The sequence below is a fragment of the Rhinoraja longicauda genome, chromosome 11 (assembly GCF_053455715.1).
Source record: "Rhinoraja longicauda isolate Sanriku21f chromosome 11, sRhiLon1.1, whole genome shotgun sequence".
NCBI classification, from domain to species: Eukaryota; Metazoa; Chordata; class Chondrichthyes; order Rajiformes; family Arhynchobatidae; genus Rhinoraja; species Rhinoraja longicauda.
Window position 1 is genome coordinate 56,007,913 of NC_135963.1, and position 144,179 is coordinate 56,152,091.

The following is a 144,179-nucleotide window of genomic DNA, read 5'->3' on the forward strand; positions in this document are numbered from 1 at the left end:
CAGTTCAGCGTCAGTACAATGGCGATATTTGAGACTGCAGATGCCGGGATTTTGTGCAAAATATGACGTGCTGGAGGAATTCGGAGGGGGAGGCAACATCTCTGAAGATAGGTCCCGACCCACAACATCACTTATCCTTGTCCTCCAGAGATGTATATGAAGGAACTGCAGATGCTGGTTTAAACCTATTATAGACACAAAACGCTGGAGTAACTCAGCGGGCCAGGCAGCATCTCTGGAAAAAAAAGGAATAGGTGACGTTTCAGGTCGAGACCCTTCTCCAGAGATGCTGCCTGACCCGCTGAGTTACTCCAGCACTTTGTGTTTTGCTCAAGATTCCAGCATCTGCAGTTCCTTACGTCCCCGTTTAATCTGAATTCTTTGAAATGCTTTTAAATCAGAATAAAGGTTATTAATCAACGATTCGAATATGCATCTTGGAGAGACAAGAAACTGCAGATGCTGGAATCTTGAACAAAACGCAAAAGTGCTGGATGAAGCATCCATTCCCTCCACAGATGCTGCCTGGCCCGCTGAGTTCTTCCAGCACTAGGCTCCTTGCTTTTGTTTATTTAAACGTAAATCTAACAGTTTGTGTAGTAGACATCTAATTCAATTGCATGGACCCGCCTCTCAAAACTGACTCCATTTCCTTGAAAGATATGTGGGCAGGTGCGCAATGTTTAGTTTGTAAGTGTCAGTCTGCACAGATGTTAACTGTTTGGTTACAGAAAGCAACACGCCATCAAATGTGCTCCCATCACTGAACATAAACAAAAGATGTACGAGACATGCATTTTGCCTCAAATAAAAACAGTCCATGGACAATCTATTTGCCACGCTGGGCTAAATCAATGAAAACTCAAGGCAATGAAAGCGACATTTACACCACGCTATCTCAAGATTTACCTCCCCACCCTCAGCACATCACGGTAATTACGGTTGATAGAACTACAACGCCTCTTCGCCACAACCGAATTGAACCACAGAGGCTTAAGACACGTTTTGTACAGCTACATGGATAGGATAAGTTCAGAGGGATATGGGCCAAGTTAGTTCAAATAAAGCGAGGAGATGTGCAAATTCTTTGCAATAAAATCCATTTTCTCTGCCACAGAAGGTAGTTGAGGCCAGTTCATTTGCTATATTTAAGAGGGAGTTAGATGTGGCCCTTGTGGCTAAAGGGATCAGGGGGTATGGAGAGAAGGCAGGTACGGGTTACTGAGTTGGATGATCAGCCATGATCATATTGAATGGCGGTGCAGGCTCGAAGGGCCGAATGGCCTACTCCTGCACCTATTTTCTATGTTTCTATGTTTCTATTTGCCCGGCGATGGTGTTTATTTTGTTTGCACTGGGCATTTTGCTAACTGCTATTGCGAGACCAAATGACACATAACACATGCGTTGAGCGGTAATTCGTTTTCATATACTATTAGTTCAGTTTAGTTTTGGAGATACAGGCCCTTCGGCCCAACGAGTCCATGCCGGCCATCAATCACCCGTTCGATAGACACCAAGTGCTGGAGCAACCCAGCGGGTCAGGCAGCATCTCTGGAGGGGAAAAAGGATGGGCGACGTTTCGGGTTCAGACTGAAGGGTCTCGACCTGAAACGCCACCCATCCTCCCTCTCCAGAGATGCGGCCCGACCCGCTGGGTCACTCCGACCAGCATCTGCAGTTCCCTTCTACACACCAATTCTATGATACCCCACTTTCCCCGTCAACTCGAGGTGCAATCAATCCACAAAGCCGCACATCTTTGTGGACGTGGGGAGGGAGGGAGGGGGGAACCCACACGGTCACGGTGAGAACGTGCAAACTCCACACAGACGGCACCCAAGGTTGGGATCGAACCCGGGTCTCCGGCAGCTCTAACGGGAGTCAAATTATAACCAAGATACAACATGCCACATTGCACCGTGCTAGATTCCCTTACATTCCGAGGTCGCTGTACGTGTTGAAAAATTCCATTTGGTTGCAAGCTTGTATCCATCCAACTACCCACATTTCATTGCGAGGTACAGAGGGCATGACTACCCGGGCGGAAGCCTTGAAGTAAGGAGTCTTGTACCGTAAAACAATAGGAGAATTCTCCTCAATTACTGTTGGGCATTGATCAATCGTTGCAGAAACGTCATAGACCACAATATTCTCCCGTCGTATTCTTGATTTGCAAGTTATACTCTGAATGCAACCCATGATTCCAAGGTTAAACCAACTGCAGATATGTAAGTGTAGTTGATAAGACAAAAAGAAAAAGCTTAGGAATAGAGGCTATGCAATATTCCCCGCTGGCGCTGGTCGGTTTTGCCGGATAATTTAGATCCTGGTCGTCTTCAGATCATATTTTTCGTCATCCACTCCAGCCTGGTTGCTCCCCCTTTATATTTTTGCTAATGTTTTTTTTCCTCCTCCTTAGAGTCATGTCACAAACGGCAAGAAGGAGGAAGGCGAGGCAGCATGTTGGCAGAAAGATAGGAGAGAGAGGATATGCCGGCTTCCCGTTGAAACGCGGTAGCAGTGGGAGCAGAGGAAGCGATTTGGTGCCACTGATTGTACCATAGTCTCATAAAACAACGTAGCCCCTCGTCTGCCTTCATAGAGAGAGGCTGGGGAACTCTCAAATACAATCCCTCCTCGACACAGAAATAAATCGACCGCCACTCATCAAATAAATAACTCCACACCTTTTTTTTTTTGTTGCTTTCACCCCCTTGCAATTAATTCTGCGCCGTAGATATTTCCCCAGCAATTCCCCCAGAAGATGTCTCGTTGTTTCTACGTTACCATCGCCTTGCTGTTGAAGATCAGAAGCGAGAGAGGGGAGGGGAGGGGGGTGGGGGGGGGGGGGGGGGAGAGAGAGAGGGAGAGGCAGACACAGACAGAGAGAGAGAGAGAAAAAAAATGTTTTTTTTTCGCTGCTGTTCCTCCTGGGACCCAATAGGCTGGTAATCCTGCTGAAGCAAGGATCAAGAGAATGCTTTCTCTCTGTCACAGGATTCCCAGGGATTATGCTATCGAGCGGCGCCCCCTCTCGCTCAGCCTCACTTGTGTGAGTCGCATCGACCCTTGTGTTGTACCGATACAATTAAGACGCATCTCTGGAGAAAAGGGACGAAAACCCTTCTTCAGACTGAGAGTCAGGGGAGGGGAGAGGGGAAACGAGAGATATAGGAGGTACATCGAACAAACGAATGAAACATATATATAGTATAAGAAAATAACTGCAGATGCTGGTACAAATGGAAGGTATTTATTCACAAAATGCTGGAGTAACTCAGCAGGTCAGGCAGCATCTCGGGAGAGAAGGAATGGGCGACGTTTCGGGTCGAGACCCTACTTCTTCTTCACCCATTCCTTCTCTCCTGAGATGCTGCCTGACTGCAGAAGAAGGGTCTCGACCCGAAACGTCACCCATTCCTTCTCTCCTGAGATGCTGCCTGACCTGCTGAGTTACTCCAGCATTTTGTGAAACATATATATATATATATATATATATTTGCAAAAATATATATGCAAAAAGCAACGATGATCAAAGGAAAGTGGAGCCCACAATGGCCCGTTGTTGGCTGTGGGCTGGGTGATAACGAGTGATGCAGGCAGTGAAATTCAGCAGGACGACAGTGAAACTAGTACAACGACGAGGGTGGGTGAGGAGCGGAGAGAGGGTGACAATTGTATAAATCTGTGGGGGGGGGGGGGGGGGAGGGAACGATGTACAATAGGTAAACAGTGAATGGGAAAGTTTGCATCTGATGCAAGATGTCCAGCCCAGACCATTATGCAAACCAACCACATTATATTACATTGACGTTGCCTCGGCAAGGCCAGCAGCATAATCAAGGACCAGTCTCACCCCGGTCACTCCCTCTCCTCCCGTCTCCCATCAGGCAAGAGGTACAGAAGTGTGAAAACGCACACCTCCAGATTCAGGACAGTTTCTTCCCAGCTGTTATCAGGCAACTGAACCATCCTATCACCAACTAGAGAGTGGGCCTGAGCTACAATCTACCTCACTGGAGACCCTTGGACTATCTTTAATCGAACATTACTGGACTTTATCTTGCATTAAATGTTATTCCCTTTATCCTGTATCTACACATGGCAGAGGCTCGATTGTAATCATGTCTTTCCACTGTCTGGTTAGCATGCAACAAAAGCTTTGCACTGTGCCTCGGTACACCTGACAATAAACTTCATTGACTAACTAACTAACCATCTATGTTCTATGTCTACGTTCTATGAATGAATTCTGTATGCAGCATTTTGCTGTATTACATTAGGAATGGCTACATCCTATAGCTCAGTCCTCCACTATGTTTCCAAAACATGCGGACACAACCTGACGTCACCCGTTCACCATCTCACAAAAAACCCACCTACCTGCTCCATTCTGCCTCTTCTGTGGAAGTATCTGTAGTTCACAAGTTCACAAGTTCTAGGGGTAGAATTAGGCCATTCGGCCCATTGAGTCCACTCTGCCGTTCAATCATGGCTGATCTCTGCCTCTTAATCCCTTTTTCCTGCCTTCTCCCCGTAACCCTTGACACCCGTTCTAATCAAGAATTTGCCTATCTCTGCCTTTAAAATATCCACCGACGGCCTCCACAGCCCTCTGTGGCAATGAGTTCCACAGATTAATTACCCTCTGACTAAAGAAGCTTGTCTTCACCTCCTTTCTAAAAGAGCTCCCTTTAATTCTGAGGCTATGACCTCTGGTCCTAGACTCTCCCACCAGTGGAAACATCCTTTCACATCCACTCTGTCTATGCCATTCATTATTCGAAGTGGTCCCCACTTTAGCCTCATTGTTCATGTCCAAACTGCAGCATGGAGTGGAAGCAAGGGTTCAATGGTTCAATGGTGCTTTATTGTCACGTGTCGAATGCCCAGTGAAATTCCTCTCTTACAAACAGTCCAGGAGATTATTGCCATACCTAAGCACTCCCCTGATGAGCAAAGCGTACAGAAGCCGGTACAGAATTTAGAAGGATGAGAGGAGATTTTATCGAAACGTATAAGATTATTAAGGGGTTGGACACGTTAGAGGCAGGAAACATGTTCCCAATGTTGGGGGAGTCCAGAACAAGGGGTCACAGTTTAAGAATAAGGGGTAGGCCATTTAGAACTGAGATGAGCAAAAGCTTTTTCAGTCAGAGAGTTGTGAATCTGTGGAATTCTCTGCCTCAGAAGGCAGTGGAGGCCAATTCTCTGAATGCATTCAAGAGAGAGCTGGATAGAGCTCTTAAGGATAGCGGAGTCAGGGGGTATGGGGAGAAGGCATGAACGGGGTACTGATTGAGAATGATCAGCCATGATCACATTGAATGGCGGTGCTGGCTCGAAGGGCCGAATGGCCTCCTCCTGCACCTATTGTCTATTGTCTATAGGAGAGGGACTGGGGTACTGCCACCAGTGCCTGCAAGGTCGGCTGCAGGAGGCTTTCCCCGTACACAGTGGCAGTCGGGCGTGGAGAGGAACGTCGGTTCACGGGCCGAGCCAGTCAAGGGTGAAGGAGGAAGCCCTGTAGCAGCCTGGGGCTTACCTGGATCGGGAGCTGCTCCAGTATATCCAGCGTGTGTACTTTGGACTTTTTGTAAATGGCGCCAAAATATGGCGATTCATGCATGTGTGAGCGATGCTAAAAGAATTTCACTGTGCTGTGCACACGTGGCAATAAAACACCATTGATCCATTGAGTTGGACATCTCAGAAATAGTCCACAGAGCCCGCATGCAAGAGGTGCCATGTTTTGGCGCCATTTTCAAAGTCCAGTCCACGCCCTTGGTGTTATGAGCGGTCCAGGCGAGCCCCAGGCTGCTGCAGGGCCTCCAGCCATCGCCTTCCTGACACCTGCGAACTGGCGTCCCTCTCCTCGCCCGTCCACCTATGTGCCTCGTGGGCGCCTCCTGTTGTTGACTTTGAGGGCTGATTCTGTATTCTGAGGGTGTAAGAAAATAACTGCAGATGCTAGTACAAATCGAAGGTATTTATTCACAAAATGCTGGAGTAACTCAGCGGGTCAGGCAGCATCTCAGGAGAGAAGGAATGGCCGACGTTTCGGGTCGAGACCCTTCTTCAGACTGATGTCAGGGGGGCGGGACAAAGGAAGGATATAGGTGGAGACAGGAAGATAGAGGGAGATCTGGGAAGGGGGAGGGGAAGAGAGGGACAGAGGAACTATCTAAAGTTGGAGAAGTCGATGTTCATACCACTGGGCTGCAAGCTGCCCAGGCGAAATATGAGGTGCTGTTCCTCCAATTTCCGGTGGGCCTCACTATGGCACTGGAGGAGGCCCATGACAGAAAGGTCAGACTGGGAGTAGGAGGGGGAGTTTAAGTGCTCAGCCACCGGGAGATCAGGTTGGTTAAGGCGGACTGAGCGAAGGTGTTGAGCGAAGCGATCGCCGAGGAGTGTCCAAGATGGAAGGATGGTTCAGTGAGATCAAGTATTTCTTCATTTGCCTCTGAAATGTCCTGATTCTGATTTTATGATCGCGTCCTCCTACAGTAAATCACTATCAGCGGGAAACAATTCAATTACATTATAAAGTCCTTTAAAAATAGAAAAAGCATCAACAAAATTACCGCTAAGCAGCTAGAGTTCAGAGAAGGACACAAAGTGCTGGAGTATCTCAGTAGGTCAGGCAACATCACTTGTGTAACACATCAATTCTGTCTCACACCTGCTTTTATCTCTGGCCTTTGTTCCATCTGCCCATCAGTGCCCGCCCCCCTATCTGTGACCACCTATTACCAGAAGGGTCTCAACCCAAAACGTCACCTATCCATGTTCTCCAGAGATGCTGCCTGATCTGCTGAGTTATTCCAGCATTTTGTGTCCTTTTCAGTATTAACCAGCATGTGCAGTTCCCTATTTTTGGCAGGTCAGAGAATGCATTCCTAGTTTACGTAATCGACACTTTGGACTCCAAATAAAATTCTGATGAATTCTTCCAAGGACAATACATAAGGTGCAATGACCAGAATGTACATGTATTTCAGATCTAGTATAAACTGGATTTTATATAGCCAAGCTTTAAATAAAGATACCAGTATCAATTTCTCAGTTGAATCTTAATTTGACATTTAAATATGCATGATTTCCTTTAAAATCATAGAGTGATACAGCGTGGAAACAGGCTCTTCGGCCCAACTTGCCCACACCGGCCAACAATGTCCCAGCTACACTAGTCTCACCAGCCTGCGTTTGGCCCATATCCCTCCAAACCTGTCCTATCCGTATACCTATCTAACTGTTTCTTAAACGTTGGGATAGTCACAGCATCAACTTCTTCCTCTGGCAGCTTGTTCTATACACCCACCACTTTTTACACTCTAGTTTTGTTATCAAGGCTATCATTCCATTAAACGTTGATTATCTTTTGTACCTGGCTTCCATATTTTAGTGATTTCTTTACACTGGCATTTATTTACATCGCAAGTTTAGATTTTAGATTTAGATTTAGAGATACAGATTTAGGTTTAGGTTTAGAGAGTTAGGTTTAGGTTTATTATTGTCACGTGTATTGATTACAGGTAAAAGCTTTGTTTTTCATGGTGTCTAATCAGATCAGATAATATTACACATAAATACAATCAAACTCAAATACAATAGGTAGAGCAATGGGGAAGATACAGAGTGCAGAATATAGTTCTCTGCATTGTAGCGCATCAGTTCCAGAGAAAATGTCCGTAACAGGGTAGTGATGAATCGGACAGGACCCTGGCTTATGGAAGGACCGTTCAGAAGCCGCATAACAGAGGGGAAGAAGCTGTTCCTGAATCTGGTAGTGCGCGTTTAAAGAGCTTCTTTATCTTCTGCCTGACAGGAGCAGGGAGAAGAAGGCTGACTGGGGTGGGACAAGTCTTTGATTATGTTGGCTGCTTTACAGAGGCAGCGTGAAGTGTAGATGGAGTCAGTGGTGGGGAGTCTGCTCTGTGTGATGGACTGGGCTACATCGACAACTCTGCAATTTCTTGCGGTCTTGGGCAGAGCTGTTCCCAAACCAAGCTGTGATGCAACCCAACAGAATGCTTTCTGTGGTGCATCTGTAGAGGTTTGTAAGAGTCCACTGCTGTTCCTAACTTTGCAACATTATATATGCAACATATATAAAAAGTGATATATGGATCTATATCTATTGGTGGTCAGGTGCTCTCCTGTAAAGATATTGATTAACTGCACTATTGACGGATCACAATCTATTTCTCCGACATAGTTTTTTTTCCTGTCTAACCATCTAATGATCAATAATCTCTGGCCGTTGGCAAACACAGATATGCTGCTCTCTACGGTACAGTCCAAGTATATAATGCACATAATAAATAGTTGTCCATGCAGAGAACAAATTCTTGTGGGACATAATAAACAATTTCCTTCCAATTCAAGTTTAGTTTAAGATACAGCCCATCGAGTCCACGTCAAGTAGCGATCACCTACACTAGCACTATCCTACACACTAGGGACAATTTACAATTTTTACCAAAGCCAATTAACCTACAAACCTGTACGTGTTTGGAAAGTGGGAGGAAACTGGAGCACCCGGCAAAACCTATGCAGTCACAGGGAGAACATACAAACTCCGTACAGACAGCACCCAATGGTCAGGATCGAATTCAGGTCTCTGGTGCTGTAAGCAGCAACTCTACCGCTGCGCCACCGTGCCACTCTTACATAAGTACATAATCATTATCCAACCTCGTTGTCTTTCTTCATCTGGATGAATTAGCAAGTGCCATCACAACATTTAAGAAACATTGGGACAGGTACATGGATAGGACAGGTTTAGGGGGATATGGGCCAAATGCAGCGGGTGGGACATGTGTGGATGGGACATGTTGGTTGGTGTGGAGACAGACAGAGGTGATCCGTTTACTTTAGCATCATGTTCAGCACAGACATTGTGGGCCGAAGGGCCTGTTCCTCTGCTGTATGGAAGGTACTATGTTTTAATCTCATGAGCTTCAAAGTTAACTAATGGTCATAGACAATAGACAATAGGTGCAGGAGTAGGCCATTCGGCCCTTCGAGTCAGCACCGCCATTCAATGTGATCATGGCTGATCATTCTCAATCAGTACCCCGTTCCTGCCTTCTCCCCATACCCCTGACTCCGCTATCCTTAAGAACTCTATCTGGTTCTCTCTTGAATGCATTCAGAGAATTGGCCTGAGGCAGAGAATTCCACAGATTCACAACTATCTGACTGGAAAAGTTTTTCCTCATCTCCGTTCTAAATGGACGTCATGTATGTGACATTTTAATAGATGTTTTCACTTTCAACTCAACTACATCAATGTGCATGAATGTTCAACAACCCGCAGCCCAGTGGCTCAGTGGTAAAGTTGCTGCCTTACAGCGCCAGAGACCTGGGTTCCAAACTGACACAGGGTGCTCTCTGTAAGAAGTTTGTACGTTCTCCCTGTGACTGCGCGGGTTTTCTCCGGGTGCTCCAGTTTCCCCCCACACTCCAAAGACGTACAGGTTTGTAGGTAAAAATTGTAAAATGTCCCCCAGTCTGTAGGACAATGCCAGTGCATGGGTGATCGCTGGTCAGCACGGACTCGGTGGGCCATAGGGCCAGTTTCCACGCTGTATCTCTAAAGTCTAAATACCAACAACTCACCTTTAAGCCCCTTCAATTAGCTTCCACCCCATATGTTGCAGTCTTTAAACCCCACATGGGAGTCTCAAGGAAGATGTCTGAAGGGTCTCGACCCAAAACGTCACCCATTCCTTCTCTCCAAAGATGCTGCCTGACCCGCTGAGGTACTCCAGCATTTTGTGTCTATCTTAGGAGTCTCAGCCACACCATAACTCACATCATGACCGAGGAGCAAGTCATCCTTGCTTATACGGTCATTCAAAACCATCATGTATATCTCTGCAGTTGTTGCTTCAAGTTCAATATGTGCTGCAAGTTGTTGGTATTTCATTCACAAAAGCTCCCAATCCCTTTGTATGGCAGCTTTCTGCATTGTTCTTCTATTTGCCTCCCAATCGGTACTTTCAGTTGGAGCTCCAGTTTATTCAATGCTAATATGTGGAAAAATTGTCATTCCAATGTTTCCAATGATAAGACATAACTAGGAACAGCACATCATATTTCGCTTGGGCAGCTTACAACCCAGCGGTATCAATATTGATTTTTCTAACTTCACGTAACCCTTGCTTTCCCTCTCTGACCCCATCCCTCCCTCATCCTAGTCATTGTACCAGTTTCACTGACCTGAACCAACCTGATCTCCCAGTGGCTCAGCACTTCAACTCCCCCTCCCATTCCCAGTCTGACCTTTCTGTCATGGGCCTCCTCCATTGTCATAGTGAGGCCCAGCGCAAATTGGAGGAACAGCACCTCATATTTCGCTTGGGCAGTTTACACCCCAGCGGTATGAACATCGACCTCTCTAACTTCAGATAGTTCCTCTGTCCCTCTCTTTCCCCTCCCCCTTCCCAGATCACCCACTGTCTTCCTGTCTCCTACTACATCCTATCTTTGTCCCGTCCCCTCCCCTGACATCAGTCTGAAGAAGGGTCTCGACCCGAAATGGCGCCCATTCCTTCTCTCCAGAGATGCTGCCTGACCCGCTGAGTTACTCCAGCATTTTGTGTCTACCTTCACTGGCATCCTGATGGGTTTCATTGTCTGCTTAACTTGTTTTCAACTAACAATGGGCTGTTTTCTTGATCATCGCTTCGTTTTTGCATATCTATCATTTCTTTGTTCTGTATCTCTCTATATCGCCATCGATAATCTCTTGTTTCCCTTTCCCCTGACTCTCTGAAGATGGGTTTCAACCCAAAATATCGCCTATTCCTTCTCTCCAGAGATGCTGCCTGTCCCGCTGAGTTACTCCAGCTTTATGTGTCTATCTACGGTGTAAACCAGCGTCTGCAGTTCCTTCCTACTCATTTTACACTTCATTCATTGCAAGCATGTGCCAGCCTATTGTTGTTGCAATTCTGCTCCTGCAGTTAATTCCAAGTCGCTATGGTTCATGCAATGGCAGTATACTCATCGACAGCTGCATTTCGACCATTGCCAGTATATGCACATCTGCTACTGAGATTCTTTCACTGCAGTTCAATGATATTTTATTGTCTCATGTACCTAGGTACAGTGACATACAATACACAAAGTACGGAAAGAGTCGCCAGTTATCTGGTGCCGACAAGGTTACAAAAGTACTCATTACTGATGGTCCCACTTTGTTCTCGGCGCACCCATTCGCTATCCCCTACCAGGCCCCCCGCCAGTTACATGCAGCTGCAATGCTGCAATCCATTCAGTTTCAATGGATGCAACCTCCAACGCAGCACCCCATTACCTATCAGTGTGTCGCATCAGTAATGCGACTTAATAGGTCGCTACTCCTTTGTCCAACCACCTGCCAAGCAATCCTCCCCACACTGCCACCTTTTAGTTTAGTTTAGAGATACAGCTTGGAAAGAGGCCCTTCGGCCCACCAAGTCCGCGCCGACCAGCGATCACCCCTGCTAGTTCTATTCTAGCACTTGGGACAATTTGCAAAAGCCAATCAACCTGCACGTCTTTGGAATGTGGGAGGAAACCGCAGCACCTGATGAAAACCCACACAGTCATATGGAGATAGTACAAACTCCGTACAGACAGCACCCTTAGTCAGAATTGAACCTGGGTCTCTGGTGCTGTAAGAAAGCAACCCTACCACTTCGCCACAGAGCTGCCACCTGTATCCACCTATCACTATCCAGACTTTGTCCCCACCCCCCCCCACCTCTCTTGCAGCTTTCTCCCCCCCCCAACACAATCAGTCTGAAGAAGGGTTTCCGACCCGAAATGCCGCTTGTCCATGTTCTCCAGGGATGCTGCCTAACACATTGAGTTACTCCAGCACTTTGTGTCTTTTTTTGTAAACCAGCACCTGCAGTTCCTTGAGCCTGCAGGTAGCTTTTCATGTACGGTTCTAGATGGACGCTGCCACTGATCACTCTCATCGTGGCCAGATTCCCACATGCCTGAAGGCAGGAGCTAAGTTTGTTGACCTTCCCTGCACCAATGACACATACAGACACACCATTGAGTCTCTCCAAAGATTATTTGCTAATTAATTCCATGGTCAGTAACCAATACTTCGAAGTGCACTTTTGAAGATCAAATCAGCCACTCAAGGACAATCAATAATGAGATCCTGGGGGAATCATTCCTGACATTGTTCCTATTCTACATTGAAACTAGCAGGAAGCATGTTCCCAATATTGGGGGAGTCCAGAACCAGGGGCCACAGTTTAAGAATAAGGGGTAGGCCATTTAGAACGGAGATGAGGAAAAACCTTTTCAGTCAGAGAATTGTGAATCTGTGGAATTCTCTGCCTCAGAAGGCAGTGGAGGCCAATTCCCTGAATGCATTCAAGAGAGAGCTTGATAGAGCTCTTAAGGATAGCGGAGTCAGGGGGTATGGGGAGGAGGCAGGAATGGGGTACTGATTGAGAATGATCAGCCATGATCACATTGAATGGTGGTGCTGGCTCGAAGGGCCGAATGGCCTCCTCCTGCACCTATTGTCTATTGACTTTATTCCTTGGAGTGCAGAAGACTGAGGGGTGATCAAGAACCATAGATACATACATAGATACATACGGTGGCACAGCGGTAGAGTTGCTGCCTTACAATGAATGCAGCGCTGGAGACCCGGGTTCAATCCTGATTATGGGTGCTGTCTGTACGGAGTTTGTACGTTCTCCCCGTGATCTGCGTGGATTTTCTCCGAGATCTTCGGTTTCCTCCCACACTCCAAAGACGTACAGGTTTGTAGGTTAATTCGCTTGGTAAATGTAAAAATTGTCCCTAGTGGGTGTAGGATAGTGTTAAAAATTGTCCCTCGTGGGTATAGGATACTTCCAATATAGTCCCTGGTGGACTCTTCGGAAGTGATGACCACAAGACAAGATACAAGATACATAGACAATAGGTGCAGGAGTAGGCCATTCGGCCCATCGAGCCAGCACCGTCATTCAATGTGATCATGGCTGATCATCCACAATCGGTACCCCATTCCTGCCTTCTCCCCATATCCCATGATTCCGCTATCCTTAAGAGCACTATCTATCTCTCTCTTGAATGCATCCAATGAATCGGCCTCCCCTGCCTTCTGAGGCAGAGAATTCCACAGATTCACAACTCTCTGTGTGAAAAACTTTTCCTCATCTCAGTTCTAAATAGCCTACCCATTATTCGTAAACTGTGGCCCCCAGTTCTGGACTCCCCCAACAACAGGAACATGTTTCCTGCATCTAGCATGTCCAATCCCCTAAGAAAGTCCTTCCGCAAATTAGGAGACAACACTGCACACAATACTCCAGGTGTGGTCTCACCAGGGCAATGTACAACTGCAGGACCTCTTTACTCCAATACTCAACTCCTCTCGTTATGAAGGCCAACATGCCATCAGCTTTCTTCACTGCCTGCTGTACCTGCATGCTTACTTTCAGTGACTGATGTACAAGCACACCCAAGTCTCGTTTTACTTCCCCTTTTCCTAATTTGACACCATTCAAATAATCTGCCTTCCTGTTCTTGCCACCAAAGTGGATGACCTCACATTTATCCACATTCAACTGCATCTGCCATGCATCTGCCCGCTCACCCAATCTGTCCAAGTCACCCTGCATCCTCAAAGCATCCTCTTCACAGTTCACACTGCCACCCAGCTTTGTGTCATCTGCAAATTTGCTAATGTTACTTTTAATTCCTTCACCTAAATCATTAATGTATATTGTAAATAGCTGCAGTCCCAGCACGGAGCCTTGCGGCACCCCACTAGTCACTGCCTGCCATTCTGAAAGGGACCCGTTAATCCCTACTCTTTCTTTCCTGTCTGCCAACCAATTTTCTATCCAGAGCGTCTATGTCAGTACCCACAGTGCATTTAACATCAGTGCGTGTTGCTCTTTTGCTGTCGTGCATTTAATGTCAGTACAGGCTGCTCTGTTGCTGCAATGCATTCAATGTCAGTGCATATTCCTGGGCTGCTGCAGTGCATTCAATGGCAGTATGTGTAGGAAAATAACTGCAGATGCTGGTTCAAATTGAAGGTAAACACAAAATGCTGGAGTAACTCAGTGGGTCAGGCAGCATCTGAGGGAAGGAATGGGTGACATTTTGGGTCAAGATCCTTCTTCAGACTGATGTCAGGGGAGGGGTTCAATGCCAGTACTATTGCTGCCAATTCCTCATCTACAATGGAAGAGGGGAACCCTCATTTCCTAAAGAACGAGGACATCTCTGATGCCCGAGTATGAAACACCTCATCCTGGACGCAGATGCGGCATAGACAGAGGAATTGGGAGTTATTTTGTACTGTTGCTGTTCTGTCGCTGCAGTGCATTGAATATTCATAAGCAATAGGAGCAGAATTAGGCCATTCGGCCCATTAAGTCTTCTCCGCCATTCATTCGTGGATGATCTATCTTTCCCTCTCAATCCCATTCTCCTGCCTTCTACCCATAACCCCTGACACCTGTACTAATCAAGAATCTATCTATCTCTGCCTTAAAAATATCCATTGACTTGGCCTCCACAGCCTTCTGTGGCAATGAATTCCACAGATTCACCACCCGCTGACCAGAGAAATTCCTCCTTATCTCCTTCCTAAAAGAGCATCCTTTAATTCTGAGGCAATGACCTCTGGTCCTAGACTCTCCCATTAGTGGAAACATCCTCTCTGCGTCCACTCTGTCCAGGCCTGTTCTATTACTGCATGGTTGCTGCAGTGCATTGAATGCCAGTGCTGCCCCTCTGTTGCTGCAGTGCATTCAATGTCAGTGTAGGCCACTTTGGTGCTGCAGTGTATTCAATGCCAGTACTGTTGCTGCCGATGTTACATTCAATGTTAGTGTAGACTGCTGTGTTGCTGCAGTGCATTCAATGCCAGTAGTTGCTGGCAATGTTGCATTCAATGAATACAGGCTGCTTTGTTGCTGCAGTGCATTGAACATCAGTGTCGGCTGCTCTGTTGCCCCAGTGCATTCAATGCCAATACTGACGCTGCAGTTCCTTCAATGGCAATACAGTTGCTTCAGTGCATTCAATGTCAGTGGATGCTGCTCTGTAGCACTGAATGCCAGTACTGTTGCTGCCAGTGCAGCATTCAATTCCAGTGGATGTTGCTCTGTAGCACTGAATGCCAGTACTGTTGCTGCCATTGTAGCATTCAATGCCAGTACTGTTGCTGCCAATGTTGTATTCAATGCCAGTACTATTGCTGCCAATTTTGCATTCAATGCCAGTACAGTTGCTGGCAATGTAGCATTCAATGTTAGTGCAGGCTGCTGTGTTGCATTCAATGTCAGTGCATGCTGCTCTGTTGCTCCAGTGCATTCATGGCAATACTGTTGCTTCAGTGCATTCAATGTCAGTTGATGCTGCTCTGTAGCTGCAGTGCATTCAATGCCAGTTCTGTTGCTGCCAATGTTGCATTCCATGTCAGTGCAGACTGCTGTGTTGCTGCAGTGCATTCAATGCCAGTACTGCTGATGCCAATGTTGCATTGAATGCTACTACTGTTGCTGGCAATGTTGCATTCAATGTCAGTGCAGACTGCTGTGTTGCTGCCAGTGTAGCTTTCAATGCCAGTACTGCTGCTGCCAGTTACATTCACTGTCAGTGCTGACTGCTGTGTTGCTGCAGCACATTCAATGCTCATACAGTTGCTGGCAATGTTGCATTGAATGTCAGTACAGACTGCTGTGTTGTTGCAGTGCATTCAATGCTCATACAGTTGCTGCCAATGTTGCATTGAGTGTCACTACTGTTGCTGCCAATGCTGCATTCACTGTCAGTGCAGACTGTTGTGTTGCTGCAGTGTATGCAATGAGTACTGCTACTGCTGCCAATGTTGCATTCACTGTCAGTGCAGACTTGTGTTGCTGCAGTGTATGCAATGAGTACTGCTACTGCTGCCAATGTTGCATTCACTGTCAGTGCAGACTGCTGTGTTGCTGCAGCAGCAGAGGGAGGGGACGAGGACGAGGGGGAAGGGAGGATGACGGTGAGGGCGAGACGAGGCGCGCCGCCGCCGTTGCCGTCCCGCGCGGCCGCGCCGTTGCCGTCCCGCGCCGCTGCAAGATGGCGGCGGGTGTGAGCCGTTGGGAGTGAGTGATCCCGCCGCTGCCATGCCGTCTCACTCGCCCAAGCACCGGAGCCGGGAGCGGGAGTCCCGCCGGCTGGAGTCGCTGCTGCTGCTGCAGAGCCGGGGGCCGGGGCTGGTGTTGCTGCAGCAGCGAGGGGGCGGCGAGGGGTCGGGGTCGGGGACGGTGTCGGGGACCGGGCCGCCGCCGCCGCAGCCGCCGCCATCGTCGCCCAGGCACCTCCGGGACGCTGCGTTGGGCCCGCGCCGGGACTCTGCCGCCGACGACAGCTGCATGAAGCTCAACCCGTCGCTGCTCGGCATCGCCCTCCGCTCGCTGCTCGCCGTCGACCTGTGGCTGTCCAAGAGCCTGGGCGTGTGCGCCACCGACGACTCGCCGTGGGGCAGCGCCAGGCCCATCATGAAGCTGATCGAGGTGTCGGGCCACGGCATCCCCTGGCTGGCCGGCACCGTCTACTGCCTCGCCAAGAGTGACAGCCCCGCCGGGCAGGAGGTGCTACTCAACCTGCTGCTCGGTGAGAGAACACCGTCACCGCCTAGCCCGCACCAACACCAGCACCAGCACCACTGCTGTAACTCAAGACAACCACATCCCCCCCTCCCCTCACCCCATTCCCCCCCCCCTCGCCCCACCCCCTCGCCCCACCCCCCCCCCCACCCCCCCCCCCTCGCCCCACCCCCCCCCTCACCCCCTCACCCCATCCCTCCTCCCCTCACCCCATTCCCCCCCCCCTCGCCCCACCCCCCCCCTCACCCCCTCACCCCATCCCTCCTCCCCTCACCCCCTCACCCCATCCCTCCTCCCCTCACCCCATCCCTCCTCCCCTCACCCCATCCCTCCTCCCCTCACCCCATCCCTCCTCCCCTCACCCCATCCCTCCTCCCCTCACCCCATCCCTCCTCCCCTCACCCCATCCCTCCTCCCCTCACCCCATCCCTCCTCCCCTCACCCCTCCTCCCCTCACCCCATCCCTCCTCCCCTCACCCCATCCCTCCTCCCCTCACCCCATCCCTCCTCCCCTCACCCCTCCTCCCCTCACCCCATCCCCTCCTCCCCTCACCCCATCCCCTCAGCCCATCCCCTCACCCCAACCCCCAACCCTCCCCTCACCCCAACCCCCCCTCACCCCATCCTCCATCCCCCCTCACCCCCATTCCCCCTCACCCCCATTCCCCTCACCCCCATTCCCCCCTCACCCCCATTCCTCCCTCACCCCATCCCCCCCTCACCCCACCCCCCCCTCACCCCACCCCCCCCTCACCCCACCCCCCCCTCACCCCACCCCCCCCTCACCCCACCCCCCCCCTCACCCCACCCCCCCCTCACCCCACCCCACCCTTCACCCCACCCCCCCCCTCACCCCATTCCCCCCCCTCACCCCATTCCCCCCCCTCACCCCATCCCCCCCTCGCCCCATTCCCCTCACCCCAATCCTCCCATCCCTCCTCATCCCCCCTCACCCCACCCCCCCCTCACCCCACCCCCCCCCCCTCACCCCACCCCCCCCCCCCTCACCCCACCCCCCCCCCCTCACCCCACCCCCCCCTCACCCCCCCTCCTCCCCTCACCCCACCCCCCCTCCTCCCCTCACCCCCCCTCCTCCCCTCACCCCACCCCCCCTCCTCCCCTCACCCCATCCCCCCCCCCGCTCGTTGAGAACACCGTCACTGCCCGCACCAGCACCACTCCTGTAACTCAAGACAACACCCCCCCCCTCACTCCCTCCCCTCTTCTCACCTCCCCCCTTCTTCTCACCCCTCCCCATTATCTCACCAGTGCACAAAACCGAGAGGAATAGTGTATGAAGGAACAGCAGATGTTGGTTTACACTGAAGATAGGCACAAAATGCTGGAGTAGCTCAGCGGGATAGACCATCTCTGGATAGAGGTCTATCCAAAAATGCTGCCCAGCCTGCCCGCTGAGTTACTCCAGCATTTTGTGTCTATCCATGGGTACAGAGAAGATTTACAAGGATGTTGCCAGGACTAGAGAGTTTGAACTATAGGGAGAGGTTGAGTAGGCCGGGACTCATTCTTGGAGTGCAGGAGGATGAGGGGTGATCTTATTGAGGTGTACAAAATCATGAGAGGAATAGATCGGGTAGATGCACAGTCTCTTGCCCAGAGGACTTAGGTTTAAGGTGGAAGGGAAAAGATGAAATAGGAATCTGAGGGGTACTATTTTCACACAAAGGGTGGTGGGTGTATGGAACAAACTGCCAGAGGAAGTAGTTGAGGCAGAGACTATCCCAACATTTAAGAAACAGTTAGACCGCGATACATGGATAGGACAGGTTTGGAGGGATATGGACCAAGCGCGGGTAGGTGGGACTAGTGTAGCTGGAACATGTTGCCCTATGAGGGCAAGTTTGACCGAAGGGGCTGTTTCCACGCTGTATCACTCTATGAATCTCTATAACTACACCTCCTGTTGTCACCCCCCCCCCCCCCCCCGGTCAGTCCCTTTCCTCCCTTCTCCCATCAGGTACAGGAGTGGGGAAAACACACCTACCTCCAGATTCAGGGCCAGTTTCTTTCCAGCTGTTATCTGGCAACTGAACCACCCTACCACCAACTACAGAGTGGTCCTGTACCATCTACTTCACTGCAGACCCTCAGACTATCTTTAATTGGACTTTTATCTTGCACCAAACATCATTCCTTTTATCCTGAACACTGGACAGCTTGATTGTAATCATATGTAGCCTTTTTGCTGACTGGATAGCATGCAACAAAAAGGCTTTTCCCTGTACCTCCACACATGTGACAATAAACTAAAACTAAACTAAGAGGCAAACACTGACCCTTCAACCTGAGGGGCAACTTTTCCCACACAGAGGGCAGTGGGTATATGGAACAAGCTGCCAGAGGTGGTAGTTGAGGCAGGTACAAGAGGGGAACCCTGTAGAGTCATAGTCCCTCATAGTGCTGGGGGAACTCAGGGGGGGTCATATAAAGTCATGCACTCAGAGTGCTGGAGAAACTCGGGGTTATGGAGTCATTCACTCACAAACTGCTGGAGTAACACGGGTCATATAGTTATACACGCACAAAGTGCTAGAGTAACACTGGGTTATAGAATCATTCACTCACATAGTGCTGGAGTAACGGTGGGTCATGTAGAATCATACACTCACAAAATGCTGGAGTAACTCAGCGGGTCAGGCAGCATCTGGGGTGGTAAGAGGGATGGTCGACATATGATGTTGAGTCTCTGCATCTGTCGTGTCAAATCCCTCCACTACTGTCATTGATTGGTGTACAGATCAATACAAAGAATTGGAGATGTTGGAATTTTGAGCAAAGTGCTGAAGTAACTCTGAGTTATAGCGTCGTTCACTCACAAAGTGCTGGAGTAACGACACAAGGAATTGCAAATGATGGTGAATGATAAAAACACAAAATGCTGGAGTAACTCGGCAGGTCAGGCAGCATCCTTGGAGAACATGGAGAGGTGACGTTTTGGGTTGGGACTCTTCTTCAGATATATCGATCTGAAGAAGAGTCCCGACCCGGAACATCACCTATCAATGTTCTCCAGAGATGATGTCTGACCTGCCGAATTACTCCAGCATTTTGTGTCTACCTTCGATTTTAACCAGCATCTGCATTATTTTCCTTCACGGTATCCCAGCTTATGGCAGGACAGCTCAGAAGCCTTATAACATAGGGGAAGAAGCTGATCCTGAGTCTGGTGGGACACATTTTCAAACTTCTATATCTTCAGCCCAGCAGGAGCAGGGAGAGAGAATGACCTGGGTGGGAAAGGTCTTTGATTCTATGTTGAAACTGCAGATGCTCGAATCTTGAATAAAACACAAAGTGCTGGAGGATTTAGATTTTTTAGAATTAGATTTAGAGATACAGCACGGAAACAGGCCCTTCGGCCCACCGAGTTGAGTTACTCTAGCACTTGTGTTTCACCCATGTATTGGATTTGGTTTAATATTGTCACCTGCACTGAGAAACAGTGAAAAACTTGTTACTAATCTCATCCATCAAGATTAGTCCACAGACTTTTATTAGTTTTAGAGATGCAACATGGAAACAGCCCACTGAATCCACACCGACCATCGATCACCCGTTCACACTAGTTCTATGTTATCCCACTTTCTCATCCACTCTTAAGTTTTTAATTTTAGAGATACAGTGCGGAAACAGCCCCTTCGGCCCACTGAGTCCGCGCCGACCAGCAATCACCCTGTACACTAGCACTATCCTGCACACTAAGCCCAATTTATAATTTTTACTGGTATCTCCGGTTTCCTCCCACACTCCAAAGGTTTGTAGGTTAATTGGCTTGGTAAAAATTGTAAATTGTCCCGGGGGTTTGTAGGAGAGTGTTATCGTGCAGGGATCGCTAGTCGTCGTGGACTCAGTGGGCCAAAGGGCCTCTTTCCACGTTGCATCTCTAAACTAAGCTAAACCAAATATTTTGGAGGAGCTGACAAGGAGAGCCAAAAGGACGTGTGAAGTAGCTTGTGTGGATTTTAGAAAAGCACTTGACAAAGTCTCAATTGGCAGAGTAATCACAATTATTAAAGAGCAAGTGGAAGTAAAGTGGATGTAATATTGGGATTGCGCTATAAGCAAATGGCAAGGGTCAATAAGTGCTTCAGTATCAGGTAGGATGTCGACAGAGGGATTCCACCAATAGCTGTACCTGTGTCCCATGTTTTCCTTTGTATTATATCAATAATTTAGAAATTTAGGAGCCATCTATGCAAATGATTCAAAAACTAGCTGTAAGCAGCAGCGCTGTAGACTGTTGGAAGATGTCAGTGGATTGATTAGGTTGGCAGAAACCTGGTAAATGGAATTCGGTCTGGAGTTGTTGAGCACTGCATTTATTAGCAAGGTCAAAATATATAGAACCTCAAATTTAGTTTGTTCTTAATGAAATGAATTTGATGGTAGACTTGATGAAAATGCTGATTACTGGTTCTCCACACCATTCAGAATTGGTTTGAGTGTTTGAAAATCCCAAATGATAGTGGAAGATGATGTGAATATGAAGGAGTACGGGATATTTGCCCTCATTGGCAGAGCACAGAATATAGGTGGCCAGACTCAAACTGATTACCACTGCGGTTAGACCATAATTAGAATGCTGCATTAACAGGAAAGATGTGATACCACTGGAGAAGTTATAGAAAGTTTACAAGCATCATATGAGAGCGGGTTTAGTTTATTTATGAAGAAAGGTTAGTTAAACCCAGATTGAGAGGAAATTTGTATGAAATTATCATGCAGATGAACAGGTAGGGTTTATTACCCAAATTACCTGTAATTCGGGACCATAGATTTACAATAAAGACTAGATTTAGCTTAAAACTGGTGTTCGAGTAATATTGTTAGTCATCTCAGGTATTTACATTTTAAATATATAGAACCTCAAATTTAGTTTGTTCTTAATGAAATGAATTTGATGTGCCACCATTCAGTAAGATCATGACAGATCATTACCACATTGCTGCTTTCCGAACTCTCATAACATCAAAAGAAAATCTATTGGTTGCAATCCGCCATATACTCAATGGCCATATACTACAATGCTCTCTATAATAGAAAATTCTAAAGATTCACTCTCCTCAGGGTGAAGAGATTTCTTCCCATCTCAATCTTCAATCATCAACCCCTTATTTTGAGACACATTCTTTGTTATAGTATACCCCACGTCTAATCTGCCAAGACCCACGAAAATTCTGTCCGATTCTATGAAACACTTCATTCTTCGATCTTCAGGAGATAGCTCCTGTCTGCTTACACTGTTCTATGGTATTTATTTTTAGCCAGGAATCAATCCTGGCACTATCCTTGGTGCTGCCTCTATTGTGTGTGTCCTTCCTTCGACAGGGAGATCAGACAAATTCACAATATTTCATGTACCATCTCATTAGGGCTCGATATAATTTCACTGAAATGTCTTTACTCTTGTGCTCAAATCATAAAGGCCAACATGCTGTCCTCTTTTCTAATTGCCTGAATATTGTGATTTGTGGGCATGGACACCAGATCCCCGTGAACTCCCCATATCTTTCAATCTCTCACCATTTGCAAACCAATCATTTTTTTATTATTTTCTATCAAAGTGGATAACTACATTTTTACACATCGTATTCCTTCTGCTTTGCCCTCTTCCATTCATTCAACCTGTCTTTATCTCCTTCTTTCAGCTCGCACTATCACCCGACTCATCGTAATACTTACAAGTGTAACACATCATCAATAAACTTGCATATTTACACACTGATATAGCTCGTCAACACCAGGAGTCAGTCAGATCACCGATCCTCACTGCCCCCCCCCAGGTCACCGTTTCCAAACACAGGCTATCTTTAATAAGCGAGTTTGGTATCTCGACTGCGCATGCCCAGCTCACTCACGCTAAACATTCTCACTGGCTGAAGAAACAAGATACTGAACTAATTCTCCAGACTTCTGAAGAAGGGTCTCGACCCGAAACGTCACCCATTCCTTCTCTCCCGAGATGCTGTCTGACCTGCTGAGTTACTCCAGCATTTTGTGTCTACCTTCTTTCAGCTCGCACTATCACCCGACTCATCGTAATACTTACAAGTGTAACACATCATCAATAAACTTGCATATTTACACACTGATATAGCTCGTCAACACCAGGAGTCAGTCAGATCACCGATCCTCACTGCCCCCCCCCAGGTCACCGTTTCCAAACACAGGCTATCTTTAATAAGCGAGTTTGGTATCTCGACTGCGCATGCCCAGCTCACTCACGCTAAACATTCTCACTGGCTGAAGAAACAAGATACTGAACTAATTCTCCAGACTTCTGAAGAAGGGTCTCGACCCGAAACGTCACCCATTCCTTCTCTCCCGAGATGCTGTCTGACCTGCTGAGTTACTCCAGCATTTTGTGTCTACCTTCGATTTAAATCAACATCTGCAGTTTCTTTTTCCTAGAGTTTGAAGGGAGGCGGGCAGAAACAGATTCCTGTTGCAAATTGACAGTTGTGGCTGTCACACACATTCTGTACCCACTTATTCAGGTGATAGGTGCTACATGCTACTCCCACAGCGCAAAATTGCACAAATGCACACAAAACAAAATAAATAGCAAAGTCAATCATATGTTAATTCAAATAGGGTTCTGTAAGCATGTCCATTACATACAAGTTACAATGCAAAAGAAAATTGTAAAGATCTCGCTCACTCACTGAAGCATAAAGCAATAAAACTAACAAATCCATCGTAGTTTTGTACAAATTAACCATAAATGCACCTAGTTAATTCAAGTCAAGTCAAGTCAACTTTATTTGTCACATATATACAAGATGTGCAGTGAAATGAAAGTGGCAATGCCTGCGGATTGTGCTAAAACTACAAAACAGAATAGAATTATTTTTTTAACACAAAAAATAAATTAATACAGTAAATTAAATGAGTCCCTGGTGATATGAGAGTTAACAGTTCTGATGGCCTGTGGGAAGAAACTCCGTCTCATCCTCTCCGTTTTCACAGCGTGACAGCGGAGGCGTTTGCCTGACCGTAGCAGCTGGAACAGTCCGTTGCTGGGGTGGTTGGGGTCCCCCATAATGTTGCTGGCTCTGGATCTGCACCTCCTGATGTATAGGTCCTGCAGGGGGGCGAGTGTAGTTCCCATAGTGCGTTCAGCCGAACGCACTACTCTCTGCAGGGCCTTCCTGTCCTGGGCAGAGCTGTTCCCAAACCAGATTGTGATGTTTCCGCACAAGATACGTTCTACAGCCCCAGAGTAAAAGCACTGAAGGATCCTCAGAGAGACTCTGAATTTCCTCAACTGTCTGAGGTGGTAAAGGCGCTGCCTTGCCTTACTCACCAGTGCGGCAATGTGTGTTGTCCATGTCAGATCCTCTGTGATGTGAACTCCCAGGTATTTAAAGCTGCTCACCCTGTCTACAGTAATCCCATTTATCTTCAGTGGCGTGTACGTCCTCGGATGTTTTAATTGTTTTAAAAGCAGTATTTTCTTACCTCGAAGAAGCAAAACTGGAAAATATGGATGAAACGTATACATGCAGCAGCTCAGCCGGCGAGAGTGTTTAGCATGAGTGACCTATGACCCGGGCATGTGCAGTCAAGATACCAAACTCACTTATTGGACTTTACTGCACTTTATCTTGCACAATGTTATTCCCTCAATCATGTATCTGTACATTGTGAATGGCTCGATTGTAATTATTTCTGCTGACTGGATAGCACGCAACCAAAACTTTTCACTGTGCATTGGTATACGTGACAAAAAAAAGGAATGGTCACCTTGTTGGGGGAAAAACTACAGACCCCTGAATAGTCAGCGGGAATTAGAAGAACAAATGTGCCAAGAGATTGCTGACAGTGCAGGTCAAACAAGGTTGTTGAAGTAGGGGATTTTAACTTTCCCAATATAGACGGGGGAAATCATAGTGTGAAGGGTTTAAATGGGGTACAATTCCTCAAAAGTGTTCAGGAGAGTTTACTTAAGCAGTATGTCGAGGCCCCCACACATGAGAGGGCAACTCTGGATCTAGTATTGGGAAATTGGGAAGGGCAGGTTAATGAAGTGTGTGTGGAGGAGCCTTTTGGGTCCAGTGACCACAGTTCGATTAGGTTTAAGATAGTTATGGACAGGGACGGAGAGGGTCCACGTGTTAAAATGCTCAACTGGGGTAAGGCCAACTTTGAGGGTATAAGAGAAAGTCTCGCTCAAGTTGACTGTAGCAGGTTATTTGAGGGGAAAGGAACAAGGGATGTTTTTAAAAGTGCTGACGATAGCTCAGGATTTGTGTGTCCCCATTAGAGTGAAGGCAAAGCAGGCAAACAAGGAAGCTTGGCTGACAAGGGAAATTGAGCCGTTGGTCAAAAACAAGAAGGATGCATGCATGGGACAAGTATAGGCTGCTGGGATCAAGTGCATCCCTGGAGGGAGGAGTTATGGGAACTAAGGAGTAAACTGAGAAAGGAGATCAGAAGGGCAAAAAGGGGCCAGGAGATAGCTCTGGCGGGTAGCATTAAAGACAATCCCAAAAGATTTTATAGATACATAAGGGGGAAACGGGTAACTAGTGAGAGAGTGGGACCGCTCAGGAATCAAAGTGGTCACCTCTGTGTGGAGCCACAGGAGATGGGCAAGGTGCTGAGTATTTCTCCTCTGAATTTACCGAGGAGAAAGACAGTTGGACGGAGGACCTTGGGGCAGTCAATGGAAGTGTCTTGAGAGCAGTCAGTGTTACTGTCAAAGAAGTACTGAAAGTATTGTCGTGTATGAAGGTAGATAAATCCCCAGGGCCTGATCAGATATATCCGAGGACATTGCGGGAAACTAGAGAGGAAATTGCGGGAGCTCTGGTTGAAATTTACGAGCCGTTCTTAAATACAGGAGAGGTGCCGGAAGACTGGAGGGTGACAAATATTGTGCCTCTTTTCAAGAAGGGCTGCAGGGAAAATGCTGGGAACAATAGGCCGGTGAGCTTAACATCTGTAGTTGGTAAGTTACTGGAGAGTATTCTGAGGGATGGGTTATACAGGCATTTGGATGGGCAAGGGCTGGTTAGGGATAGTCAGCATGGTTTTGTACGTGGGAGGTCGTGTCTCACAAATCTGATTGACCTTTTTGGGCATGTCTTCAAAAAAATCAATGAGGGCAGAGCTGTAGATGTTGTGTACATGGACTTCAGTAAGGCATTCGACAAGGTTCCGCATGGTAGGCTGCTCTGGAAGGTTACATCGCATGGGATCCAAGGAGAGATAGCTGAATGGATAGCAAATTGGCTCCATGAAAGTACGCAGGGGGGCGATGTTGGAAGGTTGCTTCTCGGACTGGAGGTGACTGTGACTAGTGGTGTGCCTCAGGGTTCGGTGCTGGGCCCGTTACTGTTTGTCATCTACATCAATGATTTGGATGAGAACATACAGGGCAAGATTAGCAAATTTGCTGATGATACAAAAGTGAGTGGTTTTGCAGATAGTGAAGATGGTTGTGAAAGATTGCAGCAGGATCTGGATCGATTGGCCAGGTGGGCGGAGGAATGGTTGATGGAATTTAATAAAAAGAAATGTGAGGTGTTGCATTTTGGGACGTCGAACAAGGGCAGGACCTACACAGTAAATGGTAGGCCTCTGGGTAGTGTTGTAGAGCAGAGGGATCTAGGAGTACAGGTGCGTGGTTCCTTGAAGGTCAAGTCACTGGTAGATAAGGTGGTCAAAAAGGCTTTTGGCACTTTGGCCTTTATCAGTCAGAGTATTGAGTATAGAAGTTGGGAGGTCATGTTGCAGTTGTATAAAACGTTGGTGAGACCGCATTTAGAATATTGTGTTCAGTTCTGGGTACCATGTTATAGGAAAGATATTGTCAAGCTCGAAAGGGTTCAGAAAAGATTTACACGGATGTTGCCAGGATTAGAGGGTGTGAGCTTATAGGGAGAGGTTGAGTAGGCTGGGTCTCTATTCCATGGAGCACAGGAGGATGAGGGGTGATCTTATAGAGGTGTACAAAATCACGAGAGGAATAAATCGGATAGATGCACAGAGTCTCTTGCCCAGAGTAGGGGAATCGAGGGCCAGAGGACATAGGTTCAAGGTGAAGGGGAAAAGATTTAATATGAATTAACTTTTTCATATAAAGGCTGGTGGGTGTATGGAACAAGCTGTCAGTGGAGGTAGTTGAGGCTGGGACTATCCCATTGTTTAAGAAACAGTTACAGATACATGGATAGGACAGGTTTGGAGGGATATGGACCAAGCGCGGGCAAGTGGGACTAGTGTAGCTGGAACATTGTTCGCCGGTGTGGGCAAGTTGGGCCGAAGGGCCTGTTTCCGCTGTATCACTCTATGACTAATAAACTAAACCAAACTATACTACTGCTACTACTACTAAACCCGAAAATGATTTGTTCATCTCCATTGTTTTCTGTTTCCGGATCTTAATTAATCCCCCAATTCTGTGTGTACTAAATTTGTATAATCGTCTCTTCTGTAGAACCTTTTTGAAGGTCTTCCATTGGGTCTTCTATTGTCTATTCTAGTTATGACCTGAAAACGCTTCTTTAGCTCTCCATGAAACTACTCCCATTCCAATAAATCCCCTCTGGGCTCTTTCTAAGGCCTTCACATCTTTCTTAAAATGGAGATAAATTGGAGATCATACCTGAATGCAGCCTAGCCAGCGATATGTATTTAGCATGTTCTTTGCTTTTTTACTGGGTGTCTCCTTTTATAAAGATGTGTGTGTTTTAACAGTCTTCATATCTTGTTTGGCCACTTTCAAAGATGTTTGGATTTCATCCCCAGAATCCTCTATTCATGCTTCCGTTTAAAATGTGACTTTTAAAAAAATTGATTCTGCAATATATAAAAATATATATATAATCTGATAAGGTAGTTTTAGTTGAATTTGGTGGGACCTTAATTTCAAGCTTTACCCAGCAATCCCCAGTCTGAATGTTTTATTTCAATACTGATGCCGTTTAGCATGAATTGCATATATTCACACAGACTTGAATTGGTGATGTTGAGACTGCTTGACACAATGATAACACACTTGAATTGATTTCAAGGGGGGTATAATTGAAACACGAGTATGATGACCTTGGTTAGATTGTACTAGATGCATTGTGACCCGTTCTGTTCTCCAAAAATAAAACTGATGATGGAATCGCTGAGGAAGGTGCTAAATGATTCACTAGATTGATCCGGGAACTGAGTTGGGGGGGGGGGGGGGGAGAGAGAGATTTAATAGGAACCTAAGGGGGGGCTTTTTTTAAAACAAAGGGTGGTAGGAAAAAGGAACGAGCTGCCGGAGGAGGTAGTTGAGGCAGGTGCATCACAACGTTTATAAAAACATTGGGGCAGGTACATGGATAGGATAGGTTTAGAGGGGTATGGGCCAAACGCAGGGAGGTGGGACTAGTGTGGATGGGGCATGTTGGTCACCGTGGGAAGGTTGGGCGGAAAGACGTCTATGACTATAAAAACTCGAATTTATGTACCGTTCAATGATCTATTCGACATTTTCCTTGAGCTTCGCGCTTCGCCCCTTTTGATGTCTCATTTTCACACCTTACCCTTCCATATATGTGTCGTCCTCTCCCCTGACTCTCAGTCTGAAGAAGGGTCTTGACCCGAAACATCACCATTCCTTCTATCCAGAGATGCTGCCTGTCCCGCCGAGTTACTGTAGCATTTTGTGTCTATCTTTGGTGTAAACCAGCATCTGCAGTTCCTTCCTACACACAATTTATCTGCAATTCATGTGTCCATACAGCTCTGCCTATACCAGAAGTGGGAAAACTTCAAAGCAGTTGAGGCACATTGAGTGAGTGGGCAAATATATGGCAGTTGCAGTTTCATGTGGATAAACATGCTCATTCACTTTTGCTGGAAAATCCAAAAGTCAGAGTATTAAATAGTGATTGATTCCTTCATACATCAACATTTCCCAATTTAGTGGTCTGTATCTAAATGTACAAGCACTGTATTGTGTAATTAAAAGTTGCTCATTTAATGCTGTTTCCTGTGGTCACTCCAAATGGATGTCTAATAATTCTAGAGCCAATGCATGTAGGTGATCACTGACCTTCAAGGATTGATGACACCGTAACCCATCTTTTCCTAACTAATTCCATACGGGTAAATTAACGCGTCGTGGGTCATTAGCTGGATGGTCCTCGTTAATTTGAGAATAGTGTTTTATCTTAAATCTTTTACTCAGTTGGGAAGGGAAACAAGCCAATTTTATTGACCAGGCTGTTGATCGTCACTGCAGAGGCTGGCTTCATAGGCCATGGGCATGCGTGGAAAGAACAGTACAAGAATACATTTTCTAACAGGAATCACCAAAGCTTAGGTCTGAAATTTGCACCTTGGAGTTAAAACTGTGCATGAGTTCTGACAAAGGATATTTGACTGGACACATCTTTTCAGTGTGTAGGAAGGAACTGCAGATGCTGGTTTACACCAAAGATAGACACAAAATGCTACAGTAACTCTGCGGGACAGGCAGCATCTCTGGATAGAAGGAATGGGTGATGCTTCGGGTCGAGGCCCTTCAGACTGAGAGTCAGGGGAGAGGGCGACACAGATATGGAAAGGTAAGGTGTGAAAATGAGACATCAAAGGGGGCGAAGGTCAATGAAAATGTCGAATAGATCATTGTTAACTCGGGGAAGGTGACAACGAAGCATACAAAGAAAATAATCAGGGAGACAGTGAGACTGGTCGGAGAACTAGGATGGGGGAGGGGTGGAGAGAGAGGGAAAGCAACGGTTACTTGAAGTTAGGGAAGTCGATATTCCACTGGGTTAGTAGAGTCCAGGTAGGTGAGGAACAGTTTGTTGATAGCATGGATTTGGCGTAAAATGAAGTAAAGTTGGGGTCCATTACAGGTCACGAACGACTGTACTTCAGTAAGTATTTAAATAAGCAACACTCTTTTCCTTTCGCTGCAGTGATTTTAGTTGCTTCTTCTTTATGCCTTTTGCAAAAAATAATTGACATATAGGTTCAGGCACCAAATTGTCAATTTGACCATGCTTTTGATTCCAATGAATCTCAATGAGCATTGCAAACAAGTGAAAAATATTTTTCTGCTCCTTCAGCAAAAAAAAGGGTTATCATAGTTTAATTTTATTCTCAATTAGATTTTGTGCATAATTGTGCACAGAAACAAAAAAATTATTTTAATTGGATAGGCAAATTAACCATCTGGCGGTTCAGAATCTTCCGGAGGCATCAATTTGAAAGATGTGTCTTTACTGATATTTGTTCATCCTTGGCCAAACACAAACAAGACAATGCTCTCAGCAAGGGAATTTATTTTGAGTTCTCTCAAAATTTTCTCCCCACTTAAGGATAACTGATACCTATATTGCATTAAAAAATGGGAGCTTCTGCCAAATAAAAGACTGAGCAAAGAGAAACAAATTCTATTTAGCACCTCATATTTCGCTTGGGTACCTTACACCCCAGCGGCATGAACATTGACTTCTCTAACTTCAAGTAACCCTTGCTTTCCCTCTCTCCCCATCCCCTCCACCTTCCCAGTTCTACTAGTCTTACTGTCTCCAATTACATTTTACCTCTGTACCGCCCATTCCCCTGACATCAGTCTGAAGAAGAGTCTTGATCCGAAATGTCACCCCTTCCTTCTCTCCAGAGATGCTGCCTGTCCCCCACTGAGTTACCCCAGCATTTTGTGTCTACGATTTAAACCAGCATCTGCAGTTCTTTCCTAAACAAATTCTATTTGCTTGGAAACGGGATGTTTTTTTAAAAAGCTGCAGGTGGAGAGTGAGATAATGCCAGCAGCAAGTCATCATTACTTTATTGACAAGCCACAGACATGCAGAGTCTTTGTGCCTTACCTTGGGTCACAGTTTGTCATAAACAGAATATTCTGTGAATGTTGTGAACTAAGATGAAATAATGTCGCATTTCGGGCTCTGTCTGTTAGACAGGCACATTCATTGAATTTGCAAATTAATCAGTTTTCTTATGTTGTTTCATCATTTATTAAATAAAATGGAATGCACTTTACAAGACCAAAACTTAACTGCAAGAGAGTAAGATATGATCAGATCAATTAAATATTAATAATGAGGGATGTTGGTATATAGGCAGATTATTGTGCATTTCTGATGCCAGGTATGATGGTGTTTTTAAAATTAATTCAAAAGATAAATCATTAATATCTAAGATAGGCACAAAATGCTGGAGTAACTCAGCGGGACAGGCAACATCTCTGGAGTAAAGGAATGGGTGACGTTTCGGGTCGAGACCTTTCTTCAGACTACTGAACCAGCATCTGCAGTTCCCTCCTACACTATAATTAATATTTGATCATTGTATGTTTAATTTGTGCTTTTTCCTGTCTCACCTCTCACTCTTTATCTCACCCATTCTTTTTTTAAGTATGCTTATATTTCTGTACATTAGTTGGTACAGACCCATTTCAACCCTGATAAACTTTAAAGGGAGTGCATAATTTGGCATAATAATTACAAGTTTTGTCCATCAGAATTAAGATTTCATACTAAGACTACCACAGTTCAATGCCTATCCATAAATCAAGCCACCGTGCCTTCTTTGCAGAAGACGTTCTATATAGGTTCTCAAATACTGTTGAATAGATTCTGAAATACATCATTTAAAAATGGCTTTTATTAAAAATGGATGGGGATTGAGAATTCTGCGCCATGCATATTCATAGAATGGGGATTTGTTCTGTGATTGAGGAGTAATTTAACGTGCAGGAGACTAACTCCATCCGTGGAGGGAAGTGGAGACGTCATTATAATAGTCATTGCAAATGGAATCAAATCCTAATCAAATGTGCTTGTAAAGTGCCCCAGCTCCGTGTCTGTGGATCGAGAGTTTCATGTCCGCTAAGCCTTTGGAAATGGTGCAGGAATAGAGCAGTGAATTATAGTGAATGCTGATACCTTTCACGTGGTGATATGTCTTCTGGGTTTTCGAGTGGTGTGGGAGAGATCTGTCTTGCAGTGATGATGAACCGGCTGACTTGCTTGATCTAAATGTTTGCCTTTATTAGCTGCTTATGTAGGCTTCCTTTGCTGCGATGGTTGAAATTTGCCCTGTCACTCCCTCTACTCCCCTCTCCCACCAGGCAAGAGGTACAGAGGTTTGAAAACACATACCTCCAGATTCAGGGACAGTTTCTTCCCAGCAGCTATCAGGCAACTGAACCATCCTCTCACCAACCAGAGAATGGTCCTAACCTCCCATCTACCTCATTGGAGATCTTTGAACTATCTTTAATTGGACTCATTCGGACTGCATCTTACACTAAATGTTGTACCCATTATCAGTGCACTGTGTAGGAAGGAACTGCAGATGCTGATTTAAACCGAAGATAGACACAAAATGCTGGAGTAAACTCAGCGGGACAGGCAGCATCTCTGGAGAGAAGGAATGGGTGACGTTTCGAGTCTGGAGAAGGGTCTCGACCCAAAACATCACCCGTTCCTTTTCTCCAGAGATGCTGCCTGTCCCGCTGAGTTACTCCAGCATTTAGTGTCTATCTGTGCACTGTGGACAGCCTGATGTAATCACGAATGGTTAATTTTTGAGTGGATATCACACAAACAAAAGCTTTTGATTGTACCTCGGTACACATGACAATAATAAACAAAACTTCATCTAAAGCTGCTCTCGTCAGCTTCAGCACTTGAAAGTCTTGCTCCACAATCATAATGTCTTTTCTCCCCTGTTGATGTATCTTACCATGATTAGACTAGCACCATTTGATTTATTGGCAGTGACAGCTGGGAAATTTAAATCAATAATTTACTTCATCTAATCTAGATTCATAATTATAAATTGATTATAAATCAATAAGAAGCTATCGCATTTATTCTACTTAAATGACTTTTGACTATTTAACAGTTGCAGTAGCTTCATTACGTTATTGTGACCTATTCGATACACAACTTTCACCCATCCATTATATTTTTCTTTGTCCTGTTGTTTTGTTCCTTTGCCCTCTACCTTATATTGATTTTTGCATGTTTTTTTACTCCCAAACCATACTCCTCTTTTTCTTTCTCGCTACAATTCCTAACTATTTCTGTCTCTGGCACGCTATTCATCATGCAGTTACTTATCTGCTGAATCATTGTCTGGCTAATATCTTTGATGCCCTTGTCCCTATGAAAACCATTACTCTCTCCTGAATCTTTCTCATCTTCACCATCCTCTCCCTTATACTCCTCATCAGCTCTCCTAAACGTTTGAGGAAGCAAACTGGTACATTATTGGCAAAATTCTGGTTTAACCACACACCACCTAATCTGACTAGCACATTAAGAATTATCATGGGCGGCACGGTGGCGCAGCGGTAGAGTTGCTGCCTTACAACGAATGCAGCGCCTGAGACTCGGGTTCGATCCTGACTACGGGTGCTGTCTGTACGGAGTTTGTACATTCTCCCCGTGACCACGTGGGTTTTCTCCGAGATCTTCGGTTTCCTCCCACACTCCAAAGACGTACAGGTACGTAGGTTAATTGGCTGGGAAAATGTAAAAATTATTCCTAGTGGGTGTAGGATAGTGTTAATGTTAATCGCTGGGCGGCGCAGACCCGGTGGGCCGGAGGGCCTGTTTCCACGCTGTATCTCTAAATCTAAAAAAAAATCATGTTCTTTCTCCATTGTTGAATTGATAATTATTGAAAGATTACTCAGAAATGCAAATATAACACCCAGTTACATTCTGCCACAAACTGTTCATCTTCTCCAACAGAGACGAGGAGATAGTTGATTTTTCTCATAATTTACAATAAAAACTATCTTATTGGGTGTTTTTTTCCCTTTTCCTCTTCCTCCACCCTCCTACTAACTCAGACCTCTCCTAATGTTCCCTATTGCCTAGATCTAAAATTGCATTACAGTAGCTGCAAATTCTATCCCATCTCATGCACTCTCTTCCTGGGCACAAACTGTCCACTTCCACATGTATTTCAATCAGTTCTTGAATGGCATCTCATTTCTTTAACCCTACCTAATCTTACTTGTCCCGATCTCTGCTGGCATTAGTCTTAACCAGCTCCAGATCTCATTAACCTGTTACGCCTGTGCTTACTGGCCTACACTGACTCACTTCTGCAATTCACAGTGTTAAAATTCCCATCCCTTTTTCCAAGTCTCTTCAGAGCCTCACCACTGATCACCCCCCTACCTCCCCCCCATTCTCCAGCTGCCTCTTCCAACTCTTCAAAATCCCCTGGATCTCTGCACTGCCTCAATTGTGACCCTTCACACCATCCTCATAGTCCCATTTCTAATGAGCATGTTTTCTACTCCCTTGCACCCAAGTTCTAGAATATCTTTCCTAAAGCTTCACCTCTCTACCTTTCCTCCTTTATGATGGTCCTCAAAACACTTCCTCGACCAAGCCTTTCGTCACTTGTCTTAATCTGCTTCTCTGGTTTTGTTTCAGATCTGATCACTGCCCCAGAGTGCTTTGTTTGACCTGCTTTATTTTGTACGTTGCTGTTGTCATATTCCTCTATGTGCGTGAGTGTGTGTCCATATAATAATAGCTTGTTTCCTTGTTTAGCGTTGATCTTAGACTTGGTCCTGGTCGGCATCGTCAAGTCATTGGTCCGCCGGCGTCGCCCCACACACAACAGGATGGACATGTTTGCTACGTTTTCTGTGGACAGATACTCCTTCCCATCGGGGCATGCAACCAGGGCAGCAATGGGTGGCCGATTCTTCCTCAATCACTTGGTCTTGGCTGTTCCGCTCCGCATTTTGGTTGTGCTGTGGGTGTGCATTGTGGGACTCTCGAGGGTGATGCTGGGAAGGCACAATGTGACAGATGTGCTTTGTGGATTTATCATGGGCTATCTACAGTTTAGCCTGGTGGAATATATGTGGTTGTCATCCAATAACCTGCAGACCTTCCTGAGATTATGCGGACTCAAATAATTAAACTGTAGTGCAAAATTGTTTTATTTTTAATATAGCCTACTTGCAAAGGTACTGTATACCCAATATGATGTGTAGCTGGGTGTGGTTACTTAAATTGCAGACTTGGTAACCTTTTATTTAGGAAAACCATACTTTTGTCAACCTTGGTTACTATAAAATTGGCTAAACAATTTCTGTTAAGATTATGATTTTAATTTTCACATTTCTTATACTGTTTGGCTATGAGACACAGGTTAAAGTTAATGTTTCTAATCTTCATCCAAAGGCTGATTTATCACCATGTTATTCATGATGTTGGTCAGACATACTTTCCAAGCTTTTGCTCTGTAAGACTCAGAATTAATATTCCTAATTAATAATATTACTTTCAGACCAGTGTTGTATTACACATACTAACGTTTCAGATTATGGATGTAAAGTCGTGATATATGCCGGGTTAATTTTCTCAGATTTATTTTTCCCCCTGAAGACAATATGAGTGATCTGTGTTGAATTAGTCTCAACCCCATTGCACGAATCTCTGTCTACCTATTTCATCTAAATTTTAGCCAAATCCCAGACGTTAAAGCATGGTACGTGGTTTTCTCTGATTTCTGTACTTTTATTTAGTGCTGACCAGAAACCTATGTCAAACATAATTGGCAGATTTGTTTCTCCCTCGGGTTCAGAAGTAACAAAGGTAAAAGTCAATAGCATGCAAACCCTTTACTACCTTTCTCAATTAAATCATTTTCCATTGGTACCTGCAATTCCTTTTCGGATGATGTATGTGAGAAATTTGTCTTTTCAATTAACATTTAACCAAATGGAAATAATTCTGTTGTGATGGAGTCCATCGGAGATCTGAACCAACTTTAAGGCTTTTCCTCAGGACATTGTTGCTGTCTTGATCATAATTTTACTGTGCGGATTTTTTTATCTGATGCCCTCCTATTTCTCTGTATGTATCTTCCGAATGGCAACCCAAAAAGGTAAAATATCTTTCCATCTGATGTTCATGCTATTGCTTGTATTACTTGCTTTTTTTCAGATATGTTACGTCCTTCTTGGTTACCTTTTAAACTATTCTTGTTTTGCTAGGTCTCCTTGCTTGTGAACTCTAATTCCTCTTAACTTCCACTGAGTTCTGCCCTGTTTATGTGCCATGCTAATGCATGGTTAAGCTATATCTTTACAGTTTCTCTGCCTATTCTTCCACTCTCATCTTTTGGCTTCATCTTTTTTTCTGAGAATTTGGTTGAAAGTTAGACTAGATGAACTACTGTTCCAGGTATCTATGTGTGTATCTCCCACTCTCCCTTTGTCCCATTCACACCCTGCCCCTCTCTTGACTGTTGTCCCACCAAGAGGAGATGCTTCAGCAAATATTTGAACAGATTACTAAGAAAATAGATTTCATTCACAACAGGACTCAGTAAAGTCTCTCACCTAAATGGACCACCATCTTTGAAAGTAGACACAACATCTGGAGTAACTCAGCGGGCCAGGCAGCATCTCTGGGGAGAAGGAATGGGTTGTGGCGGCCCCTGGTGGTGAGCCACACGTGGTGCGAACCCTCGGCTCGTGGGGTGGGGTTACGGAACTTGGAATGGGGAGGAGGGGCAGTTGGTAGTGGAGTTCCAGGAGGAGGTGAACTGGTTGGGGGTTTGGGGAGTTGTACGGTGCTTGAGGAATAAAGAAAACTTCGCTTGACACATGTCCCGCTTCATTGGCTTTGCCTGACACTCGTGTCCCGCTTCATTGGTGACCCCGACGATCCGAAATATGTATTTCGGATCGCAATAATGGAGGCCGCCAGCGCTCAGCCCGCCGTTGCCGCCAATCAGGCCCAAGAAAATGCGGTCGCATTTAAGCTGCCGGTCTTCTGGGTCTCGCAACCCCAGGTGTGGTTCCAGCAGGCGGAAGCTCAATTCCACATCTGCAGGATTACAGCTGACGACACCCGCTACTTCTATGTGGTCGCGAACACAATCACTTTTAGATGACATGAGGGGGCAACGCCTCGTCCACGCTTCCACTTTGGAAGTGATTTTGCAAAATGGCCGCGCTGCTCAGCAGCAGAGGCTCACCTGCAGTCCGTTTGTCTTCTGTGTTTTTTGTCTTAATTGTAGTGTTTAAATGTGATGTTGTGGCGGATCAGGCCACTCCTTGGGTCAGCCCCTCGTTACGTGACGGACAGGCGTAAGGGGTTAAAAGTGAGACCATGGGGAGGCGTGGCTCATCCCTAGGAGAACTACGCTGTGGGCAGGAGCTCACAGCCTAATAAAAGAATCTTACTCAAAACTGCCTGGCGTCTTGCCTTTTCTCTGGCCTCCGCCAGGCCACTACATTGGTGACCTCGACGGACATCACACGTAGTGATGTCGAACGATGATGCACAACCCGGTCCTGCCGACCTCGGTCCTGCCGACCTCGATGCCGTCTCCCTCAAACTCCCGACCCTGTGGACCGAAGAGCCTGAGGTCTGGTTTCAGCAGGCAGAGGCACAGTTTGCTGTGCGAGGGGTAACCGTCGACTTCACGAAGTACTTTTATGTCGTCGGCGCCCTGGACCAGGCGACAGCAAGGCGAATAAAGCCTTACCTTAATGACCCCCCCGCGGATGACAAATATAAGGGCCTTAAAGAACTCTTTATCAGGAGGTTCGGCCTCAGCGACGCCAAGAGGGCAACTCGCGTTATGAGCCAGGGGGGGCTCGGGGACCGACGGCCGTCGGCCCTTCTGGAGGACATGCTCGCCCTTATGGGCAACCACCCGCCCTGTTTCTTATTCAAGCAGGCCTACCTGCGGCAGCTCCCCGTCGACCTCCGTTCTCAGCTCGCTGAGGATCCCTTCACCGACACGCAGCGGCTGGGCGAGCGTGCTGATCAAATATGGATGTCCCGTCGGGAGGACCTGGAAGCCCTAGCCGTCTTTTCCGCGACGTCGGAAGGCCAACAGCAAGCTGGGGCCGCCGTCGACCCTGTTTCAGGGCGACCCCCGCGGCGAAATCCGGCCGCCATCGGGCACCCCGGTGCCGGCACGCCCTTCTCACACGGCCCGCCGACAGTTCATCCCACCAGCGCAGGGTCGAGTGGAGCAGCCTTCTGACGCCCTGCAACGTCTTCGGCAGACGGTGGGCAGGCTGGCACCTGTGCCCACGTCACGTCATGGGACCTTCCAGCCACACGTCCCTGCCGCTCTAGAGGACTGCCAGTTTGTGTTCCTGCGCAGGGACGCACACCGATCACTTCTCCAGCGGCCGTACGAGGGCCCCTTCCGGGTCCTGCAACACGGCTCGGCCACATTCGTTCTGGACATGGGGGGTCGCAGAGAGACTGTTTCGGTCGCACGGCTGAAGCCGGCACACGTGGACATTGATCGGCCGGTGCCGGTTGCGCAGCCCCGCCCGCGCGGTCGCCCCCCGTCCAAGCTACCCCCTCCAGTGTCTGCTACGACCCCTCCACCTGTCGGTCAGTCGCCGGTCCCTGCGCCGGTCATGGTGCGCACCCGGGCTGGTCGCCTCGTGCGCCCTCCTGTCCGTTTTGTACCTCCGGTTCTTGGGGGGGGGGTCCTGTGGCGGATCAGGCCACTCCTTGGGTCAGCCCCTCGTTACGTGACGGACAGGCGTAAGGGGTTAAAAGTGAGACCATGGGGAGGCGTGGCTCATCCCTAGGAGAACTACGCTGTGGGCAGGAGCTCACAGCCTAATAAAAGAATCTTACTCAAAACTGCCTGGCGTCTTGCCTTTTCTCTGGCCTCCGCCAGGCCACTACAATGTAGTGTTTTTTGTGGTTGTGTACTGTGTGTGAGGGGGAGGGAAACTGTAAAATTGTCTCTTCCGAACGGAGACCCGACCTTTTTTCTGGGTGGTGTCTCCGTTCCCGCTGCGGCCTACCATCGGCCAAACACCTGGAGCTGGCGGCCTCCTGCTGGGGCCACCTGGGCTCTGGTTCGCAGAGCCCGCGGACCGGACTTACCACCTGTGGAGCTGGCTGCCATCGGAGGCTGTGGTGGAGCTGCAAGTGCGGCTGCGACTCGCCTTCAGAGGCTCCGGAGGCTTCAGCCGTGGGCCGCGTGGACATCGGAAGCTCGCAGGCCCCTCGATAGGGGCCGACATCGGGAGCTCCGGCCCCGAATCGTGGGGCTTGGGTTGGTCCACTGCGGACCTTCCACCGTCTGGCGTGGCCTGAAATAGGCCGTGGGATTTTTCTCTGCCCGGCGGGGGCTTCAATGTCGGGAGCCCCGACGTGCAGCGACAGCCCGCTGCGGACTTTTCACTGTCCGGCGCGGCCTGGATCGTGGCAGGTTCAACAGCCTGACCGCGGGAGAAGACTGCAGGGGAAGAGAAAAGACATTCTGGCCTTCCATCACAATGAGAAGGTGACTGGAGGAGACTCACTGTGATAGATGTTTCTTCTTTTGTTTTGTGTTGATTTGTGATTGTGTGTGTAATTGCTTATTTTTATTGCTCTTATTGTTGGACTGTGGGTAATGGAATTTCGTCCAAAATACTTTTTTTTTTGGTTGACAATAAAGGCAATTGTGATTCTGATTCTGATCTCCTTGTGCCCTGCTGCGTCCGCCATACCAATCCGTAACCCGGTGTCTGCAGTGGACAACATTTACGTCCAAATGTTGGGGGATTTTCCTGAAATTTTGACTCCGCAATTCCACTTAGCCAGCCCGAAACATGGTGTGGTGCACCACATTCTTACTTCGGGACCGTCGCTCCACACCCACGCCCGCAGGCTGCCTCCCGGCAAGCTCCAGATCGCCAAGGCGGAGATTTGCAACAGGGAGGCTATGGGAATTGTCCGGTGCTCGGATAGCCCATGGGCTTCCCCGCTGCACAAGGTACCGAAGGCCTCTGGGGGCTGGAGGCCTTGTGGCGACTACCGCCCCCTGAACGACGCCACCATCGCGGATCACTACCCCATTCCCCACATCCAGGACTTCTCTGCCCATCTGGAAGCGGCTAAGTTCTTTTCGAAGGTTGACTTAGTCCGGGGTTACCACCAGGTTCCAGTGCGGCTGGAGGACCTGCCCAAAACGACTATAATCACCCCCTTCGGGTTGTTTGAGTTCCTGCATATGCCCTTCGGCCTTAAGAACACCGCGCAGGCCTTCCAGTGCCTGATGGACACCGTGGGTCGGGGACTCGATTTCCTTTTCATTTACATGGACGATATCCTCATGGCTAGTCACTCTCGGCTAGAACATCGCGCCAGTGCCTCAGCGAGCATGGTCTCGTCATCAACCCCGACAAATGTCAGTCCGGCCTCCGTGCCATCGACGTTCTGGGCCACCGCGTGATGCAACACGGTGCTGTTCCGCTCCCGGACAGCGTCAAGGCCATTCGCCAGTTTCCACGGCCGTCCACAGTGCGGGGCCTTTAGGAGTTTGTGGGGATGGTCACGTTTTATCACCGATTTGTGCCGGCGCTGGCAAAGATAATGCGGCCGCTCTTTCTGTTGCTAACTAGTAAGTGGCGGGGCGTGAAGTGGAACGACGACGTGGGCTGTTTTTGACGGGGCGAAGGAAGCGTTGGCTCGGGCGACGATACTGGTCCATCTGCGGGTCGATGCAACTACTGCCCTAACGGTGGACGCCTCGGACTCCGTGGTCGGCCGCGTGCGGGAGCAGTCGCTCGACAGTCACTGGCGGCCTCTCGCCTTTTTGAGTCGCCAGCTTAACCCGACGGAACGGAAGTGCAGCGCGTTCGACCGGGAGCTCCTCGCCTTGCACTTGGCAGTACGACACTTCCGCTATTTCCTGGAGGGCCGGGACTTTACTGCCTTCACTAACCATAAGCCCCTCACCTTTGCATTCGCTGTTTTCGGATCCCTGGTCCGCTCGGCAGCAGCGCCAGCTCACGGCATTCTCCAAATTCACGACCTCGCAGAGCCTCGCCGGCGCTTTGACCATATTCACGTGGATATCGTGGGGCCGCTGCCTCCATCCCGGGGTGCCTCGCGACTCCTGACGGTGGTGGACCATTTTACGCGGTGGCTGGAGGCCATTCTGCTCGTGGACACTTCTGCCCTGTCGTGTGCTCGCGCCCTCGTGGCCCACTGGATTGCCCGTTTCGGGGAGCCGCTGGACATTTCCTCGGACCGCGGTGCCCAGTTCACGTCTGACCTGTGGTCCACAATGTCTCGCCTGTTGGTGACACAGCTTCACCGCACGACAGCGTATCATCCCCAGTCTAATGGGTTGGTGGAGAGGTTCCACCGCCATCTCAAGGCCGCTTTGAAGGCACGCCTCACGGGCCCCGAATGGATGGATGAGTTGCCGTGGGTTTTGCTGGGTATTCGGTCTGCCCAAAAGGAGGATTTGGCTTTGACCTCAGCCGAATTAGACTATGGCGTCCCGCTCACTGTTCCCGGGGAATTTATTACTGCCGCTGGTGCATCCCGGGGTTGGTCCGTGTTGGTCCGTTTGTGGGTGAAGGTCGGCGCTCTGTCTCCTGTCCTCGTGTCTCGCCATGGGGTGGCTCCTGGCCATGTGCCGCCGGCTCTCATGGACTGTTCGTATGTTTTTCTGCGCCACGACACTCGCAGGTCGCCTTTGCAGCGCCCATATGAGGTCCCTTTCAGGTGCTGCAGCATGGGCCTACTACTTTTGTTTTGGACATGTGTGGTCGGCGGGAGACTGTGTCTGTGGCTCGTTTGAAGCCGGCCCATTTGGACCTTAGCGAGCCTGTGCGGGTGGCCCAGCCTCGTCGTCGTGGGCGTCCGCCGTCCCGGTTGCTCCCGATTTAGTTCGTGCCGGGCGTGTCCCCTGTGCGTTGGGACGTATACACGAGGTCCAGCCGCCTCGTTCGTCTTCCCATTCGGTTCCGTGCCTCTGGTTCTGGGGGGGTCCTGTGGCAGTCCCTGGTGGTGAGCCACGCGTGATGCAAACCCTCGGCTCGGGGGGTGGGGTCACGGAACTTGGGATGGGGAGGAGCGTTAGTTGGTAGTGGAGTTCCAGGAGGAGGTGAACTGGTTGGGTGTTTGGGGAGCTGTTTGGTGCTTGAGGAATAAAAAAACTTCGCTTGACACGCGTCCCGCTTCATTGGCTTTGCCTGACACTCGTGTCCCGCTTCAGGGTGACATTTTGGGTCGAGACCACCTTTGAAACCCAAGCAATTACTACTATGATTCGCTGAGATTTCCTTATCTGATTAATAGTTGTCATCAGTCTGAAGAAGGGTCTCGACCCAAAACGTCACCCATTCCTTCTCTCCCGAGATGCTGCCTGACCTGCTGAGTTACTCCAGCATTTTGGGAATAAATGCCTTCGATTTGTACCAGCATCTGCAGTTATTTTCTTACACAACTCAATCATTTAACTGCAGAACCTCTAATGCCACTGGTCAAAGATGAAATTTATGGGCCTTGTAGACAAAAAAAAACCAACGTGCTGGAGTAACTCGGCGGGACAGGCAGCATCTCTGGAGAACATGGATAGTTGACTTTTTAGGGTGGGTCTGATGAAGGATCCCAACCCGAAATGTCACCCGTCCATTTTCTCTGGAGATGCTGCTTAACCCACTGAGTTACTCCGGCATTTTGTGTCGTAGATGGGCCTAGTTTTGTTTTGCTAGTTACAGGGAATGCCACAATGTCTCAGAATCACTTTTTTTTAACGCTTTTTTCCCCACAAGGTAAGCTTACTGCCTAGGGAATAACCATGGTGCAGTTTTTCCAGCTATTTACAATATTGGAAAATGGACAATGGTAATTTTGTAAAATCAATTGCATTTCCTGTTTGTTCCTGTTTCTTCCGACAGTTTTTTGTCCCTACGTTCATGTGTCTGTTTGTTTTATTGTATATTGCTTTTATTCTTCATCCAATGAAAGAAACAAGCCTCTGTCTAGTGCCTTTATTCTTGGCAGCTACTGGCATATGTCATGAATGGGGAAATACTGAACTTGACCAATATCCCTATCAGGAGTAAGAAATCATTTTTAAAATGTCTGTTCCAAAACTGCCTCTGACCAGTGCTTTCAAAACATGCGGCACAAATGCTGTTGCAAATATTTATCTCCCTAAACATTATTTAGATATAACTAAAATGCAAAATCTATTTGTCCTTGTAGAAACCTTTTAATTAACTGTCATATAGGAGCATTTCCAACACTTAGGGCAGGACAATGGTGCAGCGGGTAGAACTGCTGCCTCACAGCTGCAGAGAATCAGGTTGATCCTGACCTCGGGTGCTGTCAGTGCGGAGTAAGTACATTCTCCTCGTCCAGGTGCTTCAGTTTCCTCCCACATTCTAAAGACGCTCAGGTTTGTAGGTTAATTGGCTTCTGTGAATTATGTCGGATGGTGTAACATGGAACTAGTGTGCGGGCGATCTGTCGGCATGGGCTCGGCGCGCCGAAAGGCCTGCTTCCACGCTGTATCCCTAAACTAAACTTAGTGATCATCTACGACAACCCAAAACCTCCATTCTCCACGTAGGCAGAAATTCAAGATCCAGCTCCGCCCTGTTAGCATACATATTAAAAAGTTAGTTTAGCTGTGACCATACAGATCTAGTATTTTGTACAGTTGCTGTCTGTTCATTCTCCACTGAAAAAAAACATTTTGTATTTTGAGCCTGTTTTATTATCTAGAAGTGACACCTACTTGTCACAAGGCAGGCACAGTTGGCATAGAAATCCCATAGCTCTTGTATGTCAGTTAGATGAGACAGCATGCAAGCTGATCTTTCCCCTTCAAATTACTAGCGCAGCTTGCTGTGATCATAGATGCCAGTTTATACTTTTGAGGGGTTTACAATTTCCCACATTATACTGTGGATGTGCCATGTAGCTTTGAGAGATATTGAGGAAGATTCTGAATTGACACAACAGTAGGTGTTATAAAGGAGTTAACTTATTTTTAATACTATGCCAATATAAATCTGTTCTGCTATAAAGCATTTTATATCCATATTTAACTAAAAATATGGACTATACCAGGTGAATACAGATAGATTCAGTGCAAGCTACCTGTTTTGCTGCATCCTACTAGTTTTGTACTCAGCTGAAACACATCCATGATTTAATCATATTTCAACCCAGCTTATGAATCTTTTACAATGTTTTTATTTACAGGCAAATAAATAAACAATATATGTTTGCACCTTTTTTAATTATGATCTTCAGTATGGCAGCTAAAATGTTCGAGTAACCATTTGAATTATTTGATTTATGAAATGGACAGTTGAGAAAAGGTAGTTCTGTTATGTATCTCGAATAAATCCTTGATTTTCCATAACATCAAACGACAATGTTATGAATGTAGTATTTGTGGAGTGTAATTATACTTGAATGTGTCTGTGCTGAAATATAATTATATAACTGTAAAGTATATTTGTGCTGTATAATGTAGGAATAAGGATGAAAGTGTGTTATGTTGGATCAATTAATTACCACAATAAATGTGTATACTGAGAAACGAGCGTTTAGTGAAAGGTTGTACCTGTGTTGTAATGCAAGCTTGCTGAAGTTTACCAAACAGGCTTCCTTTTTATTGCTAATGCAAATCTCAGGATTAGAATTCCACTAAAGAGCAAACCCTCCTAAGCAAGTTAACATCAGAATGGTTATTCAGCAATTCTCCTGCTGGCTGTTTGGCTCTAATGTTTTTATTTTGCTGCTTTTCCAGAAAGAAAGCTCAGCAGTTGGAAATGCAGCAGTTCTTTTTGGAATTCTTACTGAGCCCGACATGTTTACTTGGTGCCTGTAGTGAAAGATTTGCCCACATTACAATTTGGTCAAACTCCAAATATCTTTGATTAGTAACAAGCTCTTGAATACTGGCGCTGCGCAATGGCGCAGCGGTAGAGTTGCTGCCTTACAGCGCCAGAGAACCAGGTTTGATCCTGACTACAGGTTGCACATTCTCTCTGTGACTGCGTGGATTTTCTCCGGGTGCTCCCATTTCCAACCACACACCAAAGATGTACAGGTTTGTAGGTTAATTGGCTTCTGTAAGTTATCCCCAGTCTGTAGGATAAAAGTAGTGTGCTGGTTGGCATGGATTCAGTGGGCCGAAGGGCCTGTATCTCTCAACTAAACTAAATATTATGGATTCTTGGATTTGACAATCACTTTTCTCACAATGTTGGAAGTACTTCAAATGGGACTAACAAAATGTTAAGAAATATCAGTGTAGAATGCTGTGGTAACTGCATTGTGCAGAAATCAAACTTTTTAATAATAGAATTAAATATCTCGCCTCATTAGCTGAAGAAGGATCCTGATTTGAAATATCTTCTGTCCCTTTCCTCCCCAGATGCTGCCTGACTTGATAAGTGCCTCCGGTACTTTGCATTTTATGCAAGATTCCAGCATCTGCAGTTTCTTGTGTTTCGCTCTATGTAAATTTTTGTTCCATTTTTCAGTCAGCTTTTGATTCTACTCCTGATTTATTGATTAAAAATGCAATCCTGTTTTCTTTCCATTCTCTTACCCACGATAATTTTTTGAAAGTGGGAACCGTATTAAATGGGAATTTGATGGTTCAAAAAGCAGCTTCATGAAGTAGTTTCTCAACACATCATTGTTTTGGATCATTCCTAACTTGGGTGCTTGTACTCCAAGTGATATGCTTTGTGAAATTACAGGCAGGTTTTTATGAATGGCGAAATTGGAGGACAGTTAAGTGAATCTCTTTTATGTCGTGCTCCCTGATTTATAATATTAATCAAGATCGTATCTGAAGAGCAGTTTCTCTAAGAAATCCAAAATGTCAGGCACGTTAGTGCAGCGGTGCTTTACAGCACCAGAGACCCAGGTACGATCCTGACTACGGGTGCCATCTGTACGGATTTGTATGTCCTTCCCGTGATCTGGGAAGGTTTTCTTCGGGATCTCCAGTTTCCTCCCACACTCCAAAGACGTGAAGGTTTGTAGGTTAATTGGCTTGGTATAAAATGTAAAAATTGGCCCTAGTGTGTGTAGGGTAGTGTTAATGTGTGGGAATCGCTGGTGGGTGCGGACTCGGTGGGCTGAAGGACCTGTTTCGCACTGTATCTCTAAACTAAACTAAATGAAAAGTGTGATGCACTGTGGTGGGGAATTTAACTTTATTATGCAATAGCAAAAGTGCCGTCCATCTGCAAATCTTTTCTAGAACTGTTCTAAATTTGGGAAGTACTCTTTTGTTAATCGACTAACTAGTGATCTATCAAATAAGTGTCTGCAAAATAATACTTCTGATTGATGGCCATGTCTTGGTAATTCAGGATATATATCACTTTCTTCAGTGGTATATATTCAGAAGGATATTGAAACGCACAATAGAAATTGATAAAAATAAAGATCTTTTTATATTTGCTGGTGATTTTTCTTCCCGTTCTTGCTAGTTAAAAATTATTCCTAACTTTTGAGATGCCTCTATTTATTTTCCAAAATAATTGCATTCTACGTTGTGGAAACCTGTATGTTTTTGTTTAATTTTTGAATGTAGTTGCAAATGTGTAAATGTATTTAAATATGATTCCAAAATTATTTTCTTCAATAAAAAATAATCATGTCAACTACTTTTTACTTTGTTTTTATATTTTTCCTCTTCAATGTGTAAACTTAAATGCTTGAGCAAAATATGACGAGATTCAAAATCCTAGTTCACATTGTGTTCAAATGTATCACTGCTGTATTTGCAACTCAGGGGACCAAGAAGTCCAATTGCTTGGTACTGTTTTGTCTTCTATGTGCAAAACTTGGTTGTAGTCATGTGGAATTCAAGCCAATTGCCACATTAAGCTTTAAACCACCTAAAATACAAATGGGACTTATTTATTGAGTGAGAAGATCTGATTTATGTTGCTGCATTATGTAGGAATGTCACGCTCGCCTGAATGCCCAAAGCTATCTCAAATATTCCTGTTTCTGATTGTACTGATGAATTACAAAGTTGTTTTGCTTAAAATAAACTTATGATTAATCCATTGACTCAGTGACCCCATCCATTTTTACCTCACTTAATCAGAGATTCCCCATCTCTGCAGCTTAAAATCAACTTACTCCTACAGCCATACAGCATGGAAACAGGCCCTTTGTCCCAACTTGTTCATGCCAACCAAGATGCCCCACCTAAGCTAGTCCCATTTTCTTCCGTTTGCCCCATATCCCTCTAAACCTTTCCTCTCAATGAATCTGTCCAAGTGTCTATTAAATGTTGTTATCGTACATGCCTCAACTACCTCCTCTGGCAGTTCATTCCATTTGTCCACCACCCTCAGTGAAAAAGTTGCCTTCGGGTTCCTATTAAATCTTGCCCCCCTCACCGTAAACCTATGTCCTCTATGTTCTTGACTCCCCTGCCCTAGGTAAAAGACTTAGTGGATTGACCTTATCCATTCCCCTCAAGAGAGAACTTGTTTGCTCTCACTCCTCATTCTGACAAAGGATCTATCACTTGAATTGTTACCTCTGTTTCTCTTTCCACAGATGCTGCCCGACCTGCTGAGAGTTTCCAGCATTTTCTGTTATTTGCTGGTGCATCATGCCATAGTTTGCTTGTGGGATTGTGAAGGCAGATTGTAGAATTTGGGTTTTGAAGAGAAAACACAAATAAAGCAACAAACCGAAACATGGACTTAGATGTAAGGGAAAAAAATACTTTTTTTAATTGCGGAAGTAAAATTGCTGGTAATCTTTTACAGGCATTAATATATTTTTTAAAACTACTAGATGCATTGGATCTTAAAGTGATGATGAATTTCTCCAAGACAACAAGCAGTGATATAAATTTAAACAAGAATGGTGTCATTTAGCTTAGTTTATTGCCATGTGTACCGAGGTACAGTGAAAAGCTTTTGCTGTGTGCTATCCAGTCAGCGGAAAGACAACACATGATTACAATCGAGCCATCCACAGTGTATAGATACATGATAAGGAAATAAAGTTTAGTGCAAGGTAAAGCCAGTAAAGTCCGATCAAAGATAGTCCGAAGGTCACCAGAGGTAGATAGTAGTTCAGGACTGCTCTCTAGTTCTGCTAGGTTGGTTCAGTTGCCTGATAACAGCTGGGAAGAAACTATCTGAATCTGGAAGTGTGTGTTTTCACATTTCTATGCCTTTTGCCCGATGGGAGAGGGGAGAAGAGGGAGTGGCCAGGGTGGGACTCATCCTCGATTATGTCAAGTCAATTTTATTTGTATAGCACATTTAAACACAACCCACGTTGACCAAAGTGCTGTACATTATGCTGCTGGCCTTGCTGAGCCAGCGTGAAGTACAATTTCTAGCAGTGGCTTGGTAACAGCAGAATGCCAGAGTTTGCAGGGGGAAAAAAGGTATGGATAATATCCAAAGAAAGCACCATGGCAAAGCTGAGATGCCTCATTATCAGAGAATCATTGCAGGTTGAGTGATTTGCTCTCATTTTTGGATTTGACAATTTGTCCATAATTTGAATTTCATGAAGTTGCTGTCTTTGCACATTAATTGCCTATTCAATTTGGCACAGAAAGTTGTCTATTAATTATGTTATTAATGTGATAATTTTTCTTGTGTATTATTCAACCTCTCTTCCCAAGAAAGTGAAACATTTGGAGCTTCTGGTACTGAATTATTGAATGTATTTTAATATAAAAATAATCCTATTTTAACTCTTTAGCTCTCTGTCCCTGTCTCAATCCAAACGTTTTGTTTCAATACAGGAGTTCAACAGTTTAGTTTATTGTCACGTGTGCCAAGGCTCAATGAAAAGCTTTAGTGGTATACTAACTAACCAGTCAGCAGAAAGACTATATATGATTACAATTGAGCCATCCACAGTGTACAGATACAGGGAATATCGTTTAGTGCAAGATAAAGTCTGATTAAAGACAGTCTGAGGGTCACCAATGAGGTAGATGGGAGGTCAGGAGTGATCTCTTGTTGTTGATAGAATGGTTCAGTTGCCTGATAACAGCTGGGAAGAAACAGCCTGCTGTTGGAGGATTTAAGTTGTAAGAGTGCTACGGGCAAAAGTCTCTCAAATAGGGCTTTCGATGGTTGCATTTGATTATTAGTTCTTTGGGCTGCTTTTTGCTAAATTGAATCATGAAGAATGGAGCAAGGGAAGGTTTAACCATGCAAGGTGATTAGAGATACAACATGGATACAGGCCCTTCGGCCCATCTGGTCCACGCCAACCATCCATCATCTCTTCACGCTAGTTCTGTAATCGCACTTTCTCAACCACTCCCTACACACTAGGGACAATTTACAGAGTACCATTAGCAAATTTGCAGATGATACAAAGCTGGGTGGTAGTGTGAACTGTGAGGAAGACGCTATGAGGTTGCAGGGTGACTTGGACAGGTTGTGTGAGTGGGCAGATGCATGGTAGATGCAGTTTAATGTGGATAAGTGTGAGGTTATCCACTTTGGTGGTAAGAATAGGAAGGCAGAGTATCTGAATGGTGTCAAGTTAGGAAAAGGGGACGTACAACGAGATCTGGGTGTCCTAGTGCATCAGTCACTGAAAGGAAGCATGCAGGTACAGCAGGCAGTGAAGAAAGCCAATGGAATGTTGGCCTTCATAACAAGGGGAGTTGAGGATAGGAGCAAAGAGGTCCTTCTGCAGTTGTATAGGGCCATAGTGAGACCGCACCTGGAGTACTGTGTGCAGTTTTGGTCTCCAAATTTGAGGAAGGATATTCTTGCTATTGAGGGCGTGCAGCGTAGGTTTACTAGGTTAATTCCCGGAATGGCGGGACTGTCATATGTTGAAAGACTGGAGCGACTAGGCTTGTATACACTGGAATTTAGAAGGATGAGAGGGGATCTTATCGAAGCATATAAGATTATTAAGGGGTTGGACACGTTAGAGGCAGGAAACATGTTCCCAATGTTGGGGAGTCCAGAACAAGGGGCGACAGTTTAAGAATAAGGGGTAGGCCATTTAGAACTGAGATGAGGAAAAACTTTTTCAGTCAGAGAGTTGTGAATCTGTGGAATTCTCTGCCTCAGAAGGCAGTGGAGGCCAATTCTCTGAATGCATTCAAGAGAGAGCTAGATAGAGCTCTTAAGGATAGCGGAGTCAGGGGGTATGGGGAGAAGGCAGGAACGGGGTACTGATTGAGAATGATCAGCCATGATCACATTGAATGGCGGTGCTGGCTCTAAGGGCCGAATGGCCTCCTCCTGCACCTATTGTCTATTGTCTAATTGCAGTCTTCACCAGATTTTTCCAATTGTGTATCATGAAGTAGTCAATTGTTATCATGATTTAAAGTAATCCTCGCAATTTTTGAGATATTTCTTATCACTGAATAGTGTATTGCATTGGATTGATATGTTACTTTTCCCAATGTATCTCCTTTCCAGTCTGAAGACCCAAAATGTTACTTTCCCGTTCTCTCCACAGATGCTGCCTGACCTGCTGAGTTTCCTGCACTTTGTGTTTTGTTCAAGGTCCCAGCATCTGCATGTCTCCCGACTCCCTGCCCATTGCGTTCTGATGGAAAGATTGTAGTGTGTATTCCTCTCAGCTGCATTGGTTGCAATATTAAAAGGACCACATTTAATGTTAACAGCAACACAGGTTGGAAAAGCATACTCAATTCTGGGCTTTATCAACAAAGGCATAGGGTGTAAAAGGTGGGAGCTTTTGCTGAGCTCCCACCTCAAGGCCTCAAGTGGATTGTTGTGTTCAATAATAGGAAGTTCAGGAAGGCCATAGAGAGGGCTCAGAAAAGGTTTACAGAAGTGGTTCCCAAGGCCGGCACCAGCGGTAGCATAGCAGTAGATTTGCTGCCTTACAACGCTTACATTGCAGGAGACCCAGGTTCGATCCTGGCTACAGGTGCTTGTCTGTACTGAGTTTGTACGTCCTCCCCATCATCTGTGTGGGATTTCTCCAAGAACTTTGGTTTCCTCCCCCACTCCAAAGGAGTACAGATTTGTAGGTTAATTGGCTTGGTAAATGTAAAACTTGTCCCTAGTGTGGAATGGTGTGCGCTCTTGGTGGGCCGAAGGACCTGTTTCCACGCTGTATCTCTAAACTAAACTAAAGATGAGAGAATGCAATTACAATCTTAGTCACAGCACGGAAACAGGCCCTTCGGCCCGATGGCTGGAATCATTTTCTTTGAGGGCAGAGGGGAATATGCAGTAGAAGTATATAAAATAATGAGAGGGTTTGAACAGAGTGGAGAGATGGGAGTTAATTTCCTTTAGTGAATGTCGCTAGGGTTCATAGATATTAAATAAAAGAGAGAGTTAATGGTAATCCAGAAGAAAAGCTTATTGATGTAGTGTGGTTGGAATCTTGAAAGCTGTTTGTACAAAAGGACACAGAGTGCTGGAGTAACTCAGTGGGTCAGGAAGCATCTCTGAAGAACATGGGCAGGTGACATTTTGGCTTGAGACCCTTCAGCCTGTACTATCTGGAGTTCTGGTGGTCAGGTTCCATTGTAGCCTTCGAGAGGGAATGGGAAATTGATTTAGTGAGGAACATCGTACAAGGCATGGAGAAATGGCTGGCAAGCATAGGTTATGAGTTGCTCTAGTAGAGAACCAGTATGCGTGCGATGGGCCGATTTGCATCCTATGGTATAACCTTCCCGTAATTCTATGTCAGTGGCGCACCATTTAAAGAATGAAGCAGCACAGCTGCAGGGGGCAGATCCTTTGAGGATAATGTGTTCTGTGCACGGATCAGAGTTCTTTAATTGATCTGCCGCTCAGCGGGGAAATGCAGAAATGTAGTGGCAAGCCATTTCAGCAAACGGATTAGAAACTCGTTCATTCAAGTGTGATAATCAGTGCAGATGGACCTGCAAAGCAGGATGTGAGCCAGTATTATGTGCCATCTGGGCTTTCAATACACTATAGGTGCAGGAGGAGGCCATTCGGCCCTTCAAGCCAGCACCGCCATTCAATGTGATCATGGCTGATCATTCTCAATCAGTACCCCGTTCCTGCCTTCTCCCCATACCCCCTGACTCTGCTATCCTTAAGAGCTCTATCTAGCTCTCTCTTGAATGCATTCAGAGAATTGGCCTCCACTGCCTTCTGAGGCAGAGAATTCCACAGATTCACAACTCTCTGACTGAAAAAGGTTTTCCTCATCTAAGTTCTAAATGGTCTACCCCTTATTCTTAAACTGTGGCCCCTTGTTCTGAACTCCCCCAACATTGGGAACACGTTTCCTGCCTCTAACGTGTCCAACCCCTTAATAATCTTATACGCTTCGATAAGATCTCCTCTCATCCTTTTAAATTCCAGTGTATACAAGCCTAGTCGCTCCAGTCTTTCAACATATGACAGTCCCGCCATTCCGGGAATTAACCTAGTAAACCTACGCTGCACGCCCTCAATAGCAAGAATATCCTGGACCAAAACTGCACACAGTACTCCAGGTGCGGTCTCACTAGGGCCCTGTACAACTGCAGAAGGACCTCTTTGCTCCTATACTCAACACTAATCTCTTGTGTGGGTCCTTGTCAAAGGCTTCTTGAAAGTCCAGATACACCGCATCCACTGGCTCTCCCTTATCCATTCCGCTTGTTACATCCTCATAAAATTCCAGAAGATTAGTCAAGCATGATTTCCCCTTCATAAAACCACGCTGACTTTGACCGATCCTGTCACTGTTGTTGTTGATTGGAGTGTGGACATGGTTACTTGGTTTGCATTAGGGATGATAATCTTATGGGCTTCTAATGAAAAGCTCTGCTCTATCACTAAATGGACACTCCCCCCCCTACATCAAAAATCTTCTAACCCCCCTCTCTAACTCCAGGTCCCTCAGGTCGGCCGACTTGGGGCTACTCACTCTCCCGCGGTCTAGGCTTAAGCTCAGGGGTGACTGCGCTTTTGCGGTTGCAGCTCCTAGACTGTGGAACAGCATCCCTCTCCCCATCAGAACTGCCCCCTCCATCGACTCCTTTAAGTCCAGGCTCAAAACCTATTTCTACTCCCTAGCGTTTGAGGCTCATTGAGGAGGCGCTGTGAACTGTTTGCGTGCTACTGTATGTTTCATTTTTTTTCCCATTGGAACCCAATCAGATGTACAGCACTTTGGTCAACGTGGGTTGTTTTTAAATGTGCTATACAAATAAATTGAATTGAATTGAATCACTGATCCCTTACAACCCGTGTCGACATTGACCAATTATCCATCCCCCCCGCCCCCCCCCCCAGCCCCCCCATGAGGGTGTAGGTGCTGAGCAAACACCTCCCCTTTCCTTCCCCTGCTTTCTGGGCTCCAGAACGTAGAGATACAGTGTAGGCCCTTGAGCCCACTGAGTCTGCGCTGAACAGCGATCCCCGCACACTAACACGGTCCTACACACACCAGGGTCAATTTACAATTATACCAGGCCTTTTAGCCTACAAACTTGTTTGTCTTTTGAGTGTGGGAGGAAACGGAGCACCCGGAGAAAATCCACGCTGTCACGGGGAGAATGCACAAACTCCGTACAAACAGCACCCGTAGTCAGAATCAAACCCGGGTCTCTGCCGCCATAAGGCAGCAACTCAACCGCTGCACCACCGTGCTGCTCCAAGCCTTGGGTTTATTATTGTCATGTGTACCACAGTACAGCGTAAAGCTTTGCTTTGCCTGCTACTCCACCAAATGAGATTATGCTACAGGTCCCCCGCCGATTTCCCCTCACCCCTTGGTGCCACAGGCTTGCCGGATTATCCGTTTTGCCGGACCAACAGGGATTTGCAGCAGGCCGATGTCCTTCTCACCCGGCCATCTTTGTGTCCTGGGGGCTCCCCCTGCAGCCGACCTTGAAGCCGCTCAAGGCTTTCACTCCTGGCTCAAGGCCGTCCACTCCCGGCGCCCGACATCTCCAGCAGCTCTCTCCCGGTCTGGTGGTCTGACATGGCTTTGGGCGGGTTCCAACGTGCGCCGAGCCTCTGGGTCATGCGGGCAGGCACCGCGGCAACAGGTCCATCGGTCGGGCCGCTGTGAATACTGGTTTTGCACAAGGCTTTCCACCTGTCACGTTGAAACGCGAGCCAAGGTCCAGGAGTGAGATCAGTGATCACCGAATGGCTGGTGTCCCTTCATCTAACTTCCAACAAACCCAATTCAATCGGGCAAATGAGAAGCAGTGCATCAGAGAGTTGGAGCAGGTGTATTAACAGGGTTTGACGAACAAACGCAGATTAAATCAACTGTCAGCAATAATCCATATAACATATGTAGTTTGTCATTCCCCATCTTGTACGTGGTTTGGCTCCAACTCAATGCCTCATGTATTTAGATTCGGGTTCAATCCTGATTACCGGGGCTATCTGTACGGAGTTTGTCCATTCTTCCCCGTGCCCACGTAGGTTTTCTTCCACATACCAATGACGTACGGATCTGCAGGTTGATTGACTCCTGTAAATTGTTCCTAAAGTGTAGGACTAGTGTTCGGGGTGATTGCTGGTGGGCTGAAGGGCCTGTCTCCACACTGTATCTCTAAACTAAACTAAACTCAACTCAGCAGGTCAGGCAGCATCTCTGGAAAAGCCTGTGTTAGAACTGAGATGAGGAAAAACTTTTTCAGTCAGAGAGTTGTGAATCTGTGGAATTCTCTGCCTCAGAAGGCAGTGGAGGCCAATTCTCTGAATGCATTCAAGAGAGAGCTAGATAGAGCTCTTAAGGATAGCGGAGTCAGGGGGTATGGGGAGAAGGCAGGAACGGGGTACTGATTGAGAATGATCAGCCATGATCACATTGAATGGCGGTGCTGGCTCGAAGGGCCGAATGGCCTCCTCCTGCACCTATTGTCTATTGTTTATTGTTGTTCACTTCGTTCAATGCAAGATCAGAATCAGAGTGTCCCCACCCGTAAATATAAATCGGAATGAATATATTTGTGGCTGAAATATGGATGCTCAGTAACATTACTACTACGATGCAGCAACAACGGTTTAGTAATGTGACAAAGAGAACACTGGGCTACTGAGACTACTCAGCTATCAGCTGTTTAAACTGCAGGGTTGATTTTCGAAGAAGGACGGTTTAAAATGTGCCAAATGACATGTCTCCTAACAGCATTAATGAGATGGACTGATTGGATGTTGGCGATGATACGATGTGTAACAGGCATGAAAGTTCGCTCATATTACAGTAAATTGTCATGATCAGATTTGGTCCATTAATTTTAGCATTAGGCTGCAAAGGACAGAACTCTTAATGTTGAAATATTTATCAGCACAGTTTGACAGATTCACAGTTATGCCAGTGCAGTTCCGGAGTAGTTCAATCTTACTTTATAGCCACATTTACCTAGGTACAGTGAAATTCCTTTCATAAGGTCATAAGTGATGTGAGCAGAATTAGGCCATTCGGCCCATCACGTTATCTCTGCCCTTCAATCATGGCAGATCTATCTCTCCCTCCTAACCCCATTCTCCAACCTTCTCCCCAAAACTCCTGACACCTGTACTAATAGGCAACCCTGGCTGACAAGGGAAGTCAAGGACAGTATAAAAACACTGGAGCGGGAAGCCAGAGGATTGGGTAACTTTTAAAGAGCAACAGAAGATAACTAAAAAGGCAATACAGGGAGAAAAGATGAGGTACGAAGGGAAGCTAGCCAACAAATATAAAGGAGGATAGTAAAAACTTCTTTAGGTCCATCTGAAGAGGAAAAAAATAGTTAAGACAAATGTGGGTCCCTTGAAGACTGAAACAGGTGAATTTATTATGGGGAACAAGGAAATGGCAGATGAGTTGAACAGGTACTTTGGATTTGTCTTCACTAAGGAAGACACAAACAATCTCCCAGATGTTCTAGTGGTCAGAGGACCTAAGGTGATGGAGGAACTGAAGGAAATTCATATTAGGCAGGAAATGGTGTTGGTTAGACTGATGGGACTGAAGGCTGATAAATCCCCAGGGCCTGATGGTCTGCATCCCAGTGTACTCAAGGAGGTGGCTCTGGAAATCGTGGACGCATTGGTGTTCATTTTCCAACGTTCTATAGATTCAGGATCAGTTCCTATGGATTGGAGGGCAGCTAATGTTATCCCACTTTTTAAGAAAGGAGGGAGAGAGAAAACATGGAATTACAGACCAGTTAGCCTGACATCGGTGGTTGGGAAGATGCTAGAGTCAATTATAAAAGATGAAATAGCGGAACATTTTGATAGCAGTAACAGGATCGCTCCGAGTCAGCGTGGACATACGAAAGGGAAATCATGCTTGACTAATCTTTTGGAATTTTTTGAGGATGTAACTAGGAAAATGGACAGGGGAGAGCCAGTGGATGTAATGTACCTGAACTTTCAGAAAGCCTTTGATAAGGTCCCACATAGGAGATTAGTGGGCAAAATTAGAGTACATGGTATTGGGGGTAGGGATTAATGGGTCCCTTTCAGAATGGCAGGCAGTGACTAGTGGGGTACCGCATGGCTCAGTGCTGGGCCTGCAGCTATTTACAATATATGTTAATAACTTAGATGAAGGCATTAAAAGTAATATTAGCACATTTGCAGATGACACAAAGCTGGGCGGTAGTGTGAACTGTGAGGAGGATGCTATGAGGATGCAGGGTGACTTGGACAGGTTGGTGAGTGGGCGGATGGATGGCAGATGCAGTTTAATGTGGATAAATGTGAGGTTATCCACTTTATTGGCAAGAACAGGAAGGCAGATTATTATCTGAATGGTGTCAATTTAGGAAAAGGGGAAGTACAACGAGATCTGGGTGTCCTTGTTCATCAGTCACTGAAAGTAAGCATGCAGGTACAGCAGGCAGTGAAGAAAACTAAGTTGGCCTTCATAACGAGAGGATTTCAGTATCGGAGTAAAGAAGTTCTGCAGTTGTATCGGGCCCTGGTAAGACCACATCTGGGGTATTGTGTACAGTTTTGGTCTCCTAATTTGAGGAAGGACATCCTTGTAATTGAGGCAGTACAGCGTAGGTTCACGAGACTGATCCCTGGGATGGCGGGACTGTCATATGAGGAAAGATTGAAAAGACTAGGCTTGTATTCACTGGAGTTTAGAAGGATGAAAGGGGATCTTATAGAGACATATAAAATTATAAAAGGACTGGGCAAGCGAGATGCAGGAAAACTGTTCCCAATGTTGGGCGAGTCCAGAACCAGGGGCCACAGTCTAAGAATAAAGGGGAGGCCATTTAAAACTGAGGTGAGAAGGAACATTTCCACCCAGACAGTTATGAATTTGTGGAATTCTCTGCCACAGAGGGCAGTGGAGGTCAAATCACTGGATGAATTTAAGAGATAGAGCTCTGAGAGCTAGTGGAATCAAGGGATATGGGGAGAAGTTGGGCACAGGTTACTGATTGTGGATGATCAGTAATGATCACAATGAATGGCGGTGCTGGCTCGAAGGACCAACATCCTCAAAAGGAGTCGCCACACAGCGGCCCACTCCACTGATGCATCGATCCAGACACGTCGTCCCGGGAACATGTCGTTCCCTCGCCTCCTGCAGCCACCGCTCGGACTCCATGACCCAGGGTGCTTCCCCCAGCTGACCTTCGAACCCACAGAGCGCCACCTAGGGCGTGGGAGGTGAGAGTCCACTCATCGGCACCGATCTACTCCCATGTCCACTGCTGCCGCCGTCTTGAATCAATTGATACCAAAGATACTAGAGGAGCAAGATAGACCACTCGACACAAAAAACCGTAGTAGGTCACGGCGCCATTTTAGTAGGCAAAAACTTGCAGAAACATTTAAAAAGAAAAATAACAAAAATCTGTCAATTGATATTCTGCATTTTTATGGTATCATCACACATACTGTTCCCCCAAAACACTGATTACACTGTGAGAGGCATAGCGAACGGCGGGTTTTGCCTACTGAAATGGCGGACGTTAGGCTCCTTTGCGTACTACACTTCCGTATAGGCGATTTCAACGGAGTGGTCCATCTTGTTCCTCTAGTATCTTTGATTGGTACTGTACGATTCTTTGTTCTGACCTTTACTTGCATTTGGTTTAAGTCTGAATGATTCAAGTTTTTTGATATGTTTTACATCGAAACACACGGCCTGACCAAGTGCACACTGACCATCGATCACCCATTCACACTTGTTCTGTGTTATCCCACTTTCACGTGTGGCGGCACGGTGGCGCAGCGGTAGAGTTGCTGCCTTACAGCGAATGCAGCGTCGGAGACTCGGGTTCGATCCTGACTACGGACGCCGTCTGTACGGAGTTTGTACGTTCTCCCCGTGACCTGCGTGGGTTTTCTCCGAGATCTTCGGTTTCCTCCCACACTCCAGAGACGTACAGGTTTGTAGGTTAATTGGCTGGGCAAATGTAAAAATTGTCCCTAGTGTGTGTAGGATAGTGTTAAAGTGCGGGGATCGCTGGGCGGCGCAGACCTGGTGGGCCGAAGGGCCTGTTTCCATGCTGTATCTCTAAATCTAAAAGAAAAAATCTAAACGTACAAACTGCACACACAGACAGCACCCGAGTCTAGGATTGGATCCAGGTCTCTGGTGATGTGGGGCATCGATGCTCTCAGCTGTGCCGTTTACCGTCGAAAACAGAAAATATTCTTGCCAGCAAAAGCTCACGCCTCCTCTGATGAGAAATTCACGCAAGCCCAAGAGTATATCCTTATAAGTGTCCAAATTAGCCGGTAGGTTCACTCGGGAGGTGTGGGTGAGGACAGAGAGCCTGAGACTAGAGAAGAACTCTTCATCTATAAAACATCTCAGAGCAGCTTGTCAGCATAATCAGCCTGTTGCCATGGTGTTGTGGGTGGATGGGTAAGAGATTACAAGATTAAAGTTGACAACACTGGAGGCAATTTGTCAACAAAGATGCTTATAAAAAAATATTGATTCCTGCTAAACAAATCAAAAATACACAAATTTATCAAGGTTGTCAGATATGCTGTATTTCAAATTAAGGTTCTTGCTCATAAGGCAAAGGAGCTACAATTTTAGTGCAGAGACCATGGTGGCCATATTTCCATGCAGCACAGTTTAGTTTAGTTTAGTTTAGTTTAAGGGCCTGTCCCACTTAGGTGATTTTAAGGCGACTGCCGGTGACTAGGCTGTCGCTGAACGTTTGCCGGGGTGTCGCGGGCACGATCGTGAGGAGTCTTCAATGAATCGCAGCGGATCTCGGCGCGGCGCGGAAAAAATGTCCAGATAGAAATTTCTCGGCGACAGCTGGCTTGTCGCCAGGTATCGTAGCTTATTGCGGGCGCTGTCTGTCGCATGCTGTCCCCAGGTTTGCTAGGTTGTCGCAGATGCATTTAGGAGCACGTAATGTTAAATTAAGAAAAGGCATTTGAAGATACCAGAAGATAGTTTTGTTTAACCAATTTATTTACTGTCAGGACATTTGACAGGTAGATTGGAGGCGACAGTTTGACGGTCAGGTAAGCGTGGGAATTTTCGCGATGTTTCCGAAGACGGTGTAATCTCTTAGCCAGGTGCTAGCTTCACAAAAAAAGTAACTTGTATCGACCTGACTCGGCATTGTCGTGGTCATTGTCGTAGGGTAAAAGAACATTTCGGCGATCTGCCAACAGATGAAAAGACACAAAGGTGTGAAATAAGTTTGAGTGGCGCAGCGGTAGAGTTGCAGGATTAAAATACTGTATTGGTTGTAAACCTTCTGTTATCTTGCTTGCCTGAAGCACGTGGAATGGAATGATGTACCTGTAGCGACCATAGGGATAGGTCCTGAGAGTCGAACCCTCGGATTGGCCAGCTAGATCAGGTGGTGGTTTTGGCGTCCAAAACCAGTCAGTGGGAAAAGAACTTCGAAGCGAACAGTTTGATTTAATGGTTGTCTGTAAATTCGTTTGTTATACTTTATAATCGAATATTGCTGCCGCAATAAACTTCTTTAACAAAGAACAAGCCTCCAGACTCGCCATATTGGTGACCCCGACGTGATCTAGCCGATCATCTACCATGGAGGGACAAGACGCCCCTCCTGCGGCTCCAACGCCCGGCATACCGCAGCTAAACGCGGTCAGCATTCATCTTCTTCCGTTTTGGGCACATCAACCCCACCTTTGGTTTGCCCATGCGGAAGCCCAGTTCCACCTAAGAAACATCTCGGTGGATGAGACGAAGTATTATTACCTAGTCAGCGCTCTACCGCTTGTGACGTCCGCGCGGGTGATGCAGTTCATCACCTCCCCTCCTGCAGACGGCAAGTACGAGGCGCTGAAGGTACTCTTGTTACGAGCCTTCGGATTCAGTAGGCATGATCGAGCTGAGAGGCTTATGCACCTACCGGATCTCGGAGATCGGCTGCCGTCCGCCCTCATGGCTGAAATGTTGGCGCTGGCAGGTGAGCACAAGGATTGCCTCATGTTCGAGCAGGCATTTCGCGAGCAACTGCCAGAAGATGTTGGGCTTATGCTCACGGATTGTTCTTTTAAGGACCCCGTGGCATATGCGGAGAAAGCCGATGCGCTCATGGCGTCCAAATCGAAAAAACATAGTTCGATCAACAGGGTCTCGGCTCCTTCGGGCAGCCCGCAACGGCACCAAGATGGCGCCGCGACTCCCGCCATTTCTCCAAAACCCCGCCAAAAGGATCCGCACAAGCGCGGCTGGTGTTATTATCATCTGAGATGGGGTGGAGAAGCCCGCGACTGCCGCTCGCCTTGCACCTTCTCGGGAAATGCCTCGGCCGATCGTACATAGAGGCGGTTGCGATTGGCCAGAACCGACGCCTCTACGTCGTGGATCGATTCACAGACACAGAGTTCTTGGTTGACACGAGAGCCATAGTCAGCATCGTACCGCCGACCGACCTTGAAGCCCGATCGGGTAAGAAAGGGCCTACCCTCATCACGGTTAATGGTAGCCCCATCCGCACGTATGGTACACGGGCAATGTCTCTGTCCTTAGGCACCCGCACGTACGAATGGTCGTTTATCGTCGCGGAAGTCGGTCAGGCGATCCTGGGCGCAGATTTCCTCTGGGCCTTTTCACTAGTTCCCGATGTCTGAGGTAAAGGCCTTCGACCCTCCGCTAGCAGCAATGAGCCAGCTGCTCCACCGCCGGCCACCCCGCCCAGCCCGACTGTCCAGGGCATTGTCGCAGCCTCCAACCCATATGCTGCGGTCCTGGCTGAGTTTCCGGAGCTGCTTGTTCAGCGTTTCGACGCCCCTTCTGCAAGGCACGGCATTGTCCATCACATTCCCACCGAGGGGCCCCCCGTTTTCGCGCGGGCCCGGATGTTGCCACCGGATAAACTCAAGGGAGCACGTGAAGAATTTCAGAAGATGGAACAAATGGGCATTGTCCGTCGGTCCAACAGCCCGTGGGCCTCTCCGTTGCATATGGTCTCCAAAGCATCTGGAGGGTGGAGGCCATGTGGAGATTACTGGCGCCTTAACGCCATCACCACGGCGGACCGCTATCCCATACCGCACATCCAGGATTTCTCGTCCGGGCTGGAAGGTGCCGTAGTATTCTCCAAAATTGATTTGGTGCGGGGCTACCACCAGATTCCGGTGCATCCGGGAGACATACCAAAGACTGCCACGATCACTCCGTTCGGGTTGTTCGAATGGTTGCGTATGCCTTTCGGTTTGAAAAACGCGGCACAGGCATTCCAGCGGCTTATGGACCGTGTGGGTCGGGATTTGTCTTTTGTTTTCATTTATTTGGATGATATCCTGGTCGCCAGTCGCTCGGAGCAGGAACACCTGGTCTATTTGCGGACGGTGTTCAAGCGGCTTCAAGACCACGGGCTCATCATACACCCCTCCAAGTGTCAATTTGGCCTCCCCTCTATCGATTTCTTAGGACACCGGATCACCTCTGCCGGCGCCACTCCTTTGCCTGACAAAGTGGAGGCTGTTCGTGCCTTCCCGCGACCCACCACAGTAAAGGGGTTGCAGGAGTTCGTGGGCATGGTGAATTTCTATCACAGGTTCGTGCCGGCAGCGGCACGGGTCATGTGTCCGCTCTTCCAGTGTCTCGCAGGCAAACCTGTAGAGTTGGAGTGGTCCGCGGCTGCTGAGACGGCCTTTGAGGCAGCTAAAGTGGCTCTGGCAGACGCCACCATGCTTGTCCACCCAAGCGCCTCCGCCCCCTCGGCCCTGACGGTCGATGCGTCAGACGTGGCGGTGGGAGGGGTTTTGGAACAGCATGTAGATGGCAGTTGGCAGCCCTTGGCGTTTTTCAGCCGACAGCTTAACACGGCTGAGCTGAAGTATAGCGCCTTTGACCGAGAGCTTCTGGCTCTCTATTTAGCTGTCCGCCACTTTAGGTATTTTTTAGAAGGCCGCCCATTTGTGGCCTTTACGGACCACAAACCGTTGACTTTTGCTTTTTCGAAAGTGTCCGACCCATGGTCGGCCCGCCAGCAGCGGCACCTGACTGCCATCTCAGAGTTTACTACCGATGTCCAACACGTCGCGGGTAAGCTTAATGCCGTTGCTGACACCCTGTCCCGGCCAGCCATTTCCCCAATTTCAGCGGTAGACTGCGAGGTGGATTTCCAGGAGCTTGCGGAGGCACAGCTCCTGGCAGACACCGCCTCGGCATACCAGTCCACCACTTCGGGGTTGCAGTTGGCCCAGGTGGCTTGCGGGCCTGCGGGTACAAAAGTCTGGTGTGATGTTTCCCTTCCCCGCCCTAGGCCGGTGTTGCCGGCCGCCCTTCAGCGCCGGGTGTTTGATGCCATTCAAGGGCTGGCGCACCCGTCCATCCGCTCCACCTCTGCCTTAGTGGCCGCTAGGTTTGTGTGGCATGGCCTGCGAAAACAAGTAGCCGCTTGGGCCCGTTCCTGTGTTCCCTGCCAGACCGCTAAAGTTCACCAGCATGTCCAACCTCCGGTGCAGGAGTTTGCGCTCCCTGCGGTCCGTTTTTTCCATATTCACGTTGATTTAGTTGGACCCTTGCCTTCCTCCAGGGGCTACACTCACCTACTCACGGTGGTTGACTGATTTACCCGTTGGCCGGAGGCTTTCCCGTTGTCCGACACCTCCGCCGCCTCTTGTGCCCGGGTCCTGGCCCTCCATTGGGTGGCCCGCTTCGGTGTTCCGTCCATTATTACCACCGACCGGGGGCCCCAGTTCACCTCTACCCTTTGGGCTACACTTGCGGAGCTGTACGGTTCCCGGTTGCAGCAGACCACGGCGTACCACCCACAGGCTAATGGGCTCGTGGAGAGGTTTCACCGGCAGCTTAAGGCGGCCCTCAGTGCGCGGCTGGGCGGCCCTGACTGGGTAGACCAGCTCCCCTGGGTCCTTTTGGGCATCCGTACTGCTCCTAAGCAGGACCTCGGAACTTCGTCCGCGGAACTGGTATACGGCTCGCCACTCAGAGTGCCTGGGGATTTCCTTCCGGAGTCCTCTGGTCAGCACCCCTCGGTTCCATCGGTTTTAACATCCCTCCGGGCGCGAGTGGGTTCCCTGGCTCCGGTTCCTACTTCACGTCACGGGTGTTCCATGGTGCATGAACCGCCTGCCTTGAAGGACTGTGAATTTGTGTTTCTGCGTAGAGATGCCCATCGTTCCCCGTTGCAGAGGGTCTATGAAGCCCGTTCCGCGTGTTGCGTAAAGGGACGGTCACCTTCACCTTAGATGTTGGGAGCAGGAGTGAGCTCGTCTCCGTGTCCAGGCTCAAACCTGCACACTTGGATCAGGACCGCCCTGTCCTGGTCGGTCAGCCGCCTCGGCGGGGCCGTCCTCCTGCAATTCCACCTGACCCGGGACCCCCTGCTCCTGTGGTTCCAGCAGCCCCTCTCCTTACTCGTTCTGGTCGCGAGATCCGGCTCCCTGCTGGATTCCGTACCTCGGGTTCTGGGGGGGGTCATGTAGCGACCATAGGGATTGGTCCTGAGAGTCGAACCCTCGGATTGGCCAGGTGGTGGTTTTGGTGCCCAAAACCAGTCAGTGGGAAGAGGACTTCGAAGCGAACAGTTTGATTTAATGGTTGTCTGTAAATTCGTTTGTTATACTTTGTAATCGAATATTGCTGCCGCAATAAACTTCTTTAACAAAGAACAAGCCTCCAGACTCGCCATATACCATTATGTACTGTTACTTTTGATTTCTATGGTCTCCAAAAATGATACAGCATATCCATAAATATTGTTACAGCCAAACCAACTTAGCAGTTAATTTTGTGATGAGATTGAGTGTACACCATTGAGAGTCAGTCCTGAGCTTAAAGTCAAGATGTGAAGCCTTACCTGTTGTGTTTATGTTACCTCACTTTTGGGCGTTTTATACAGTTGTACAAGACGTTTAGGGCCACGTTTGGAGTATTGTGTTCATTGTTGGTCGCCCTATTTGGGCAGCACGGTGGCGCAGCGGTAGAGTTCTTGCTTTACAGCGCTTGCAGTGCAGCGCCAGAGACCCGGGTTCAATCCTGACCACGGACGCTCGTCTGTACGGAGTTTGTACATTCTCCCCGTGATCGCGTGGGTTTTCTCCGAGATCTCCGGTTTCCTCCCACACTCAAAAGACATACAGGTTTGTAGGTTAATTGGCTTGGTGTAAATGTAAAATTGTGTACAATTTGTCCCTAGTGTGTGTAGGATAGTATTAATAGTATTAATGTGCGGGGATCGCTGGTCGGCGCAGACTTGGTGGGCCGAAGGGCCTGCTTCCGCACTGTATCTGTAAACTAAACTGAACTATTGTAGGAAAAATCACCATGTACATTAGCCATCAACACATGAATTCCCAACAGGCAGACCACCCACTGTTTGTCACCAGAGTTGGATGTTACAAAGGGGGATAACAGGAACACAGTTCCCCTCTCCCCTTCCCATTGATGATCAAGCACATAAAGGTCATGAGGATGGGTGTGGTGTGTGGCCCTGATTAATATGGCCATTTCTATCCCAGGGAAATTAGGCCAGCATAGTGGCATAACGGCAGAGCTGCTGCCCCACAGTGCCAGAGACCTTGGTTCGATCCTGATTACGGGTGTTGTTCATGTGTAGAGTTTGCACGTTCTCCCTCTGACTGCGTGGGTTTTCTCCGGGTGCCCCGTTTTCCTCCCACACTCCAAAGATGTGCAGTTGTAGTTTAATTGGCTTCAGTAAAGGATTGTAAATGGTCCCGCGTCTCAGGAGCTGTAAGACAGCAACTCTATTGCTGCGCCACTCAAACTTATCGCACACCTTTGTGTCTTTTCATCTGTGGCCTTTGCCCACCCATCTACCACTCTAAAACCCCACTCACCTTGTGTCCACCTATCACTTGCCAGGCTTTGTCTTGCCCCAGCTCTCTTCCAACTTTCTCCCCTGTCCCCCTTCACTGTGACCAGTCCGAAGAAGGGTCCCGACCCGAAGCATTGCCTGACAATGTTCTCCAAAGTAGCTGACTGACCAGCAGAGTTACTCCAGCACTTTGTGTCTTAATTTTGCCTTAACTACCTCCTCTGTTCCATATACCCACCACCCTCTGTGTGAAAAGGTTGCCCCTCAAGTTTCTATTAAATCTTGCCCCTCTCACAGTGGTACCACAATGTAAATGTTATTATCTTTGCTGATTATCCTTTAGGTTTTTAAGGTTTGTAGGTTAAATTGTAAGTTGTCCCTAGTGTGTAGGATAGTGCGTAGGTGATCGTTGATCGGCATGGACTCGGTGTGCCTGTTTCCGTGCTGTAAAGACTAAAGACTAAAGCAGTTTCTTGGAATAAATTTCTTGGAGGTAAGTACAAATATTGTACATAGAAACATAGAAAACATAGGTGCAGGAGTAGGCCATTCGGCCGTTCGAGCCTGCACCGCCATTCAATATGATCATGGCTGATCATCCAATTCAGTATCCCGTACCTGCCTTCTCTCCATAACCCCTGATCCCTTTAGCCACAAGGGCCACATCTAACTCCCTCTTAAATATAGCCAATGAACTGGCCTCAACTACCTTCTGTGGCAGAGAATTCCACAGATTCACCACTCTCTGTGTGAAAAAAAACTTTCTCATCTCGGTCCTAAAAGACTTCCCCCTTATCCTTAAACTGTGACCCCTTGTTCTGGACTTCCCCAACATCGGGAACAATCTTCCTGCACGGTAGCGCAGCGGTAGAGTTGCTGCTTTACAGCGAATGCAGCGCCGGAGACTCAGGTTCGATCCTGACTACGGGTGCTGCACTGTAAGGAGTTTGTACGTTCTCCCCGTGACCTGCGTGGGTTTTCTCCGAGATCTTCGGTTTCCTCCCACACTCCAAAGACGTACAGGTATGTAGGTTAATTGGCTGGGTAAATGTAAAAATTGTCCCTAGTGGGTGTAGGATAGTGTTAATGTGCGGGGATCGCTGGGCGGCACGGACTTGGAGGGCCGAAAAGGCCTGTTTCCGGCTGTATATATATGATATGATATGATATGATAGCCTGTCCAACCCCTTAAGAATTTTGTAAGTTTCTATAAGATCCCCCCTCAATCTTCTAAATTCCAGCGAGTACAAGCCGAGTCTATCCAGTCTTTCTTCATATGAAAGTCCTGCCATCCCAGGAATCAATCTGGTGAACCTTCTCTGTACTCCCTGTATGGCAAGAATGTCTTTCCTCAGATTAGGAGACCAAAACTGTACGCAATACTGCAGGTGTGGTCTCACCAATGCCCTGTACAACTGCAGCAGAACCTCCCTGCTCCTATACTCAAATCCCCTCGCTATGAATGCCAACATACCATTCGCTTTCTTCACTGCCTGCTGCACATGCATGCCTACTTTCAATGACTGGTGTACCACGATACCCAGGTCTCGTTGCATCTCCCATTTTCCTAATCGGCCACCATTCAGATAATAGTCTGTTTTCCTGCTCTTGCCACCAAAGATGTACATCTTCCCAATGGTCGAAACATATGCATGTTGTGGCGATAATATTAGTGGACTTCACTACAAATTAAAATTGAGCTCGCACCTGGAGTACTGTGTGCAGTTTTGGTCTCCAAATTTGAGGAAGGATATTCTTGCTATGGAGGGCGTGCAGCGTAGGTTCACTAGGTTAATTCCCGGAATGGCGGGACTGTCGTATGTTGAAAGGCTGGAGCGATTGGGCTTGTATACACTGGAATTTAGAAGGATGAGGGGGGATCTTATTGAAACATATAAGATAATTAGGGGATTGGACACATTAGAGGCAGATAACATGTTCCCAATGTTAGGGGAGTCCAGAACAAGGGGCCACAGTTTGAGAATAAGGGGTAGGCCATTTAGAACGGAGATGAGGAAGAACTTTTTCAGTCAGAGGGTGGTGAAGGTGTGGAATTCTCTGCCTCAGAAGGCAGTGGAGGCCAGTTCGTTGGATGCTTTCAAGAGAGAGCTGGATAGAGCTCTTGAGGATAGCGGAGTGAGGGGGTATGGGGAGAAGGCAGGAACGGGGTACTGATTGAGTGATCAGCCATGATCGCATTGAATGGCGGTGCTGGCTCGAAGGGCTGAATGGCCTACTCCTGCACCTATTGTCTATTGTCTATTGTCTATAACTCACCTCATGCCTGGGGCGGCCATCTTGTTGTCACTGTTGCTAACAGAATATCGGAGTCTGGCTGTTGCAAGTGTTTCCAACTGATGTGGATAAAACAATTCTGTCAGATACAATCACGCTGATGCATGATTGATGTGTTCTTTATACGTTGCCGAATCCAGCCAAGCGTTCGACGAATGCATTCATGTGTGACACAGTACATGCAGGTAATGGAAGGATATGGGGTGTGTTCAGGTAGATAATGAATGAATGAATGAATGAATGAATGAATGAATACTTTATTGTCACGTGACAAGTCACGGTAAAATCCTTTGCTTGCAAACCCAAGGTATGCAAATAGTCACCACATAAATGAGGCTGAAAAAGTTACAAAGTACTTCCCCCGCCGGTTCCCCCTTTGTTCTCCCCCTCCCTCACGGCCGTCCCCCCCCACGTTGGCACCATATTCGGCACTCGCTTTGTAGTCCAAAGAGCCTCTTCCGGTTCTGCACTGTTCTAATGCTCTATATTCAACACAAGTCTCCCTTGCTTTGTTCTTCACCCAACCCAGTGTTCAAATTTCTATGAGGGCACAGGAAAATGTACATGTTGGAATATGGAGCAAAAAAAAAACCCCAGTCTATTCCCTACACAACAGCTCTGTTCAGCCATCCCTTCATCAGTTCATTAGTCATTGGAGCAGAATAAGGCCATTCAGCCCATCAAGTCCTCTCCGCCGTGCAATCATGGCTAATCTATCTTTCCCTCAACCCCATTCTCCTGCTTTTTCCCCATAACCTTTGATACCCACATTAATCAAATATCTGTCAATCTCCAACTTAAAAACACCCAATGACGGACTCCACAGTCTGTGGCAATGAATCCCACAGATTCACCACCCTCTGGCTGAAGAAATTCCTCCTCATCTCCTTTCTAAAGGTACATCCTTTTATTCTGAGGCTGTGCCCTCTGGTCCTAGACTCTCCCACTAGTGGAAAAATCATCTCCGCATTCACTCTATCCAGGCCTATCACTATTCAATAAGTTTCAACGAGGTCCCCACTCATCCTTCTAAACTCCAGCCAGTAGAAGCCCAGTGCCGTCAAATATTATTATTTTATTTCATATTTCAGATACAGCGCTGAAACAGGCCTTTTCGGCCCACCGAGTCCACGCCGCCCAGCGATCCCCGTACATTAACACTATCCTACACACACTAGGGACAATTTTTACATTTACCCAGTCAATTAACCTACATACCTGTACGTCTTTGGAGTGTGGGAGGAAACCGAAGATCTCGGAGAAAACCCACGCAGGTCACGGGGAGAACGTACAAACCCCTTACAGTACAGCACCCGTAGTCAGGATCGAACCTGAGTCTCCGGGGCTGCATTCGCTGTAAAGCAGCAACTCTACATTCATCCCTTCCCACCCAACCTTCCCCCTCCGCAGGCACCTTCCCCATGAAAACACAAGGGACCCCAGCAGTCCTTCGAGGTGAGACAGAGGTTCACATGCACCTCCTCTAACCTCATCTACTGCATCCGGTGTGCCCAGTGTAGCCTCCTTTACATCGGTGAGACCAAGCCTAAACTCAGCAACCGCTTTGCCGAACGCTTGTGATCAGTCCGCCGAGCCTGCCGTATCTCCGAATTGCCAACCATTTTAACTCCCCCTCCCATTCCCACACCGACCTTTCTGATCTGGGTCTCCTCCACTGTCAGAGTGAGGCACATTGGAGGAACAGCACCTCATATTCCACTCGGGTGGGCAATAACTCGATGGTGGGGAGGTCAGTACCTGTGATGGACCAGACAGTGTCCATCACTCTCTGTAACACTCGTAGGGCGGCGGTAGGGTTGCTGCCTCACAGCGCCAGAGACCCGGGTTCCATCCTGACTACAAGTGCTGTCTGTACAGAGTTTGTACGTTCTCCCTGTGACCACATGGGTTTTCTCCGGGTGCTCCAGTTTCCTCCCACACTCCAAAGGCATGCAGGTTTGTAGGTTAAATGGCTTTGGTAAAAATTATAAATTGTCCCTAGTGTGTACTGTACAGCGTGATCGCTGGTAGGCACCGACTTGGAGGGCTGAAGGGCCTGTTTCTGCACTGTACTGCTAAAGACTCTAAAGTCTAAAGTCTAAAGTAATCTCCTTGATTACCACAACATCTGGGACATTATTATTAATAGCAACTGCCATAAGCGTTTAATCCATCACGAACAAAACAAATAAAGCCCATGGTTTAGTCAGAGTCATAGTGAGGAAACAGGCCCTTCTGCCCAACTTGCCCATGCTGACCAACATGTCCCATTTACACTAGTCCCACCTGCCTGTGTTTGGCACATGACAGTCTAAACCTATTCTATCCATGTACCTGTCTAAATGTTTCTTAAACATTGTGATAGTCCCAGCCTCAACTACCTCCTCCGGCAGCTCCTTCCATACACCCACCACCCTTTCTGTGAAAAAGTTACCACTCAGGTTCCTATTAAATCTTTCCCCCCATGTCCTTTGGTTCTCGACTCCCCAACTGTGGGCCAGAGACTCTGAGCGTCTGCCCGATCTATTCCTCACGTGATTTTGTACACCTCTATAAGATCGCCATTCATCCTCCTGCATTCCAAGGAATAGAGTCCTAGCCTGCTCAACCTCTCCCTGCAGCACAGGCCCTCGAGTCCTGTCAACATACTCATTGGTGCGTGTTTTCTTTCAGAAGACTCCCTTAAAGTAGCTGTTGATTTTTGTCACAATGGCCTTTGATGGCTTTTGATTCTAAGAACTGCAAGTTTGCTTTCTGGTCACCGCTATCTATAAATGGCCCTTAAGCTTGGGTAAGGACATTAAATGTCAGTAAATTAATGCCACACAAAGCACTCATGATTTATGTGCACTTGTTGCTATGGAAACATGCCTAAGTACTTACTTTTCATCTGTTGTTGCAGTAAACCTTTTGACTCTTGATCATCCTGTGGAGATTTACAACTCTTCTTTTTTTTTTAAATGGATCTATTTCCCAGCCTGACAGTGATGAGAAATTGTGTTTTCCTAACTGATATATACATATATTTTTTTTTAATGTATAACCAAGTAGAGAAGGTAGTCATGAACTTATAATTACAGTCGTGCGGCACGGTGGCGCAGAGGTAGAGTTGCTGCCTCACAGCGCCAGAGACCCGGGTTCGATCCTGACTACAGGTGCTGTCTGTACAGAGTTAGTACGTTCTCCCTGTGACTGCGTGGGGTTTTTTTCACGGTGCTCCCATAGATGTGCAGGTTTCCAGGTTAATTGGCTTCTGTCCTTTTTGTTTTTAGATTTAGAGATACAGCGCAGAAACAGGCCCTTCGGCCCACCAGGTCCGCGCCGCCCAGCGATCCCTGCGCACTAACACTATCCTACACCCACTAGGGACAATTTTTACATTTGCCCAGCCAATTAACCAACATACCTGCACGTCTTTGGAGTGTGGGAGGAAACCGAAGATCTCGGAGAAAACCCACGCAGGTCACGGGGAGAACGTACAAACTCCGTACAGACGGCGCCCGTAGTCAGGATCGAACCTGAGTCCCCGGCGCTGCATTCGCCGTAAGGCAGCAACCCTACCGCTGCGCCACCTAGTGACATGTAGGGCGTGGATAGGAAAGTGGAGTAACATGGAACTAGTGTGAACGAGTGGTCGATGGTCGGCGTTGACTCGATGGGCCAAAAGGCCTGTTCCCATGCTGTATCTTTCAATCAATTCATTCTTGCTTTATTATACCTCTCGGTCCTTTTCAGTTAAACCCCATCTTAAGGCTAGCCGAATCAAGGGATATGGGGAGAAGGCAGGAACGGGGTACTGATTGTGGATGATCACATTGAACGGCGGTGCTGGCTCGAAGGGCCGAATGGCCTACTCCTGCACCTATTGTCTATTGTATCTATGATAGTGACAAATGGGCACAAAATAGGTAGAAAACTATTTCCCTCGGTCATAGATACACGGTAAATGATTTATAACGACATTTAAAAGGCATTCGCACAGGTGCATGGATTGGAAAGGTCAATAGTCAATAGTCAATAGTCGTTTATTTGTTACATACACATAAATGTGTAGTAAAATGAAACATTACCCGCAGTTGAACAATAAGACCAATAAGATTAATCAATAAAAATGCAATAACACATACAATCACAACTAACACCAAACAAAAAGAAACATCCATCACAGTGAGTCTCCTCCAGTCCCTCCTCACTGTGATGGAAGGCCAAAATGTCTTTTTCTCTTCCCTTCCGTCTTGTCCCGCGGTCAGGCTGTTGGATTTGCCTCGTCGGGGCGGTCGGGGCTCCCGATATTGAAGCCGCCGCTGGGCGGTGAAAGGTCAACGGCCTATTTCAGGCCGCGCCGGACGGTGAAAGGTCCGTGGCGGGCCGACCCAAGCCCCGCGATTCGGGGCGGGCGAACACGCTGCCTCTGCCGTTGCCGGAGCTCCCGATGTCGGCCCCCACCCAGGGGTCTGCGGGCTTCCGACGTCCACGCGGCCCGCGCCGGAGCCTCCGGAGACGAGTCGCAGCCGCGCCCGCAACATCCGCAGGCAGCCAGCGCCGCAGGTGGTGAGTCCGCGCCGCGGGCTCTGCGAACCAGAGCCCCAGGTGTTCCCAGGTGAATGTCCGGTGGTAGGCCGCAACAGGAACGGAGACACGACACAGAACAAAGGTCACGTCTCCGTTCTGGCGAGAGAATGTTACAGTTCCCGTTCCCTCCCACCCCCCCCCCCCAAAACATAACATACAACACTACATCATATTAAACTACAATTCAGACAAAAACAACAAAAAACACAAAAGACAGACGGACTGCAGGCAAGCCGCAGCTGCGACGGCAGCGCTGGCTCCTCCCCGGTTTGGAGGGATATGAGCCAAACGTGGGTAAATGGGACCAATCTTGGTTGACATGGGCAAGTTGGGCCGAAGGGCCTGTTTCTGTGCTGTGTGACTCTATGACTATACAAAAAAAAGTGCAGATGACAGTTAGAAGGAATTATGGTCCTCTCACCAACTAGAGAGCAGTCCTGACCTAACATCTACCTCATTGGAGACCCTCGGACTACCTTTAATTGGACTTTACTAGACTTTATCTTGCACTAAACATTATTCCCTTTATCCTGTATCTCTACACTGTGGAAGGCCCGATTGTAATCATGTATTGTCTTTCTGCTGACTGGATAGCACACAGCAACAAAAACACTGCACCTCGGTACACGTGACAATAAATTAAATTCAACTAAAACGAAACATTTAAAAGACATTTGGACGGGTACATGGATAGGAAAGATTTAGACGTATATGGGCCAAACAGGTGCAGTTGGGACTACCTTAGATGTGGCATCTTGGTCAGTATGGACAAGTTGGGCAGAAGGGCCTGTTTGCATGCTCTATGACTCAGTCATAGGCATACAACAGTCTTTCCACTTTATTAGTTAGCACACAACAAAAAACGTTTCGCGGTTACACGTGACAATAATAAACTAAACTGAACTAAAGATCACCTGTACTGAATGATGAATGAATGAATGAATTGATGGATGGATGGATGGATGGATGGATGGACGGACGGACGGACGGACGGACGGACGGACGGACGGACGGACGGACGGACGGAAGGACGGACAGACGGATGGATTATGGTCACATGTGACAAGTCAGTGAAATTCTTTGCTTGCGTACCCACGGTATGCAAATGGTCGCCACATAAGGGCGCTGACAAAGTTACAAAGAATCACAGAATCCGCGCCAGGTTCCCCTTTGTTCTCCCCCTCCCTCACGGCCACCCTCCCCCTCCATTGTACTCTGTGCCTTGGTTGCAGCTCCAAGATCGGACGTTGCCAATCATCTAAAGACTCGTTCGGAATTAAACCATGAAGAGGGATGGCCCGGGACTGCAAGAGAGTGGCAATGTTTATGTCCGGCCTGGTGTGTTTTGATTCCTGCTGTATTCTCGGTGTTGCGGCAGGACTAAGTTTGATGTCTGGTTCAGCTGTTGTGCAGCGAACATTTCACCAAGAAGAAGCCTGTCGGCTGCGGTTGCCCATTTAGTGATCAGAATGTTCCCTGTGATGCTAATAATTAGTCATTTAAGAACTGCATATCCTTTTTTATATTCATGAGCAATTAGCATTCAATGAATTGAAGTCAGGTAATGCATAAAAATAGGAATGAAAATGATGTGTTGTAAGGAAGCTCTGAAGGCTGTATTTGATCGTGTTTGCAGTTGGAATTCTGCGAGTCCCGGCAAGTTGCCACTTATTTTGGCGAAAGATGTGCAACGTTTAGTGAGTGTGATTGCCGGGACAGAGAGAGACGGGCGGGCAAGGAGAGGGACGTCGGTTCACAGGCTGAGCCGGTCGAGGGCGACCGAGGAGGCCCTGCAGCAGCCTGGGGCTTCACGTTGTACATTAACGATGTGGATGAAGGGATTGAAGGCTTTGAGGCCAAGTTTGCAATACGATACAACGGGCAGGTGGTGCAGAGAAAGCAGGGACTCTGCAGAAGGACATGGACAGGTTGGGAGAGTGGCCAGGGAAGTGGCAGGTGGGAGAGTCCAGGACCAGGGGCACTCCTGTACCTCCAGCATGTGGACCAGACTTTGGACTTTGCCTTTTCCTTTTTTTGTAAAATGGCACCTAAATATGGCGACTGTGCATATTTAGTTTAGGGACAGGCCCTTCGGCCCACCGAGTCCGCACTGACCAGCGATCCCCGCACATTAACACTATCCTACACACACTAGGGACAATTTTACATTTACACCAAGCAAATTAAACTACAAACCTGTACGTCTTTGGAAACCGAAGATCTTGGAGAAAACCCACGCAGGTCACGGGGAGAACGTACAAACGCCATACCAACAGCACCCGAGGTCAGATTTAGATTTTTTTTTAGATTTAGAGATTTTTTTTAGATTTAGAGATACAGCGCGGAAACAGGCCCTTCGGCCCACTGAGTCCGTGCCGCCCAGCGATCCCCGCACATTAACACTATCCTACACACACTAGGGACAATTTTTACATTTACCCAGTCAATTAACCTACAAACCTGTACGTCTTTGGAGTGTGGGAGGAAACCGAAGATCTCAGAGAAAACCCACGCAGGTCACGGGGAGAACGTACAAACTATGTACAGACGGCGCCCTTAGTCAGGATCGAACCCCCAAAAACAAATTTCACAGTGGAGTGCATACGTGAAATAAAGAATCATTGAACCATTGCATTGAATAAGCTTTTTAACATTGCTATCATCTGGGATCATCCCCACCATCCAGGCCATGTCCCCTCTCAATGCTGCCATCAGACAGGAGGTGCAGAATCCTGATGTTCCACACCACCAGGTTCAGTAACAGCTACTTTCCCACAACCAGGTGGTTGGAGTCATAGAATCGTAGTCATCGAGCATGGAAACCCAGGCCCTTCGGCCCAACTTGCCCATGCTGACCAAGATTCCCCATCTGCACTAGTCCCACTTGCCCACGTTTGCCCCATATCCCTCTAAACCTTTCCGATCCATGTTCCTGTCCGAGTATTATTTAAATGTTGTTAGAGTACCTGTCTCAACTACCTCTTTGGGCAGCTTGGTCCACCCTCTGTGTGAAATAGTTAACCCCCCCCTCAAAGTTCCTATTAAATCTTTCCCTTCTCCCCTTACATCTCCTATGGCCACTGGTTCTTGATCCCCCCCACCCTGGGCAAAAGATTCTGTACATTTACCCTATCTATTCCCCTCATGATGTTAAACACCTCTATAAGATCATCCTTCAGCCTCCTGCGCTCCAAGGAATAAAGTCCTAGCCTGCCCAACCTCTCCCTGTAGCTCAGGCCCTCGAGTCCTGGCAACATCCTCGTAAATTTTTGCTGCACTTTTTCCAGCTTTACAACATCCTTCCTATTCTAGGGTGGCCAAAACCTAACACGAGACCTTGCATATAGTGTGCAGAACGTGGGGCCTGTACTGTAACACCAGTCTGCGATTTCAGAGGATAGAGGATAGATGTTCTTTGATAGAAAGATATAGCATGGAAGCAGGCCCTTCAGGTATATTTCCAGTAGCAAGGTGATCTTCTCTGGGTAAAAAACTGTATATTCAAAACCAAGATGGAGACACAAACTGCAGATGCTGGACTCTTGAGCAGTCTCAAGTCTTGCTCAGCTCTTCGAGCATGTTCTGACCCAAACTGTGCTCATGATTCCAGCATCTGCAGTTCCTGGTGTCTTCATTTTACCGGCCCACTGTGAAATCCCCTCAGAGTTAGCCTGCTTTCTCCTACGTCCTCTCTCCAGGATTATAGTCATACGGGTACTTTACAGCAGCAGGCCCTTTGGCCCAACTTGTCCATGCCAACCAAGATGCTCCATCTTAGCTAGTCCCATTTGCCCGCATTTGGCCCATATCCTTCTAGACCTTTCCCCATCCATGTACCTGTCCAAGTGTCTTTTAAATGCCGTTATTGTACCTGCCTCAACTACCTCCTCTGGCAGCTCGCTCCATACACCCACCACCCTCTTTGTTGAAAGGCTGCCCCTTGGTTTCCTATTACGTCCCTATCCCTCACACCTGAAGCCTATATATACTGGTGTTTGATTCCCCTAGTCTGTGTGAAAGTGGGTTTCTGTGAGTATCTCTCTCACTGCCACCCCCCCCCCCCCCCCCCCCACCCCCACTATTGGTGATCCCTGCAGCCTCCCTGTACTTCAACCATGTTCTGACGTAGACTCACTACCACAGCCACGCCTGTATCCTTAGCACTTGCCTTCATCGGCATCGAGTGTAGAAGTTGGGACGTTAGATAGAGCTCTAGGGGCTAGCGGGATCAAGGGATATGGGGAGAGGGCAGGCACGGGTTACTGATTGTGGATGGTCGCAATGAATGGCGGTGCTGGCTCGAAGTGCCAAATGGCTTCCTCCTGCACCTATTTTCTATGTTTCTATGTTTCTATGTCATGTTGCAGTTGCATAAGACATTGGTGAGGCCACATTTAAGGTATTGTGTTCAGGTCTGGGCACCAAGTTATAGGAAAGATGTTGTCAAGCTGGAAAGGGCACAGAGAAGATTTACGAAGATGTTGCCAGGACTAGAGGGTCTGAACTATAGGGAGAGGTTGAGCAGGCTGGGACTCTATTCCTTGGAGTGCAGGAGGATGAGGGGTGACCTTATAGAGGTGTACAAAATCATGAGAGGAATAGATCGGGTAGATGCACAGAGTCTCTTGCCCAGAATAGGGGATTCGAGGATCAGAGTAGACAGGTTTACGGTGAAGGGGAAATAATTTAATAGGATTCTGAGGGGTCACTTTTCCACACAAAGGGTGGTGGGTGTATGGAACGAGCTGCCAGAGGAGGTAGTTGAGGCTGGGACTATTCCAACAAAGGTACATGGATTGGACAGGTTTGGAGGGATATGGAGCAATCACAGGCAGGTGGGACTAGTGTAGCTGGGACATTGTTGGCCGGTGTGGGCAAGTTGGGCCGAAGGGCCTGTTTCCACACTATCACTCTATGACACAATGACTCAATCTTGCCCCACGGGGCTTCCCCCTTGGTTTACAGGCCTCCTAGTTCAGCTCAACTACAATATGGGTACCTAATATTATGCTCAAGGTTCCTGAACCAACCGGCACAATTGTAATCCTCCCCCAACAAGGAAACACTGTTGATCCATTCTTGCAACTCCATGAACCTGGTTTTTTTGTTCTAATTCTATTTTGCCCTATTGTCTAATTTTTGTTTTGCACAGTCATTTGACTTTTTATTCAATCAGCAATCCGGAGAGAAGGAATGGTGCTGGGGAGCTGGAGAGAAAGAATCTGGTGCTGTTTGTGCAGAATTCTTGAGAATTTTAATGCTGTGAACTTTAATGCAATGTTGATCATAGAGTGCAACACAGGAGAGTGTGGGAAGGAACTGCAGATTCTGGTTTAAACCGAAGATTGACACAAAAAGATGGAGTAACTCAGCGGGACAGGCAGTATCTCTGGAGGGAAGGAATGGGTGATGTTTCGGGTCAAGACCCTTCTTCAGTCTGAAGAAACGTCTCCCAATCATTCGCTCCAGAGATGCTGCCTGTCGCGCGCTGAGTTACTCCACCTTTTCGTGTCTGTCTTCAGTAACACAGGAGAGTGTTTGGCTTGGAGCTCAGCTAGACCCGCTGCTGGGATGACAAGAGTTGGTATACTGCCCCGCCAAGTGGCTAATACTAGGAACTACGGTTGGAGGAGCGAGCTGTTTAGTCAAGTCAAGTCAAGTCAATTTTATTTGTATAGCACATTTAAAAACAACCCACGTTGACCAAAGTGCTGTACATCTGATTAGGTTCCAATGGAAAATAAAAAGAAACATACAGTAGCACGCAAACAGTTCACAGCGCCTCCTCAATGAGCCTCAAACGCTAGGGAGTAGAAATAGGTTTTGAGCCTGGACTTAAAGGAGTCGATGGAGGGGGCAGTTCAGATGGGGAGAGGGATGCTGTTCCACAGTCTAGGAGCTGCAACCGCAAAAGCGCAGTCACCCCTGAGCTTAAGCGGGATAGTGAGTAGCCCCAAGTCGGCTGACCTGAGGGACCTGGAGTTAGAGAGGGGGGTTAGAAGATTTTTGATGTAGGGGGGGGAGTGTCCATTTAGGGCTTTATACGTGAATAGGAGGAGCTTGAAGTTGATTCTGTACCGTACAGGGAGCCAGTGGAGAGAGGCCAGAATCGGGGTGATGTGGTCCCTTTTACGGGTACCCGTCAGGAGTCTCGCTGCGGCGTTTTGGACCAGTTGCAGGCGGGACAGGGAAGATTGGCTGATCCCAGTGTATAGGGAGTTGCAGTAGTCTAGGCGGGAGGAAATGAAAGCGTGAATGATTTTTTCTGTGTCGTCGAATTGGAGGAAAGGTTTGATTTTAGCTATGGTTCGAAGTTGGAAGAAGCTGGCTTTTACCACAGCGTTGACTTGCTTATCAAATTTTAATGCAGAGTCAAATATCATGCCGAGGTTTTTGACATGCGGTTTGACTAGGCAGGATAGACTTCCAAGACTGCCTGTTATCGATTTGATGGAGTCGGGGGGGCCGAATAGGATGACCTCAGACTTGCTCTCATTTAATTGGAGGAAGTTCTGTGCCATCCAACATTTTATGTCCTCAAGGCAGTGTGAGAGGCTGTTTAAATTTGACTGGTTGTTGGGTTTCAGGGGGAGGTAAAGCTGAGTGTCATCGGCATAGCAGTGGAAAGAAATGCCGTGCCTTTGAATGATTTGGCCAAGGGGGAGCATGTATAGAGAGAAGAGAATGGGGCCTAGGATGGAGCCTGTGGAACTCCGCAGGAGAGGCTAGCTGGAGCAGAGGAATAACTGCCTATGTTGATGGCGAAACTCCTATCTTTGAGGTAGGAAGCGAACCAGCTCAGGGCAGTGCCATCAATGCCAACCGCGTACCGGAGACGGTCAATAAGGATGGTGTGGTCCACTGTATCGAACGCTGCGCTGAGGTCGAGAAGGAGCAGGATTGCACAGTCGCCGGTGTCGATGGCGAGAAGCAGGTCGTTGTGTACCTTCAACAAGGCAGACTCTGTGCTGTGGTGGGCTCTGAAACCTGACTGGAAGCTTTCCAGGATGGTGTTTTGGTGCAGGTAGGGCACTCAGCGGGTCAGGCAGCATCTATTGAGGGAATGGACTGATGATGTTTCGGGTCACAGGGCCGGCACGGTGGCCCAGCAGTAGAGTTGCTGCCTTTCAGCACCAGAGATCTGGGTTCAATCCTGATTACAGGCGCTGTCTGTACGGAGTTTGTACGTTGGGGGAGTCCAGAACCAGGGGCCACAGTTTAAGAATAAGGGGTAGGCCATTTAGAACGGAGATGAGGAAAAACTTTTTCAGTCAGAGAGTTGTGAATCTGTGGAATTCTCTGCCTCAGAAGGCGGTGGAGGCCAATTCTCTGAATGCATTCAAGAGAGAGCTAGATAGAGCTCTTAAGGATAGCGGAGTCAGGGGGTATGGGGAGAAGGCAGGAACCGGGTACTGATTGAGAATGATCAGCCATGATCACATTGAATGGTGGTGCTGGCCCGAAGGGCCGAACTGATCCTGAATCTATTGAACTTTGGAAAATGATCACCAATGCGTCCACTATTTCTAGAGCCACCTCCTTGAGTACTCTGGGATGCAGACCATCAGGCCCTGGGGATTTATCAGCCTGCAGTCCCATCAGTCTACCCAACACCATTTCCTGCCTAATGTGGATTTCCTTCAGTTCCTCCATCACCCTAGGATCTCTGGCAACTGGAACATCTGGGAGAATATTCATATTTCTCGCCGAATGCAAATTTCTTTCAGTTCCTCTGTCTCTCTTGATCCTCCGTCCTTGATACATCTGGGAGATTGTTTGTGTCTTCCTTAGCGAAGACAGAACCAAAGTATCTGTTCAACTCTTCTGCCATTTCCTTGTTCCCCATAATCATTTCACTTGTTTCTGCCTTCAAGGGACCCACATTTGTCTTTACTAATCTTTTTCTCTTAACATACCTAAATAAGCTTTTACTGTCCTTCCTTATATTCTTGGCCAGCTTACCCTCGTACTTTTCAGCCCGTATTGCCCTTTTTGTTACCTTCTGTTGTCCTTTGAAAGTTGCCCAATCCTCTGGCTTCCTGGTACTCTTTGCTATGTTATACACCTTTTCTTTTAGTTTTATTCCATCCCTAACTTCCCTTGTCAGCCATGGTTGCCTCTTGCTCCCCTTAGAATTTCCCCAGTGCGGGACGAATAAAGGAATATATTATTAATCTTTCTTCCTCTTCGAATGAAATGATTCTGCATCTACTGGATTATGCCCAGAAATTCCTGCCATTGCTGTTCCACTGTCATTCCTACAAGGATCCTTTTCCATTTGACCTTGGCCCGCTCCTCCCTCATGCCTTCACAGTCCCTCCCCTTTGTTCAAGTTCAACACTGACACTTCTGATTTAACCTTGGTTCTTGGTCCTCCAAAATATTCCAAATGGAATTTAAACTGGAGGTTTAAACCTTCTCACATACAAAGCCCTAAACGGGCTTGCCCCCCCCCCCCCCCCCCCATATCAAAAATCTTCTAACCCACCACTCTATCTCCAGGTCCCTCAGGTCGGCCGACTTGGGGCTACTGACTATCCCGCGGCCTAGGCTTAAGCTCAGGGGTGACCGCGCTTTTGCGGTTGCAGCTCCTAGACTGTGGAACAGCATCCCTCTCCCCATCAGAACTGCCCCCTCCATCGACTCCTTTAAGTCCAGGCTCAAAACCTATTTCTACTCCCTAGCGTTTGAGGCCCTCTGAGGGGGCGCTGTGAACTGTTTATGTATGTGCTGTTATGTTTGTGTGCCATTGTATGTTCGTTTCTTAGTACCTGAACTGATGTACAGCACTTTGGTCAACGTGGGTTGTTTTTAAATGTGCTGCACAAATAAAATTGACTTGACTTGACTTCTCCCTGTCAAATTGCAGATTAAAACTCTGGTTTTAGAATCCTTTTCCCTAGGGGGGGAGAAAAAGGTCATAAAATGGTTCAAATTCTGAAATGTACAAGTTTGGGAATTAGCCTTAAAAGCCTTATTAGTTTTAAACGCGATCGATATGGAAGAGAATCGCTCTCCTTTTTAAAAAAAAAGAGAACATTTCACTTCCTGGGTCACTGAGCAGTTGAATTAAAAGTAAACAGCAATTGGGTTTGGTGAAGAGTTTCGCCCATTCCTTCTCTCCTGAGATGCTGCCTGACCTGCTGAGTTACTCCAGCATTTTGGTGGAATAAATACCTTCGACTTGCACCAGCATCTGCAGTTATTTTCCTTACACACACTTCGTAAAGATTGCCAATGAGAACGAGATGACCGAGTGAGTGAGTGAGTGAATGCTGTGGTCGAGCAGTGACACGGATCCCGTTTATATCCACTGAACGCTGCGCCCCGGAGTGGAGCCACAAAGCGACAAGGCACGAAGGTCGGGATCGAACCCGGGTCGCCAGCGCCACAAGACGGCAGCTCCACCGGCTGTGCCACGGTGCAAGAACCCAGTGAAAGATACGGTTGCAGGGGGACGAGCAACACATGCAACCGGTAAGGGAGTGGGTGGGAACAGTTTTAAAGGCGGATCCTCCAAAGCAGATTACATGCATTTGTGATTTTTTGTTTTTTAAAAAGCGATCAAATCCTGTTTCCTCCTCTTCCTCCAGCACGCGAAAGAAGTGTTTTGGTCACTTAGGAGGAGGTCGATGTTTGAAATGACCATTGAAGCGAGTCTGTTGAGATCCCATTCCTGGGCCCTGGGAGCTTCTGGCTGGGAGGAGGGCAGACTGACTTCCCATTCAGATACTCACAGCAGGAGCAGGGGACTGAGTCAAGAAGACCAGGGCAGTTTCCACACTGTCCAAAGAAGGTCACAACAAAAGATCATAATCCCCCACCCGGTCTGGTGCTAAACCCCCTACCTGTGTTAACCCAATCTGGACATTTGGACAGATATCTGGATAGGAAAATATAAGAAAAATAACTGCAGATGCTGGTACAAATCGAAGGTATTTATTTCACAAAATGCTGGAGTAACTCAGCAGGTCAGGCAGCATCTCAGGAGAGAAGGAATGGGTGACGTTTTGGGTTCAGTCTGAAGAAGGGTCTCGACCCAAAACGTCACCCATTCCTTCTCTCCTGAGATGCTGCCTGACCTGCTGAGTTACTCCAGCATTTTGTGAATAAATACCTCTGCATAGGAAAGGTTCAGGGGGCTTTTGGGCCAAATGCAGACAAATGGGACCCACCTATAATGAGACCCTGCCTGGAATTTCACACAAAGGTGGTGGGTGTATAAACCGAGCTGCCAGGGGAGGTAGTTGAGGCAGAAGAGATGGTCTGAAGAAGGGTTCCGACCCAAAACGTCACCTATTCCTTTTTCCCCAGAGATGCTGCCTGACCCGCTTTGTGTCAAGAACCAGAGGGCGTAGGTTTAAGGTGAGAGGGGAAAGATTTGATAGGAATCTGAGGAGGAGCAATGTTTTTACACAGCGGGTTTTGGGTAAATTGAACGAGCTGCCAGAGGATGTAGTCGAGGCAGGTGCTATAACACCATTTAAAAGACATTTGGACAGACACATGGATAGGAAAGGTCGAGAGGGATACGGGCCAAACGCGGGCAGGTGGGACTAGCGTAGATGGGGCTTGTTGGTCATCATGGTTGGAGTAGGGGTGAAAGGCTAGTTCCATGCTGTATGACTCTATGGACAAGATGGGCCGAAAGGCCATGCAGCTCTGTCTGGAATAGTCCTGCCCTTTGACCATCATAGATGGGACTGGACGTTTAGTCAAGTCAAGTCAATTTTATTTATATAGCACATTTAAAAACAACCCACGTTGACTAAAGTGCTGTACATCTGATTAGGTGCTAAGGAAAAAATGAAACATACAGTAGCACTCAAACATAACAGCACATACAAAACAGTTCACAGCGCCTCCTCAATGGGCCTCAAACGCTAGGGAGTAGAAATAGGTTTTGAGCCTGGACTTAAAGGAGTCGATGGAGGGGGCAGTTCTGATGGGGAGAGGGATGCTGTTCCACAGTCTAGGAGCTGCAACCGCAAAAGCGCGGTCACCCCTGAGCTTAAGCCTAGACCGCGGGATAGTGAGTAACCCCAAGTCGGCCGCCCTGAGGGACCTGGAGTTAGAGAGGTGGGTTAGAAGATTTTTGATGTAGGGGGGGGAATGTCCATTTAGGGCTTTATATGTGAATAGGAGGAGCTTGAAGTTGATTCTGTACCGTACAGGGAGCCAGTGGAAAGAGGCTAGAATCGGCGTGATGTGGTCCCTTTTACGGGTACCCGTCAGGAGTCTCGCTGCGGCGTTTTGGACCAGTTGCAGGCGGGACAGGGAAGATTGGCTGATCCCAGTGTATAGGGAGTTGCAGTAGTCTAGGCGGGAGGAAATGAAAGCGTGAATTATTTTTTCTGTGTCGTCGAATTGGAGGAAAGGTTTGATTTTAGCTATGGTACGAAGTTGGAAGAAGCTGGCTTTTACCACAGCGTTGACTTGCTTGTCAAACTTTAATGCAGAGTCAAATATCATGCCGAGGTTTTTGAAATGCGGTTTGACTAGGCAGGATAGGCTTCCAAGACTGCCTGTTATCGATTTGATGGAGTCGAATCGTTTTAGAACACATTTGATCAGGTTCCTTTCCTTCTCTCCTGAGATGCTGCCTGACCTGCTGAGTTACTCCAGCATTTTGTGAATAAATACTTTGGATGGGAAGAGTTTAGAGGGATATATGGGCCAAATGCAGTCTAGGCTGGATCGGCCTGTCAGCCGCATCGGACCCCAGCCTACGGCTCCAGAAAGCAACCCTGGGTTAATGCTTAAAGAAGACGTGTCACTGAAGTCAAGGAGGAGAAACTGATACCAGTCACGTTCTGCATCTGTGAGTGGTAGAGAGCAACTCTATACACACACACACACACACACACACACACACACACATATATATCTTCAAGTAACCCCTGCATTCCTTCTCTCTCCGTCCCTCCGCCACCCAAGTCACACCAGATTCCCGTTCTCACCTAGCAAACAGCGAACGGTGGCGCAGCGGTAGAGTTGCTGCCTTACAGCGAATGCAGTGCCGGAGACTCGGGTTCGATCCTGACTACGGGTGCTGTCTGTACGGAGTTTGTACGTTCTCCCCGTGACTTGCGTGGGTTTTCTCCGAGATCTTCGGTTTCCTCCCACACTCCAAAGATGTGCAGGTATGTAGGTTAATTGACTGGGTAAAATGTAAAAATTGTCCCTAGTGTGTGTAGGACAGTGTTAATGTGCGGGGATCGCTGGGCGGCGCGGACTCGGTGGGCCGAAGGGCCTGTTTCCGCGCTGTATCTCTAAATCTCTAAATCTAAATCTAAAAAAACAATGGCCTGTTTCTTTTATCATTGTTACTTTTTTGCATATCTTTCATTCATTTGTTCTATATCTCTCTACATCATCGTCTATATCTCTCGTTTCCCGTTCGCCTGACTAGCCTGAAGAAGGGTCTCGACCCGAAATGTCACCCGTTTCTTCTATCCAGAGCTGCTGCCTGTCCTGCTGAGTTACCCCAACATTTTGTCTTTCTTCGGTTCAAACCAGCATCTGCAGTTCCTTCCTACACTATATATATATATATATATATATATATATATATATATATATATATGTGTCTGTGCCAATATTGTATGTAGACACACATAGAAACAAACAATAATAGTGCAAAAAGACAAAACCAGTGCCCCCAAGTCTGTGTCTTGACGGAGCTTATTTGGAGGTTGTGGTGTTTAATAGCCTGTTGGCTGTCGGGAGGAAGCTGTTCCTGAACCTGGACGTTCCAGTTTTCAGGCTCCTGCATTTTCTTCCTGATGGCAGGAGTGAAATGTTAGCGTGGCCAGGGTGGTGTGGGTCTCTGATGATGCTGGCTGCCTTTATGAGGCAGAGACCCCGGTAAATCCCTTCGATGGTGGGGAGGTCAGTACCCGTGATGGACCGGGCGGTGTTCACCACTTTTTGTAGTCTTCTTCGCTCCTGGGAGTTCAAGTTGCTGAGCCAGGCCGTGATGCAGCCGGTCAATATGCTCTCCACTGGACACCTGTAGAGGTTCAAGAGAGCTTGGAACGTTGAGCATGGAGCATACAACATAGAACAGTACAGCACAAGAACTGGCCCCTCAGCCCGTAATATCTGTGCCAAACATGATGCCATAACCCTCCAAACCATTCCGATCCATGTATTGAGCAATTCACACTACTTTCCACAAAGCTGCTTGGTGTTATCACATTCAGAATCGTTTGTGGATGGCTTTCCAACCACAAACTAATCAACTTAAACAATTCAAGATAAAACCTTCTGCAAAGTTTGAAGCAAAAGGTAGGAGGTATAAGGAACTACAGATGTTGGTTTACGAAAAAAAGGAGTTACTTCTTTTCTTCATGGAGTTTATGTTTAGCTGTGTGGTAAAGTGGTCATTTTATGATACAGCTGTAAATATATAGACTTTAGACTTTAGAGAAACGGTGCTGAATCAGGTAGTACACGAGCACTATCCTACACACGAGGGATAATTTTACAACTTACCAAAGCCAGTTAACCTACAAACCTGTAGGTCTTTGGAGTGTGGGAGGAAACCAGACACCCGGAGAAAATCCACACAGTCACAGGGAGAACGTACAAACTCCGTACAGACAGCAGCCGTAGTCAGGATCGAACCTGGGTTTCTGGCGCTGTGAGGCAGCAACTCTACTGCTGTGCCACTGTCTGCCCGTATAGTTTAGTTTAGTTTAGAGATACAGCGCAGAAACAGGCCCTTCCACCCACTGGGTCCGCACTATCCAGCGATCCCTGTGTATTAACGCTATCCTGCACCCACTAGGGACAATTTTTACATTTACCAAGCCAATTAACCTACAAACCTGTACGTCTTTGGAGTTGAATGGCTATTTGAAGAATATAGTAAATGTGGTTGCCCAGTATATTGCAAAGTTAAGTTGAGCTGCTGGCTCTTTCCTTTGACAGGTGACAATGCCCAAGCGAGTTGCTATCATTGGTGCTGGAGCCAGCGGGCTACCATGTATCAAATGCTGTCTGGATGAAGACTTGGAGCCTGTATGTTTTGAACGGACTGATGACATCGGAGGGCTCTGGAACTTTCAGGTACGTTCTGGTGTTTTATGGAGTTCTGTTCAGTGTTCCAATCCCAGCTCTCGCCTTAGGAGGTTCGGCATGTCCCCGACAACCCTCACCGACTTCGACCGATGCCTCGTAGTAAGCATTTTGTCGGGATGCATCACAGCTTGGTTTGGGAACAGCTCCATCCAAGACCGCAAGAAATTGCAGAGAGTTGTGGACACAGTCCAGACCATCAACCTCCCTTCCATTGACTCCATTTACACCTCACGCTTCCTTCGGCAAAGCCAGCAGCGTAATCAAGGACCAGTCTCACCCTGGCCACTCTCTCTTCTCCCCTCTCCCATCAGGCAAGAGGTACAGAAGTGTGAAAACGCACACCTCCAGATTCAGGGACAGTTTCTTCTCAGCTGTTATCAGGCAACTGAACCACCCTACCAATAACTAGAGAGCAATCCGGAGCTACTACCTACCTCATTGAAGACCTGTAATCAGACTTTACCCGACTTTATTTTTTACTGAACATTATTCCCTTTATCATGTATCTGTACACTGTGGACGGCTCAATATAATCATGCATTGTCTTTCCGCTGACTCGGTAGCACGTAATAAAAGCTTTGCACTGTACCTCACTGTAGCTTTGCACTGTAGTTCAGCATTTAACACGGTCATCACGGACAGACTGGTTTCTAAACTAACTGATTTAGGACTCTCCCAATCTATCTGTAACTGGATTAAGGACTTCCTGACCAATCGGCCCCAGATGGTCAGATTAGGCCCTCACACATCCTCCACTCTCACAATCAGCACCGGCTGCCCACAAGGATGCGTGTTCAGCCCTCTTCTCTACGCCCTCTACACCCATGACTGCACCCCCACTCATCCTACCAACACCATCATCAAGTTTGCGGATGACACGACTGTGGTTGGACTCGTCTCAGGAGATGACGAGACAGCCTACAGAGATGAAGTCCAAAAACTGATAGGATGGTGTGCGGAAAACAATCTGGCTCTGAATCCTTCCAAGACAAAAGAACTCATAATAGACTTCCGAAGACACAATATGGGCTACACACCACTGCATATCAGCGGGGTTTGTGTGGAAAGGGTCCCTGCCTTCAAGTTCCTGGGCACGCATATTGCTGAGGATCTCTCCTGGACCACAAACACCATAGCGGCAGTCAAAAAGGCACAGCAGCGGCTCTACTTTCTGAGGATCCTCAGGAAGAACAACCTGCAAGAGCAGCTGCTAGTGACTTTCTACCATTGCACCATCGAGAGTGTGCTGACGTACTGTATTTCTATGTGGTACACCAGCAGCTCAGAGGCAGACAAGAAAGCCCTTCAGAGGGTCATCAACTCTGCAAAGAAAATCATTGGTTGCCCACTGCCCTCTCTAGAGGAACTTTACTCCCTCCGCTGCCTCAGCAGAGCAGCCAACATCCTGAGGGATCCTTCCCACCCTGGTCATCAGCTGCTCCAACTGCTGCCCTCTGGTAGACGGTTCAGGTCCATTACATCACGGACTAATAGACTCAAGAACAGTTTCTACCCCAGTGTCATACGTGAGCTGAACACTGCCAGACACTCACATAAAACTGAAGGGAAGGAACGGAACTGATCGGAACACTGTCAGTTACTTGTCAGAAAACATAAGCCTCAATTTAATACAAGTTTACATTCTACTGCACTTATATTGCTTAACATTTGCTAAACTTATTACATGTTACAACCGACCGCACCTTATATTTAATTACATAATTTCTTTTATTTAAAAAAAAAAAAACGGCACTTGCAATATGTTAGGTCTCATTGCTGTGCAATAACTTGCTGTCTTGATTGCACTGTACACTGCCTCGACCGTATTGTAATTGTTTTGTCTATATTGTATTAGAGGTCAGTTTGTTTAATTCAGTAGATTAGGTTTAGCTTGTTATGGATAAAGGTTTACCCTTTGTACTGTCTGCTGTGTGTGATTGCATCATCTGGACTGCTTTAATTTCGCTGTACTTTGTGTAGTGACAATAAAGGTTTTTACAAATTTACAAAATGCACGGGACAGGCAGCATCTCTGGTGACGTTTCGGGTCGAGACCCTTCTTCAGATCGTCTTTTGTGTCTGTCTTCGGTTTTAAACAGCATCTGCAGTTCCTTCTTACACAATAAACTAAGCTAAACTAAACTAAACAATGAAAACCAGAAAATACTCAGCAGGTCAGGCAGCATCTGCGGAAAGAGAATGGTTGACTTTTTAGGTCTGGAACCCTGTGTCGGAAATGGGAAAGTCTGTGGGCCCCCTCAGTTAAACCCTCTTTGTATTGAGCAGAGGGGAGATCTTATCGAAACGTAAATTATAAGATTATTAAGGGGTTGGACACGTTAGAGGCAGGAAACATGTTCCCAATGTTGGGGGAGTCCAGAACAAGGGGCCACAGTTTAAGAATAAGGGGTAGGCCATTTAGAACTGAGGTGAGGAAAAACTTTTTCAGTCAGAGAGTTGTGAATCTGTGGAATTCTCTGCCTCAGAAGGCAGTGGAGGCCAATTCTCTGAATGCATTCAAGAGAGAGCTAGATAGAGCTTTTAAGGATAGCGGAGTCAGGGGGTATGGGGAGAAGGTAGGAACGGGGTACTGATTGAGAATGATCAGCCATGATCACATTGAATGGCGGTGTTGGCTCGAAGGGCCGAATGGCCTCCTCCTGCACCTATTGTCTATTGTCTTAGAACTATTGTGAATGGGTGATCGATGGTCTACGTGGACTCGGTGGTGGGCAGAAGGTGCTGTTTCCATGCTGTAACTCTAAACTGCACGAAAGACGTACTGATGAAGGGTGTCAGCCTGAATCGTTAGCTCGGCCTGACCTGCTGCGTCTTTACAACATTCTCTGCTTTTATTTGGTCTCCAGCATTTGCCCTTATTTCCTACTTTCGCCAAGATCAATTCAAAATGGATTTAACATCAACAAAAGAATATTTTTACGTAAATGTACTTTTGCACTCGATGTCTGGCCACCCAATAACAAACCTAATGTGTCCACACAACATATTTCCAAACATAAACTTTATTCAGAATCAATATATATACAAAACAAAAAACTCTACAAAAACCCTTCAGACATTCTCAGTGTCTAAACATTAATTAGTGTCACACTCAGTTGTGTTCACACCTATCTTTAAACAAAATGGCACAGTGGTGCAGCGGTAGAGTTGCTGCCTCATAGCGCCAGAAACCTGGATTTGTTCCTGACTATGGGTGCTTGTCTGTACGGTGTTTGTACGTTCTCCCTGTGACCTGCGTGGGTTTTCTCCAAGATCTTCGGTTTCATCCCACATTCCAAAGACATACAGGTTTGGAGGTTACTTGGCTTGGTGTAAATGTAAAATTGTCCCTTGTGTGTGTAGAGTAGTGTTAATGTACGGAGATCGCTGGTCAGTGTGGATCGGTGGGCCGAAGGGCCTGTTTCCGTGCTGTATCTCTAAGCTAAACTAAACCTTGGGTATCGCCACTGTGTATTACTACAAGTCAGACCTCAAATTAGATCACGAATCACGAATCAAATCACGAGATGCAACACCTGTCCCTTTACCTCCCTCCCAAACAGTCTTCCCAGGTGAGACAGAGGTTCACCTGCACCTCCTCCAACCTCATCTATTGCATCCGCTGCTCTAGATGTCAACTTCTTTACATCGGCGAAACCAAGCGCAGGCTCGGCGATCGCTTCGCTCAACACCTGCGCTCGGTCCGCCTTAACCAACCTGATCTCCCGGTGGCCGAGCACTTCAACTCCCCCTCCCATTCCCAGTCTGACCTTTCTGTCATGGGCCTCCTCCAGTGCCATAGTGAGGCCCACTGGAAATTGGAGGAAAAGCACCTCATATTTCGCCTGGGCAGCTTGCAGCCCAGTGGTATGAACATCGACTTCTCCCACTTTAGATAGTTCCTCTGTCCCTCTCTTCCCCTCCCCCTTCCCAGATCTCCCTCTGTCTTCCTGTCTCCACCTATATCCTTCCTTTGTCCTGCCCCCCTGAAGAAGGGTCTCGACCCGAAACGTCACCCATTCCTTCTCTCCTGAGATGCTGCCTGACCTGCTGAGTTACTCCAGCATTTTGTGAATAAATACCTCAAATAATCTGGTCATTGTGGACCTGAGAAATTGGAGCATTGGTTGCCCTTTACTTGTGATAGAACCATAAGGAGCCTCTGCACAAACGTACAGTCTTGAAAGGAGGCAACCTGTTGGTGACTTTACTGAGATACATCAAGCTGTGAGCACTTGGGAGGAGTGTTTTGAGAGTTTGGTGAGGAGCTCCGTGGAAATTTAGCATTAGCTTGCTACTAAAGTAATTCTGCTTATTTTACTCAGGAGAAAGTAACAGACGGGAGGCCCAGCATCTATAAATCATTGGTCATCAATACATCCAAAGAGATGATGTGCTACAGTGATTTTCCAATTCCAGAAGAATATCCAAATTACATGCACAACTCCAGGATTATGGACTATTTCCGTCTTTATGCCACGCACTTCGACCTGCTGAAGTACATACGATTTCAGGTGAGGCTTTAGATCTTAAAAATATGACACAATGTGCTGGTGTTACTCGGCAGGTCAAGTAGAATCTCTGGAGAGCATGGATAGGTGATGTTTCAAGGTGGGACCCTTCTTGAGAATAAGGGGTAGGCCATTTAGAACTGAGATGAGGAAAACCTTTTTCAGTCAGAGAGTTGTGAATCTGTGGAATTCTCTGCCTCAGAAGGCAGTGGAGGCCAATTCTCTGAATGCATTCAAGAGAGAGCTAGATAGAGTTCTTAAGGATAGCGGAGTCAGGGGGTATGGGGAGAAGGCAGGAACGGGGTACTGATTGAGTATGATCAGCCATGATCACATTGAATGGCGGTGCTGGCTCGAAGGGCCGAATGGCCTCCTCCTGCACCTATTGTCTATTGAGACTACGTTTCGGGTCGGGACACTTCTTCGGACTTCCACTGCTGGCAGCTTGAAACATAAAAGAAAACCAAACAAAAATACTGAAAATGGTTTTTTTTAATTTAAAGACACAAACCAATGGAATAACTCAGCGGGTCAGGCAGCATCTCTGGAGGACATGGATAGGTGACATTTCGGGTCAGGACCCTTCTTCAGACCGATTAACAGACCTGAATCGTCATCTATCCATGTTCCCCGGAAAAGCTGCCTGATCTGCTGAGGTACTCCAGTACTTTATGTGTGTGTGTGGGTTTTTGTTTTGTAAACCAGCCTCTGCAGTTCCTTGTCTCTGCAAATCAAAGCACTTATTTGGGTAACAACGAGTCAAAAAGCTAATGTAGAAAAACTAGAAAAAGGAAGTAATATTATTTAATTCTAAAGTATGTAAACATTTCCACCTGTCTACATTTTGACCCCATTTGCGAAAACTCTACGTTGAATGAGTTTGCCGTTGACTGTCTATTCTTGCTATTGAGGGCGTGCAGCGTAGGTTTACTAGGTTAATTCCCGGAATGGCGGGACTGTCATATGTTGAAAGACTGGAGCGACTAGGTTTGTATACACTGGAATTTAGAAGGATGAGAGGGGATCTTATCGAAACGTATAAAATTATTAAGGGGTTGGACACGTTAGAGGCAGGAAACATGTTCCCAATGTTGGGGGAGTCCAGAACCAGGGGCCACAGTTTAAGAATAAGGGGTAGGCCATTTAGAACTGAGATGAGAAAAAACTTTTTTAGTCAGAGAGTTGTGAATCTGTGGAATTCTCTGCCTCAGAGGGCAGTGGAGGCCAATTCTCTGAATACATTCAAGAGAGAGCTAGATAGAGCTCTTAAGGATAGCGGAGTCAGGGGGTATGGGGAGAAGGCAGGAACGGGGTACTGATTGAGAATGATCAGCCATGATCACATTGAATGGCGGTGCTGGCTCGAAGGGCCGAATGGCCTTCTCCTGCACCTGTTTTCTATTGTCTATTGTCTAATCGTATTCCCCCTCGGTCCCTCCAGACCAGTGTCTGCAGTGTTACAAAGAGAGTGGATTTCCCCTCCACCGGGCAGTGGGACGTTGTGACAAAGGATGTCGAGGGAAACTTGGAAACAATGACCTTCGATGCTGTTTTGGTCTGTACTGGCCATCACACCAACCCTCACTTGCCACTGGATTCATTTCCTGGTGAGTAACATGGCGGCATTCATCAGATAAAGCGCAAGGTGTCGGCACTCCCTTCCATTGGCCCCGTCTACACTCCACGCTGCCTCGGCAAGGCCAGCAGCATAATCGAGGACCAGTCTCACCCTCTTCTCCCCTCCCCCATCAGGCAAGAGGTACAGAAGTGTGAAAACGCACACCTCCTGGTTCAGGGACAGTTTCTTCCCCGCTGTTATCGGGCAACTGAACCAACCTATCACCAACTAGAGAGCGGTCCTGATGTAAGGGGTTTCTGCGCCGAGCTTTCGCCCGACCTAAGGTCCCCGTGCCTTGCTCTGATCCCTTGACCAGGCCGTGCACACTGGTTCCCCGTGAGTGGTTCGACCCACTCACCCCTTACGGTTCTAGACACTGGACTTAGATGCAGGAGCTCTTATAGTGCAGAAAACATTCAACCAGACCAGATTTTAAAACCAGGGTTTAAATGAAAAAGGCTTTTATTGAGCGCTTGGGACTATTGTCCATGAATACTTATACAGTTCTATAATACATGTCTATAAAACACATACCGAATCACATGAATACTTATAACTATGAATCATAAAACACACACAGTTCTACAAGACATATACACGACTGTAAGATGGGGAACGTACGACACATCGCAAAATTGACCAACACATATTTTAATACACACCCAATGTTTATTCACAACCACCCTCCCCTCTACACTAAACTATGTCCAGGATATGTAGGATTTGGAGTACATGCTCACCATGGGGCTATTACTGGGGTTACTGGCTGTTCGTTTTGCAGTATTTCTTCTCGAGTTGCGTGCCTGTTCCTCTCTCTTGCATCCGTTCTCCTTGCCTGTCGTTTCTTCCTCCTGCATTCGTTTGACTTCCTTCTGACTTGCCTGCTTGCATTCCCTGCAGGTTTTCTTCTCTAGTTGACTTAACTTAACTTAACTCTTTCACCCAAAAGTCGTGGCCAGTTATACTGTTTCTGACCCGTCCTATCTCCCGCCAGATCTTGGAATCTCTTTGTTCAAAAAGATATGTATGAGATTTTCTTCTGATCTGCGCTTATGTTCGGGGATACCGGGGATGGCCAGACGGTGTGAATTGGGATTTCATTGTGAGGTGATGGGTGTTAACTGGTTTCCCATCACCTACCAGGTAGTTTTCTATGGGCTATTGTGCCCCCTCACTGAGATGAACTGTTTAGGTCGGCTTGGGGCATTGTGAGTATGCTGATGTCAGCGCCCCAGTGTCTGGACTCCGACCTGGTTTCGTAGGTTTCTGCATGGCCAATACTCATCCTTTGTTCTGGCCGTGGCTTTGCAGAAAACCTAGAGACTGGGATGTAAGGTTTTTACTTTTTGTGGCTGGTCACGAGGTCCTGCGGCCATTTTAGGACCCACGGATTGTGACATCCTTTGTTAATCTGACCGCAGCCTTTCTCCGCTATCAGCCCCAGTTTCTTGTTTAAAATGTCCAAACTGCAGCTCTTTGGTATTGTGTTGCTTTCCAAATGAGGGAAAACTTCTCAAATCTTACACTGACCTGCCATCTACCTCATTTTAGACCCTCGGACTATCTTTAATCCGTCTTTCTGGACTTTATCTTGCACTAAACGTTATTCCCTTTTCCTGTATCTGTACACCATGGGCGGCTGGATTGTAATCATGTATAGTATTTCCGCTACCTGGATAGCAGCAATAAAAAGTTTTTCGTTGCACTTTGGTACCCGTGACAATAATAAACTAAACTAAAGATTTATTACAGCCACTCCTTGACTGACATAAGTCAACTTCCAGAAACTTGCACATGCATAAGCAATTCTCTAAGCCCACGGCTTTATTTTCGAGTTGTGTGTTTCGATAATCACGCACTTCAGCGCATGTGGCCGTTTCCGCTAGCCAGTCAGCAGTTCTCTTGGATGTTCCCCAGTGGTCTCCGCGCCGGAGCTCCCCTGCAAGGTCTCCGCGCCGGAGCTCCCCCTACATGGTCTCCGCGCTGGAGCTCCCCCGTGGTCTCCACCTTGGACATCCTCCTACATGGTCTCCGCGCTGGAGCTTACCCGTGGTCTCCACCTTGGAGTTCCCCCCGTGGTCTCTGCGCCGGAGCTCCCCCCGTGGTCTCCGCGCCGGAGCTCCTCCCGCATGGTCTCCGCACTGGAGCTCACCTGTGGTCTCCACCTTGGAGCTCCCGCATGGTCTCCGAGCTGGAGCTCCTCCCGCATGGTCTCCACGTTGGAGCTCACCCGTGGTCTCCACCTTGGAGCTCCCGCATGGTCTCCGCGCTGGAGCTCATCCCGCATGGTCTCCACGCTGGATCTCACCCGTGGCCTCCACCTTGGAGCTCCCCCGTGGTCTCCACCTTGGACATCCCCCTACATGGTCTCCGCGCTGGAGCTCACCCGTGGTCTCCACCTTGGAGTTCCCCCCGTGGTCTCCACCTTGGAGCTCCCCCCGTGGTCTCCGCGCCGGAGCTCCTCCCGCATGGTCTCCACGCTGGAGCTCACCCGTGGTCTCCACCTTGGAGCTCCCGCATGGTCTCCGCGCTGGAGCTCATCCCGCATGGTCTCCACGCTGGAGCTCACCCGTGGTCTCCACCTTGGAGCTCCCCCGTGGTCTCCACCTTGGACATCCCCCTACATGGTCTCCGCGCTGCAGCTTACCCGTGGTCTCCACCTTGGAGCTCCCCCCGTGGTCTCCGCGCCGGAGCTCCTCCCGCATGGTCTCCGCGCTGGAGCTCACCCGAGGTCTCCACCTTGGAGTTCCCCCCGTGGTCTCCACCTTGGAGCTCCCCCCGTGGTCTCCGCGCCGGAGCTCCTCCCGCACGGTCTCCGCGCTGGAGCTCACCCGTGGTCTCCACCTTGGAGCTCCCCCCGTGGTCTCCGCCTTGGAGATCCCCCTACATGGTCTCAGCGCTGGAGCTCACCCGTGGTCTCCACCTTGGAGCTCCCCCTGTGGTCTCCGCGCCGAAGCTCCTCCCGCATGGTCTCCACGCTGGAGCTCACCGGTGGTCTCCACCTTGGAGCTCCCCCCTTGGTCTCCGCGACGGAGCTCTCCCCGTGGTCTCTGCGCCGGAACTCCTCCCGCATGGTCTCCGCGCTGGAGCTCCACCCGTGGTCTACACATTGGAGCTCCCGCCGTGGTCTCCGCACCGGAGCTCCCCCTGCATGGTCTCCGCGCCAGAGCTCCTCCCGCAAGATCTCCACGCTGGCGCTCCCCCGTGGCCTCCACCTTGGAGTTCCCCCTACATGGTCTCTGCGTCAGAGCTCTCCCCATGGTCTCCGCGTCGGAGCTCCCCCCGTGGTCTCTGCGTTGAATATTAAATTCACACCTGCACAGTAGAACGTCCCTAACATCTGACTTACGTGAGGGTAGGCGGGACGTAACACTGCTGTAAGTCGGGGTAGATGGCTCCATTTACAGTACGGGAACAGGCCCTTTGGCCCACAATGTCTGTGCCGAACATGCTGCCTAGACCAACGTACCTGCACATCCACACCTCCAGAGTCAGGGACAGTTTCTTCCCAGCTGTTACCGGGCAACTGAACCATCTTATCACCAACTAGAGAGCGGTCCTGAGCCACGATCTACCTCAATGGAGACTCTCGAACTATCATTGATCGGACTTTACTGGACTTTGCCTTGTACTAAACGTTATTCCCTTTATCATGTATCTGTACACTGTGGGTGGCTCAATTGTCATCATGTAATGTCTTTGCTCTGACTGGTTAGCAACACAACAAAAGCTTTTCACCGTAGCTCGGTACACGTGACAATAAACTAAACTGTAAACTGTACGTCTGAATACTGAAAGCAGATTTTTTCCCAATGCATTGTGTAGTTCTGTACAAGGCAAGTTGCAAGCCCTGAATAAGAAGTATTTCCAGGTTGTCCAATGCTTTGGAAAACAGCCTCTGCAACCCGGTATTTTGTTCCCCTTCGTTGCAGCTGTGCAGCTGCTGATCTGTGATAAACAATGTCACTCAAACAACAACGTTGTAATGACCAAACCTTTGGAACATAGAAGACAGACACAAAAAGCTGGAGTAACTCAGCGGGACAGACAGCATCTCTTCAGAAAAGGAAGAGGTGACTTTTCATGTCGTGACCCTTCTCCTGACTGGAACAGCACAACACAGGCCCTTTGGCTCACAATGTTTGAGCCGAACATGATGCAAAGTTAAACTAATCTCCTTGCCCGCATGTGATCCATGTCCCTCCATTCCCTACGTATCTATGTGCCTAGCTAACTGCTTCATGCACAGGTCAGGAGTTGTGGAATAAGCCCAGTCCATCACACAGACCAGACTCCCCACCATTGACTCCATCTATACTTCACGCTGCCTGGAAAAAACAGCCACCATAATCAAAGACATCCTATGCTGGTCATTCCTTCTTCTTCTTGCTCCCATTAGGCAGAAGGTACCAAAGTTTAAAAATGCTTACCACCAGATTCAGGGACTGCATCTTCCCATCTGTTATCAGGTTTCTCAAGGGTCCTTCCATGACCTCGATGTGGACATTGGATTTGTTATCAGGCTTCGGAACATCCTCTAGCTGATGTTGTACTGTCCGATTCACCTCTACCCCATTGTGGACATTGGACTTTGTCTCTGGAAGTGGCGGGCTACAATGCTGAGAACCATATTCTGCACTCTGCATCTTCCCCTTTTTGTTCTACCTATTATACGCGAGTTTGACATGAATGTATTATCTGATCTGTTTGGATAGCATCCAAAACGAAGCTGTTCACTGTACCTCAGTGCACGTCACAATAATAAACCTGAACCTACTTGGTTGAGGGCAGCTGCTCATAGCTGTGGTGGAAGGAGCTGGTACTGGGCCAGGCCGAACCCTACTCCATTGACCCAGTGCCACCAAGACACCGGGTGGAATTTTTAGAGACTTGGAAGTTGCAAGATGGCGGCAGAACATGGCGACTCTCTGCGTGCTGTTCTAGTAGAGGATCTATTGTACTCATGTACAGTATGGTTTAACTGGATCGCATGCGGAACAAGCTTTTCACTGTATCTCTGTACACATGACGGTACAGACACCATTGAACCATTTTGTAAAATGCCTCTCTGTTTGTCTCTTGCCTATATCCCCAGGTTTAGAGAAATTCAAGGGCCAATATATGCACAGCAAGGATTATAAACAGCCGCTGATATTTGAAGGGAAAAGAGTGGTAGTCATTGGTATTGGAAACTCAGGGGGCGATCTTGCAGTTGAAATCAGTCGACTTGCTAAACAGGTAAGGAGCAACACGGACAAAATAATGTGAATCCACCTTAAGCACTGAGTGTGTTTAAAATTAAAATCTTCTGGTTCTGGGAGATCGTTTGGTTTCAGGCCTGATCTATAATAAAATGTTACAAAAACATCTCTTTGCCATCACCCTCTGCTTCCTTGGGAAAGCAGCCAACATAATCAAGGAACTTTTCCCACCCCTGCTCATTCCTCCTCCTCCTCCCCCTCCCCCACTCCGGTCCGGCAGAAGGTACAGAAGCTTGAAAGCGCGCACCACCAGACTCAGGAACAGCTCCTTTCCCGCTGTTTTCAGACTTCTGAACGGTCCTTCCATAAGCAGAAACTGAACCATCCTATCACCACTAGACGGGTCCTAACCTTACCATCTACCTCGTTGGAGACCCTCAGACTTCTCTGGACTTTATCTTCCACCACACGTTATTCCTTTTATCCTGTACCTGCGCACTGTGGATGGCTCAATTGTAATCATGTACAAGGTCATAAGTTCTAGTAACAGAATTAGGCCATTTGGCCCATCAAGTCTACTCCGCCATTCAATCATGGCTGATCTACCATTCCCACTCAACCCCATTCTCCTGCCTTCTCCCCATAACCCCTGACACCCGTACCAATCAAGAATCTGTCAATCTCCGCCTTAAAAATATCCAGTGACTTGGCCTCCACAGCCGTCTGTGGCAATGAATTCCATAGATTCCTCTAAAGAAGTTCCTCCTCGATTCCTTTCTAAAGGAACATCCTTTTATTCTGAGGCGGTGCCCTCTGGTCCTAGATTCTCCCACTAGTGGAATCATCCTCTCCACATCCACTCTAGCCAGGCCTTTCAACATTCGTATAGTCTTTTCGCTGACTGGAGAGCACGCAACAAAAAAGTTCTCACTGTACCTTGGTGCACGTGACACCTAAACTAAACTAAACTAAGCTAAGCAATGGGACATCCCCAATTTTGCAGACGCTGGCTGCAAGACTGATACGTACAGTTTTAACACAGACTACCTCACAATGCCAGAGAAAGCTTGAGAGTTCAAATTATCCTCTCCTTTTACCAACTAAACTCCTATATTTTCTGCTGCACCACCTCCTTCAAACTCCTCATTTAACTGTATCACAATATCCTTCCTTTCTTCCTCCTGATCCATCTTGTGCTATTTGCCACAACTAATCCACAGGTCACAAATTTCATCATCCAGCCACCATCTGGTTAAAGAAATGTATTTGGAATTCCTTCCTAACTTTACGTTTGTGACCTATTTATTAATTTACCCCACATTGAATTATCTTCCCTGCCAAATCCTTCTTCTGCAATGTAAGGATTGAATATTTTTCAAATTATATTATTTTTATCTTAATGACCCACTTATTATTTTTATGTTATCAGTATTGTTATTATTATTGTTAATGATCCATTTCTATTAACATCTTAACATATTATTAACATAATATCATTAGCATTATTAGCATGTTATGAATAAATGAATGAATAAGTTTATTGGCCAAGTATGTACACATACAAGGCATGTGCCTTGGTGCTCCACTCACAAGTAACAACACGAACATACAGTAAACAATTAAGAATAAAGCATAAAACATTAAAACATTAAGAATACAACATTTCAGTTTAAACATGTGAGTGAAAGAAACCAGTTCAAAAAGAGACTACAGACTTTTGGTTATCATTAACATTATTAGCATGTTATCATTAATATTATTAGCATGTTATTATTATGTTGTTATGTTTATGTTTATGACCTGTTTATTATTTTAGTCCAAATTTAATGATTTTTCCTTTCCAAATCTTTCTTCTGTAATGCACGGATTGATCATTTTGGAAATTATGTTTATATATTATTTTTATATTATGACCTGTATATTATTTATCTAATTATTATTATTATTGTTGTTGCTATTATTATTATTATTATTATTATTATTATTGTCATGGCCCATTTATTAATTTACCCCACATTTAATTATCTTGCCAGCCAAACATTAGAAGCCACAGAGAGTCATAGAATCATACAGTGTGGAAACTGACCTTCCGGCCCCACTTGCCCGCACCGACCAACATGTCCCATCTACACTACTTTCACCTGCCTACGTTTGGCCCATATCACTCTAAACCTATCCTATCCATGTTCCTGTCTAAATATTTCTTAAACTTTGCATTCTCCTTCAATGCAAGGATTGATCATTTTGCAAATGATATTTATATATTATCATGTCCATAAGTGATAGAAACAAATTTAGGCCATTCAGCAGCCATCAAGTCTACTCTGCCATTCAATCATGGCTGATCTATCTTTCCCTCCAAACCCCATGCTCCTGCCTTCTCTCCATAACCCCTGACACCCATACCAATCAAGAATCTATCCATCTTTGCCATATAAATATCCACTGACGGCCTCCACAGCCTTCTGTGGCAATGAATTCCACAGATTCACCACCCTCTGACTAAAGAAATTCCTTCTCATCGCCTTCCAAAAGGAACGTCCGTTTATGCTGAGGCTGTGACCTCTGGTCCTAGACTCTCCCACTAGTGGAAACATCCTCTCCACATCCACTCTATCCAAGCCTTTATTTCAGCCAGAGGAACAGGTTAATATTTACAGGTTGAAATCCTAATGCAATTGGGCTTCTTTCTCTTCCTGTTTAGAAGCATGATCAGTTCCCTTGCGGGGGGGGGGGGGGGGGGGGGGGGGAATGATTGCAGTTGAGATAGGGGCCTTTTGTCTTTGTTTTTGTCTAGGTTGCAGCTTTTAAGATGTGCATCCCTGTGTTCTTTACAAGAATGATCCCAGGAATGAGTAGGTCAACATATGATAAGCGTTTGATAGCACTGGGCCTGTACTCGCTGGAGTTTAGAAGAATGAGGGAGGATCTCATTGAAACGTACCGAATAGTGAAAGGCTTGGATAGAGCGGATGTGGAAAGGATGTTTCCACTAGTGGGAGAGTCTAGGACTAGAGGTCACAGCCTCAGAATTAAAGAACGTTCTTTTAGGAAGGAGATGAGGAGAAATTTCTTGAGTCAGAGGGTGGTGAATCTGTGGAATTCTTTGCCACAGAAAGCTGTGGAGGCCATCAGTCGATATTCCTACGGCCAAGATTTGACAGATTTTTGATTAGTACGGGTGTCAGAGGTTATGGGGAGATGGCAGGAGAATGGGGTTAGGAGGGAGCGATAGATTAGCCATGATGGAATTGTGGAGTAGACTCAATGGGCCAAATGGCCTAATTTGCTGCTATCATTTAAGATCTTATGATCTAAATGTCTTGCAGGTGTTTCTGAGTACGAGAAGGGGCGCCTGGATAATCAACCGAGTGGCTGAGAGAGGATACCCTGCTGACATGGCCCACACCCGTCGAGCTTATCAATTGGCCCCTCCACCTCTAGCTGCCTGGCTGTTTGAGAGACATCTAAACAGTCGATTTGATCATGCAAACTACGGTTTGCAACCCACCCACAGGTGAGTAATAACACTGGCATCGATCGCGTTCGAGAAGCTGTGATCGTCTGTCTGTGATCGTTGCAGGAGCAAATGGACAGGCCAAGTGGAGGTAGATGGGGAGCAAAGGGAGATTCATTAAAACTGGCGCGCACCAGGTGCCCAGTCAAGGCTGATCTGCTGAGCACCACTTTGGTACAGCTTTTATATTCTCAGCTGACAAGATTGCACAGAAACGTGGTGAACAGTAAAACGAGGTCTTCAATTATTCAATTCAATGAGTCAATGGTACTTTATTGTCACAGCCCCGCCCTCCCCACTCACTGGGTCCCCCTTCATTTTTAGTGTTTCCCCCACCCCCCCCCCCCACCAACCCCTGCCTTGTCCACCTTTGTTCCCGGCAGCCCCGATAACAGAATGGAGGTTACAGAAATACTTCATTAGGTAACAAACTAGGTCTTGATTGCAGAATAAAAAGATTATCCACAAGTAGATCCAATTTTCTGTTCCAATGCCATAACACAATCAATGAAGTTCCTGAAACTTGGGTGTCGCCACTGCTGCATTCCATGCCTCTACTATTAGGCTCAGTCTGCCATCACATCCCTGTCACCACATTAGCACAAAACATGGGGTATGGAGAGAAGGCAGGTACAGGTTACTGAGTTGGATGATCAGCCATGATCATATTGAATGGCGGTGCAGGCTCGAAGGGCCGAATGGCCTACTCCTGCGCCTATTTTCTATGTTTCTATGTTTCTATCCCTATTAGTTATCAGCCCTCACTATTCTTTCCCCGACCATCTTTGTCTTACCTTGAAGGTACCTGGCTGCTCCCCTTACATTATTTTTTTGTTCACTTTTGGCCATCTACCCTGTTTTCCATTTGGCGTGGTTTCCCATTTTGTCATCGTGTTCACTTGAAGCATTTAGCAATACATGACGACTGATGCTAGAGTTGCAACTGAAAGCAAAGAATGTGGGGAGTATTCACCATGTCAGCCAGCCTCTGTGGCGGGAGAGAGAAACGACAATGTTTCAGATCAACTGTGGGACACAGTGGCGCGGCAGTAGAGTTGCTGCCTCACGGCGCCAGACACCCGGGTTTGATCCTGATAACGGGTGCTGTTGGTATGGAGTTTGCACGTTCTCCCTATGACCGCGTGTGTTTTCTCTGTGTGCTCCGGCTTCCTCCCACATTCCAAAGACGTGCCGGTAGGTAGGTTAAATTGGCTAATTGGTATAATTGTTCGTAGAACGTGTTAGTGTGTGGGGATCGCTGCGCTTGAAGATTGCTCTGCACTTGAAGATTGATTCTCTCGATGTAGGGGTGATGCTCGGGGAGAATCTTTGCCAAAGATCATTGCAAAATGCAATCTGTCTCTCCCTCCAGAAACCAGAAATGAATCTGATTTTTGTTCAGTGGGTAAACTGGCATAAGGAGCTGACAGTTGAATCTTGTATTCAGCATTGTTGCCAATAATGTGTCCTCCTGACCTATTCCACACTGAAGGCAGAGTTTTCTGTAAATTCGCTTTGTACGAATTTACGGAATTCATGTAAAGTGCAGAGTCAGTGGGTCGAAGGGTCTGTTTCTGTGCTATATCACTAAACTAAACAAATGAACTAGTATGGATGGATTTGATGGCTGGCATGGACTCGTTGGGCCAAAGGGCCTGTATTTCTGCTGTATGACTAACTCTAACCGTGTTAATTCTGAAAGGTTAACTCCAATGCAATGCAGTCGTTCTAGCCGGATTGTTATCTCTCTCCTCCAGGGTTCTGAGCCAACATCCGATGGTTAATGATAATTTGCCAAATTGCATAATAACTGGAAGTGTTCTTGTGAAACCCAATGTGAGGGAATTTACTGAATCGGCAGCCATCTTTCAAGATAGTACGTCAGAAGAGGTCGATGTTGTTGTATTTGCAACGGGATACACTTTTGCTTTCCCCATTCTGGATAAGACCACCGTTGACGTCAACGAAAACCATGTTCCTCTGTACAAGTATGTCTTTCCTCCTCGGCTAGAACAGCAGACCCTGGCGATCGTCGGCCTTGTCCAGCCCTGGGGAGCCATCATGCCAATATCAGAAATCCAGGCTCGTTGGGCTACGAGGGTCTTTAACGGTATGCGGACATTTTTCAAAGCATCACTAACTTGCACTCATAAGTTCATAGGTTCATGAATGATCGGAGCAGAATAAGGCCATTTGGCCCATCAAGTCTACTCTGCCATTCAATCATCGCCGATCTATCTCTCCCTTGGGATTTAAGTATAGGAGCAGGGAGGTTCTGCTGCAGTTGTACAGGGCATTGGTGAGACCACACCTGGAGTATTGCGTACAGTTTTGGCCTCCTAATCTGAGGAAAGACATTCTTGCCATAGAGGGAGTACAGAGGAGGTTCACCAGATTGATTCCTGGGATGGCAGGACTTTCATATGAAGAAAGACTTGATAGACTCGGCTTGTACTCGCTGGAATTTAGAAGATTGAGGGGGGATCTTATAGAAACTCACAAAATTCTTAAGGGGTTGGACAAGCTAGATTCAGGAAGATTGTTCCCGATGTTGGGGAAGTCCAGAACAAGGGGTTACAGTTTAAGGATAAGGGGGAAGTCTTTTAGGACCGAGATGAGAAAGTTTTTTTTCACACAGAGAGTGGTGAATCTGTGCCACAGAAGGTAGTTGAGGCCAGTTCATTGGCTATATTTAAGAGGGTTAGATGTGGCCCTTGTGGCTAAAGGGATCAGGGGGTATGGAGAGAAGGCAGGTACAGGATACTGAGCTGGATGATCAGCCATGATCATATTGAATGGCGGTGCAGGCTCGAAGGGCCGAATGGCCTACTCCTGCACCTATTTTCTATGTTTCTATGTTTCCCTCTTAACCCCGTTCTGCAGCCTTCTCCCCATAACCCCTGACGCCTGTACTAATCAAGAATCTGTCTATCTCTGCCTTAAAAATAACCATTGACGGCCTCCACAGCCTCTGTGATTCACCATCCTCTAATTAGGTAGTCTTGTTGTTGACGTGATACCATAGTGTGTTGCACAGCTGTGTAGCTGGTACAGCCTCTGCCATACAGCGCCAGAGACCCGGGTTCAATCCTGAGCTCGGTGCTGTTTGTGCATAGAGTTTGTACAGTGCATTCGGAAAGTATTCAGACCCCTTCACTTTTTCCACATTTTGTTTCGTTACAGCCTTATTTTTTTAACATCAATCTACACACAATACCCTATAATAAAAAAGCGAAAACAGGTGTTTAGAAATTTTTGCAAAGTAATTAAAAAGAAATAACTGAAATATCACATTTACATAAGTATTCAGACCCTTTGCTCTGACACTCAAAATAGAGCTTATGTTCATCCTGTTTCCATTGATTATCCTTGAGATGTTTCTACAACTTGATTGGAGTCCACCAGTGGTAAACTAAATTGACTGGACATGATTTGGAAAGGCACACACCTGTCTATATAAGGTCCCATAGTTGATAGTGCATGTCAGAGCAAAAACCAAGCCATGAAGACGAAGGAATTGTCCGTAGACCTCCGAGACAGGATTGTGTCGAGACACAGATCTGGGGAAGGGTATAAAACAATTTCTGCAGCATTGCAGGTCCCGAAGAGCACAGTGGTCTCCGTCATTCTTAAATGGAAGAACTTTGGAACCACCAGGACTCTTCATAGAGCTGGCCGCCCGGCCAAACTGAGCAATCGGGGGAGAAGGGCCTTGGTCAGGGAGGTGACCAAGAACCCGATGGTCACTCTGACAGAGCTCCAGAATTCCTCTGTGGAGATGGGAGAACCTTCCAGAAGGACAACTATATCTGCAGTAATCCACCAATCACGCCTTTATGGTAGAGTGGCCAGACGGAAGCCACTCCTCAGTAAAAGGCACATGACAGCCCGCTTGGAGTTTGCCAAATGGCACCTAAAGGACTCTCAGACCATGAGAAACAAGATTCCCTGGTCTGATGAAACCAAGATTGAACTCTTTGGCCTGAATGCCAAGCGGCACCGCTCATCACCTGGCCAATACCATACCTACGGTGAAGCATGGTGGTGGCAGCATCATGCTGTGGGGATGTTTTTCAGCGGCAGGAACTGGGAGACTAGTCAGGATCGAGGGAAAGATGAACGGAGCAAAGTACAGAGAGATCCTTGAGTTAAACCTGCTCCAGAGCGTTCTGGACCTCAGACTGGGGCGGAGGTTCACCTTCCAACAGGACAATGACCCTAAGCACACAGCCAAGACATCGCAGGAGTGGCTTCGTGACAAGTCTGTGAATGTCCTTGAGTGGCCCAGCCAGAGCCCGGACTTGAACCCGATCGAACATCTCTGGAGGGACCTGAAAATAGCTGTGCATCGACGCTCCCCATCCAACCTGACAGAGCTTGAGAGGATCTGCAGAGAAGAATGGGAGAAATTACCCAAATACAGGTGTGCCAAGCTTGTAGCGTCATACCCAAGAAGACTTGAGGCTGTAATCACTGCCAAAGGTGCCTCAACAAACTACTGAGTAAAGGGTCTGAATACTTATGTAAATGTGATATTACAGTTATTTCTTTTTAATTACTTTGCAAAAATTTCTAAACATCTGTTTTCACTTTTTTATTATGGTGTATTGTGCGTAGATTGATGATTTTAAAAAAAAAGAATTTAATCCATTTTAAAATAAGGCTGTAACGTAGCAAAATGTGGAAAAAGTGAAGGGGTCTGAATACTTTCTGAATGCACTGTATGTTCTCCCTGTGACCGCCTGGGTTTCCTCGGGGTACTCCAGTTTCCTCCGACATCCCAAAGGCGTGCAGGTTTGTATGTTAAATAGCCTCAGTAAATTGGCCCTAGTTTGTAGCGAATAGATGGGAAAGTAGAATAACATAGAACTAGTGTGAACGGGTGATCGATGGACTTGGTGGGTCGAAGGCACTGTCTCCAAACTAACCTAAATATGATATGGTCTGAAGAAGGGTCTCGACCCAAAGTGTCGCCCATTCCTTCTCTCCTGAGATGCTGCCTGACCCGCTGAGTTACTCCAGCATTTTGTGAAATAAATACCTTCGATTTGTACCAGTTATTTTCTTACACTAAATATGATATGGATTATTTTCTTGACAATTACAGTTCCTCTCTTGGCTTTCAGATGAATACATTGCCATTCTGTCCAGCAGATTCTAAATTCAATATCTGCCACATACTGTCTCAAATTTAATCTGCTTTGGAGGTGCATTTTTCTTTGCTTTCTAACTTGGTCTAACGTTTGTGAAATGCAGTCAAACCCCAGCTGAGAAAGAAGGAAATAATTCTCTTTGCTGATGGCTAATTGATGGTCTGTTCAAGATCTCAACTTTTTAGACCAGTTTAGTTTAGTTTAGAGGTACAGCGTGGAAACAGGCCCTTCGGCCCGAGTCCGCGCCGACCAGCAATCGCCCATTCACACTGGTTCTATCCTACACTCTGGGGGCAATTTACTGAAGCCAATTAACCTACAAACCTGCACGTGTTTGGAATGTGGGAGGAAACCGGAGCATTCGGAGAAAATCCACGGTGACAGGAAGAACGTGCAAACTCCGTACAGGCAATGCCCGTAGTCAGGATCGAACCGGGGTCTCTGGCACTGTGAGGCAGCAACTCTACCGCTGCGCCACCGTGCTTGCTGCCCAAACAGTAGAGTCTTTGACGCTCAAGTTCACAAACCTCTCCAGATTCAGGGACAGTTTCTTCCCTGCTGTTATCAGGCAACTGAACGGTGTTCTCATCAGCTAGAGTGCAGTCCTGACCTCCCATCTATTCCATTGGACACTTTTTGAACTATCCTTAATAGGAATTTATCAGATTCAATATTACACGTGGCGGCGCCTAACGGCAGCGGCTGACTAGCAGTCTGTCCGTCTTTTTTTTGTTGAGTGTCGGTGTTGGGATGATTTTTATATATATTTTTTTGGTTGTGTATGTGTGGGAGGGGGTGGTGGTGTGTGGGGGGTGGGTGTGGGTGGGTGGGTGTGGGGAACTTTTCTCTTCCTCACGGCGCGGGGTGCGGCTCGGCTGCGGGGCTTAACACCGCCCGGTGCAGCTCGGCTGCGGGGCTTAACACCGCCCGGTGCAACTCGGCTGCGGGACTTAACACCGTCCGGTGCGGCTCGGCTGCGGGACTTAACACCGCCCGGTGCGGCTCGGCTGCGGGACTTTTCACCGCTGGTGCGGCTCGGCTGCGGGACTTAGCTGCGCAAGGCTTGGTCGCGGGCCTTTCATCGCCCGGTTCGGCCGCGAGACGTTTCAGCGCCCGGTGCGGGGACTGTGCGGGTCGGTCGGGGACGAGCTGTCTGTCCGTGGGCGTGGGGAAGAGAGGGGAAGTTTTGTTGCCTCCATCACAGTGAGGGGGTGTTTGGAGTCACTGTGATGGACGTTTGTGTTGGGGTTGTGTGTCTTGTGTTCTTTTTTTTTTTCTTTCTATGACTGCTATGTAGTTTCGTTCGGTACTTCGGTACCGAACGACAAATAAAGCTCTGTTATACCTGTTATACTGTTATATCTTTGCAATAAACGTTGTACCCTTTATCCTTTATCTGTTCACTTGTGGGCGGCTTGATTGTAATCATGTATAGTCTTTCCTTTGGATAGCATGCATACAAAGCTTTTCACTGCATGTGATAGTAATAATCTAAACTAAACTACACTAATGTGTAGGAAGGAACTGCAGATGCTGGTTTACATTGTAGAAAGACACACGTTGCTGGAGTAACAGCAGGACAGGCAGCATCTCTGGAGAATAGAAGTGGGTGACGTTTCGGGTCAAGACCCTTCTTCAGACTGCGAGTCAGGGGAGAGGTATGAAAAGGTACAAAGACCAAAAACTACACTAAGTTTGGCAAAGGTTTTAACAGCTTAAGGGCTTGGAGGGCTGGTGTGGAATAGTGAATATAGTGAATAGGAATGGTGAGGAGGAGGGAGGTTGTAGTTTGGGCCTCGCCAGCTGTCAAAGCCATTCTATCAGAGCAGCCAGCCCCTTACTGCACTCAGCAATGTTGGCAATCTTTCTATTTACTTTTGCATGACTCAATGAGCTGAGCACAATTCTTTTATGTTGTTCCATAGGCTTGGCTAAACTGCCTTGTGTTGACGATATGACGGCGGACATCGTGAAGAAAAGGGATGAAATGGCCAAAAGGTATTACACTACATATCACACACATCAACAGCGCAGATAGGGGCCTTGTTATCAAGTTGCATTATACTGGCACAAGCGTGGCGTAGCTGATAGAGCTGCTGCCTCACAGCACCAGAGGCCCGGGTTCGATCCCGACCTTGCCTGTTGTATCTTTGTGTGGAGTTTCCTCGTTTGAACGGTGGGTTTTCTCCTCACGTCCCAAAAAACTTGTGGGATCTGTAGGTTAATCTGTAAATTGTCCCCTCGTGTGTAGGGAGTGGACGAGAAAGTGGGATAACATAGAACTAGTGAGAACGGGTGAACGATGGTTGGCGTAGACTCGGTAGGCCGAGAAGCCTATTTCCATGTCAACTAAATTAAACTAATCTATGGGAAAACCTCCCACCATCACCCTGCCCAGATCCCCTATCATTTGATATGCTTCCGTCACATTTCCCCTCGCCTCTTCTCCAAAGAAAACAGTCCCATCTCCTCTGGTCTACAGGTAGGTGGTAGAGTCTAGAGGTGTCGATGAAAATGTGAGGATAATAATAACAGAAAAGTGATTAACATAGGATTAGTAAATGAATGGTTGATAGTCAGTAGACCCAAGGATATCTTTTATAGTGCTAAAATGGATCACCTTCCCTGACAGGTATCTGCCTGTTTAAGTAACTCTCCTACAAGCAACCCCCCTCCTTCTCCTCCCCTCACACCTTTAGCCCCCTCTCTTCCTTGTGTCCCACCCGGATTCTCATCCATTTAGTTTAGAGATACAGCGCAGAAACAGGCCACCGAGTCCGCGCCGACCAGCGATCCCCGCACACTAACACTATCTGGCACACCGGGTGTGAGATGTAAAATGTGAGTGCTCACAATCACGATGCCAGAGACAAAGTCGTGGAAACAAGAAATTTATTCACGAGTCTGCAGAACCGGGTGCCTCCCTAAACTGAGACACACCGAGACAAAGACAGTGCCTTCTCTTTATACAGTACAACTTCGTTGAATCTCCCTCCCTTCTGCTGAATCCTCCTGACTTATGCTCCTAGTTATGAGTCCCCTAACACAAGGTATACAACAGGGGATAACACAAGGTATACAACAGGGGATAAAGATCAGCCCAGCCAGTGCACATAAGATCACCAGTGCCACCGTTCTCCACCATGATCCTCCCAGGAGGGAATCCCACCATCCAATGCCCATAATTGAGTTCCATTTTTGTATCGGAACATGCGCCAATTTCCGGATTCCTTCGGATATGTCCATTACTGCCTGTCCGTTATCGTCAATATTCAGGCAACAATTAGAGAGGTTGAATTTCCCACATACCCCTCCTTCTTCGGCTAGGAGGTAGTCCAAGGCTAATCGATTTTGGTATATTGCTGTTCTCATCTGCGTTTGCTGCTTTGCCAACATTTCTAGAGCGGCAGCCGTTCGATTAGTGATCACCTCTAATACAGCCTGTAAGCGTATTAGCCGGTTTAGCATGTACACTGGGGTACGATATCCCCAGGAACCATCCTGAGCCCAGGTGGCTGGCCCATAATATGAAATGAGCAGTCCTTGACATCCAGCGTCTGAGCAATCCTGGTAGCCAGGTCCACAAAGAGATTCCCTCCCAATTCAGGAATTTACTTGAGGTCTCTTAGTTGGGGCTGGTGGGACTAGTCGGGTTATCCCTTTTGCTCGTAGCCAGTTTATTAGGATTTCTTTTTGCCTGTCTAGATGTTCCTTCCCCAACCGGGTCCCCATCCCCCACTGCCCGGCTTTCCATAAGCAAAACCATCTCTCCCCTCTGGGGCAGGTGCCATACATCCTCATTCCTGTGTATCCCAAATTCTGCACTAAGTAGTATTCTACCCCCACCTCCTTACAGCTGGTTCTGGTCCTATGGGTATAACATGAGTCATGCGCATAAGAATGATAGGTAAAAGACCTTCTGGTTTGTCCACCATACCTGATGGGGTGGTAACATTTATCACAGCCGTCCATGCATTTACTTACAGTGGCAACCATCGTGAACACCAGTGCCACGCACTGCATTGTAATCTTTTAGTTCAATTGTCCTTTCTCAAAGATCAGAGTCAGTGGTTTCCTCCCTTGCCTTACTGTCCAGTCCTCCTCAGCCGGAGGTTCCACTGATCCCTTTATTCGCACTGCGTGTGTCCACCCTTTCTCTTTCGTCCGCACTGCCGTCTCCATGGTCAACAATACCAAATACGGACCAGTCCAACGGGGTTGCGATTTTTCCTCCTTCCACGATTTCACAAGAACCCAGTCTCCCGCCTTCACAGAATGGATTGCAAAGTCGAGAGGGGGACTCTGTGCCAGCAGCCCCTTGGTTTTTAATTCTGTAATAGAACGAGATACTGCCAGTACATAGTTCCTTAAGAAAACATCACTACCCTCTAGGGTGGGTATTCCTTCTATCTTTCCCAAATAAGGTAACCCAAACAACATTTCGTAGGGGGATACTGCTATATCCTTTCGTGGGGCGGTTCGAATTCTAAGTGAGCCACCACCACTAGGAGGTATTTCCATTTAGCAGTTGCTTCCCATCCGGCGTCCACCACCGTCCATCTTTTGCTATTCTCGCTCCCAACTCATTCCTCCTATCTATTTCGAACTCGGAAAACACGGGTATCTTCTCTATCCCCTCCCTGAGAGGTATCAGAGACATCATCTTTACTGTCCCCTGTAGAGCCGCCCGCTTTGCCATCTCGTCCGCGGCTCTGTTTCCCCGGGCCTCTAGAGAATTTCCCTTCTGATGTCCCGCCACATGTACTACTGCTATTTGCTCTGACTTTGCCAATGATTCCAAGGTTTTTCCAATCAACTGTTCATGTGCTAACTCCTTTCCTCTCGCTGTTATCATTCCCCTTTCCTTCCAAATCTTTCCAAAGGTATGCACCACCCCAAAGGCATATTTCGAATCAGTATATATGGTGCTTTCTTTGCCTTCAAGTAACTCCAATGCCCGCATCAGGGCATAGAGCTCACAGGACTGGGCTGACCAGCTCCCAGGTAATCGCCCAGCCTCTATATCACTTAATGTATTCCCGTCAATTATGGCGTATCCACTGTGTCTTTTCCCATCTATGCACCGAGATGACCCATCTATAAACCATCCACCTCCCTCAGCCAGAGGCTGTTCCTCCAGGTCTTCCCTACTCTTAGTCTCCAATTCTATTATCTCACTACAATCATGTTCTGGCTTCTCTGTCCCTTTTTCCTTTTCTTCGGGCGGGTACAAAAACTGAGATGGATTTAAGTTTTTGTCCGTAATCAGGGTCAAATCATCCTTTTCCATTAGGATAGCCTCATATTTTAATATCCTTGAGTCTGTTAACCACCTCTGGGACCTCTGTGCCAATATTGTTCTCACCGTATGTGGGGTGGAGACCACCAAAACCCCCCCCAAGGTTAATTTCCTGCTCTCCTCTACTAGGACCGCTGTGGCTGCCACTGCCTGTATACAGACAGGCCATCCTCGTGACACTGGGTCCAATACTTTTGATAAGAATGCCACAGGCTGCCGGCTTCCCCCCCTCCTTTGGGTCAATACCCCAAGGGCTATCCCATCCTCCATATTTACAAACAAATGGTAGGGCTGGCCTATTGATGGCAGGGCTAAGACAGGGGCAGTTATCAAGCTATTCTTTAGCTGATGGAAATCCTGTTGTTCTTTCGGGTCCCATTCCACCTTATCTTTCTCCTCTCCTAGCCTGTTATACAAGAACCGGACTTGTCTGGCATAGTCATCGATCCAGAGTCTACAGTACCCAATTAGCCCCAGAAATTTTCTGATTTCCTTTTTATTCCGAGGCATCGGCAAGCCTGTGATTCCTGCGATTCTTTCAGGATTTATTCTTCGCTTTCCCCCACTAATTAGGTGGCCCAGGTACTTCACCTCTTGTTCCACAAACTGGAGTTTATTCCTCGATACCCTTAGTCCCTTCTCTCCCAGGAAATTTAGTAATATTATAGTGGCATCCCGCACCTCCCCTTCCCCCTCTCCAGAGATCAGGAGGTCATCCACATACTGCAGGAGCTGGATCTGGGGAGAACACGGGTATTCCTCTAACACCTGTTCCAAGATTTGACCAAACAGGTTTGGAGACTCAGTAAATCCCTGAGGAAGTACTTTCCAGCGATACTGTTGCTTTCTACCCGTTCCTGGGTTTTCCCATTCAAAAGCGAACAAGTCTCGGCTCCCCTCATCCAAGGGACAACTCCAGAATGCATCTTTTAAATCCACTACACTGAACCAATTGTGACTGGGGGGTATCCGTCCCATAATCGTGTATGGGTTCGGGACCACCGGATGCCTAGTCCGGACCACCTTATTTAATTCTCGGAGGTCTTGTACAAGCCGGAATGTTCCGTCTGTCTTTCGTACGGGTAAGATCGGGGTATTATAAGGGGACATGCAACTTTCTAATACTTCCTCCTTCAATAGATTCTCAATGATTGGCTGGAGTCCCTTTCGGCCCTCGATAGAGATAGGGTATTGCCTGACTCGCACGGCGTCATGCCCTTCCCTGAGGACTATTCGGAGGGGTGGTATTCTCAGCCCCCCTCTATTTCCTTCCCTAGCCCAGACCTGATCATTGATCCTCTGTTCATCCTCTTCCCTTAGTTTATATAATTGGATTACTATCCGCCCTTCCACAGGTGCCGTTCCTATTCCCAACTGGATCTGCAGATCCCGTCCCATTAAGTTTACTCCAGCCTGTGGAACTAAAATCAAATCTTCCACCGCCTCCCTATTTTCGTATTTGACTTTTACTCCTTCTATCTCCGGGGCCGCCATCACTTTCCCTCCTACTCCAGAAATCTGCACATGCCCCTTTCCAGTTGCCATCCCTTCAGGTATTCTGGTCACACTTGATCGTTCAGCCCCCGAATCCACCATAAACACTGTGTCCTCTCCTTGGGGTCCGAGTTTTAAATTTACTAGGGGTTCCCGTTTGTGTCCTGTTAACCCCAAGGAGGGGAACCCCTGACCCCCCCTATTCTTCCTCCATCATGGCATACGACTGAACTTCTTTCCTTAGTTTAAGGCACTCTCTTTTGAAATGTCCCTCCTCATTACAGTGATAACACCTGGCAGGTCCTGCTCTCCATGCCCCATCGCGTCCTATATCTCTTCTCTCGCTTCCCATTCTTCCCCTTATTCCTCTTCCTCTTCCCCTATAGGTCTCTTTCCGTCTATCCCCTTGGTCTTGCTCAACCACTTGCTTTACCGCCTGCATCATCATTTTGCCTTTCCTCATCCCGCCGCACATATACTTTCTGTGCCTCTGTTTATAATAGATTTAATGGTCTCTCATTCCAATCCTCTATTTTTTCTAATTTCTTCCGGACATCGGGCCAGGATTTGGTTACAAAATTCGCCCTCAAAAGTTGTTGCCCAGCGTCTGACTCCGGGTCAATCCCTGAATATTGCTGCATGTTCTTTCTTAACCTCTGTAGGAAGGTATTGGGGCCCTCGTCCTTTGCCTGCTGGTTCTCAAATGCTCGCTCAAAATTTTGTCCCTTAGGCACGGCCACCCTTATTCCTTTTATTATTATTTCCCGGAGTTCTCTCATGCTTCTCCGACCCTCTTCGGACTGCTTATCCCAATTGGGCGAGGCAATCGGGTACTTCACATTCCCCGCTACAGCTGGATGATGCTCGGATCGCTCCCAAATTCTAATCCCGGCCTGTCTAATCATTTGTCTTTCTGCAGAGTCGAACAGATTTCCCATAATGGACATCAGTTCGTCCCAGGTATATATATTTGGGCCCAAAAAACTGGTTGAGTTGATCTGCTAACCCCAAGGGATCTTCCAGCAAACTCTTCATCTCCTTTTTAAAATTCCTAACCTCCGTACTGGTCAGGGGAACATTTACAAATCCGAATCCCCCGTCAGGTCCGCCCATGGGGACCTCCCTCAAGGGATATGCAGTTGAAGTTTCACCCCTCCTTTCCTCTATTCGACGGGATCTACGGAGTTCTAGGGAAGGCAGATTCTCTGCCGCTCCCTGTCCTCCTCCACCTGACGTCTCCCCCCCGTCTTCCCTTGGTTGTTCGGGTATAGACCCGGAAAGGGGAGGCGGTGGGACCACGTATGGTGGTGGCAAATGTTCCAAGGGATCCCATTTGGGAACATTTGGTTCTTGTTTACCTGCCAATTCTAGTAAACGTACCTGAGGAACCCAACAGCCTGCATAACAACTTTCCTCCAGATTAGGGGAAGCTTTTGAATTAACAAACACATTTAATGCCTGCCGTACCCAATCCTCATCGGAGCCCAGTCGTGGCCACCAGACTGAACTCCCTTTTATTGGTTCCTTTGGTCAATCAAAATAACAGAATTTAATCATGATCTCCTTATTTTTATCCCCAGTGCCTCCCTCTCCCCAGAGTTGTAACATTTACCCCAACGGACTATCGGGTGGAATGTTGGGACCTTCTTCCTTTGGTCCCTTTCCCTTGGTACATTTTTATCCCCTGGGTCATTATTTTTAACACAAGAATTACCCATCCTCCCTGTCCGACTTATCCCATCCGACAGTATCCTCCCTGTCTGACTTATCCCGTCCGACAGTATCCTCCCTGTCCGACTTATCCCGTCCGACAGAATCCTCCCTGTCCGACTTATCCCGTCCGACAGAATCCCTGTCCGACTGTTCCTGTCTGACAGAACCCGCATTCGCCCCAACGGACTATCAGGCGGAATGCTGGGGTTGGGCTTACCGCCCTACCCCTCCCGATCGGAACTCCCCTCCCGATCTGTTATCCTCCCGATCGGAACTCCCCTCCCGATCTGTTATCCTCCCTGTCTGACTTTTCCCGTCCGACAGAACCCAATCGCCCGAATAATACTTAATAGTCAATTTTCTTACCCGGGTCCCGTGCACAGAAATTGCTCGATTGATCCCGATCAGAGTTTCCCTCCGATCCCCTGTCCGACTGTTCCTGTCGACAGAACTCCGGATACCGGATTCCCTCTTGTTTCCACGAGTCTCCTATCCAGATATGACTCGCTCAAACCGCTGATGGCAAGCAAGGAGATCAGGGACTGCTGAAATCAGCAGGGTGCACCTTCCCTTCCTTTCGTGCCTCCGCCAAGCGGCCGGAGTGGCGATCCCGGACGAGCCCCCAAGCTTGTGAGATGTAAAATGTGAGTGCTCACAATCACGATGCCAGAGACAAAGTCGTGGAAACAAGAAATTTATTCACGAGTCTGCAGAACCGGGTGCCTCCCTAAACTGAGACACACCGAGACAAAGACAGTGCCTTCTCTTTATACAGTACAACTTCGTTGAATCTCCCTCCCTTCTGCTGAATCCTCCTCCCCTTCGGGCTCCTTCCAATCAGAGCGCTGAGGTGCACAATCTTCTGTACCGCCCCCAGGTACCCCCCCCCCCCCAGATCATACATTGTATGTGCATGGCAATTGGCAGTTTCCCACCCAGGGGCGTATTTGCAATATTCATTTATCTAGTTGAGCAAGCGCAGTAGTTATCCACATAACCCTTAGTTACCTTCACAACCCATTTCAACCCACCCCTGCTACTTTGACACTCTCCTAAATTTATGGCCCTTTGTCCAGTCTGCCTCTCTCCCCGTACCACACTCTCAGTGCTCCAACGAACATGTGGTAGTTCAATCATCCAACCTGTCTCTACCCCCTGACGGTTTAATAGCCCTGTCCCCGGCATCGTGGTAGTTCATCATCCAGCCTGTCTCTGTCTCTGACGGTTTAATAGCCCTGTCCCCGGCATCGTGGTAGTTCCAGTATCCTGTTTCTGGTGGTTTAATCATCCTGTTTCTCACACCGGGGACAATTTTGACATCCATACTAAGCCAATTAACCTACGAATCTGTACATCTTTGGAGTGCGAGAGAAAACCGAAGATCTCAGGGGGGAATAAAACAACGCAGGTCACGGGGAGAACGTACAAACTCCGTACAGACAGTAACCAAAGTCAGGCTTGAACCCGGGCCTCTGGCACTGGAAGGCAGCAACTCTACTGCTGCGCCACCGTGCCGCTCACTCCACACTTTCTCCGTCCCATTCGCCCTATATCCCATCCTTTGAATTCACAATTCACGACTCTTCCATCCTTGCCTCACTCCATTTGTCTTTGGATCCATGGTATTTTTCCAACCATCCGCCTACCAACCCCACTCGCCCCCCCCTCATCCATATCCACCCATCACTCGGCAAGCTTTGTCCTGTCACTCCTCTCTTCCAGCTCTCTTCCCCCCCCCCCCACCACCAATCAGTCTGAACAATGATCCCAACCCAAAACATCACCTATCCATGTTTTCCAGCGATGCTGCCTGACCCTGAGTTACTCCAGCACTTTGTGCTTTTTTTTGAATTTTTTTGCAGTATGTTTCTGTTTTGCGTGGTTTTCTTTTATATTGCAAGGTGCCAGGGGTAGTGGAGGTAAATATGGCAAAGGCATTTTAAGAGCCCTTTGGTTGATGGATATGAAGGGATATGGATCACGTGCGGGCAGAGGAGATTGGTTTAACTTGGCGTTATGTGCAGCATGGTCATTGTGGGCTGAAGGACAATAGACAATAGGTGCAGGAGGAGGCCATTCGGCCCTTCGAGCCAGCACCACCATTCAATGTGGTCATGGCTGATCATTCTCAATCAGTACCCCGTTCCTGCCTTCTCCCCATACCCCCTGACTCCGCTATCCTGAATAGCTCTATCTAGCTCTCTCTTGAATGCATTCAGAGAATTGGACTCCATTGCCTTCTGAGGTAGAGAATTCCACAGATTTACAACTCTAAGACTGAAAAAGATTTTCCTCATCTCTGTTCTAAATGGCCTACCCCTTATTCTTAAACTGTGGCCCCTGGTTCTGGACTCCCCCAACATTGGGAACATGTTTCCTGCCTCTAACGTGTCCAGCCCCTTAATAATCGTATATGTTTCAATAAGATCCCCTCTCATCCTTCTAAATTCCAGTGTATAGTCGCTTCAGTCTTTCAACATACGACAGTCCCGCCAGTCCGGGAATTAACCTAGTAAACCTACGCTGCACGCCCTCAATAGCAAGAATATCCTTACTCAAATTTGGAGACCAAAACTGCACACAGTACTCCAGGTGCGGTCTCACTAGGGCCCTGTACAACTGTAGAAGGACCTCTTTGCTCCTATACTCAACTCCTCTTGTTGTGAAGGCCAACATTCCATTGGCTTTCTTCACTGCCTGCTGTACCTGCATGCTTCCTTTCAGTGACTGATGCACTAGGACACCCAGATCTCGTTGTATGTCCCCTTTTCCTAACTTGACACCATTCAGATAATAATCTGCCTTCCTATTCTCACAACCAAAGTGGATAACCTCACACTTATCCATATTAAACTGCATCTGCCAAGCATCCGCCCACTCACACAGCCTGTCCAAGTCACCCTACAACCTCATAGCATCTTCCTCACAGTTCACACTGCCACCCAGCTTTGTATCATCTGCAAATTTGCTAATGTTACTTTTAATCCCTTCATCCAAGTCATTAATGTATATTGTAAATAGCTGCGGTCCCAGCACCGAGCCTTGCGGTGCCCCACTAGTCACTGCCTGCCATTCTGAAAGGGACCCATTTATCCCCACTCTTTGCTTTCTGCCTGCCAACCAATTTTCTATCCATGTCAGTACCCTACCCCCAATACCATGTGCTCTAATTTTGCCCACTAATCTCCTATGTGGAACCTTGTCAAAGGCTTTCTGAAAGTCAAGGTACACCACATCCACCGGCTCTCCCCTGTCAATTTTCCTAGTTACATCCTCAAAAAATGTAACTGTCCCTGTGCTACACTGGTCTATGTTCGGCCTCTTCTTATGCCGCTCTGTTTCACTGGAAGTCGCCTCTGACCTTGAAAAGAGGACCCGACAAAGATTTAGCGATCACTGCAGTGAAAACTATATAAAAGTAAGAACCATATAAAGTTACTAGACCAAGTGGAACCGTTGGGCCCAAACCTCTCCCCCATTGGTGCAGCATCATCTCCTACCCCCCTCCCTCCCCTCCCCACTTCCCCTTCCCCCTCAACCCCCTTTATCCCCCCTCCTCCCCCTCCCTCCCTCCCCCCTCCCTCCCTAGGAGATAGATTTAAACTTTAAAATGTGAATAACTTTAAAAATGTAACACCGATTTCTATGAAACTACTTGCATTATCACTAAAGTGACAATGGTGAGTAAGGTGGGCCTAAAATTGTCGCACGATCGTGTACCGTTTTGGCTGACGTTCAGTCACAAACCAGATAACAAACGAGAGTTTTAGTAAATAGATGAGAGGCATAGATAGGGTAGACAGTCAGAACCTTTATCCCCAGGGTGGAGATATTAAAAACTAGAGGGCATAGCTTGAAGGTGAGAGGGGCAAAGATTAAAGGAGATGTGCTGGGCGTTTTTTGTTGTGGTGAGTGCCTGGAACAGATCTGGAGGCAGATGCAATAGTGCGTTCAAGCTTCGAATAGGCACAAATGCTGGAGTTACTCAGCGGGACAGGCAGCATCTTTGGAGAGAAGGAATGGGTGAAGTTTCGGGTTGAGACCCTTCTTCAGACATCTTTGGATAGACACGTGGATATGCAGGGCATTGGAGGTATATGGATTACGTGAGGCAGCGAAGATTAGTATACCTCGCTGTTATGTTCAGCACAGACACTGTGGGCAGAAGTGGCCTGTGCTGTACTATGTTCGGTCTCTTTTTATGCCCACCACAACTAGACAGAACTACTATCTACCTCTTTGATGACCCGCGGACTATCCTTGATCGGACTTTGCTGGCTTTACCTTGTACAAAACGTTGCACCCTTATCATGTATCTTTACGCTGTAAATGGACCGATTGTAATCATGTACTGTCCTCTCACTGACTGGATAGCACGCATCAAAAGCCTTTCACTGCTCCTCGCTCGGTACACGAGACAATAAACTAAACCAAACCCTCTCTTTCTCTGCCAAAAAAAAGGTACACCACCTCGCAAAGGCACACTATTCAAGTTGACTTCATTCCTTACATGGATGAGATTGCTGAGCAGATCGGTGTGAGGCCCAACATAATGCAGCTCCTCACCAGCGACCCACGCTTGGCCTTCGAGGTCTACTTCGGCCCCTGCTCACCTTACCAGTTCCGATTGACTGGGCCGGGAAAAAGGCCGGAGGCTCGGGAAAACATCCTGACACAGTGGCAGCGCACTATCAAGCCCACCAGAACACGCGTGGTCTCCAATGGTCAGCAACCGGCCTCTCTGCCAATACTGCTGAAACTACTAAGTCTGCTGATAGCTCTCAGTGCCATCTATCTGATTCTCTAATGGGTCAGAGTGTTACCATGATTCAATAGAATAGAATACTTTATTGTCTTAAGTCGCAGTGAAACTCTTTGCTTGAATACTGTGCTACGGTATACAAATAGTCGCCCATAAAGAGTGTTACAAATCCCCCCACCCGGCACCAGTTTCCCCTTTGTTCTTCCCCCCCACCCTCCTCCCTCATGGTGTCCGTCCTCCCACCAGGTCCTCCATTGTTCTGAGGATCGACACAAAATGCTGAAGTAACTCAGCGGGCCAGGCAGCATCTCTGGAGAGAAGGAATGGGTGACGTTTTTCTCCTCTCCAAAGAAGCTGTCTGACCCACTGAGTTATAGAAACATAGAAAATAAGTGCAGGAGTAGGCCATTTGGCCCTTCGAGCCTGCACCGCCATTCAATATGATCATGGCTGATCATCCAACTCAGTATCCCGTACCTGCCTTCTCTCCATACCCCCTGATCCCTTTAGCCACAGCGGTAGAGTTGCTGCTTTACAGGAGTTTGTACGTTCTCCCCGTGACCTGCGTGGGTTTTCTCCGAGATCTTCGGTTTCCTCCCACACTCCAAAGACGTACAGGTATGTAGGTTAATTGGCTGGGTAAATGTAAAAATTGTCCCTAGTGTGTGTAGGATAGTGTTAATGTACGGGGATCGCTGGGCGGCACGGACTTGGTGGGCCGAAAAGGCCTGTTTCTGGCTGTATGTGTATGGTATGGTATGGTATGGCCCCATCTAACTCCCTCTTAAATATAGCCAATGAACTGGCCTCAACTACCCTCTGTGGCAGAGAATTCCACAGATTCACCACACTGTGTGAAAAAAAACGTTTTCATCTCGGTTCTAAAAGACTTCCCCCTTATCCTTAAACTGTGACCCCTTGTTCTGGACTTCCCCAACATCGGGAACAACAGTTACTCCAGTATTTTGTGTCTATCTTCAGTTTAAACCAGCACCTGCAGTTCCTTCCTAGACATGATACCGTGATAGCTTTGTGCATCAGCTAATAACAGTAGAGATTCACATTCCAATTGTCTTTAAAAGTATTATAACTAAATCTTAATTATATTTTGAAATAACGTAAGTGCCTTGATTAAAACAAATTTGAGATGTTGTACAATTGTTTTTATTGAAGGGAATATTATACTTGGAAGCAAATATGTCCACAATGTGCCTTGTGGAATTTATAATTGCTAATTTTAAAACAGTGTGGTATTTATAATCAGTAATTTTAAAACTGTGTGCTTCAACCATCCTCTTATTGCAATCTTCTTTTCAAATAAAGAGTTAAAGGTTTGAGATCATTGGGATAATGGTGTAAATATTATCAGGTAAACATATTTCAGAAATATCTCAAAATTTCACTAAGATAAAAATGGTATTAGGCTATTTTTCACACAGCAAAATCTCCCAATTACAAGATAAATGTCTTGGGTAAATCTGCCTTTGACATTTTATGAGCTGTTACATAGAAACATAGAAAATAGGTGCAGGAGGAGGCCATTCGGCCCTTCGGCCCTTCGAGCCAGCACCGCCATTCATCGTGATCATGGCTGATCGTCCCCAATCAATAACCCGTGTCTGCCTTCTCCCCATATCATATCATATCATATCATATCATATATATACAGCCGGAAACAGGCCTTTTCGGCCCACCAAGTCCGTGCCGCCCAGTGATCCCCGTACATTAACACTATCCTACACCCACTAGGGACAATTTTTTATTTTTTTTTACATTTACCCAGCCAATTAACCTACATATCCCTTGATTCCACTAGCCCCTAGAGCTCTATCTAACTCTCTCTTAAATGCATCCAGTGATTTGGCAGAGAATTCCACAAATTCACAACTCTCTGAGTGAAAAAGTTTTTCTCACCTCAGTTTTAAATGGCCTCCCCTTTATTCTAAGACTGTGTCCCCTGGTTCTGGACTCGCCCAACATTGGGAACATTTTTCCTGCATCTAGCCTGTACAGTCCTTTTTATAATTTTATATGTTTCTATACGATCCCCTCTCATCCTTCTAAGCCTAGCCTAGTCTTTTCAATCTTTCCTCATATGACAGTCCCGCCATCCCAGGAATCAATCTCGTGAACCTACGCTGTACTGCCTCAATTACAAGGATGTCCTTCCTCAAATTAGGAGACCAAAACTGTACACAATACTCCAGATGTGGTCTTACCAGGGCCCTATACAACTGCAGAAGAACCTCTTTACTCCTATACTGAAATCCTGTCGTTATGAAGGCCAACATTCCATTAGCTTTCTTCAATGCCTGCTGCACCTGTGTTAAAGTTCGTTTTCTCTTGACAGACAACAATGCAACAAAGTTTGTGGTAAAACAGTAAAGTCTTTATTACGCCAGGCGGGAGTGGGGAGATCAGCACCGGGTGTCCTCAGATACACAAGCTCACCTCGTGTCCCACTCACCGAAACAAAGGACAAAACGATATAGTAATATCTTTTTCTTATCAGTGAATGAGGTGGCATGACTTACATCGTGCCCAAACAAGGTAGAGAAAGAAATAAGACCATGTCCATGTAAGGTATTAAGAAGTCATTAGTAGGTCAGTACATGCTGCACCTCTCACGGTTAGACACAGCTTTATCTTTTCTCTCTCTGCTTAGCTAAGCCATGTGCAACGCGCAAGAAGAAGCCGGCAGCCATTTTGTGTATCTTCTTAAACTCTTTTATTCCCTCCTTTTTATCAGAACATGATAACCATTAAAGTCTCTGCAAAGCACAGGTTAGTCAGATACGCTGTATTACAAACATCAAAGCAATTATTAGTAGAAAAATCAAACCATAGTGCACTATGGACCTCCAGAGACCTCCTAACCAGCTGAATGGCCACAATCTGCCCTCACCATAATAGCCATGCATCTGGCTTCCAATCTTCTTGATTTCATTGACCTCCTGAAAGATGTGGGCAGCTAGGTTGGTAACATTAGAGGACTCGTCGGGAACATAAGTACAACATTCCCGTCCGATTATGGCACAGGCCCCTCCTTCCTCGGCCAGAATAAAATCCAGTGCCATACGATTTTGCAGGGCCACAGCACGGAGTGCAACCATCTCAGTTGTTATGGATAAGAGAGCCACCTGTGTATTGTCTATGGCTTCCGCAGTGTCATTGGCCAATTTCCCCATTACCGAGGCCTTAGACATCAATTCTCGGGAGGCACGAGCTGTCCCATAAGACGGGTAGGCAATCATCCAGAATTGCTCTGATTTAGATATGCCTCGTGTAGCCCATAAGGGAAAGGATAACTCAGTCAGCTGTGGCACCATGCACATGTGGGGGACTACGTAGGCCTGATAACAACAGTCACTCCATGGCTTGGGCCTTTCCCACGATCCCATATCACCAGGTGGCATTCCTGGTAACCAAGGGGAAGCCCACCAACCACACACCAAATAAGTCCCATCTTTACAGACTATACGATCTCCGCTGTTATCTTTTGGCTTTCCCGATGCGTTTCCAGTCAGCCAGTTGTATCCAGCGTGGGTGATCTTCGACTTTCACTGCTGTAGGTGTAGTCAGTAGTACTTGGCAGGGCCTGTTCCACCATTCTCCTAGTTTCTTCCGATCCCAATTTCTTATTAGTACGTAGTCTCCTGGTTGTATGGATTTGTCGTTATAGTCAGCCGACAGTGGGCTCTGCGTCTCCAATATCTGTGAATGCAAGATTGACAAGATTCGGGTCAATTGCTGTGCGTACGTAATTAACTCATCACCTCAAACAGAGTGAGGGGAAGGACCTTAATCCAACTCTGCCCCATTTCCCCCATTAACTTAGTCAATTTGGTCTTGAGTGTTCCATTTGTCCTTTCGACTATACCAGAAGCCTATGGATGATGAACACAGTGAAATTGTTGCTTGATTTTAAAATGCTGGCATATTTCCTTATTAACAGTGGCTATAAAGTGAGGACTATTGTTGGAGCTGATAGTGGTTTGCAAACCAAAGCGGGGTATGATTTCTTTTAGCAGCAATGTAGCAGTCGTTTCTGCTGTGTTATTCGTAGTAGGCAAGGCTTCAATCCATCTACTAAATAAATCAACAATTACTAAACAATATAATTTATTTATTTATTTTTAGACAATAGGTGCAGGAGGAGGCCATTCGGCCCTTCGAGCCAGCACCGCCATTCAATGTGATCATGGCTGATCATTCTCAATCAGTACCCCGTTCCTGCCTTCTCCCCATACCCCCTGACTCCGCTATCCTTAAGAGCTCTATCTAGCTCTCTCTTGAATGCATTCAGAGAATTGGCCTCCACTGCCTTCTGAGGCAGAGAATTCCACAGATTCACAACTCTCTGAATGAAAAAGTTTTTCCTCATCTCAGTTCTAAATGGCCTACCCCTTATTCTTAAACTGTGGCCCCTTGTTCTGGACTCCCCCAACATTGGGAACATGTTTCCTGCCCCTAACGTGTCCAACCCCTTAATAATCTTATACGTTTCGATAAGATCCCCTCTCATCCTTCTAAATTCCAGTGTTGTTTAACTCTGTAGTCGCTCCAGTCTTTCAACATACGACAGCCCCGCCATTCCGGCTAGTGAACCCACGCTGCACGCCCTCAATTGATAACACTGTGCCCGAGGCATTTCAATAAAATCTATCTGTATGCATTCAAAAGGGCAGGATGGCATTGGAGTGACTCCCTTTGGACCTATTACTGCCTTACCAGGATTGCTCCGCAGGCATATCCAACACTCTTGCCGAATTTTCGGGTGCCACCATGTTTCTTTGGTCATCCTTACCATTCCCTCCTTTCCAGCACGGGTAAGGGAGTGTATGTAGGTTAACAGTACAGGTAAGAATGCATCAGGTACACAAACTTGTCCAAGAGGGGTGAGCCAGAGGCCCATTGTGGTATCAATGGCACAGCCCTCTTGTTTCCAAAGATCTCTTTGCGCGGCAGAGGCGTTGCGAGCGGGAGGCCGACGCGTGGGCCGTGGCGTTGGCGAGGGCATTTCCTGTCGAAACCTCACCTGTGCCTCGTGTGTGTGTGTGTGCACTACATTTAATAACGGCTAATCGAGTTAGGGCCTGAAACAGATTTGTCACATAAAGGGAGTTTATAATTGGAGTGCCGGAAGACATTAAAAAACCTCTATGCTGCCAGACGGCTCCAAAATCGTGGGCACCGCCGAAGGCATAGTGATAATCAGGATAGATGTTAAGTGTCTTTTGTTGGCCCAGAATGCACGCCCTAGTGAGAGCGTAAAGTTCTGCCTGCTGGGCGGAGAGCGAGTTTTAGAACCGGCCTTCTTCTATTATGGCCCAGTTGTCTGCAACTATTGCATAGCCCGAGGATTGGTGTCCATCCTGTAGGTCCTGTCGTTAATGGTCGGACTGTGGTTAATGTTCCATTTGCCAATGCGCAGTCATGAAGTGGTTCTTCGCCATGTTCGGGCGGTTCTGTAAGAAATGCTGAAGGATTAGTGGTGGTGCATTGATGGAAGGTAAGGTACGGGTTCCTCAGGAGGGTAACTTCAGTTAACCAACCCTAAAAAGGCTCTCACAATTCTAAAGCCCATCATTTCGAGTTGCCACTCATACAAGTGCTGAATAAGCAACCGTTCCCAGACACTATCTTCTCAAGGCCATACTGCTCAGCCATACTGGTTACTTGCAGCTCTGTTCTCGCCAGATGTCCATCACGTGACCATTTTCACAGTGTTTCTTTGTCCTCCTGTTCCCAGCGTTTCGCTCTGTCTATCTCTAGCTAGTGGCATTCTCCCAAAGCCTGTCGCTCCGTGTAACGCCTCCCAGGTTTCATGTCCCATTAGGTTTTTTTTTCTCAGCGCGCCCTTTCAGTGGGGTCCAGTAAGGATTTAGTCAAAGAGAATACATCTCTCATTACCAACATGTCTTGTGGTTTCCCTGCCATGTATATCCTTACGGTGTCTGGCTGTCTGTCTCTTCGGCTCGGGGGTTTACCATAGCTCTGATCGGCATAACTCTTATTGCTGTCTTCCGCGGGTGTATTTTACTCCCTCCGCAACACTTGTCTCGATGACTTCTCCTTCCTCCATACATTTCTCGGCCCTTTCTCGGTCTTCTTCTGACTCAACTTCTCTTTGCCTAACTGGGGGAGGGGCTGAAGCCTGGGGTGAGGCAGGGTAGAGACCCTGGGCTCCCTGGAGTGGGGGAGCAAAGGGCGGAGGTCTACACCACCCTTGTTTGTCCTCCTCTATAAACAGGGTCGCTATGCCAGACAAGGGGTCTCCGGAAGTATTTTTCTTAACCGGTTGTTTCTTAATAATCAATTGTATATGACCTTTATCAGCGCTTAATTTTTCTTTCTCTAATTTTTTTCTTGGTCATTGGTGTTCTAATTGTAATATTTCCCAGCCTTTTTGTTAATGAAGCAGACATTTTTCTGGATTCAGATAACACATGTATTGTACCAGAGCTCCCACATCGCTCTTATCCAGAGCCGGTCCCATTATTGCTCATTTCCAGATATTCGTTTATCTGAGCCGTCCACTCTCAAAAATTCCTGACTTTAATCAGACCTGTCTGATCACAAAACTTCCTGACTTTAGTCAGAGCTGTCCGATCACAAAATTCCCTGATTTTAGTCAGAGCTGTCCAATCACAAAATTTCCTGACTTTAGTCAGAGCTATCCGATCACAAAATGTCCTGACTTTAGTCAGAGCTGTCCGATCATAAAATTTCCTGATTTTAATCAGACCTGTCCGATCACAAAATTTCCTGACTTTAGTCAGAGCTGTCCGATCACAAAATTTCCTGATTTTAGTGAGAGCTGTCCAATCTTTTTAAGAAATTTTCCACAGATAACATCCGCAACACACGTGATATCTCACCTTATATCACAAAGAATTGTCTTACCTATGTTGCCTGTCTAAAGGATCTCAGCAGGAACCAGTTTGACCTCAGACGAGGGACCACAGTGTTCCCGGGGGCTTCTTCAGGAGGTCGGTCTCAAAGGGTCCGACTAGAGTTCAGTTTTCTCCCCGTCCAGTCCCGGTCACTCTGCAGACTCTGCAGACTCTTACTCAGTCGTTGGTTGACGGTTCCAGCGAGATCCTGCTGACTACGTCAATGTTAAAGTTCGTTTTCTCTAGATAGTCAACAATGCAACAAAGTTAGTGGTAAAAGAGTAAAGTCTTTATTACGCCAGGCGGGAGAGTGGGGAGATCAGCACCGGGTGTTCTCAGATACCCAAGCTCACCTCGTGTCCCACTCACCGAAACAAAGGACAAAACTGTATAGTTATATCTTTTTCTTATCAGTGAATGAGGTGGCACGACTCACATCGTGCCCATACAAGGTAGAGAAAGAAATAAGACCATGTCCATATAAGGTATTAAGAAGTCATTAGTAGGTCAGTACATGCTGCACTTCTCACGGTTGGACACAGCTTTTTTATCTTTTTCTCTCTGCTTAGCTAAGCTATGTGCAACGCGCAAGAAGAAGCCGGCAACCATTTTGTGTATCTTTTTAAACTCTTTCACCTGCACGCCAACTTTCAGTCACTGGTGTACAAGGACACCCAGGTCTTGCCGCACTTCCCCCTTACCTAACCTAACTCCATTGAGAAAATAATCTGCCTCCTTGTTTTTGCCGCCAAAGTGGATAACCTCACATTTATCGACATTATACTGCATCTGCCACGCATCTGCCCACTCACTCAACCTGTCCAGGTCACCCTGCAACCTCCTAACATCCTCTTCACAGTTTACACTGCCGCCCAGCTTTGTGTCATCCGCAAACTTGCTAGTGTTGCTTCTAATTCCCTCTTCCAAATCATTAATATTTTTGGTAAACAGTTGCGGCCCCAACACCGAGCCTTGCGGCACTCCATTCGCCACTACCTACCATTCTGAAAAGGACCCGTTTACTCCTACTCTTTGCCTCCCGTCAGCCAACCAATTTTCTATCCATGTCAACACCCTACCCCCAATACCATGTGCTCTAATTTTAGTCACCAATCTCCCGTGCGGTACCTTATCAAAGGCTTTCTGAAAGTCTAGATACACTTCATCCACTGGCTCCCCTTCATCCAATTTACTTGTCACATCCTCAAAAAAATCCAGATTAGTCAAGCATGATTTCCCTTTCATAAATCCATGCTGACTTGGACTTATTGTTGATACTCAAAAAAAGACACAAAGTGCTGGAGTAACTCAGCAGGTCAGGCGGCATCTCTGAAGAACATACACATAAATGCCTGCATTTGGCCCATATCCCTCCGGAGATTGATAGATTCTTGATTAGTACGGGTGTCAGGGGTTATGGGGAGAAGGCAGGAGAATGGAGTTGTGGGGGAAAGATAGATCAACCAACATTGAATAGCGGAGTAGACGATGGGCCGAATGGCCTAATTCTCTGACAACTTATGACAGGTGACATTTCAGGTCTGGACCCTTCGTCAGACTGTAAACTGAACCTAGGCGAGGAATTTTTGGGAAGACGCTGTTCCTGAACCTGGGTGCAAGTGTTTTCAGGATCCTGTATCACCTTCCCGGTAGCAGGAGTGAAATGAGAGCGTGGCCAGGGAGGCATGGGTCCTAGATGATGCTGGGGGCCATTTTGGGCAGAGACTGCTCTTAATCCTTTTAATGGTGGAGAGGTCTGTACCTGTGATGGATTTTAATGGTTGAACTTAATGCAGATCATGGTTGACCTTTTAAGTTTTGTGTAGTCTTGGCGCATTGTGAATAAACATTGTTGATTTTCTGTCCCAATGCTTGATTCAAGATATGAATGCTTACCCAGTGAAATCCACAGTTAAAGATAAATTCAGCAACCTACAAGGATGGAACCAATAAGAAGTCAAGAATACCCAAACTAAACTAAAATAAAATTGCTAATGTACATATCTTAAAACATGGTTGTGGTCTTTTAAAAGGAGGGGGTAATGAGATATCTGTTCAAATCTGTTATAGCTCCTATTCTGATCAGTTTCTTATTTAGTTTTTTTTGGTTTATTTATTGTCACATGTACTGAGGTTTTGTTGTAAGCTATCCAGTCAGCAAAAAGACTATACATTATTACAATCAAGCAGTCCACAGTGTACAAGGTTTCAAGGTCAGTTTATTGTCACATGTACCAATTAATGTACAGTGAAATTTGAGTTACCATACAGCCATACTAAGTGAAAAGCAACAAGACACACACCCACATAAGATAAAAGTTAACATCATCATCCATCACAGTGGATTCCACATTCTTCACTGTGATGGAAGGCAATAAAGTTCAATCTTCTTCCTCTTGCTCTCTGGCGGTCGGGGCAGACAAACCATCCACAGTCGGGGCGATCAAAGCCCCCGCAGCCAACGATCAAAGCTCCCGTCAGGGTGATCAAAACTCCCGCGTCGGGGCAGTTGAAACTCTCTCCGCGGCATGGAGCTCCCGGGTCGGCCTCTTCTTACCAGAGACCATGATGCTTCATGATGTTAAAGTCCACAGGCCCCGCAGTTGGAGCTTCGAACCCCGGCAAAGGGATCACAAGCTCCGCGACGTTAAAGTCCTGCAGACTCCCGCAGCTTGGAGCACCGGGCTGGTCTCCAGGAAAGGCCGCCGCCGCCTCCACGATGTGAGGCCGCAGTGGGGACGGAGGTACGATACCGAAAAAAATCGCATCTCCGTCGAGGTAAGAGATTGAAAAAAAATGTTTCCCCCAACCCCCACACCCCCACATAAAACAAACCAAGGAACACAAAAACATACTTTTAATACATACTTAAAATAACAACAGATGCGGGATAATGGGATTTAGTGCAAGCAAAAGTCCAGTAAAGTACAATTAAAGATAGTCTGAGGTAGATAGATGGTAGGTCGGGACCGTTCTCGAGTTGGTGATAGGCTGGTTCAGTTGCCTCCAAGTCATTGAGTCAATGGTTGAATGTTGAACGGTTCAATGGTACTTTATTGTCATATGTACCTTGGTACAGTGAAATTATTTTCTGCACACAATTTAGTAAAAATCTTTCTATACAAATGCACAGTCACAGGCACAGTGTTCAAGGGTTCAAGAATAGCATGTTGCATTGAGACAGTGCACAAGAGTCGCCACGTTTCTGCCTTCATCTTGTGCCCTTCAATGGAAGAGTTGTTAAAAATGTCCGAATCTTAACTTGGCCATAAAGGGTCGTTGTCCTGGCGGTGGCACTGGGTTGGAGTTACAGGGGTGGACCATGAAGTGAAAATGTTTGTGTCGATCCACTTAATGTGAGTTCGGAGCACTGGAGTAACTCAACAGGCCAGGCAGCATCTCTGGGGAACATGAATAGCTGACATTTCCAGTCGGGGCCCTGCTTCCGATTGATTGTGCTGGGGTGAGGGTTGGGGGAGGCAGATGGTTGGACAAAGGTCAGGGATGAAAAACAAAAGGTGTGAGATAAGGATTAAACAGATGCAAATTGTGAAGCCAGAGGAAGGAATTGGGAGGAGGTGGGGGGGGGGTGGAATAGGTGGTAGGGGAGAAGTGAGTGCGAATCCTGGTGGGACACAGGGAAGATTGCCGGGGGGGGGGGGAATGGGGAGAGATGGGGGCACTTGTAGGTTGTTGGAAATGATGCAGAATTGACTCAAAATATCCCTACAAAGAGGTGTTCGCCATTGGGTGGAGTCAAGTGTACCTACACTCACTGGAATTTACCTCAGTCGGTGGCTTTACTCATTGAAGTATGTGAGATTCTGTGAGAATTAACAAGATTATTGCTGGGAGGTTGGGCAGTAACTGATTGCTGACTTTGGAAGAGGAAGGTTGAGGATCCACAAACCTGTCTTCATCGAGTCAAAAACTTTGACGTTCCTGGGCGCACATATCTCTGAAGATCTGGCCTGGACCCAGCACGCTGATGCAATCAGAAAGAAAGCCCACCAACGCCTCTACTTAGAAGATTGAGGCAATTCGGTATGTTGACGAATGCTCTCGTGAACATCTATAGGTGTACAGCAGAGAACGTATAGACTGGTTTGCATTGTGGCCTCCCTGCACACTCCTCTCCTGTTCTCCGGTCCTCAGGAAATGAGCAGGTGCTGGCTCAGCGCTTCCCTCTACAGACCACGACCATCTTTACTTTGGTTTATTTTACTTCACAGCTACAGTGTGGAAACAGGCCTTTCGATCCACCGTGTCTTCGCCAATCAGCGATCACCCCGTACACTTGCACTATCCTTCACACTTGGAACAATTTACAATTTTTACCAAAGCCAATTAACCTACAAACCTGCACGTTTATGGAGTGTGGGAGGAAACCGGAGCAACCGGAGAAAACCCACGCGGTCACAGGGAGAACGTGCAAACTCCGTACGGACAGCACTTGCAGTCAGGATCAAACCCGGGTCTCTGGAGCTGTGAGGCTGCAACTCTACCACTGCCCCACCTCCCTTCCTTCCTTCCAGCCGCACGGCCTTCTTGTCCTTCCTAATAAAGGACCTAACAATCTCCGGTTTCAAAACACCCAATGACCAGGCCTCCCCAGCTGTCTGAAGCAATGAATTCCTGAGATTCACCACGCTCTGGCTGTAGAAATTCCTCCTCATCCACATTCTAAAGCAATGGCTTTTATTCTAAGAACCGCAGAGCACTTTGTGTATTGCTGAAGATTCCAGCATCTGCAGTTCTTTGTGTCTCAAGAATAAGGCATTGCTCTTTTTATGTCCTTGGAGTTATGGAATCTTAAATTGCATGATTCAGCAAGGCCTCGATTTTAATGTCTTTTTTCAATCTACGGATTCCACACCCCTGTTACCAGAAACGATGCTGTGATTTCAAAACATTGTCAGGATGGAAGTAATGTTGCCAAGGCCAACATTTACAGCTCATTGCTAATGGCTGAATAAAAACCAAGTATAATCTATTATTCATTTTGGAAATCTGCCCAACGTATTGAATACAGCACAGTCCTTAACAGAGATTGTTAATATTTTATGTGATTCTCAACATGGCCACCAGGACATTTAACTAAGTATTGATGATGATTTTCTCCACCTTTTATTGCAATTATATCCTCTTTTAAAAATAGGCTCCTTTTTTTTCATTAATACTTTGATTTATTTTACTCTTTCAACTACATATACTAAAACTCTCATTTGTTTGTTTGTTTGTTTGTTTGTTTGTTTGTTTGTTCCTGAACTACAGCCAAAACGGTACACGATAGCGCGACAATTTTAGACCCACCTTACTCACGGTCGTCTCTTTGGTGCTAATGGAAGAAGTTTCATTGAAATCGGCATTGTATTTTTAGTTATTCACATTTTAAAGTTTAAATTTATCTCCGAGGGAAGGAGGGAGGGAGGGAAGGAGGGAGGGAGGGAGTGGGGAGGATAAGGGGGGCTGAGGGGGATGGACTTGGGGGAGGGGAAGGGGAAGGGGGGAGGGGGAGAGGAGGGGAGGAGAGGGAGGGAAGGGGGGGAGTGGAGGGAGGGGGGAGAGGGTTGGGGGGAGAGAGGAGGGGGAGAGGGTGCTGCACCAATGCAGGAATTTGGGTCCAACAGGGTCCACTTGGTCTAGTATCACATAAAACCAGCCTCCAGACCCCTCCACCAACTCCATACATTTCATGTTACCCTTGAAAATAGCCAACATAAGGACCCTTCCTGTTCAACCGTTCAAAGTAGTTCTTTGTTATCCCACTTTCTCATCCACTCCCTACACATCCGGGGGCAATTTGCAGAGGGCCAATTAACCTACAAACCCGCACTTCTTTGGGATGTGAGAGGAAACCAGAACACCCGGAGGAAACCCATGCAGTCACAGGGAGAACGTGAAAAACCCCGTACAGACAGCAGCCGAGGTCAGGATCGAACCCGGGTCTCTGGCTCCACGAGGCAGCAGCTCTACCCGTTGTGCCACGGTGCTGCCTCGTGAAATAAGAAAGTAAATTGGGAAGATCAAGAGAAAGACTGGGCAATGTAAATAATTAAACCGGTAGTTCGCAGGCCTTAAAGTGATCAAAGAATGTGCTGGGTTCATTTCTAGTAGACTAGAGAATAATAGGGAAGTAATACAACATCAGTCAGGCAAACGATCCCAGCCCAAAATGCTAGAGTAATTCAGCGGGTCAGGCAGCATCTCTGGAGAACTTGAATAGGTGACGTTTCAGGTCGGGACTCCTCTTCGCAACTTTATGTATGATATTATATTGATCCAATTTGCCTGTCTGGAAGGAAACACAGAGTATCCCCATGTACATTCTTTTGTTCAATAAAACACTGTAATTAGAAACGAGGATGGTTTCAACCAGATGCTGGTTCATAGACAAAAAGACACAAAGTGCTGGAGTTTTGGGCACCGTGGGGGGTTAGATGCATCCTGGGTAGGGGTTGTAATATAATTGTATAATAGTTTCATTTGGTATATTTGTATTGTATTCTGGTGGTGGGTCTGTTTTGTTTCATTGCAATGTGAATATTATTTTTAAATAATTGAATACATTTTTTGATAAAGAAAAAAAAAGTGCTGGAATTTTGTGTACAAAATCAAGAGAGGAATAGATCAGGTAGACGCAGAGTAGCGGAATCAAGAACCAGAGGTCATAGGTTTAAGGTGAGGGGGGGAAGATTTAATGGGAAGATTTAATAGGAACCTGAGCCGTAACCTATTCACACAGAGAGTGGTGGGTTTATGGAACGATCTGCCCGAGGAGATAGTTGAGGCAGGTAGTATCGCAACGTTCAAGAAGCATTTGGACAAGTACATTGATAGGACAGGTTTAGAGGGATACTAGACCAAGTGGACCCGTTGGGTCCAAACCTCTCCTGCATTGGTTCTGCACCCCTTCCTCCCCTTCACCCCTTCCCCTCACCACTCCCCCATCCCCTTCACCCCTTCCCCCATCCCTTCACCTTCCTCCCCTCCCCCATCCCCCAGACCCCCTCCACCATCCCCTCCCCCAAATACAGGCAGGTGGGACTAGTGTGGATGGGACGTTGGTCGGATGGGCAAGTTGGGCTGAAGGGCCCGTTTCCATGCTGTATAACTCTGTGACTCTATAACTCAGCAGGTCAGGCAGCATCTCTAGAGAGCATGGATAGATGATGTTTCAGGGTGAGATAAACACTTTGTTAGTTTAGCTTGCTGGCTATCTCCCAGCATTTTGGAGAATGATTTAAACACATGTATGGGTGGGTTGTGGGCGGATAAGGGAGGGGTAATTGTAGTGGGAGGAGATTCATACAGAGAATAAACATCAATTACCAATGGAAACTTGTTTTGAGAAAAAGCTTGAAAGCAACCATTTCTCTCAACGCATTCCTCATTGCAAGACAATACCGATGTGGGAGGTACATGTCCACATATTTAACTACCTAGTCATAACATGGGCTTTAGCATCATAGAAACCAGTGACCAGCAAACTTGCTTATTGTGCAAGAAATAATGATTTGAGTACTTGAAACGACATTCAACTTGTGCGCAACAAACAGTACAGATTAGGTTACAGCGTGGAAACAGGCCCTTCGGCCCACCGAGTCCACGCCGGCCAGCGACCACTCATAGACCAGTTCTATGCTGCACACTAGGGACAATTTCCAGAAGCGCCTGTGGATCATCTTTGGGATGCGGGAGGAAATCTGAGCACCCGGAGGAACCCCCCACCCCCCACGGTCACAGGGAAAAAGTATAAACTCCGTACAGACAGCACCCATAGTCAGGATCAAACCCAGGTCTTTGGCACTGTCAGGCAGCAACTCTACTGTTGCCATGCCTACTGATGTCTAACGTTGTAATGTAATAAAATAATATATTTACCAAATTAAATTAGGATGTCTGTCTAGCTGGTTCCTGCACTTTGTAACTTGGTTTGGTGTGGTCTTACCTGTTTCTTTATGTGACTTCCTATAGTGCCCTCCATAATGTTTGGGCCAAAGACCCTTCATTTATTTATTTGCCCCTGTAATCCACAATTTGAGATTTGTAATAGAAAAATTCCCATGTGGTTAAAGTGCACATTGTCAGATTTTAATAAAAAGCCATTTTTATACATTTTGGTTTCACCATGTAGAAATTACAGCAGTGTTTATACATAGTCCCCCCATTTCAGGGCACCGTAATGTTTGGGACACAGCAATGTCATGTAAATGAAAGTAGTCATGTTTAGTATTTTGTTGCACATCCTTTGCATGGAATGACTGCTTGAAGTCTGCGATTCATGGACATCACCAGTTGCTGGGTGTCTTCTCTGGTGATGCTCTGCCAGGCCTGCATTGCAGCCATCTTTAGCTTATGCTTGTTTTGGGGGCAAGTCCCCTTCAGTTTTCTCTTCAGCATATAAAAGGCAAAAGTGTCATGGGGGAACAGTATGTGTAATGATACCATAAAAATGCAGAATATATCTCCTCTATCAATTCACATTTTTTTGTTATTTTTCTTTTTAAATGTTTCCCCCGGCTTAATTTCTCTGATTTTATTATTTCTTACTGTTTCTGCCCATTTCCCTCCCATCCTTCCTCCCCTCCAAGGGAGCAGTTTCCCTTGTATTGCTCAAACACATACTCTGCACAAATTTAACTTATTATATATATGTATATATATATATAGTGTGTGTGTGTGTGCGTGCGCGCGTGTGTTTGTGTGTGAAAGGCAAGATTGAGATAAATAGATCTCAAAGTTCCTTCTCATGGATCAGAAGCAACTTTGATTTAAAGCAACGCTCTATTTCTCTCTTCATCTTATTTTTCACATGATGTACATAAACCATAAAGGCCATTTGACTATGGTTTATGTAGATGCATATATATATATATATATAATTGCCCCTGCAATTTTAGCAACCTTTTTCTTTCAATCTCTCTCTATATCTATCTATATATATATATATTGATAGATATAGAGATTGAAAGAAAAAGGTTGCTAAACAAATAATTAGAGGAAATCACAAGAAGGAAACTAGATATATATATATATGTGTGTGTGTGTGTGTGTTTGTGTATATATAATATATATATACATAAACCATAGTCAAATGGCCTTTATGGTTTATGTACATCATGTGAATAAAAAAAGATATATATCTTCTCAGCACATGGTTCTCCCTAACATGATCACTGTTCTCTCACATACATTTCATTAGGGCCTACCCATACACGTTTGCAATCATAGAAACATAGAAAATAGGTGCAGCAGGAGGCCATTCGGCCCTTCGAGCCAGCACCGCCATTCATTGTGATCATGGCTGATCGTCCACAATCAATAACCCGTGACTGCCTTCTCCCCATATCCCTTGATTCCACTAGCCCCTAGAGCTCTATCTAACTCTCTCTTAAATCCATCCAGTGAATTGGCCTCCACTGCCCTCTGTGGCAGAGAATTCCACAAATTCACAACTCTCTGGGTGAGAAAGTTCCTTCTCACCTCAGTTTTAAATCAGTGACATTGTAGCGACCATAGAGATTAGTCCTGGGAGTCGAACCCTCAGATTGGCCAGCAAGGTCACGTGTGGGTGCAACCGTAGGGATTGGTCCAGGGAGTTGAGCCCGCTGATTGGACAGCGACGTCACGTGTGGTTTTGGCGCCCAAAACCAGTGAGTTAGGAGAGTTCTTCGAAGTGAACAGTTAGAATTAATGGTTGTCTGTAATCTCGTTCGTTATACTTTGTAATCGAATGTTGCTGTCGCAATAAACTTCTTTAACAAAGAACGAGCCTCCAGACTTGCCATATTGGTGACCCCGATGTGATCCAGCCGATCACCTACCATGGGTGAACAAGATGCCTCGTCTTCGGTTCCTACGCCCGGCGCACCGCAGCTAAACGCGGTCAGCGTTCACCTTCCGCCGTTTTGGGCACATCAACCACAATCTTGGTTTGTCCATACCGAAGCTCAGTTTCACCTAAGAAACATCTCGACGGACGAGACAAAGTACTATTACCTCATCAGTGCTCTACCGCCGGAGACGTCCGCGCGGGTGATGCGGTTCATCATCGCTCCTCCTGCAGACGGCAAGTACGAGGCACTGAAGGTACTCTTGTTACGAGCCTTCGGATTCAGTAGGCATGACCGAGCTAAGAGGCTTATGCAACTACCGGATCTCGGAGATCGGTTGCCGTCCGTTCTCATGGCTGAAATGTTGGCGCTAGCAGGTGAACACACGGATTGCCTCATGTTCGAGCAGGCATTCCGAGAGCAGCTTCCCGAAGATGTCAAGCTCATGCTCACGGATTGTTCTTTTAAGGACCCCGTGGCATATGCGGAGAAAGCTGATGCGCTCATGGCATCCAAATCAAAAAGAAACAGTTCGATCAACAAGGTCTCGGCATCAGCGGGCAGCCCGCAGCAGCACCAAGATGGCGCCACGTCTCCCGCCATTTCTCCAAAAGCCCGCCAAAAGGATCCGCACAAGCGCGGCTGGTGTTATTACCATCTACGATGGGGTGGAGAAGCCCGCAACTGCCGCTCACCTTGCACCTTCTCGGGAAATGCCTCGGCCGATCGTACATAGAGGCGGTTGCGATTGGCCAGAACCGACGCCTCTACGTCCGAGATCGATTCACGGACACGTAATTTTTGGTTGACACGGGAGCCATAGTCAGCATCATGCCGCCGACCGACCTCGAAACCCGATCGGGTAAGAAAGGACCTACCCTCATCGCGGTTAACGGCAGCCCCATCCGCACGTATGGTTCACGGACAATGTCTCTGGCTTTTGGCACCCGCACGTACGAATGGCCATTCATCATCGCGGAAGTCGGTCAGGCGATCCTGGGTGCAAATTTCCTCTGGGCCTTTTCACTAGTCCCCGATGTCCGCGGTAACGGCCTTCGACCCTCCGCCAGCAGCGATGAGCCCGCCGCTCCGCCGGCCGCCACCCCGCCCAGCCCGACTGTCCAGGCCGTCGTCGTGGCCCCCGACCCGTATGCTGCGGTCCTGGCAGAGTTTCCGGAGCTGCTCGTTCAGTGGTTCGACGCCCCTTCTGCCCGGCACGGCGTGGTCCACCACATCCGCACCGAGGGACCCCCCGTCTTCGCTCGGGCCAGGAGGTTACCGCCCGACAAACTGGTGGTGGCACGGGCAGAATTCCGGAAGATGGAACAAATGGGCATTATCCGTCGGTCCGACAGCCCATGGGCCTCTCCGTTGCATATGGTCTCCAAAGCATCTGGGGGGTGCTACCCCATACCGCACCTCCAAGACTTCTCGTCTGGGCTGGAAGGTGCCGTGGTTTTCTACAAAATCGATTTGGTGCGGGGCTACCACCAGATCCCTGTGCGCCCGGAGGACATACCAAAGACTGCCACGATCACTCCGTTCGGGTTTTTCGTATGGTTGCGTATGCCTTTCGGTTTAAAGAACGCGGCACAGGCTTTTCAGCGACTCATGGACCATGTTGGTCGAGATTTGCCTTTCGTTTTCATTTATTTAGATGATATCCTGGTCGCCAGCCGCTCGGAGCAGGAACACCTAGCCCATTTGCGGACCGTGTTCCGGCGGCTCCAAGACCACGGGCTCATCATCCAACCCTCCAAGTGTCAATTTGGCCTCCATTCTATTGATTTCTTAGGACACCGAATCACCCCCACCGGCGCCACCCCTTTGCCCGAGAAGGTGGAGGCTGTCCGTGCATTCCCGCGGCCCACCACAGTGAAGGGGTTGCAGGAGTTCGTGGGCATGGTGAACTTCTACCATAGGTTCGTCCCGGCAGCGGCACGGGTCATGCGTCCACTCTTCCAGTGTCTCGCAGGCAAACCTGTGGAGTTTGAGGCAGCTAAAGCGGCTCTGGCAGACGCCACCATGCTCGTCCACCCGAGCGCCTCTGCCCCCACGGCCCTGACGGTCGATGCGTCGAACGTGGCGGTGGGAGGGGTTTTGGAACAGCAGGTGGGTGGCCTTTGGCAGCCCTTGGCGTTTTTCAGCCGACAGCTGAGTTCGGCTGAGCTGAAGTATAGCGCCTTTGACCGAGAGCTTCTGGCTCTCTATTTAGCTGTCCGTCACTTTAGGTAGTTCCTAGAAGGCCGCCCATTTGTGGCCTTTACGGACCACAAACCGTTGACTTTTGCTTTTTCCAAATTGTCCGACCCATGGTCGGCCCGCCAGTAGCGGCACCTGACTGCCATCTCAGAGTCTACCACTGATGTCCGTCATGTCGCGGGTAAGCTTAATGCCGTTGCTGATGCCCTGTCCCGCGTTTCCCCCATTTCAGCGGTGGGCTGCGAGGTGGATCTCCAGGAGCTTGCGGAGGCACAGCTCCTGGCAGACACCGCCTCGGCATACCAGTCCGCCACTTCGGGGTTGAAGTTGGCCCAGGTGGCCTGCGGGCCTGTGGGTACAAAAGTCTGGTGTGATGTTTCCCTTCCCCGCCCCAGGCCGGTGGTGCCGGCCTCCCTCCAGCGCCGGGTGTTTGATGCCATTCACGGGCTGGCGCACCCGTCCATCCGCTCCACCTCTGCCTTAGTGGCCGCTCGGTTTGTGTGGCATGGCCTGCGAAAGCAGGTAGCCGCTTGGGCCCGTTCCTGCGTTCCCTGCCAGACCGCTAAAGTTCACCGCCATGTCCAACCCCCGGTGCAAGAGTTTGCGGTTTCTGCGGCCCGTTTTTTCCATATTCATGTTGATTTAGTTGGGCCTTTACCTTCCTCCCGGGGCTACACCCATCTGCTCACGGTGGTTGACCGATTCACCCGGTAGCCGGAGGCTTTCCCGTTGTCCGATACCTCCGCTGCCTCTTGTGCCCGGGCCCTGGCCCTCCATTGGGTGGCCCGTTTCGGTGTTCCGTCCGTCATTACCACAGACAGGGGATCCCAGTTCACCTCTGCCCTTTGGGCCACGCTGGCGGAGCTGTACGGCTCCCGGTTGCAGCAGACCACGGCGTACCATCCACAGGCTAATGGGCTCGTGGAGAGGTTTCACCGGCAACTTAAGGCGGCCATCAGTGCGCGGATGGAAGGCCCGGACTGGGTAGACCAACTTCCCTGGGTCCTTTTGGGCATCCGGACTGCTCCTAAGCAGGATCTCGGTGCTTCGTCCGCGGAACTGGTATATGGCTTGCCACTTCGAGTGCCCGGGGATTTCCTGCCGGAGTCCTCTGGTCAGCAGCCCTCGGTTCTGTCGGTTTTGGCATCACTCCGGGCACGAGTGGGTTCCCTGGATCCGGTTCCTACTTCGCGTCATGGGTGTTTCATGGTGCATGAACCGCCTGCCTTGAAGGACTGTGAGTTTGTGTTCCTGCGTAGGGATGCCCATCGTTCCCCGTTGCAGAGGGTCTATGAAGGCCCGTTCCGCGTGTTGCGTAAAGGGACGGTCACCTTCACCTTGGATGTGGGCGGCAGGAGTGAGCTCGTCTTTGTGTCCAGGCTCAAACCTGCACACTTGGATCCGGACAGCCCTGTCCTGGTCGGCCAACCGCCTCGGCGGGGCCGTCCTCCTGCAGTTCCACCCGATCTGGGACCTCCTGCTCCTGTGGTTCCGGCAGCCCCTCTCCTTACTCGTTCTGGTCGTGAAATCCGGCTCCCTGCTAGGTTCCGTACCTCGGGTTCTGGGGGGGGGGGGGGGGGGGGTCATGTAGCGACCATAGAGATTAGTCCTGGGAGTCGAACCCTCAGATTGGCCAGCAAGGTCACGTGTGGGTGCGACCGTAGGATTGGTCCAGGGAGTTGAGCCCGCTGATTGGACAGCGACGTCACGTGTGGTTTGGGCGCCCAAAACCAGTGAGTTAGGAGAGTTCTTCAAAGTGAACAGTTAGAATTAATGGTTGTCTGTAATCTCGTTTGTTATACTTTGAAATCGAATGTTGCTGTCTCAATAAACTTCTTTAACAAAGAACGAGCCTCCAGACTCGCCATAACATCAAACTTATTTCCAGAAATCCTAATATTGTGAATAAAATAACTATGAACACATGTCATTCTTTTCATACTATATTAATGTAACAAAATGTAATGCACACATACTGTAACGTAATCTTACATATTCATGTTTTATGTTAATGAGTTGGTGTTCAATGTAAGCAGGGAATGCTGGGTAATAAAACGCACGTGATACCGGTGACTAATGTGTGAGTCTAGTTCTTCATTCTGCCCTCCGGAATATAACAAAATTGGCGACGAGGATGGGATTGTATCGGATTTGAGACTGAGTTTTTTTTCGTCTTGAGTTCCTCAAGCTAGTATAGCCTTTGTACAGCTAAGCTTTAGGTGAATACTTACACCAGAACAGACAGGAAATCGGGAGTTTTTGAGCGGACTTTCCTCATCCTTTTTTAAAAAAAAGAGAGGGACAAGATGGCGGCGTCCACGGGCTACATCAGAAACCTTGGCACTTTCGACAAAAGTAGAGAGCCACACAGCTCCTATATGGAGAGAGCGAACATGTTCTTTACGGCAAACGACATAATGGAGATTAGCGGTGAAGGAGAGATAGTGACTGCAACAAATAAGGCCGCTCGCAAACGCATGAAAGCGATTCTGCTCGCGGAGATCGGTCCTGAAATGTACGGCACACTCATGAATCTCCTGAAATGTACGGCACACTCATGAATCTCCTTGCGCCCATAAAGGCAAAACATGTGCCATGCAATGACATTATGAAGAAGTTGGAGGAGCACTTCAACCCAAACCCTCTGGAAATTGCAGAAAGCTGTAAATTCAGCACTAGAAACCAGAAGCAGAATGAGACAATCAGTGAGTACATTGCCTTGAAAAACTGAACTTTGCACTGCAACTTTGGTATCTTTCTCGAACGCGCACTACGCGACAGATTAGTTTGCGGTCTAGTGGATGAATGAATTCAGTCCAAACTCATGAACACTCCAGATCTTACATTCGAGAAAGCATGCAAGATTGCTACCACAATGGAGATGGCATCAAAGAAGATGACTACAAGGTTGAGTACAGAAGCTCCAAGTGCAACACAGAAGTGAGAACTCAATCTACACACTGCAAGTTGTAGATGAAGACTTTCCAGTGACAGCAACAGAAATTGCAGCAGAAACAGAGAAAGACACTGTGCTGAAGAGTGTCTATGAACAGACATTGAACGGTTGGACTGAAATCGATAGTGGATTGAACTCAATTCTGAACTTTCCATAATCAACGCCATGAATTATCATGTGAGCATGGATGCATTAAGTGCGGTTACAGAATGGTTGAACCAGAGTCTTTGAGAAACAAGACACGGACTTGGAGGGCCGAAAAGGCCTGTTTCCGGCTGTATATATATGATATGATATGATATGATTATGGACGAACTTCATGCCAAACATCCTGGCATAGTAAGCATGAAGTCAATTGCCAGAAGTTTTGTGTATTGGCCTGGTATCGACAATGACATCGAGTCACTGGTGAGCAAATGTAGCAAGTGGCAGTGCTGCACAGCAGCTGCAGCTCACCTTGCAGTCCGTTTGTCTTTTGTGTTTTTTGTTGCGTTTTGTCCTAATTGTAGTGTTTAGATGTGATGTAGTATTTTTTGTGGTTGTGTACAATGTGGGGGGGAACTGTAAAATTGTCTCTTCCATACGGAGACGCAACCTTTGTTTCTGGGTGGTGTCTCCATTCCCGCTGCGGCCTACCATTGGCCAAACACCTGGAGCTGGCGACCTCCAGCTGGGAACACCTGGGCTCTGGTTCGTAGAGCCCGTGGACTGTACTCACTACCTGCGGAGCTGGCTGCCTTCGGAGGCTGTGGTGGCGCTGCGAGTGCAGCTGCGACTCGTCTACGGAGGCTCCGGTAACTTTGGCCGCGGGCCGCGTGGACATCGGAAGCCCGCAGGCCCCTGGGTGGGGGCCGACCTCGGGAGCTCCGGCAGCGGCAGCGTCTTCGCCCACCCCGAATCGCGGGGCTTGGGTCGGCCCACTGCAGACCTTTCACCGTCTGGCGCGGCCGCGGGATTTTCTCCGCCCGGCGGGGGCTTCAATGTCGGGAGCCCCGACCGCCCCGACGTGGCAACTTCAACAGCCTGACCTCGGGACAAGACGGCAGGGAAGAGAAAGTCATTCTGGCCTTCCATCACAGTGAGGAGGTGACTGGAGGAGACTCACTGTGATGGATGTTTCTTTTTGATTTTGTGATTGTGTGTGTTATTGCTTGGTTTTTATTGCTTCTGATTGTTGGACTGTGGGTAACGGAATTTCGTCCAAAAGACACTTTTTTCTGGATGACAATAAAGGTTATTCTGATTCTGATGAGCAAATGTAGCATGTGCCAAAATTGCCGGAGTAAACCTCCAAGAACACCACTGCAACCTTTGTCATGGCCAAGTAGACCTTTTCATGTAGATTTTGTGAAAAGGGTAATGATCACTTTCCTGTACTAGTATATGGTCATTCCAAATGGATTGAGGTTAAGCATATGGGGTCAAGCACTACTGCTGCGTGTACCATAGATGAGTTGAGATCAATTTTTGCATGCCATGGTTTATCGGAAGAACTTGTTTTTGATAACAGGCCTCAGTTTCGTTCAGAACGGTTCAAGCAGCGAAATGGTGCAAAACACACACTAGTTCCTCCATACCATCCAGCCTCCAATGGGGCAGCGGAAAGGTCTGTTAGAGTTGTCAAAGATGCTCTCAAGAAACAGGTTTTGCAGGGTTGTTCAAAGCTCAGCATGATACATTGTTTGGCTAGTTTCTTGCTGAAGTACAGAACCACACAACACACAACAATGGGTTACTCACCTGCAGAACTGCTGAGGAAGGGAAGAAGGCTAAGAATATACCTAAGTCTGGTTCAACCCAAATTCAGTTAGGACACACAAAGAAACAGATTCCTCTGGTCAAAGTCAGTGTACTAAATCAGAGCCAAACAAGCCTACAGTTGAGTCAACACCTACACCTGTTACACCTGCTACTGTTAGACGATCAGGCAGGATCCGTAAACCAGTAGTTAAGTTAGATTTGTAAGTTAGATAACTCACTGCACAAGTGAAAAGAAAATGTGTAGATATGCAAAATAAATATATTATTTTTATCATTTAAAAATTCATAAATACAGGATAAACAATACTGGTTTAAATCAAGTATCACAACAACAAAATTGTAACCGAGTACTTAGATTTACTATTTAACAAAAAAGGAGAGCAGTGTAACGTATTCATTCATATTCATGTTTTATGTTAATGAGTTGGTGTTCAATATAAGCAGAGAATGCTGGGTAATAAAAACACGCGTGATACCGGTGACTGATGTGCGAGTCTAGTTCTTCATTCTGCCATCCGGAATATAACACATACCTACACTGATACAGAAGTGTTGTTTAGACATGAATAATGTACATAGTTTAGTTTTGAACTTAAAATATATAATTGAGGGGGGTGGTGCAATATAGTGCTAACTCTCACTTTTGTAAAAAATTAGTTGCATGCATTAACACGACCCTTACCCACTACCCTACAACCTGTAAAAAAATCATATTTAAATTCAACTGATAAGTTGGTCAAATAACATAGGCACCTTCTTGTTTTTTTTGTGATTTATGGATTTTTCAAATGTGAATATCTCATAACGACACATTTGTGGGTTAGCAGTATATTGCACCAACCCCCCTTAAATTTTACATCATTCAAAAATTGTTATCATAAACAGGGATAACACTTTTTATTTCTGTCATTCATGGTAAGATTTATATCATTTTGTGTGCGAGATATGCAGGGTTGCACTGTTTCGCATATTAGCTAACCAATAAAAAGATCAGGCCCTGATTTATACCAGCACCTTCTCCCCCTTGTCTAAAGAAGGGTCCCAACCTGAAACATCACCCATCCTTTTTATCCAGAGATGCTGCCAGTGATCCACTCCACCACTGTATCTATTTGAATTGGATTCTTGCTTCTGTACCACGCCAAGCAGCATTGGTCATTTCAGTGGCTGTCAAGGGTTTTTAACTAATCAATTCACCAATTTAAATTTTCTTGGCTCTAAGTATAAAGTTAAATGCCTTTTCAATTATATTGTGGATACAGTAGAGTTCTATTGTTTGCAAATGCCTAATCTTTGCTTCCATGACTTTTAAAAATAAAACAAAAAGAGATATAGCTCATGGAGGTCAAATTAACAGAGAAAGCAGAGAAGAACAGTTCATTAAATATAAGAAAATAACTGCAGATGCTGTTACAAATCGAAGGTACTTATTCACAAAATGCTGGAGTAACTCAGCAGGTCAGGCAGCATCTCAGGAGAGAAGGAATGTGCGACTTTTCGGATCGAGACCCTTCTTCAGTCAGACATTATTCATGTCTTCAGTCTGAAGAAGGGTCTCGACCCGAAACGTCGCCCATTCTTTCTCTCCTGAGATGCTGCCTGACCTGCTGAGTTACTCCAGCATTTTGTGAATAAGTACATTAAATATGATCAATTGGCCTGATACAGACAGTGTGGATCTCTAGTGCAAAC

General features: G+C 47.2%; 3 protein-coding genes across 8 annotated transcripts in view; 2 read left to right on the top strand and 1 right to left on the bottom strand.

Moving 5' to 3' along the window:
* LOC144597949 (protein FAM78B) overlaps nt 1–2,825 on the bottom strand; it is a 24,408-nt gene extending 21,583 nt beyond the window's left edge. For 4 of the 5 annotated variants that reach the window (XR_013547806.1, XR_013547807.1, XM_078407779.1 and 1 more), the window contains exon 1: nt 1,940–2,825. Coding sequence is in view for 2 of the 5 variants with exons in the window: in XM_078407779.1 (XP_078263905.1) it covers nt 1,940–2,202 (263 nt within the window). In the remaining 3 variants the exon portion in view is untranslated. The remainder of the gene's footprint in view (nt 1–1,939) is intronic. The other variant, XR_013547808.1, reaches the window with a different exon arrangement.
* A 13,276-nt stretch (nt 2,826–16,101) lies between these two features.
* On the top strand, nt 16,102–34,576 carry plpp6 (phospholipid phosphatase 6). The gene is made up of 2 exons (XM_078407780.1): nt 16,102–16,647; nt 34,199–34,576. Exons 1-2 carry the CDS (start codon nt 16,158–16,160, stop codon nt 34,570–34,572), a joined length of 864 nt encoding a protein of 287 aa, XP_078263906.1. The 5' UTR covers nt 16,102–16,157; the 3' UTR covers nt 34,573–34,576.
* Nucleotides 34,577–80,564: 45,988 nt separating this feature from the next.
* Nucleotides 80,565–120,130, top strand: LOC144597952 (flavin-containing monooxygenase 5-like). Of its 2 annotated transcripts, XM_078407781.1 has the most exons (9): nt 80,565–80,960; nt 85,419–85,556; nt 89,894–90,082; nt 91,521–91,686; nt 96,793–96,935; nt 100,228–100,415; nt 102,173–102,525; nt 107,494–107,566; nt 118,536–120,130. In XM_078407781.1, the coding sequence occupies exons 1-9, from the start codon at nt 80,952–80,954 to the stop codon at nt 118,879–118,881; spliced, it is 1,605 nt and encodes a 534-aa protein (XP_078263907.1). In that variant the 5' UTR covers nt 80,565–80,951; the 3' UTR covers nt 118,882–120,130. The 2 variants fall into 2 exon arrangements, 1 of the variants encoding a protein (XP_078263907.1); XR_013547809.1 differs by lacking the exon at nt 102,173–102,525 and having other exon boundaries at nt 118,536–118,606.
* Nucleotides 120,131–144,179: the final 24,049 nt, after the last annotated feature.

Bases quoted from the DNA above. Each gene is read 5' to 3' on its own strand.
- plpp6 (XM_078407780.1), top strand. From the start codon at position 16,158: ATGCCGTCTCACTCGCCCAAGCACCGGAGCCGGGAGCGGGAGTCCCGC. The intron at 16,648-34,198 runs GTGAGAGAACAC...TTCCTTGTTTAG, and splicing joins GCTACTCAACCTGCTGCTCG to CGTTGATCTTAGACTTGGTC.
- LOC144597952 (XM_078407781.1), top strand. The intron at 100,416-102,172 runs GTGAGTAATAAC...TCTCTCCTCCAG, and splicing joins GGTTTGCAACCCACCCACAG to GGTTCTGAGCCAACATCCGA. The intron at 107,567-118,535 runs GTATTACACTAC...GCCAAAAAAAAG, and splicing joins AGGGATGAAATGGCCAAAAG to GTACACCACCTCGCAAAGGC.